This window comes from Halichoeres trimaculatus, unplaced genomic scaffold (genome assembly GCF_033239565.1).
Source record: "Halichoeres trimaculatus isolate MK-OKI-2021-1 unplaced genomic scaffold, fHalTri1.1 fHalTri1_scaffold_2, whole genome shotgun sequence".
NCBI lineage: Eukaryota > Metazoa > Chordata > Actinopteri > Labriformes > Labridae > Halichoeres > Halichoeres trimaculatus.
In genome coordinates, this window is record NW_027437180.1 from 13,453,694 (window position 1) to 13,597,872 (window position 144,179).

Sequence of the window (144,179 nt, forward strand, 5' to 3'; positions counted from 1 at the left end):
CTGCTCACCCACTCAGAAAACAGAGAAATGGTAGATAGGTACAGGTTAGCAGGGGGAAGAAAGCAATAAAACTCTAAGAAACAGGGGTTTGACCAATGAACAGATCAAGACTGAGCAGTTAAGTTAAAGAGAAAGCTGGGTGTAAAGCAAGAGAATGTATTACAACGTGATAAATGATAATATAATAAAATGTATAGTCTCCTTTCAGTTAGGTGAAAGTAAATCAAATAAAATATTGTGTGCAGAAAACTTCCAGCTCCTAAAAGCAGGAACAGATTTTACAGATATATTGGTGTGAAAAAATGCAATGGTGAGTTTTTTTCTACAATATAAACAGGAGAAAGTCTGAACTCAAAATTAGCAAATTCAGTTTTCACATGGATCACACTTCTAACGGTACTTTTCAAGCTCCCAAAGCAGACAGCACAAGTCTCTGATTGCATTATTTGTTGCTTCTTTAAATAAATCAGATGCAAACCACACACTGAAGACAGTGAATAAAAATAATTGCTTTATGGTACTTAGTTGTTGCCACTACACCAGATCTCTGAAGCATATAACCTAAGTGGATGTGTACTGCTTTATTATTCCATTATGCTCTGCCAGTTCAACAAGCAGGTCTACTGTCTTTTTCCTCCTGCTGTTATGCAGCACACGAGTTTAGAGTTGTATTTGTTTACTTTGAATGAGCCTTTTACATCCACATAAGAGAGGGCCTCTTTCTTCCCATAGCACAGCAAAGACAAACGAGGAACACTCCTTCCTTACAACTATCATTACACAGTTTTTTCAGATTTATCATTTGAACTCACAACCATCTTATATAGTATGTTCATTTCTGCTTATGATGCAAACCTATTTCATTCCTGGTCACATGATCACGCAGGGTAATTATCTCACTGGTGAGATGTGTGTTAATGCCAAATGCATGTAACATATTTAAATACAAGTGTGTCTCTTTAAATCAGGAACCATACAAATGTGGCAAGTGTCCACAGGCTGAACTGTGCCCTGTTTGTTTAATAAATCCTCCACTCCAGCCAAGATAATGGAGAAGTGGTAATGAGAGATGTGTTATCTCTGTTAGCCGTTAGCCTGCTGTGTGAAGTCATTAGAGGATGTAATTAACTGCTATTGAACCAAAGATGGGTCATTATCAAAGAAGTCCAAGGCGCATGTTGCGTTGATATGATTTTCCTGCTTATGATCGTGACCTACATGAGGGTAAGAAGTTAAACACACTTTGTTGTGATGCTCCAACACTGCGCTGATCTTTGTTTACAGCAGTGTTTGGCTGGGATCACAAAGGGTTTATTCTTTTATGATGACACACAGAATAGAGGAAGCTTCCATTTTTCACTGAAAGGCAGACGCTGCAGTGTGATCATTTATCACTTCACAAAAATGTTTGTACAGACAAAAATAGTCTTTTAGTGAGTCACAGACAATACGGCAATGAAGCCCCTTTTTAAATGTCATGCATCTGTGCGTTCATTTACATAAGTGCTGCTTGAAGGTGCTTCTCATTTCCTCAGTTCCCTCATTTATTGCTCATGCTGACATATTTCCTCATAAATCAGAATTGTTTCTTTTTATAGTACTATCATAATGTGGTTTACATTTTACATCAGGAAGCTCACTGGGGTGCTAACCATTAACGTAATAAACAGTTGTTTCATATCAGAGAAATTTGAGACAGTGCTTGTTACAGTAAATCACAAGGGGGATCTATTTGTTTGTTTCTGTTGTATCCAGATGATAAATCATTGATAGCTCCACTGAAATCCTCCTGCTGAGAGATTGTAATAAAACCCTGAACATCCTGAGCTGGGGCTGAGTACAACAAACCACTCCTTGTTGAACAGCTCCCAGAAGCAACATCGGGCACTCCACAGTCAGAAGGCAAGTCAGTAAGCTGTCACAAACTACATTTCCCAGGGTTCTCTTTTATTTGATTAATGCCAAAACTGTCACACTTTCTAGTGGACAAAAAAAAAAAAAAGTCACGAACAATCAGCATATATGTGCATATGAGGTAAGGTTGTTTGATAAATAAGATATTTGAATAAAGACTTGTGGCACAGTGATGATAACATGGCAGACTCTTGTGAGGAATATTTCATACATTTTTTTGCATTTGTGTTGTTGGTTTTGCAAATTATCTGACACCCACTGGCTACTGTAAAAAGATATTAGAAATGTATCTCCATTTATAAATAGCTTACCAAAAAGGTGGTGTTAACATTTTTTGGATATTGTCTACATTGACGTCATTAGGCTCAATGCCAAGCTTTCCAAAATTAATACATTTAACATAAAAATTATAATAATAATAATAATAATAATAATAATAATAATAATAATAATAATAATAATAATAATAATAACAATAATGATAATAAAGAAGTCCACCAATATATATATATATATATATATATATATATATATATATATATATATATATATATATATATATATATATATATATATATATATATATATATATATATATATATATATATATATATATATATATATGGACAGCAGCACATGTCAAAGAGATTATATGAGAGATTTGTCAAAATGCTTGCTGGGATTAGTTAAAGGGATATTTCAGCTTTGTTTGTAAGTTGGGCTGTATGAGCTACATGTCACAAATAATTGTGTTAGTCACAATGGATGCCAATCAGCTCAATCCCTTGAATGAGAAAATAATGGGTAAGGATGAGTCTATGTCATGATTTAGCTTATTTTGAGAAACTCTAGCCCAAGAGGTCATCTCAGTTTCTTTTGTGAATTTTCCCATGACTCTACTCTGCCATCTGAAAGCTTGTTTGTCTGTGGATGCTGCACAGACACACTGTTTCGCCTGCAGCACACTGATCAGCTAACCAGTCCATGGGCTTCACAGAGATAAAAATAAAACCAAACTAAATAATGAGTGATTCTGACAGCAGCAATGACATGCAGTTTGTATTTAACACAAGTGGACAACTTTGTGAGCCAAAGTGTTCGGAGGTAAGGACCCAAAAGTAAAAGCAGGGATGTTTATACCCCACAAAAGTTAAAGGAAAATATCACAGCACTTCTTTTTCCAATCACTTGTTAAAAATCTCTTAGGAAGCGTTTTTAGATGTTCATTTTAATAGAACTAGAAAATACTATTTTCATACCATCAAATGAAGCTTGCATAAGTTCATGCAGGACACAGAAGTCATTTGCCCAAGCTGACAGGTTGATGTTCAAATCATCGTTTCAACACCCACTCGACCGATCACAGCTCTTTCTAACGATAAGGCGGTGTTTTTAGACACGTCCTCACTGATCCCTGCTACACCCTATCTTATCCAAACTCCACTGCTGTTGCTGCTGCTGGTTAAACTTCTCCATCCCAGCCTCCTCCTATTAAGTTTATAAGCATGTGTTTACCCATGTGTGGGGGAATTTCTATGGAAAGCCAAAGCAGGCTGCTTGGCTAAGGGGTCACTCTGAAAAGCAGAATCGTCACTGTAATTCTGATTAGCAATTAATTATTAAAAAAAAAAAAAAACTATGAAGGGAATATTTCTGAATGAGCTTTGCATATCCCCAAAGACAATTTCTGAGTTTTTCAACAAAGGGACAATATTTTAGTGATGTTTAAGGACTTTTTTTTTTCTGAGACTGTCCAATCACTTGTAGCCATAGACGACAGTATCATATCACCCGGTGTAGCTGTGACCTTCTATGCTGTACTCTACAACAGTCAAATTTTTAAGGCCACCATCTGTGTCAACTCTTGTTAATCTTTTTACATTCATTTATTTATGCTGAGTCTCCTTTTCTTCATCTTTGGTTTGTATCCATTTCCTCCTGTCTGTGACATGTGAAGCAATAACCACCTTGCTTGCTGATGAAGTCGCAGCAGGACATTGTTGGTCATAAATCCTTGTCTCCACATGTTCCCTGATCGCCCCCATAAAAGTCTTCATCTTCCACAGATTGACAGTAAATTCTTGCAGACTAACGATGCCTGAGCCAAAGTGTCACTGTGTTTGACTTGTGCTGCATACATTTGCATGTATAGTGTGCAAGTTCATCTCATGATGATCACTCCCTTTCTTTGATGGACCGCTCGCATGAGTGGATTACATGTCTGATCCCTGTGTTGAGATAGTATTGTGACCAGCAGTCTGAGAATGGCGATCTACGGTTCTGGTTCCTGCTGGTGTCTTGTTGCTTCAGCAGCCGTCAGATCTGGTGAGGCGTGTATGGATCCACACGTGTGTCAGTACGGTATGCAGATGGGCAGAATTGACCTGCTGTGACCTTGGAAGGCGGAGGACGACGGCGACCTCGGGATGGGAAGAACATGCTGCAATGCAGCAGAGCAAAGCAGTGGTGCTGCATGCTCTCTCTCTCTCACACACACACACACACACACACACACACACACACACACACACACACACACACACACACACACACACACACACACAAACATATAAACTACAGCTTGCCGATACATTTTCCTCATACACACAAACACACTATTGTAAGGAAAAAAAGAAACTGCAGAAGAGGCACAGATGCCTATAAATCAATATGAACACAGTCTCTTTCTCTCTGTCTTTCTCTCTCTCTCTCTCTCTCTCTCTCTCTCACACACACACACACACACCTCTCTTTATCCTCACACACTCACTCACACACTCACTCACACACTCACTCATTCACTTCTCGAAGCAAAGCAGGCCGGGGTGTGTCTTAATCAACCTGCTGGCCGGCTGAATGCACACACAACCCACATGACTTTCCATACTGAATAGCAAATAAATGTTCACATGCTGATTTTTAAGCCTGTCAGTGTTTGAAGCCATATTAGAAATGTCAGACTCAACCTCATCTTTCAAAGTGGTGTGGGGTGTCAAGGAGCCTTCTCATTAACAGGAGGGCTTTCTGTCAGTCAGGTGCGCTGTGCCTCTGTTTGGGCAAGCTCATTATATGTAAAGTACTTAAAGAGGCTACGAGGAGGATCTGTTAAAATTGGACTGCCTCGCCACCTTCTGGCCCGGAGTCTCACGTACACTGTCGTAAAAATGTGACTTTTAACCATTTCTTTGTTCAAGACAACTTTTTACTGGATAAGCTGCAACGAGGTTAGGTATTTATCAGTACTGTTAAGTAGTGCTACAGTGTGAATCGTGACAAGCAAACATCGTAAGTTAAACTGTGGATCAATAGCCGGCCATTTTTAGCGCTGCTAGCAGCCCAGTGCTATGACGTATCCTTAGGCTAACATGTCAACAAACTGTCAGTTCATACAGTAGTTTGGTTGCCCTCCATACATAGGGCTGGCAGTCCACTGCTGTGAGAGGTGGCTGTAATGTGTAACTAGTAGATCCTGGTTAGCTATGTCCTGCCAGTCATCTACCAAGCAGAGCTAATATAACCTCACTGTTTATTTTATTGATAGACTCTCAAGTTTGAACAGACCACTGCAGAGCATTAGCACAAACAGTTTAGCCCCTGAGTTAGCCTTTAGCCCAGGCTGTATCACTCTCCTGTTTTGCTTTCTTCTGCTCTTCTGTCCTTTTTTTGGCTCCTGTGTCCACCATCACTACAAAATTAGTCACAGAAATAGTTTTTAGCAGAGGAAAACTCAGATCTCTCTTCTCTCTTCTAAACTTCATCAGCCGGCATGGTGTCGTCATGGAGACTCGGAGACTTAAATCAATCTAGACTTGGAGACTTAAATCAATCCAGTCCTGCTCGGCCGATCAGGAAGCTACGAAAAAGCTACAAAGTAGCATTTCGAAATAACTTGTATTGACACTGATAATCTCATTTTAAAGTGTGGATTACAATAGGTTCAAACGGATTTAAATTTTTTTGAGCCATAAAACTGAAATTCTCTGAGTAGTCAGAAATTAATCAAGAATAACATTGACCCCAAAACATTTTTTCTGTTAAGGAAGACAAGTTAATAACTGCAATATGTCAATCAAAAAATAATGTGTTTACCACTTTTCCCTACTTTGTTGTGAAACAGGTTATTTGAGAAATCCTGGAAAGCAACATTAATTATGTTTCAGCATTAAAGATATAACTTGTATTAAAGGTGGATTAACCATTACACAAACAAGAAGTGTTTTGATGTTTTGATCAAATATATAATGTTAATTCAGGTCATCAGGGCCAAACACCTTTTTTTAAAAAAAAAAAAAAAAAAAAAAGAGGTTTTTGAATCAGTGTGAACATGCTTTCTGGAGCCAGCCTCAGGCAGAATGTTGACAAACTACAATTTTCTGCACTCACGCATCTGCTTCATTTCAGGTGGCCAGAGGCTGCCCCTTGTACAAAAGTCAGAGGATCTCTTCACAAATCCACATTTCCCTTCCAATTTTTAAAGCAACATGTTTACAGCCTAGTTTAAAAAACTGGTTGGAAAGCTTGTTTCTTTATTTGTAAACATTGGTTGTCAGGTTAAGGTTTGTATGACTTTGTTTTGAGGATATTAAGATTTTGTACTGATTTTAATTATTGGAGGCATAGCCAAATTGACTTACTGGCAGGTGTAATGTAAATTTTTCTGGGAGGCTTCAGCTTCTTCATTTCTTTTTTTTGTCGCTTGAGAATTGGTGGAGTCATTGTTCCCATCGTCATCCACTGGCTTCGAAATTTCTCTTCAGAAACCACTGGATAACATCACAGACAGCAGGCCCATGTTTCATACAGTCTGTGGTCACAGTACATTATTAGCACACTAAACATACTCATAACAGTGCTCGGACTCATATGTTCAATGCTCTTCTCATTTGTGCATTGTGTTTATCGGATGACCAAAATAATCACCTTTGTTTTTCTCAGTGCACAAGCAATATTTCAACTTCTCCTTAATCACACTCAGTCTTCAAATATGTTTACTCTGCAACAACAGTAATTTAACAGCTTTATAGATAAGGTGATCACTCAACCCAGTCAGCCGCTAGATCCCCTGGATGGCCCAGCAGGGTGTCCTGCAGGAAGACGGAGTGTGAGAGCGGTGCCAAGTCCTCAGATTAGAGCTCCAGCACAGCTCAGAGCCCCTTAAAGAAATTTCCTGGAGCAAATGAGTAAACCCTAATCACTCTGAGCATCGCATACAATCAGATAAGCTTGACTGTGTTTTCACTTTTCAATTTTATTGCCTCAGAACATAACCGAGACAACACACCATGGTATTTGAGATGACCTTGTTCTGACTCTCATTTATTTCCTAAGGGCATTACCAAATCTAACCCAGGTCAGGAAAGTAGCTTTCTTACTCCAGTGCTAGCGTTAGAGGAGAAATCTGGCCATTTTTTTTTTTTTTAATTTTCATTTTAAACATCTTTTAAAAACAGTGTTAACTAGTGTTTTCTGTGCAGGGCCTGAAGCGGTGTTCCTGTGCACAGTAGAGCTCGTGACCAAAAGCAAAAGAGACACATTTAGAGACATCTCAGGAAGCATCAGTATTAAACTAATTTTTTTTTATATTAAAATAATCATAGACACTGTAGTTTTGTTTTAGAGAAGACTGCAGAAAACATCCTGCCTGAAAAACTGTGTATCATTCCACAGCTGAAAGTAGTCCCTAACAGATGCCTTAATTACTGCTGTTTGAATAATCTTTGCTTTGAGAAAAAAAAAAAAAAAACAGTGCCAGCTGTCATGACAAATTATTCTCCCTGTTTTTTTTTGCCAGAAACAAATGTATTTGTGAGCTCTTTGTAATTGTTTACATTTTTACTAAAGTAGAGAGGTTTGGGAAACACTGCTGATTTTTGTTTGTCTATAAGGATCCCTCATGAAATTAATACTGAGACCATCTGTGACAGGACTGACAGCTTCTTTATCGCTCTCTGGTCAAGAAGACGAATCAGTTTAACTCATTATCTGCACGCTTTTTAGGCATAATCAATCTGTATGCTGTGAATATTATTTCGTGCATCTTCTTGATTTTTCTGTTAAAAAGGTATAATTTTTGAATATCCTAATATTCAATACTTACTAACAATCCCTTTGCCAAAAGGGGGCGCCATAACTAACACAAAAAAATAAATCCTCACATGAGCTTTTAATGGTGTTTGTTGACAGTTACAAGCTCTGTCCTGTGGCCAAAACAAAACAAAACACACACACACACAGACACACACACACACACACACACACACACACACACACACACACACACACACACACACACACACACACACACACACACACACACACACACACACACACACACACACACACACACACACACACACACACACACACACACACACACACAGAGCAGAGTGGGATATTTTCAGTAGTGCAGCAGATGTTAAAGCATAAATGGATTTCTCCTGCTGGGCAGGATGTGAGGGGACCTGACGGTAGGAAGAGGAAGGAAAACTAACTGATACATTTCCAGAGCCTTAACAGGATATTATTTTCACTTTGACCCTATTGTCTCATTGTCCAACAGGATGATGGAACATGTTCAGGGTTGATTTGCTGAGGTATGGTTGTTGTTTTTTTCTAGAGCTGGATAACTAAACGTCATTGAAATCCCAGTATCTTTCCTTTTTCTTTTCTTCTGGAAAACAATTTGTTCTTTTGCTGTTGCTGCTCTTGTGTAACACATATTTATTATTTCCTAACATTAAAAGAAGCTGTTCAACATGTCTCAAGAAATCTTTGACTGCAAAGTCAAAGGTCAACACACACTCACTCTTAATCTCCTTAAGCTCACAGAAAAAAACATGAACAAGTGATGTACTTTTACATAAAGAAGTCTGTTTATTATTTGATATATATCATATGCATCTTCATATAATAGTTCTAATACCAGTAAGTCAAAAATAATAATCATATTATATTTATATAGATATATAGAAAACTAATCCAATAATCTACTTTTTTACTTGGACTGTAAAAAAGAACTTTGAGAAACGTATAGTCTTGACCCCAGCTTCAGTATAGGCGCTTTAAGGGAGCAAAGATAAAGAAAACAAAAAATACACCTGAACATTGCATCTTATAGAACTAGAACATCTGTCAGCAGCTAGTTATGTCGACCATCTTGGTTTAAGACACAGGAAGAGGTTTTTTTTTCACTTTGCTAAAACATCTTTGACAAATATGGTTTCTGTTTTGTTAGTTCACTTGAAATGGCAGAAAAGGTTGAAGACAACGGCAATCATGTGATCGGCTGGATTTAGAGATCAAGAGACAGAACATTAGATTACAGCAGTCTCACTTCACACTTTGAAGATGATGGATATCTCTGGATGATGAGAATAGGAGAAGAGTGGAAAAAAGAGGAATGGAAATGGGAGAAAGGGGGAAGAGGATAGGAAATTAATGAGGGTTTGGATTAGCAGGGTGTAGAAAGTTCCATTTCTGTGCTTCTCCACCGACGAGCTTCATTTGTAAACAGAGGGCAGCAGCACAAACACTGCAGAGTCCTCTCCCATCCTCTTCTCCCCGCATACCTCTCTGTCTCTGAGTGCTTTCAGGTAGGTAGCCATGTCATATTTGGCAGGAAGAGATATCCGCTCTGGTCCCTCTGACTGCAGCAGTCTGCAGAAGTTAACAAACCACACTTAAAGCATCCCCGCTCCACCCACACCCACCCCCACCCCCTTAACTCTCAAACTCTCGATATGTTGATATGAAAACATGGAGGCAGGCTGTTTCAGGGCTTCGGACACAGACGATCCAAAAACGACGGACCGATCTAGAGCCATGGAGGGGAGAGTCCAGGGACCCTCGAGGCGCTCCAGGCCAGGGACACAGCATGGCTGTTCTGCTGCGACCCCCCGTCTTGTTAAGGAGATTAGCTGCTCGAGTTGGGGTCAAGAGGAGGCGTCAAAGCTGTAGAGTAAAATAGAAAATTTTTTTAAAGGTGCACGAGAAAGATTTAGAAAGTAAACTGCTGTCACACTCATAGTACTAGATACAGTTAGAAAAACACTACAGGATATCTACTGGTTTACTTACTGTACTGTCTTATGACACATATACCATTATCATAGGTAAGGCACTTGAATAAAGGCCGTGTAATTTTTGAGTAACTTATATGACTTTATTGGGTTTTCTATAGATATCAGAACACGGCTGATGTTTATTCTAGATGTAACATTCAAGAGGGTTTTACTGTCTCCCTGTCTCTTTAAGACTCCTCGCGCCACAAACCCCTTCTCTCTGATTGGCCAGCCCTCTGGGGGCCTGTCAGGACAGAGCTATGGGCAGACCTTGGTGCTTGAGGCCCCTCTCTCCAATGTCTAAAACCAGTAAGGAGAAGGATCCTTATATGATGACTTCATCGTTCAACCAAGTTTTGTGAAGATCTCGTACGGACATTTAGGTAACAAGGAGTTAGACCAATGAAGGGCTTTCTTTAACATATAGCAGGTGAAATTTGAACACATTTAGTTTGCGCATCCTGGATTGTTACTTTATATCCATGTTTGAAATACCAGAAAGTACAACACCTTCTCTTTAAACTGTATTATATTGGGCATCATGACAGGACTCATACTCAACACCTGGAGGTAACAGTTTAAAGATTTTATTCTTGGCATTTATCATTGGAAATGGTTTTCATCTTTAAAACAGACAATGATAACAAAGGAAATGTTTAGCAAAATGCAGAATGTAGAAATTGAAAAAAAAACACTAGTTTGGTTGCCTGACAGTAGCCACACTAACAAGACTGCCTTTCACATCTGGTGAAATTTTTTGTTTACTTTTTACTGGTCTCATGAGCCGATGCATCAACAGATGCCATTTACTTGAAAGTGCCATTAATCCGCCCATCATATCAATCTGTCTCTTCTCGAAACCAAAAAGGAATGAATTAATCAAACAAGAAAAGCACTCAGAGAGCACAGACCTCCACCAAGTGTATTGTGATTGTCACCAACACTTTAGTCCTACTTTAATGTTATACTCCCTTTCAGCAGACGTCTGTCTAGTGCAGGTTTGTACAATAATTTGTTACCTGACAGTGTTAAAAATTATGATGACCCAGTACATATTTCATATTCTGGATCTTAGTATCCAGAATATTTCCAGGATCTGGATTGTACTTTCACATCTGTCAGAATTTATGGTGACTTTGTCTTGTTTTGTTTAGCAAAGCAATCCGACCATTTATCATGGCGTTATAAACACATATGGTGAAAACGACCCTATCTCACAATGATAAAGAATCCTTTAAAAAAATCCTGGATCCAGACGGTGATCTGGATCACCTCCAAAATGTAATCACCCCTTCCTTATTCCATTTTGAACATTTCCTGAAAATTTCATCCAGATCCGTCTGTGACTTTTTGAGTTATGTTGTTCACAGACAAACAAATGGACAAACTTTCCCAAAAACATAACCTCCTTGGCGGAGGTAAAAATCAAATGAGTTAAACTGCCATGAATCTACACTGAAACCTGGAAAATAAGCCAGCATCTGATTCCAGCACGAATAAAGAATTAAGTCTTGAAGCTGATTCTCTCTTTAAAAAAAAAAAAAAAAAAAAAAGAAAAGCTCCATAAATATGAGAGCTGACAAGTTGATATCAGAAGGTCAGGTAAGGGTCCTTCTGTATTACCTATTTGGATCTTTTGGTATGGATGAGTTCAATGATAACCAGATACAGATGTTAGGTGTCGGATGCTGGATAAAGAAGATAGCAACAAAGTTCAAGAGAAAGAGAGCAGCTTGATAACCTCCAACAGATGAACAGATAAGATGGAAACTGATCCACAGACACAGGAGTAGAGTCAATGACAGAGTCAGTTTTAGTGACAAAGGCATTTACTGCAGTGTTTTATGTTTCTCATCAGTGAAAGATCTTTTTTTTTTTTTCCCACCTGCATCTGCGGGTGCCTCAGCAGAGAGCCAGGGGACCTGACTTCACACTGCACTGTTAGCATATACTTGTGGCCTGCCAGTAAATCTTCTACAGGCATACAGTACACTTTCTTCTTCCTCTCGCCTCACCTTACTCACTGATATTTACAGTATCTATGGAGCCAATGGGCTGAGTGAGGGGCATGTGGAGAAGAAGGATGAGGTGAGAAGACTGAGCAGTCAAAAAGGAGAGAGACTCCACAGTTACACCATCGGTCCAAATACATGTGAGAATGGACCATGTTTGAGAACATAGGCAGTAGCATGATCTCTGTTGTGTGGCAGGAGTGGCTAGAGAGGGGGTGTGACTGCTCTCTGGGGGCAGGTATGTCTTGTCTTGCCATCATTAAATATTAACAGAGCCATCTTGCCCTCCCACTGGGTCTGATTGAAGTGGTGGGATACACACAGGGACAGGATAGGGTCACCTCTAACTCTGTAGTCCGTCTGTAAACCCATTGTGATTACACTTGGGCCAGACTAAGCATGCAAACACATTATTCATCTGGAGTCTGTGCACTGGACCGACTCAGGGACCAACCCTGCAGTGATACGAGATCACACCCAAATTTAGGTCAGACATATTGCATTCATCATGTAATGATTAGCAAGAAGCCAAAAGGAACATTTTCAGTCACTATTTTATACTCAGAGACCTCAGCCTGTTCTTCTAAGAGTTAATACCCTCACAGAAAGCTGTTGGATGTAAATATGTGTCCATGCTCAGCTAAATGGCTACACTGTACAGTGAAAGAGAATAATGGGAGCTAATTACAGGATTACAGGCCTTCCTGGAAAGAACACAAAGTGACCTTCAATGGCTGTCATTCTTTTTTCAGAGATTCTAATTAACACAGAAGAGGTTTCTGAAGGAGAGACACAGCAGACAAGGGCTCTTACCTGTCCCATAGCTTGACATTTCTACAGTTGTTGGTGCAGCAGCCAGCTGATATCAAAGCTGTAAAAGAAAGAACAGGAAACAGGATTTAAATGTTTGTTTCACAGTGGGAGGAGCACCAAATGATTAGAGCTGATGTGTTAAGGTGGTCAAACAATGGAAAATGACTCAGGTATGGAACTGTGGTCAAGAGGTGATTAGCAATAACATCCCCTCCCCAATACTGTGTGTAAAGAGTTCGCTCACTCTGCCCGAGACCTGCAGGAAATTAATGTTTCCCAAAAAAACACACAATATGATGATCTCCAAAATTCAGGAATATTGGATGGCAGGTTTGTTAAACTTTGGACAGCTCTACGCTGGCTGTTTCTTTGCTCGTATCTTTTTGCCAAAGCAAACTGATCACCTCCTGGCTCACGCTTATTATTATCATATCAGCAGAACCAGCATTCTCTTTAAACTTTTGGAAAGTTAACCTTATGTTTGTACTGTTTTTTTTTGTATTTCACTTCCTGTACTATACTTAACTCTTTTACATCTTCTAAAGCATTTTCAACTGTGTTTTCCCTCAACAAAATTAAAGCTGAATGAAATGATCTGAGTCAATATACTAAGGATAAGTAGATAACAGAAGCAGATTCATAGACATGAAATAATGAGATTTAGTTTAGTAAAGAGTGGAACAAGCAGAGCTGATGGGTGAGTCGAGTCCACCTGTTTTTGACTACAGTGAAAGTTATTTGGCGATGGATCAGACTTAAAGTAATGGGTTTTTTTCTTCAGCTATCATTGAGGCACATGTGGGAGAAGTTCACTTAGACGCAGAAGATTGCCCAGGCCGTTACAGAAACATGTCAGCACGTTGATTAGGGATGGGAGTTGATGAGATTTTGTCCATACCAATGCCTTTATCGATTCTGCTTATTGATCTGATTCTTTATCGATTCCTTTATCATTTCCTGTTGTAAATTTTCTTGGTACAAAAAGTAGCTTTACAGGTTTTCTGTGTCAACAACATATAATTGAGTTTATACTGTAAGTGAATAAAATGTAATTGGTCCCTGAGTCTGGATATTTCTGGGCAAAATTAAACAGAAACAGGTAAAAATTTCACACAATGTGATGTTGATGTACTGTGTTGTAATATATTAATAATTCAAGTAGGCCATCTAGTGTCTCAAAGAGGTTATAGCAATGTTTTAAGTTAATTGGAAGCTTTCCGTAGTTATGAAGTCAGCCATGAGCCTTTCAGTTGCCTGCTAGCTTTTGACTTTTAACATTCTCAGTATTATTTTTTTTTTTTACAAAGAGTTGATGTGATATGTTTCTGTGATGAAAGTTGAAATTCTATTCTGAAGCTGAAGTTATGCTGATGTGTGCTAACTGCTAGCATATCAATGCAGTTTCACATATATGTTAGCATCAAGCTTGCACTATTTTGTTATTTTGGTAAATAAGGTGATTTATACCATTTCTAATTTACTGAATATGAATCTCCTGAGAGAGAGTAATAAACATTTCTTTATGAAGTCTGTTCTTCTGTAAAACTTCAAGCTGAAAATCCTGAATCAGAGTTTTCTTGGGAAATGTTATCTAACTGCTAAGCTAAGATAGCTGCAGCAGGCTAGTTGACATAAGGCCCGGTGGCTCCAGAACAATGTAAAGAACTGATAAGGGAATCGTTAGGCACAAAGGCTAACAATATCGATGGATTGAAACATTTCTCATCAATTCTCAACAGAAACCGGTTTTCGATTCCCATCCCCAACTTTGATGACTGCTGTCACACAAAACTTATCAGTTTAATTTACGATATTAATCTAATGAGCAGAGGTCAAGTGTCTGTTGTTAGAGTCAGGTTACAAAGAGTAAGTTAAAGGAATAAATTGTTAAATTGCAGTTGTGACTTGTTTCTTCAGAGTTCAATCATCCAATTCACCACACAAGAGTCAAAAGCAGAATAAGCTGTTTGACACTGGCAGAAAGTGGCACAACCCAAATATTCAGCTCTGCTGCTCATCCCAGAAATGCACACCTGACAAATATGGCACCGTTTAAAATGAACATAAAAAGGCTTTCCAACTTTGCAAGATTTAGTGCCAAGAATCATTCTTACAGCAAAAAAAAAAGAAATCTACCAAACACAAATTGCCAGCAGTAAGTGTATAAAGGACCACCTCAACTCCTCTTTGCCTCCTGCCGTGCTGACCAAAAGTGAGGTTGAGTCAGTATTTGGCAACAGGCTTCAAAACTCTGCTACATTCATGTTTTATACAGATTCAAGGGGTTAACGTCAGTGCAGTGAAGCTTACATAATGAAGTTAGTAATGTCTTAGCTTACTTCATTTTACAAGTAGCTTGCAACAACTGCCAGACATTAACAGTCAAAAGGGCTTCAGGATTATGGCATCATCTATTTCTATTCTGTCACAGAGCAGCATTTACAACCTTTCTACATTCTTCTCTTGTCCGGTTCAATTTGGGACTGCAAGTGATGCAAATGAAGCGTCAACAGTATGGCTGAATAACAAACATTTTTGACACCAAAAGGGAGAGTGGCGTAACTTGATTTCTCTATGTTCGCATGAATACAAATTAAAACGATTTTTTGGAGGGTGATTTGCGGCTTACTTATTCACTCAAGTCTGGATGTTCTGTAAACTCATTTGTATGGAGAGTAACACTCTTACCAAAAGGACAGCTAGCTATTAGCTTTCTGTTTTCAATGAAGGAAGAAAACTGTTTTTTGGGGTGGCCAGGCATGGTAAGTATTTGGGGCCTCACTCAAATCTAGGGGTGTATCTCTATTAATCACATTTACTTTCTTTTTTAATTTCTGGCATAAAATATTATTTTTAACTCTGGAAGTTAATTCAACAGAGTGGCATCGTTCAATTCTGTTAAACTTACAGAGTGGCTGCTGTGCTTTTCCATGTATTAAACATGAGATAAAGTACTGGATGTCAATACTTCATGTGGGCAAATTTTTAAACAGCTACATATTCATATGTTGCAGAAAACTCTGGATGTCGGAAAACTTTTCAAAACACTTTGTTCCACATAATACCATGAGATCTTTGTGAAATCTTTGACAGAGACCTGCTGTAATCACAAGGTCATTATATAAGGATCTCCTAACTCATGACACGTTTGACATGTTGAGGAGCGGGCCCCAAACACAAAGGTCTGCTTATGGTTCTACCCCACAGAGGCCTCCAGAGGGCCGACCAATCAGATGGAAGGGGGTTTGTGGAGTGGGGTACCTTAAAGATGCAGCAGCTACATCAAAATGTTTCAGACAGAAGCTGGAATAAGGTTGTTCTAAAACAGTGAATCACAATCTGAGGTTGCGTCGGGGGTGGGCAGGACTTTGACTGATCTGAGGCTAAGAGGTTATCAAAATTACATTTGTGCATGTTAAATCGAAAAGAATCATGATAACACAAAATGTGGTGATCAAAAGTCTGTGTAAAGCCATTTAGAAACACATTTATAAATATGATGCTATTTAGTAACCTCACCTCTGTAACCTCTGAAACTCTGAGGCCAGCGCAGCGTGATCGACCTCATAATGGGGACAGACTCGTCTGACGCTGTTGTCGTTTCACCAAGAGTTTTTTTCTGTTTCCTTTGGTGGTTGCAACATTATTTTTTCAAACTCTCTGTCCACTATAAAGAATGTGCCCATCTGTGTGTGTGAGTGAGTGAGTGAGCAAGTGTTTGTGTGTCAGTGTGCGTTGGTGCAGAACTCTGCTGTAGGCGTTTCAGAGAGCAGAGGAGAAATGTGAATGAGTGACCATGGAGAGACAGAAATGACATCCAGTCACGTAAACAAGATGAATAACGTAAAGCTATTTAGTCTGTTGAATAAAAGAACAAGGTATAGAGCTGATCCCTAGGAGAGGTAACTTTAAAATACTTCTGCTGTGATTTGACACAATATGGAAAATAAAACTGATGTTAAGATGTTTTGATCTCATGGTCTGATTAAAAGATAAATCATAAGAAATTTGAATTTAAAATGCCCCTGCCATTTTTATCTGTGTAATTCATACAAAGAAAAGAACAAAGAAAAACATCACTATTTATAAAAACAAAGAAAAATTGTACAAAAAAATATATAACTCATGCCCGTTTTTAACATTTAAGATTTGTTAATGGTCACTTAATTTTGGTGCATGTGTATCTGCGTGGGGTTGCCAAGTTGCCATCTTTTACGGTTATTTATCGTCTCTGTACTTTTTTGTGATCCTCCCTGAAAAGTGCTTTATAAATAAAGGTGGTTTTGAGAGTTTGGAGTTTCTAACAACAATTAAGGAGGAAGGAAAAGAAACTTCTGGTCCAAGTATTTGTCAAGTGTTGTTTGAGAATCTGCTGCCTTCACCAGATGTTGAGAAGTGTTGATTTAGTGCACACAGCTCTATGTGTAAGACATCACAGTATCACACTCAAAGTTACTTTCTTTAAACTCCAAAGCTTTTTTTCTCTGTTTTGAGAACCCTGACCAAAGGCTCCTGAGCTTAAATGTTGCTGTTAGATCAAACAGGGTTAGTTTAAAGTGGTTTCGAAGTCTACACACAATATTTACCCTCAAACCGCCTGGCTGTGTGAGCACATCTACTCACATCTGGTTCATTATTGAGGTGAAAAACTACCTCTACCTTTAGAGGTCTGATCTTTAAAATATGTACCCGTCTTTACCTCCTTTGCCCTTCACAAAGTCTTTTATCCTCCCCCTCCTTGATATCTCTCTTTCTCTCCTCACTAACGGTTCCCTCCCTATGAGCCCATAATCATGTTTTCAGCACATTTCCTCTCCTTGGCGCGCTAACATCTCTCATTAAAGATTCATAACGCTCTTGTGACCGCCGAGTTTTCGTTAGAGATTCCAGAAGCCACCTCCACGAAGTTCCCCGCCCCTTCCTTCACTCTGTTTATCTTCACGTGGGGAGGGGTGTGTGTGGCAAGAGGGCACAGAAATAAAACCTCTTTAGAGAGTTGGGGGATGCAGCAGTGGGCTGCAGGGTATTTTTATTTGGAGGTCAGGGTGTGTGGAGTTGAATTGATTTCACGGCTAATGCAAAGCTCATAGAGCGGTTAGAGAGTGGCATACTCATGATTCTATCTCACATCACATGTACACACAAACGAAAACAAACACACAGAAAGTCTGCAGGAAGTGGATCTGCTGGATGCTGCAGAGTATTTCAGTGGAGAACTTTGTCTGGACATGCTCTGAAAAATTTTGCAGAGTGTACTACTCCACCTCACTATGATAGAAAGCTCAAGAGCAGAAAGTGGAAACAGCTTTGCATGGTCCTCAGGTGGCATTAATGCAACAATCATAGTTCGTTTTTCAATGAGGTCCATACCAGAAAGGTGCAAAGCCATATGGGAGGTTTAAGTTAGCTTTTATTTTTCTGTCTTATCTCCCATGTTTTGTCAGCTTTTATTTTGAAGTGTTATTCTCTGGGTTGTCTTGAGTTTTACTTCCTGTCCTTGTGCTGTCTACGTCTTGCTGATTGCTTGTCCCGCCCTGATTGTTTCCAGCTACTCCTCCTTACCCCATGTGTATGAGTGTCACAGTCGTCCCTTGTCCTGTGCCAGTTTGTTTTGCCTTGTCTCCTCATTTCTGTGCCTCCCAGTTCATGTCTTTGGTTTTCTAGCTAAGTGTGCTCAAGATCTCGTGTTTCTTTGTTTATCCTCATAGATTAGATTTTTCGAACCTTGCTGTGTTTTTGGGTTTATTCCTGTAGATTGGATTTTTCCAACTGAGCTGTGAAATTTTTTGTTCCTAGCAGATTAGGATTTTCAAGCCTTTACTGTGACCTTTTGTTGTTTTTGTTAGATTAGATATTTTAGCTCTGCTGCAGTTTTTAAATTGGACTTTATTCTTTTGTTTACTTAAATAATATTTCTTGTTACATTATTTTCCTGTGAGTTTCATGTTTGGGGCCTTACACTGAGCCTTGTCACTTTCTATAAAGAAAGTGTTAGCGCTAACGACAAGACTCTGTTTCCCATGAGCTCTTGCTCCTCACTGTTGTGAGGACATGACTCTTAACAAACAGTGTGTTGTTGTGAAGCAGATGAAAGGAGATTAAATCTTCTGTAGAACACTAGCTTTTGTTGTTCAGGACAACTTTTTACCAGATACAACACGACGGGGTATAGTATTTAGCAACAGTTACGTAGAGCTATTGTTTGAAAGTGTCAACAAGCAAGTTTTACAAACTCAGTTTGTACCGTAGTTTGGTAGCTGGCTATATTTAGCGCTACTCACAGCCCGGGACGCTGTCCTGTAATGTCAGTGAATCCTGGTCAAGTTCTGCCAGTGCTTATCTACCCACTCCAGGGTTGATGTCACAGTCACACTTTGACGTGCCGTAAATCAATCCTGTCCTGTCAGGAATCTGAGAAATAGCATTCAGAAATAAGCCATTATGGTGCCGATAATCTCATTTTAAATTGTGGATTATGACCATGCATATATCTAGAAGAGAGACTTTTTCAAGATCACTTAGAAAGTCCCCACAGTCCCTTTAGGACAACAGTTAGGACAAGTGTGGGTAAAGTAGTGGCTCTGAGTTGTCTGAAAGGTGGGTTTGGGTAGTGTTTGTCACAGGACTAAAAGTTTGCCTGAACTCCATCAGTGTCTGGATGGATCAAAAGTTGGGTCTGAAGCAGTAGTTTAAATAGGACAACCTTCTGATTTAAAACATCTTCTTTAGCACGATGCCCATGAATTTATAGTTTATGGTCAAACATATGGCCTGTGGTCCAAAAATGGCCCGCCAGAGGGTCCAATTCAGCCCATGGGATGACTTTGTAAAGTATACAATACATTATGGAAGAGTTTGGTTTGTTGGAACCCCTTTGTTCATGTACTGCCCTTACTTTAGTATATTTTTATGGGGTTTATGAAGCTCTTTTATGGATACATTTAATACATTTATAAAGAAGGGGGAAAACCTAGACACCTCCTACTTCCCTTCCTACTAAAGTGTTTGTATGGTTAGGTGTCAGTGAATATAAATTTTAAATAATTTCTTGATCTTGAAAATTTGTTTCGGTCATAAAGTACAGTAGTCTTTTGTTTGGTTCCAGATATCTGTAGCCAAATGTTTTGTTCCTTTGTAGATACACAGTGACATGTAACTTATATGATAAACAGTATGCTTTTGTAATTGCACATTTTTCACTTCACAAAGATTTTTGTTTAAATATACTTCACAGAATATAACCATTTCCCAAATTCACCTTTTTTGTCATAACAAAGGGTAAATTTGGAAAAGTATTTGTATGGCCTATTATGTGATGATTCTACCATTCCACATACATACTTGTTCAGCCCACTGGATTAGTTAACTAGTAGTTAATCTACTTGGCAGTGAATGTAACATATTTAGATGTATTTATTTTCCTCTGTATCCGTTACAATCAATATTTGTGTTGTGGTTTTGTGCCTCCTGACCTTAACTTTTAACAGAAGGTTCTCTGTCCTCACTTTGTTATTGTGAATATCAGCAAGCTGAAGCTGTTACGTGCTTCAGTCTGAAACCTGGCTGTGATCTTCAAGGTATATGTGGTCCATAAGGAGCCTTATAAAACAAAACAAAACAAAAAAAAGCAAACAAAAAAACAACAACAACATCAGTCTAAAGCAATTTTCATGGTTCACCTGAAAAAGTTTTAGAATGTGTTTAATTTGTTCCAACACACACTTTTGTCAGGACTGTAAGTTTAAAATTGATTCAGGCATATAACTTGTACAAGATGTGTTGTATGTTATTTTTTACGAAAAACATACGTCAGCAAGGTCTTCTTCCTATCATGTCTGATGAAGGTTTGTCTCTGTTGCACATTACTTCGGCTGGGACACACTGATTAGATACATTCCTGATATTCTTGTCTCTTTGTATTATTTTTCACGACAGCACAGGAAGGCTCAGAGCACACCCAACAAGAAGTGAATACTTTAGAAATATTTTTGGTAAAGGAGTGACAGCTTGAAAAAGGGTGGAAACCAGGGAGATTTGTGTATATGTTCAGAGTAACTCCACCCTGGTATGAGGAATCAGCTGCTCCAGCACAAGAACAATAAACTCTCTCAAAAAACGTATGTTGTCTCAAGGTCAACTAGGGCACACACACACACAAGTCACAAGCCCACAGATTAGTATCATGTGATGAGCAGTCCTGTTAACACAGCCAACAGGTTCAGAAACCCAGAACCCTCTAAAAGTGAACTTCATTAATGTTGAATAAAATGGTCTCTTTCTAAAAGCAGCCCAGTATTTGAGCTCTGAAGAAGAGTAACAGAGTGTGAAAACATACAACACACTTTGCCAGTGTTTGCTGATTTAGTTATGGGCAGGAAGTTAACACCAAAATTGGATTTCACAGGATGTGAGCGATGTGTGAAGGGAAGGAGGCTCTGTGAGGGTCAGAGCACGAGTATATAGATAATGTGATTACGCTAGAATAATGTGGGGCCTACGCTCCCTTAAATTCCACCACAAGGCTCCAGTGAAGAGCTCACAAAGAGATCTGTTAGATTGGCTTGGGATACACAGCTCCCACACTGAATAAATCACTACCCTGGATGAGGGACTCTTCCTCCTCGCCAGACGGATACCTATTATTAACTCCATATAACCCATTACCTTACAGTTCATGTAAGAGAATAAATCAGGGCTTTTTAAAGGTGCTTTTAGGAGATAAATTAAAAAAAAGTTTCATCTAAGGGGGCTAGAATCCAAGAAATATAGAAACACAGGCTCCAAAAGACAAATATGTGGCACTTTCATATGACTGATACAAGTGATGAAGTTCTCATTGATTTCTGAATCAAGGCAGTAAACAGAAGAAGTGGCTCCCCTCAGCGCTCCTGATCTCTCAATCTGCTTTGATCTGTCACCCTCCCCTTCTCTCTCCGTCTTCTCTCAACTTACAAGATCAATGCAAGGTAATTTCACATGGCCGTTCCCTCAGATCTCCTAAAAATCAGCCACATAAATTATTCAGACTGGCTGGGCAGGAAAGCCTGTGGAGATGCACGGCAGATCAGTGACCTTCCGTTTAGCTAGCAGTCAGTCAGACAATCAGAGAGACAGCCAGTCAGTCAGCGAGTGAGGCTGCCTGGCAGGAGAGCTACTTGTCTTGATGTCCCTTGGGCAGCCGCAGTGCTGTTATATGCAACTCTGGAGCATGAGGGCAACTTCTGAATGCATAATGCAGAGATTATGAGTGCCCACAGCACAAACAGAGAGAGGAAACACAATGCAGGATATTTACGGAGTCAAGTCAGTGTTTGGTCTGTGGCTAACAGCGTCTCATGGAGAAGGCACAGACTTGTGAGGCAAAACTTCCAGTCGATACCACTTCAAGTCTGAGGAATTTCATCTCTTTGCTCAGTGACTGGAGCACCGGCATGCTGAGTGACTTCACTGGAAGTGTCAGTCAATGTTAGAGGGACTTCTCTGGCCTGGCTGGCTTAGTTTGAATCATTATTCTCCTATGAACTGTTGGAAATCCGCACAGTCTTTCACAGAGGTCAGAACAATGTGATAGGTCTTAAATGGAAGTAAATGGTCAGTTTGACTTCTTATATCATGTCCTAATTTAAATTTATTTAGGATTGCCCCTTGAGATGCAGCATCTCTTTTTCGAGGTCCCAACAAAAAACACATAAGTACACATAAGCATACATAACAATAATACACAAACACAAAATGTACATTACAGCAATACACAAAGCACTGCTCTACAAGTTCCACAGCGCCCACACCCACTCCCTTCACTCCTCCCACCCCATCACCACTTCACAATAAATAAAAAAAATATAATAATTAAAAAAATAATAACAATAATAATATATGAATTTAAGAAAATAAATAATACAAAATAAAATAAAAATAAATAAATAAATAATAATACTACTAAATATATATATATATATATATATATATATATATATATATATATATATATATATATATATATATATATATATACATACATACATATATATATATATATATATACATACATATATATATATATATATATATATATATATATATATATATAAAGAAATAAATAAGAAATAAATTAAAATAAGATAAAAATAATAAGTGAATGAAATCTTTATGGGCGATAGTGACTATAGTATCAATGGTTCTACTTTTAGGATATTCACTGCCCTCTTTTCTCAGGATGAGATGGCAGATAACATTTGCAAACCCTTAAAACCCTGCCTATTTTATGCTCCACCTCTGTTCTACCTTGGTGTTTGTGTAAAAGCTGTTGAAGCATAACTGTGGAGTGGCACAGTGATAATAGAATCGGCCCATAAGTGTCTTTTAAAAGACAGCTAAGCATTAAATTTAGACACATGATAATAGAGCCATTGTTGTAGCAGAACTCTCTCTACTGTGACAAATGATCCACTAATAAGTACAAAGATTCACAGCTCCATACATCCATTCAAAAACACGAGTCTGTCTACACTTGATTTTTGCTACAGTTATGTCATGTGTGGTACCCATAGACTGTAAAAAAAATGGATGTCATCTTGCTCAGCTCGAAGAGAGGTTGTCACGAAAACTGCTCCCCCTGGTGACTGGCTGCAGTATAGGTTAAAAAAAAATCCAGCTCTCCAGTCATTCCAGATGGGCTGTGGTCAAACTTTTAAAAATACCTCTACCTCATAGAAATGTTTCTCACGTTCAATTGCTGTGGTGATTTGAAGAAATTATTAAGCTGCCTTGTATTCAATCCCTTTTCATTCTGAAGCTTTGTTTTCATTAGTTATAAGAGGTTAAAAACGAGGCTCGGCAGCTGCCGTTCTCGTGTATTTTTTGGGGAGACTGTAAAATATGTCAGGAGGTAGAGTCAAGAAATGATTAGACTCTCGAAAAAAAAAAAAAAAAAAATTCTCACCTAGCTCCACTCAGATTCTCCCAGAATCCCTCACAGTCTCTACTGCACAGACTCTGGCTGCACAACAGCTCCCAATGGCTGCACCTGTGACGGGGGTATTTTAGCTTCAAAACCGCTCAATGGTAAATGGCGGGGCCACGCTGTCCACTCTATATACAGTCTATGGGCTGGAGACACACAAGGTATGAGTTCACCTCATGGAATTTATAATTGATTGTTGGTCGAATCAACAGTCAAATTGATCAAAAAGTGCCATACAAAAATCCAAAAATGAATGCACAAATGGATCAGTTTAACCAGGTGCCATCGAGTAAACTCAAACATTTGTGTTGCCATTGAGGTGACCTAGCTAAGATGCTAAGTGAACCAAAAACATAAGCTGCCACCATAAAAGCTTCCTCCCTGTGCCTGCCGGGAGCCTGATTTCAGAGCATTACTTAAACACCTCACTATAGTTTTGTTTTTTATTATTTGTTTACACATTTTTGGGTTTTAGGATTTTTGTGTGGGTTTATAGATCTTTTCACGAACTGTGGATTAACACGAAAAATGACAGAACTGTAGCAAAAATCAAATGTAGACACACATAATTTTGGATGTATGTACGCATAAATGAATCATTTTACAAACTAACAAATAACTGTGCTACAATTATAGCTCAATACGAGAGCTCCAACATCTCCACTTTCAATACATCCTTGCTTGTTTGCTTGTAGCTTTATGAAAAATTTTCAATATAAGCTAGCTGGGTGCCTTCAAAATCTTGTGTCAAAGATATACGAGTGTAATCAATTACACTTTGAGCAAGATGTGGAACTGTGCGTACTAAGAAGCAGGTTGAGTCATTTACAGCAGCATTAGTAGATGACCATTGTGCATTTTTAATATTCTCACTTCCCTTATTGCAACTGCTATATGAAAAACTGTGTCAGTTTCAGACTTAATTTCCCATTAATGCCTTTATAATGTTTTTAATTTATGTTTTATGTTAATAGAATGTATCTCTCGCCACTGAAATCCATCCTAGAGTTGCTGTAACTGCATTTTAATCACCAAGCTCACATTTATTGTCACATTAGATTATGCATGGTATATAAAATGCATGACAAAGAGAACAAAGCTGTCATTTTAAGTGCTTTAATTAATGTCTGCTAAGTGTCTCCTGACTGCTGAGTAAGAGCTGTAATGAAGTGAGTGATGGCAGCAGGAAGGAACGGAAAATAACTTGAAGCCGTGGTTTCTGCAGTTTGGCTTGCTGTGAGGCTGAGGGGGACTGTGGAGAGACGAGAGCACGAAATTCAGTGAAGTAGAGCTGGATAATTGGTGCCCTGTAGGCTGATCAGGCCTACGAGTGCTGTGTGTGCGTGTGTGTGTGGTTTTGTATGTTTGGGTGTGAGTGTGTCTGTGTGTTGTTTTTCTGCCTTGGTGTTTTCAGGGACACAGGCGGACACATATATCAAAACAAAGAGCATGCAATCGAGTGCAAAACAATGCATGAAGTTTCTACGTCTCATTTGCAAAATTAGCTAAAACTTATGAAGTCATTCAGAGAGCATGATGGGATGGTTTGCAAATTTGAAATCTTCTCTGAAATCAAGCTTTTCTGAGACACAAAGAGAGGAGACAAGTCATTCATGCTGCTCTCCATCCCTCTACGCTCTTGTCCATGTTGCGGTGGCATGCATTCTTCTGTGACTCTCTGAGGCAAATTAAATATTTAGAAAGACATTTGCAAGATAAACTGCTGTTGTCCTATTTTAACATGCCATCGCTCATTAATCCTCAATGCTGTTTAATTATAAAACAGGGCATGAGTACAGTTTGTATAATCATGCTGTATGAGTTTATACGTGTGTGGGCCCTGATAGTTTGGGCTGAGAGCTTTGTTATTTCACAAGTATTAAAGAGGACAAAAATAATATTTTTAACCACAAATGTTGCTGTTTAACACTAACTACCTGCTTTGATGACTTCTTCCTTTTTGCCTCTCACAAGACTTTGGACCTTGATGACCCATGTCCATGGGGGCAACCTTATCTATACACTCAGCTATGTCTTTACTAATGACAACAACAAATCTTCTGTAGCCGTGTCATGAGACAGAGCCCTTTCGTTTTAAGGGAAGCACAAGACTCTAAGAGAAATATTCAGGCAGTCTGCTCCATAATAATGCATTAGACTAAAGTTTGGGGTTTGTGTCACATTATATCACCTACAGCTTTAAGGAAGAGTTGTTATTAACAGTGATTTAAGGCGCCTCCAGGGTTCTATCTAAGTGTGAGCGAACTCTACATTTCTCTGCTCATGACGTACTGTGACTTCCACGCAGCCCCTGTCTTACTAAGAATGTGAGAATACGTTTTCAGAGCCCCGTTAATAAAAACAGACTATGTCACAAGATTAAAATAAGAAGAATTAAGGACACATCAATAAATAGTTGTACTTTTGAGTTATGTGAGAAGAACCCACACACCAACAGCCCACATTTCAAGTAACAATTATAGAAGCAACATATCGGCTCAGAAAATGACCGTCTACAGCAGCTGAAGCATTTTTCCTCACGTCTCACTTGAAGCTAATTGTCTCACAAAGCGAGATGAAAGAGGTGCTTAAATTTTGTTTTTGCCGTATGAGTTGTGGGAAGAGCCTTTCAGTGTGAAGCAGCAGGAGGGGCAAAGACGTGACACTGATTTTAATATCTCTGAGAGAAAATCTCACAGACCAAAAGACATCTTTGAAAGAGAACTAGTGATAGAGAGACAGATACATGGATGTAATGACTGTGGTGCCAATCATTTTGCACTGGTAGGATCAGCCCATCAGCCCGAGTGTTGTTGTCACTCTTCTCAGGAATAAGATTAATCTATAAGCACATAATGCACAATATGGCAGTGGATGAATTTCTGCTGTAGGAAATGGATACTGTATCCTTGCTGGTGTGTAAGAGAGGGATAATAATGCTGTCAGCAGAGGCAGCTCTGACATGTTGTGTTTCTGATAAGTTTGCTCACTTTCCATCCCTGTTTTAACAGATGGTGGGCTGTTAAGCCTTCACAGTGATGACAGCAGCAAAGAAACTCCAAAGTGCTGCCAAACACGACAGACCGTGAACACAGGCCAGCATTAGAGCAAGAAAATGTTTCTAAAACAGAAGTATAGATACTTAATTTAACAGATTAAGACTGATTTCATGAAAGGAGTTTCAGTTTAGCAGTCAGGGGTTTAAAGCGTTTCCTTAGTTTAGTATGACCATCAGTGTCTCGTTGCTCCAACACAGAATATAAAAATATTTCTTACTTTATCTCTCTTTAACAGTAACAGCTTCTTATTGTTCAGACTTGAGCCCTTTTCACACAAAGGATCCACAGCTGTGCCATAACTAAGCACCAACATTAGCCCCTACAACTAAACAACTGTGTCACATTGCGTGCGTGAGCTCTGGACCACACACACATACATGCACACACTCACATTGGTTTATCTCTGTTCAGCCTCTGTTATTAACTCCACTGCCTGGCCAAGTACAGGCACAAATTTTCCTCACCATCCAGTCTCTGTAAAAAGGATGAGCTCCAAGCCAGTGTTTGTGAAGCAGAGGTTTGAAGTCTGATGATAGCTTTCGCCATATTGGATATACTGATTCAACCTTACTTTACTTCTTGTTGAACCAGCAAAACATGAATGGGGGCGATGAAGTGGCTAATAGTTTTCTGGCCAACAGCTAACATTTCCCTGCTTGTTGGTTAAATCAGCTGTGCCTGTAACTGTGCAAAACCCAAACAGAGGCGTGAGCTATTCAGACCACACCTTTTTCTGTAAACAGCTTTATATCAGCTGTAAATAAGAGCATCTGAATCCAGGTGTTAATAGGATATCCACGGCTTTTAGAGACATCCTAAAGTGGACACTTGAGAATCTGTAGTTTTATGTCATGTTCACAGTAAGTTAAGACACATGCTATTGTCAGGGGCAAAAAATCAAGCAGATCAATTGTGCAAATAAAGTAAATCATATGTGCAAATGGCACAAAAAGACAGTGCATTTAATACTCAATTGTGAGAGTTGAAAAATGTACTGTAAAAAGAACTGATAAAGCACTCAGTGAGCGCAGACCTCCACCAAGTATATTGTAATTGTCACCAACACTTTAGTCCTACTTTAATGTTATACTCCCCTTCAGCAGACTGTCTGCTACAATTTGGTGTTAGTTGCAGGTTTGTACGATAAAATTGTTACCTGACAGTGTTGAAAATGTTAATGACCCAGTACACGTTTCATATTCCAGATCTTAGTATCCAGAATATTGCCAGGATCTGGATCGTACTTTTACATCTGTCAGAAATGACTGTGACCTTGTCTTGTATTTTTTTTGCAAAGCAATCCGACCATTTATCATGGAGTTATATACACATATGGTGAAAACAGCCCTATCTCACAAAGATAAAGAATCCTTTAAAAAAAGTCCTGGGTGTCCTGGGTGATCCAGATCACCTCCAAAATTTAACCACTTCTTCCTCATCCCATTTTAAACATTTCCTGAAAATTTCATTAAAATCTGTTTGTTACTGTTTGAGTTATGTTGTTCCCAGACAAACAAACGAACAAACTCTCCGAAAAACATGACCTCCTTGGCAGAGGAAATAAATTGTTGCCTGAATAACCAATCTGAGACAAATCAAATGAACTACCAACTTATTTGTTTGTTTGTTTTTCTATGGGAACAGGAAAAAAAAAAAAGCTCACTTTAAGAAAAGTAAGTGAGGAGTTTGAGTTCCCTGGTAAGTTTTGAAAACATTTGTCCATCGCTTGAATCCAGCTTTCAGCAAGTTAGCCCTGCATTGATCAGCGCAACCAGCTTCACCACTCAATGTATCGAGGCTCAGCCATGTTGGATGATAACCACTCACTTCTTGCAAAATTTACATCTCAGGACACTTATAAATAAGGAACAAAGTTATTTGCACATTGATCTTGTTTGCTGTGAACACATATGTACTTTCCTGTTGCTTCAGTTTTTTAGCATTGGAGGATGCTGCTTGACCGAAAAAAAAAAAAAAAGCCGACAGTGAATAACTAATGGTAGAGCCACAGATGTTCTTGCCAAAATAAAAAGGCTTAAATTAGACTTTTAAAGAAGAGTGGTGAGTCAATTCAACACAGCCCATTGGTTTATAAAATTACCTTTTGAAGCTCAAAGTTTGGCATTTTACTGCTCCCTTTTTACAGAGTGGCCATATTTGAGGGAGAGGGAAGGAACCATTCTCTGACAGACCAGTGATAGTTACACATCAATCACAGGTAGCCATGCAGTAGAAGATATCCAGCTCTATCAGCCCTCAATCAGTTTATAAACAGGTTAGTTTTTTAACACAACCTGACCTTTATTTCAGTCAGTAAAGCCACCCTGACTTATTTCTCCCTTCTAACTTAATAAGACCTTTAAAGGTGCCACTTTTGTAGGTGAAGAAAAGCTTGCACTCAGTCGATGTTAAACCGCACTCCACCTTCTAGCTTGGCCCCTCTCCTCCCCCATCCAATCACCTGACGCCCTCACATTGCCAGTCCCCAGTGTGACACACAGCTCCAGCCTGACAAAGAAGATATGAAACAAAGCTCAAATGGTTACTGGTGGTGACTTTGGGACCGACAGAAGTTCCCTCAGGCCCAGCGCTGCCCTCATACATGACAGCCACTAAAACTTCCAGTTAATTAACTAGCCTAGCGAGCTAATTTCAGCTCAGCTCACTGGGCCGTTTTCCATTTGCACAGCATAAGAGGACAAAGACTGTTCTCCATTCCACTGGATTTGCATGTCTGGTGAACATTTGTCACATACTTCTGGTGTTTGGGCTGGAACAACGCTGGCACAGGAGGAGCGTCCTTTGTGGCTCACATAGCTAGCTTGGAACTTCAGTTGGAGGGAAATATGTGCGTGGATCCTACAATGGCTAATGCCCAAAGTATTACAAAATACTGATTCACTTCTGTTTCAGTCTTCTTTACTGACGAATCCTGAGATGTGTGCACATTAGAGTGCCAAAATGGTGCACAACGCACAAACAAGCATTAATGTTCGTCTTGACAACATCACTCAAACATGATCATTCTCCTTTCTGTTCTCTAATTCATAATTTAGCTTGCTGAAAATACTTTTGTTCTCTTCTTGGAGACGTTTCACACTTCATTTCCTGATGTCATTACTGCTCATCTAGTTTTTGGCAGGAGGTGTGAGTATTAGACCAGATGAATATGGTGAATTCTTTTGGTGTCACTCCACAAAAGATGATAAATGGCTCTCTGGTCTAACCAGAGGAAGCTTTGGAGAGTTGAAGCTGACGGCAGCTTGATTGAAAATGACAATGTTATGCACCAGAGGTAGATAAACAAAATGCCTAATCAAGCACTCCTTGGTTAATGGCTGCTCTGATGGCCTGAAGGTGAGGGTGTTTGGGATAATTGGTCTCAGGTGTAATCACAAATTCAAATGCCATGATAGCTTTTCAAAGTAACACTTCCCCCTTTGCAGGAGTGTGATAAAGACATCCACCTTGAGAGTCATGTCTCTAATGTCCTCTTATCTGACTCTAAATGGAGCTTTTTACCTTTCCCCCTTCTCTTCTCTTTTAAATGGTGCAACACATTGAGGGGGCTCCACCTGCTCAGCTTTCAGTAAGAAAATAACAATACTGGTGGAAAACTGTTTCTAAAAAAAAAGAAGAAGAAAGATCATATTTTGTGACAGAAACGGAATTATGTGTCAAAAAGTTGCCTTTGTAGCCAGCTCAACATGAAGTGATGACAAAAGTAGTGATGCCCACAGTGCAGATGAAGCTAACTGTGAATAGCGCTAATCCATTTGAGTTAGAGCAGCCTAATGCTCCCCCAAATCCATCCACGCCAAGCAGCTGTGACAAACTTTTGAGTTTCTTCAGCCCTCAGTTTGTCAAGGGGACGCTCTCCATCCACGGACTTGGCAAACATGTCAGGACCAAGACCAAAGAGAGGAATCAGAGGAAGAGACGTGTTACACAGAGGAAGATGGAGACAAGGGGAAGAAAACAGCCAGAAAGTAATCCACTCTAACACTTCCTCATCCCCTGGATCCTCAGCTCAGCCTGGCAAACTGTACATCCTCCTCCGGAAAGAGGGCTCTATAATCAGAGTTTACTCTCTGTCCGACAGCTGGCTGTTCACTCTGACAGCCAATTAGGATGGAGGGAAAGGGGAAGACGGAGAGAAGAGCAAATGAAAGAGAGATGGCTGGGCTCTCTCATGACAGTGGAGAGCGAGAACATTATCTGAGGCCAAAGCTGCAGCGATGATTTCCTGTTTCACTAACAAGCAGAAGCACTTCAAAACAACAGCCAGAGGAGCTGAATTGTCTGAGCTGATGTCACGGTTAAAAAGATTCACAGAATCAATGAGACAGCGGGGCAATCTTTGCTAATTCCATGAGATATTTTATGCTGAAGAACGGAGAATCACGCTAAAACATATGTCAGCTCTAATCAAAGCAGAGTTTGACTTTTCCTGTATTTGTAATGTTTTCAATAAACTTCAGTTTGAGATTTAATTTCTGGTTAAGAAAAAAAAAGGTTGACTGATCAGAAACAATTGCCAAGCTACTCTAAAGTCAGTGTATTAAGGGGCTTGTGTTACCACTTCAGGGTCCTGATATAATGTAATTAAACATTTAACCATCTCCAAACCCTCAAAGCATGTGTCACAACTAAATTTGAATAATAAAGATCAACAATAAAAAGGAAGCTTTATATAACTGTTATGAAACAATGAAGGTTATTTAAAGGTCATCAAACCAGAAATCGTCATGAATGAAACAATAACTTTAACTCGACTAAATAACACAAGACAGTGCTTTGATAAATTTTAAAAGGTCTTTGAAATTGTGATGCTCTTGGCAAACACTTAAGAGGAAATGGATGTGCTGCATATCCTAACAGTTATAATAACTATACGAATAAATAAATAAATAAATTAACTGATTAAGTTTGTCAGTTGATTCACAGAACTTGCAGTTTTACAGGAGTTTTATTCATTATCTCCTCTGTTAATGATTTGACTGTTAATTGTTTAGTTTTCATTGCGGGGCTGTCTGGTCCTCAAAGTGTACACTACTACTTTCATCCAACAGTAAACAGGCTACGATGAAGGTTTTGCTGGTCCCAGTCTAGATCTCAACACTAACGCACCCACTCCCTTTGAAGCTCATTCCTGACAAGTCTGTTTGTCAAATCACCAAGTGCATTTGGATTCTCGTAGGTGATTCATAGCTTTATGACGTGACACACAGGATTCCCAGGGGGAAGCCCGCAAGCTTCAAAGGGACCAATGCAACATGGGGGAAAAAAAGGGAGATGTAAACAAGAATGATGAAAGGTGCAACCAATGTTGATGTTTCAAAAACAAAGATTTTCTTATTAGTATAAATCTCCCTGACAGCCTTAATCAGCCTAAATCTCCATATGAAGACACATATAGAGTGTAAGTGTCAAACTTACTGTGTTCAAGTATTTCTTTTGATTTTGTGGTTGAGCTTTCTCAGAAAAAAAAAAAACTGAGTACCAAGATATATTCATGTTTAAATATGGGAACGCATGACACCCTCTCTCTAAGCACCTAGGATTCAAGGAAATTAGAATAGAAAAGTTGAGATTCCTGATGCTCCTAAGGTGAGCTACATGCAGGTTGCATGAGAGGTTGCAAAGGGTCGTCATGCCTAGTTATTCTGTTTTGAGCTCTTTCAGCCTTGTGCACTCAATCAGTTTTCAGGTGACGTCAATGAAGTCCTTTAGGCCTCAGGGCTTAGGGTTTAGGAAGGAATTTGAGATTCAGCCAGTGATCTTTATTCCCAAGACACTGACTTTCCAAAACTAACACGTAAGCATTTTTTAAAATGTGTTCCCGATCTTATCCAATGTAACAGTGGGAGTTTCCCGGGAAGCTGAAGCGAGCAACGATGACAAAAATGTTAATGGTGAGCAGATGATCAGGCATGTAACTCTACACTTGTTGGAATCAGACCTGGATCCCTCAGTGTTCTGTCAGGAGGGTAGGTGTGCCTCCAACGTGGACTCCAGTTTTATTACCAAAAAACTTCACTGCCAAATCATGATTGGATTCAAAGGTGAATTTATCAGAACAATTTATTAATTGTTAGAAAAGTATCTCTTAATTGGAGGACACAATGTGTTGATGAATAATAAGAAAATACACTTTCTAAGACTAAACCAGGTGATCTTTTCTCAGGTTACTTTTCAGTTTGTATAAAAAGATTTAACATAGTCACACCTTACAAAAGGTTTTGGATGAATCTTGCCTTGATGCGCAAGATATTAAACAGACTTTAGAGTTAAATATCTTGGCTTTTAATTCAAATATCATTAAGAAGGAGAAGAAAGTGAAAGTGATAAGTAAGGTCAGGAAAGCACAACTGGACGTCAGTCTGGCTGCTGAGTCCATGAGTTTTAGATGTCTGAATCATTGTATTATATCTTGGTTGCAGCATCTCTAACAACCATAATACAACAATGATATAACATACCTGTGTCCTCAAATCATCCATAAATACCGATGACAAGGCTCCTTGTTAACTCAGCAATCTTAAAGTTCTTGGCTTAGAAACACCTGAAGAAATCTAATGAGAGAATCACTGCTGCATAAACGCAAGTGCCCATTTTCCATCTTTTCTTTTCAGAGAATCAATCTTTGCTAAACATAAATTAGACCCTGGATGGTAATATTTTAGTTTTTTTTTTTTTTAAATGGATGGTTTCATCATGTCTTTATGAATGATATGATGTCTGTTGTTGTATGGCGTTTCATGTATAACTGTTTTTTTCCATGTATATATTTCAGGAACTGCTCTCTCTGTTACTGTTTGACTCTGCTCTCTGTTAATATATTTCTTGTTCTGTTTTATACCGCCTCATGTGCCTTTATTGCTGATATTTCTACACATCCCTTAGAGAACATTTCACATAATATTGGAAAACAAGCGTAGAGGTGTGTAGCATAAAATTATATATAACAACCTGTCCCTGGATGAACAAATGTTTAATATCCAAACTGGGCTAATAACCACCAAAACCACAAGGGACCATGTAAGCTATCTGTTTTTATACCTCTATGATAAATCAAGTATGCAACTTCAAAAATGTCTTTGGTATTATCATTGTAAGCCTGCAACTCCTATTTTTAACTGTTAAAAAATGAATGGATTTTTGCAGCAATACATTAAGAGTTCAGTTCAGTGCAGCAAACAGTTAACTGTAGACCACATTTTACACTGTGTGTGTGTGTTGGGGCATTACATTCATTGGAACTGCAAGGACAGAGATTTTCTCACAAAACTTAATGCTTTTTTTCCTCATGAACCCTTTTCCTCCTCCTGATCATCTGAGCAGCTTAAGCTAATAAGCAGAACTTGTGATTGCTAAAGCAGAAAACATGATTAAGTCTCTCGTCTTTTTGAGAAAGACCCTCTGCAGAGCAGAGATCTGTTGGGCTTAGCGAACATTCACCCCTGCAGTCTGGGTCAGGAGACCACAGTGTGCAAGTATGATTATCTTGACTGAGAGTAAATCTTTCACATGGAAAGATGGACAAATTGATTTAGGTCACACATAAACAGGAGGTTTCTTTTTTTATTTTCACAGCTGCACCTTGGACAGGTTCTACGCAGGGTTTGTGGACCCATCACTTTATGTTTAATGTCATTCAGAGTCCTGCACAGTTAAAAAGCCATGTGCAGATGTTTTATCTCTAATTTATGTACTTAGTGCTCCAGAGTTGTTTCGAGGGCTTTTTTTTTGTTGCATAGCTCCAAAAATTTCAGGACCATTTGTGGTTGATATGGAACCAGAGGGGAATGCAAGTCTCTTCCTCTGGCTGAAATCTTTGATGTTTCACAAAGTTTAAGACCAGTCATTTTAGGGACATGTCTTTCTCCAAGTGTGAAAATGTGAGGTAAGCTACACTAAAAACGTCAGATGTAAATTTCATCAAAAGGCTGAATAGGCCGGTGTGTTGTTCTGCTTTCATTTTGGATTTTGTCAGGAGTTAAAACGGCCTGAGCTTCAGTGCTGTCCAGTGGCACGGTGACATGAGACTTTCATTTGTCTGAATAAAGACCTACACTGCTACAGTGACCCTGGATGGTACACTGTAGTACAACACACACACACACACACACACACACACACACACACACACACACACACACACACACACACACACACACACACACACACACACACACACACACACACAAACACACAGTACATAAAAAATGAAATAATACTGTGCAAAGGGCTTAGAGAATAATCCAAGCGAGTAGAGTGTACTACATCGTCACAGGAATTAAATTCCCTCTCTGTCCAAAAAAAGGACATGGCAGTGAGGATGGGTCAGTGGATGACAGACACGGACATGGCTAGAAAAGCTGACCTCTTTACTTCACACTTCACACTCGCTCCATTTTTGCATTCATCCATCAGCAAAATTCTTCCAATTTTCCTCAGTAGCTGCAGCACAACAAGCAAAACATTCAACCTCCAGCTAAGTGTTGATTGCATGTCTCCATCTAACTGCAAATATCATGTTGTGACAATTGACGTGAGTGTCCTTGTCAGGTCAGAGGAGGCGTGGCAGGGCCTGTGGGGACGGTTTTTATACTGTTAGAGATAAACAGCCTGTCTGACAACCGGTCATTACACACTAACGTGACTCCAAAGCAACAGGCTCGCTCCATATCTGCCACGAAAAGCCTTAATAACAAATCTGTGAACCTGGTTAAAGGCATACATTTCTCCCTGAGCTGCGTTCACAACAGTTATGCCACAGCTGGCAGCGCACCAGGCTTGAGGGCAAGTGAGTGCCTGGTGCACTCACAACATTTTCCAATTCAGGATTTGTAAGGCATTAATGCAGCATGGTCTTCTGCAGACATCATATGCGTCTCAGGTTACATCAAGATTGAAATCTTTCATTAAGCTACAGAGTGCAGGGCAGGAATAGAAACAGTCATGGTCCAAATCAAAGTTGTTTGTGATGCTGCAATAATCTGCTGCGATCTGGGGAAACTGCAAAATGACCATAGAGAGCATGTTTACGACCGGATCATCATGTTGCTGTAATGCTGTTTTGTAATCTTAAAGGGGCATTTCAGCAATTTAGGTCTGATTTAATAATATTGACAGTCAGGAAGGACGTTTCGATAAATAAAACAATCAAAACAGGAAAGATGACCTATGGGACCTCTAGTCTCTCACATAAAACCAAATGATGTTATTTTTGTGATGTCCATGAAACAATTGAGCATCAGAGGCTTCCTATCAAAACCCTTCTGCCTCCCAACCAAAGAGAGATAACCCTGATGACATCAGGATTACATCATCAAAGCCACAGATGACATTATACAACTGTTTCACTGACTAAGCATTAACCTGATCTCATGGGTTAAATGCTAATGCTAGCAAAGACAGCCCATTTTGTTATCAGTACCCTGTGTCTTGACTCTGTTTTCCATTTAAAAACAGAAGATTTCAGCCCAATGATGAGTCCAGCTCATCATTTCATAGCACAAATATCACTGCTGACATCATTACATGAGACGTCACAGGAATCCTTCCTCTGCTTTGTTTGGATTGTCTCTGTTGCTCTTGTTGTTTCAGCCTCAAAGTAAAGCAAATATTTCACCTTGAGGAATTTGTCCTTTATCTTCTGCCAGCTCTGTTCCACTCAGCACTTTTTTCCCAGGACTCCAGAAATCATTATCAACCACTGTGGGGTATTTAAACAGCAGCCAAGTTGCTACTTTGATATTCCTCCTTCTTTCTGACATCCTTTACTCCCACTGATCTCACCAGGATGGGCAAAATTGCAGCAAAGATATTTGGGCTATTTGTTGCCAAAGATGTGCCTGCGGGTGCCTATTTCTGTGCGCCAACAGTCGAAACACAGCGCTGAAATCTGATCACAGGTCATTTGAGATGAATCTGTTAAACTTAGATACAGGACATGTTAAATAAATATTTCTGAATCATTTATTTTCTCTCTCATCCACTGAGCCAACCCACATCCCCCAAGAGAAAAAAATCCAATAATGCTGTAAATTTTGCACCAGTCAAAAAGAAGAAGAGTATCCCTTTTTCCTCAATCAAATACAGCTATGTGCCTTTTCAATAATATCTCTGCAGTTCTGGCTCTTTTTGAATCCAAACAGATTTCTGGACTAAACTTTGTCCACATGACCTGAAGTTTTTTTGTGTTAACTTGCTGCACAGTGTCGTCCACCACATTTTAGGTTGCTTTTAATTTCACATTACACTTTGTGGTCTTCTGAATGATAACAAAACAAGGTGATCACATCACATGAACTTATTCAGAAACCAGCACCATGCACACACACACACCTACCATTCACACCATTGTAGATGCTCCGATGATGTGGCGACAGCTCGTCTCCAGCCGTCCTCCTCTGCCCCTCCCTCACAGGGCTGCCAAACTTCACATGGTCAGGGCTCATACTGTACTGGTGCCTCTGAATTTCAGGACTCCCCCCCTGGACCTTTTCAGAGGTCCCAAAATGTGCCATCCTGGCTTCTGGGCTCCCACAGCCAGTACCGCTAATGCTGCTCCTGTTGTGCCTCTGGTAGAACTCCACGCTGCCCCCCTGACCCAGGAAGTGCTGCCTCTGGCCCAGGAGGAGATCAGAGCTGTGGTGCTTGGGGTGCTGCTCTGGACTACGCCCGCCCATGTTCCTGCCGTATTTCTCCGGGCTGAGGCCCCGCATGACTCGGCTGTGGTCAGGCACAGATATGGAGCCACAACGGGGCCGGCAGATCTGGGGGAGCGTGTACGGGTACTCCAGACTTGTACTGCGGTGGCGCCCAGGAGGAAGCTCAGGACTGGACACATCTCTGTCACCTCCGCCTGCTAATCCACTGATGCTGCTACACCTTGGTTTGTGGACAAGCTCAGGGCTCCCTTTGTCCCCAGTGCTGCTGACCCCACCCACCCCTGGAGCAAGGTGAGGCTGTTTATGATGAGGGTGATCAGAGCTGTCAGCGCTCCCTGCACTGGAGGTGCTGCTCCCATCTCCTACGTCTCTCATCAGAAGCCCATGCCCGGGCACCAACAGCAGACTATTCTGACTGTCTATTGAGTTGCGACAACCACCCACCCCTACCCCGCCTCCACTACCTCCTCCTCCCCCTCCCCCACCTACCACTCCCTTCTGCTCATCCAGCAGCAGGCAAAGCTCCTTCAGTTCCATGTTTTCCTTGATTACCTCCTCCTGACGGACCTCCAGCTCCTTCAGTTTCTGCAGGTAGAGGGTCACTTCTTTGCGCATGATGCTGGCACTGTAACGGCCCAAACGCTGCCACTCCCTGGACACACGCTTCCCTTTCTGGCGGTCATCATCCAGGAAGCAGCACAAGTCCCGCAGCTCACGGTTGTCCTCTTGCAGCTTCTGATTGATGTCCTGAGAAGAAGAGAAGAGTGTAAATAACAGGATAAAAGACACTTAATTTCAGGAAGCATTATTAAACAAGAAAAAAAGCAGATCAGCCTGATTTTGATTTTATTTAAAGCAAATAGTTTGTCTTAAATTGATTTAACTCCAAGGTATATTTACATGTATTGCACTTTTTCATTTGGTTTTAATGCTTTTTGGATAATAGTCGTACGCTGTCAGCAATCATAATAAAATGAAATCCTAATCCTAGCTGTTTTTCCAAAGAAAGCATTGACTCACTGGGTACAATGCAAAGAGAGGCACATATTGTTAAATACTCAGTCCAGAGAGGCAGGAGCAGAAATAAGAATGAGTTAGGCCAATGAAAGAACACACCCTGAACATTTTACACCCAGCAAAGTTTAATTAAACATCCCTTCTTCACCTTCCCAAGAGCTTCTTTCGCTCCTTTCCTTTTCCCTCCCTTTCTCACCCCCAGCTCTTTCTTGTGTAATTAGGCAGCTTGGATGGGTAGAGAGGTGACAAGGACTCCCTCCAAGAGAGGCAAATGATCCCCATGTGCTCCATCTAAGGCCACCTAAGGCTGGGACTATGATTTAACTGTAAATATTGTCGACACTTTGCTGAATCTCTCTAAGTGGGCGTGCAGAAAATGAAGGCGGTTAAGGTTACTGAGAGGAGAACGCTGCCATACACAGTGGCGCTAAAGCAAATGCCACGTTGTTCTAAAAGCAGGTTGTGCTGTGCTCACTGTGGATTCGTGAGCTGGATTTTTTAGAGAATGTAAAGTTTGTCCCTCAGACAGAAATCTGGTGGCCAGATTCCAGCTGCTCTCAATAAACAGCAGAGCATTGGGATAAATTTTTAGCTTTATGGGTGACTCTACATGTGCTTGTTTTGTGTTTCAGAAGTTAAGTTCTGAGAATACACTGTCAGTAATATAAGTCACATGCAGCTCTCTCCTGCTTAAATAGATGTTGTTTCTTTACATCACTTAAATACAGTCTGGAAATGAAAGGACACAGCCTAAGTCTGTCTACAGAGCCTGATGTGAGCACATGGTCAGTATGCCATTCTGATACAGGCCTGCACAATGGCCTAAGGAACTTCAGTGATACCATCTATTCTTACAACATGTTCGCAGAGCACATCTTCACAGTACAACATCCCTCCTGCTATGCGCGTTCTCAGGTGCGCTCCAAACCTATGATCTCATCCTTCACCATGCGCGCCCCCTCACCTTCAGCCCCCTGATCTCATTCAAGTGCAGCTGGAGGCTGCGATTGACCTCCCGGATAAGATTCCCGTGGTCCAGAATCACGCTCATCTTGTCGGCCTCGGACCGCCTCAGCCGCCGCACCAGATCCTCCTTGGTCCACTTCAGCAGCTCCTCGTCAGTCAGACCAGAGATATCCTCCGCCGGACTTTCAGTCTTCGCTATCGACAGCTGGAGCTGGGGCTGGGGCGGCGGAGTCGCTTTCTCCATTGGCACAGCTCCTCCGGCACCGACAAACGGCAGAAAATAGTCAGAAGCTCGTTAACAACCTCAGCTCGCATCCGCTCCCCGGTTGGCTTGGGCAGGAAACGGTTACCGGTAGAAAGTCAGTCGCATACTTTGGCCTTTTTGGTTGCTCCAGACTCTCCCACTCTCTGCTCGAGCAACAGCTGACGGTGCCGGCTGAGTGCGTTACAGTAGAGAAGATGCTCCACTGTCTACCACTGCAACATCCTCACTGCCAGGGTGTAGCCTACTCCAAACTGACAACTTGCAGTGTCAGAGATCGGCTCAGTTTAGTATCCAAAACCGGTTTAGAGCGTGGTCAGAGTAGGAAAACCGTAGCACACACACACACCTGCCGCCTGTAGGTTCACACTGCGATAGAGACAGAGAGGAGAGAGTCCGCTGAGCACGGAGGAAACAGAAAGGCAGGAGGAGAGGGCGCAGCTCTCCTCTCTCTCCTCCTGCTTTGTGAAGCTCCCTCCGGGGGCCACGCTTCAGAGAAGAAATTTGTCAACAGCGCCACCCAGTGTCCAGACTGAGTCAAAACAAGCTATGTTAAAAATTGAGGCGTCCATAGCCTACTGGTATTGCTCCTCTCAACCTGATGCTTTTTTGAAAATGCGTTGAATATGGAGAAAAAAAAATACAAATACAGGCCCACTCCAACGAAATTCTGTGATGTATCTATAGTATCAGGTTTTGTTTGCTGATGCTTTTTTCTCATTATCAACACCATGTTTTTTTTGTTTGTTTGTTTGTTTTTTGCCAGTAGGGTCATCAAACACACTCCGTATAACAAACAACCCCATACAATTTGGCATGGTAACATTTTAACTTTTTTTATCTGAAGCTGTAAAGTCCACCACTGGGCTCCAGTATTACTGGAGTAGACACACAGTGTGGTTGCCAATTAAGATGCCTATTAGACAGAAGCAACAGAACTACAGAACCCAAGCGTACTGAGTTTGAGATTTACATTTTAAAGGTCACACTTAGGCTGGCTGGCAGGACTCACTAGTTTCTGCTAACTGCAGTGCACAATAGAAGCTCTCTATGCTATGCTACAAAATCCTGACAGATATGCAGCCATACATTTTATTAAACCTGTTTGAGAGTTTATGACAAATTTTTTTTGTTGTACTTTATCGTTGATGTCTGATGATTTAAATAACATCATCTGTGTTTTAAAAGCACAAATTTGATTCAAGCAAAAAACAGTTGTCTCCAAAGTAAGAGTACCGAAACAGAGGATTAAACGTTAAAGTCACTTTCCCAAGTAACTCATGATGCAATAACTCAGTGATAACTACTTTTCCATAAACAAACCAGTAATTAATAAGTTGCTTGTTTCACTTGTCAAACACCGGAAACCATGCAACCTGGAAACATGACTGACTAACTTGCTCCAAACAGAATTTACTGCATATTACATTCTAACTTGACAGTGAGTTTGCCTCTATCAGTTTTCTAATCATGCAGTAAAATTCTCCAAGTTCGATGACATTCAAACAGTTTCTAACACTGCTATAGCAGATCTTACAGTAGCTGCTAGCCAGAAAACAAACTAGCCTTTTCTTTACCTCTGCCTGCTTCCAGATTGATTAAAAGTTAGGTTGATTTTTCTAAAATACCCACCAACATCTTTGAGCATCTTGATATCACTTCAGAAGCCAAATGTTGATGTTACCAAAGCTGCAGAGATTTGTATGAAGTCTGGAGAGGACTGAAGGACTAGTTTATGCTGTGCCATACCACAACCCAACCAATACCAAAGTCAGAAAACTCATTACATGGACTGTGTTAAAACCCCATACTAACAACCAGATACTCAAACCATATACTGCATAGTTTTCTGCATTTGTTTTTGTTTGATAACCATATTTTCACGAGAAACTGAGCTTTGAATACAGTCTTAGGACAACCAGCTCTGTTAAAATTAGTTAATAAAAGGGTTGGGACTTCAATGTGTTAATTGTGGGGAAAATGTTGCATCATAAAAGTTAATGCATTTAACCACAGATTATTGTTACACTCCAAACAACATGCATACCAATCATAGCGTTGCACAAGGTGACGCCCCATAATGTGGAAATTACAAACAATGACTGTGTCCTAAACCTTTTTCATTTAGGCTTATGTAAGTCCACTCTTTGATCCAGTGATCTTACAAATCCATCAAAATTGAAAAATTTTGCATCTTATTTCAAATATTTATATGTGATCAAAATGTGATTAACTGCTATCAAAACCTCTTATTTTGATTAAGTTTTTTAATTGAGTCTCACCACTAGTCAATTAAGTTGCGGTTATGAGAAAACAAAAAGGAATTACCAGATGTGCTGGGAAAATTAAGAAACTAATGTGTATGGATCATATGCTGAGTTATACGAGGACAGTCTCTGTAATGTCATCCATCTTGTTCTGAAAACAGAGATTTGAAGCACACTGTTGGCAGGCGCTATACTGGAAATGGCGCTGGCTTTAAGCCTCCTTACTAACAGCTACAGGGCACCAGCCTGTCAGTCAGTTAAGCTCTGCTTTTGATTGGTTAAACTTGTGATCTCAATATCTTCTAAACTACAGGGCAATAAAAAACATCACCCCCATATTGTGTGCAAATGGAGGAATGAGGTACCCAGACCCAAGCCAATTGTGAACCGGGCTGCAAATCTGTTTACTTATGCTGTGAAAGGTCTTTTTTGGCTTTTTGCTTGGTGTATATGTGGTTCCTGGTCTTTGTACAGCTAGCCACGAGCAGAATGTCAAAAAACTGCACTTTTTGGCAGCTCAGCAAAGCTTAATTTCGCACAACTGGAGCTTGCCAGTTGGTTATAAAGGTTATAAAGGTGATTTTTTTTCACTGAAAATTAGACCCTGGCCCCTACAGCCCTTTGCCTCCAAATTTCTAGGATATTTTCAAAATTTGATTTTGTGTGCTTACATCCAGAGGGCTGGAAAGTGACTCCAAACATCCCAGGAGCATCCTCTCTATGCCAACCCAGCTTTCCAACGGTACTGCAAACTATGATTTGTGAGCTTCATTCATCTGATCTGACCAGGAGCTAGTCCTCTATGGTTGTTTGGTTTGTTAATCTAAAGGAAAAATGTAGACTTACATTAGCCTAAATGTTTTAAATACACAAAGAGATGGGCGCACTATTAGCCAAAAGCTACACTGATAGTCCATTGCTACGTAGATAATTGGGTGTAACTGGCAACCAAACTTGAAGAAAGGAGGATAAAACCTGCTGTAAATCCATGAAAAAGGGAATGTGGGAGCACGGGGCTTAATTTTGAAGAAAAAACATGGAAATGTAGGAACGGGGCCGTGGGAACCGGGGCGTGCACCCCTTAAAGTTATACCCAGATGTACTGAGGACACACTTTTTCATTCGTCTAAAAGTCATACTTTCGACTGAATGGGTTTGCCCACAGTACATCAACCATACTACAACAAAGTAAACGTTGATGCAACACTCAATAACCCCCACCAAGCGTAGTAGGTAGTATTTCAGCATAAACTTACCCGTGAGCCACTAAACGAACTCAATTTCCCACCGCAGCTCTCTGTCTCTCTGCGTAAGTGCAGCACGTCTTGAGACGTCATCGTCAGACGAACCAATGAGAGGGTCCCGAGCTGTGAGTAACACGTCATTCTAGGAGAGTAGGAGCCGGCTGACAGGGAGTCATCCCTTCATCGTCGTCTTTCCATTTTCTTCATCTCTGTGCATTCATCCCCAAATGCTGTAATTTTCTGGTTACACGACAGACCGCATTGCTCCACACCAGTCTAGAGGTTCACCTTATAGTAAAGGTAAGATCTATTCCACATTCTGCTCGACATGAGTCCGCCGGTGTCTGCTTTCATTCACGAAGAGACGGGAAGTGGGTTAACGCTAATGCTACATTCCGTTAGCTCACACGACCAGCCCAACAAGTTAGCGTTAGCTTGAAGGCTGTATGTCGAAGCGATGTACAGACATTTAGTAAACATAAAAACACGGCGTTTTCTGTAACATACGCCGTTGAAACCCCGAGTTCTTATTTCTTATTGACTTATTGTGGAACAAGTAATTGATATGGGTACGGATTGTATTTGTATGATTTCTGAGAAGGACTCGTCATATCTTAACCTTTACTTTGTTTCTTATCAGTGAAGAGACGTGTCCTGTCGTTGTCACCAACTTTAAGGTTATCTAATCGACTGATGATTATATTTTTTAAAATGTCAAGGGACATCTCAGTGTTTCATGGTACTTTTTCCAAACGATGCGTAAAGGGCCCTTCATCTGACATCAAATTGGGACTTCAGGGTGATTTTCATTTTATCTGCTCAATCTGTTGAAACAGGAGAAAAAGAAACGAACAATGCACATGGAAGAGGAGAAGCTTAACTTGAGACCCTCTTTAAGTTCAGCTTAGACGACCAATGGTTTATTCCGAATACATTGCTAGAATAACACTGAGGCTCTCTATTCAGGGTAAGTGTCAACAATAAGAATAACAGCCAAACAAATAAGTAAATAAACGTGAGAAAAACTTTTCTTCAATCATATATAACTCCATTTTAAACACAGGGGAATAATAGTTAATTTAAGTCTTGATTCATTTTGTCTTGAGTTGGTGGACTGAAAGAGTCTTTTTAAAATCCTCAGTTGAAATAAAAAACAAAAAAAAGTTGAAGCAAGCTTAGGACTATTTGTCAAACAGAACAGGTAGCTCAGGTTGTCTATTTCAGTGTCTGACATTTTACAGTTTTCTGACACTCATTAGATCAATTTATAGTGTACCATATTATTTAAAATAGCTGTAGTTCTTCAAAGCACAAACATTTAAAGCTATGAACCATGTTGTAGACTGAGAAATAACATGCCAAGCAACAACAAATAGTTGTAATGTTTGTTTACGCTATCGTTTAAAATCAATTCTGTTATATAACAGTGTGCTGCCCAGGAATTAAAGAGTTTATCTGATAGCGGAAAAGAGGGAGTGTGTGTTGTTACTACAACAGAAGGCTTGGTAGCAATTTTATAAAGGTGTCATCAGCATGCCAACAAAGGTAGAGTCTGAAAATACCAGTGGTTTTACTCTGCGCTATTCTTGTCCTTATTGAAACAAGCTTGTCAAGTTCCTGATGTCACATATGTGCGTCATTCCAGATACCTACGTCTAATTTTGCAAAGGGAGTGAGAGAAGTACATGTATAAGAGCTGTTCACAAATATTAGTGAAAGCAGTTTAGACTGAGGGTGTTAACTAGCTTCACCAAGTTCCTCTATTAGACTGACAACCTCACTGTTGTCTATTGGGCTTTTTTCTCTACCCAAGCGTGGTGATGGCGACCTACCAGGAGTTCATCCAACAGAACGAGGACAGGGATGGAGTAAGATTCAGCTGGAACCTCTGGCCCTCCAGCCGCCTGGAAGCTACCAGGCTTGTGGTCCCCGTCTCCTGCCTCTTCACACCTCTCAAAGAGAGGCCAGACCTTCCACCAGTCCAGTATGAACCAGTCTTGTGCAGCCGAGCCAACTGCAAGGCAGTTCTTAACCCACTTTGGTGAGTGATTGTAAAATAATTGCTTTAATTTTTCTGAATTGTATGTCTTACTCTTTACATATCTTTGTGGCGGCATACATAGAACTTATGATTATGTACAAAAAACATTGAGTTGAACTCAGTTTGTAGCCTTCATTGAGATTAAGTTATGATTCTGCCTTCTCCGTTACATATAAACTGTATTAAGCTGTCTGTTGTGACTGTTGTGACTGTGTACTCAGCAAAAACTCTAACTGAACTACTTATTAAACTATTGCTCAGTATCTTATTAAACTCAACATGAGCCACATTCACCTGACAAGTCCAAAATGCCTCATTTCAAAATATAAAGGTAAAAAATAAAGGTGTATGGCCTGTTATGTGTATAACAAAAATGTGCCTGTTGATTATCTCATAATGTCTTTATCTTGTCCATAAAGACATTATTCTTCTCTGAATTAAGCTTTTTTTTCTTACCCTATTGTGACATTTTGTTTTTGCTCACTACAAATTGACATTTTCATGCACATGTCAGGTGAATGTGGTTCATATTTAGTTTAAGAATGTCATATCTACCAGAAATAACACACAAACATTTTGTTTGTCATCCTTGTATTGGAATGGAAGCTGTGTTTTTCACATAAGTGTATTTTAATGTTAAAAACTAATGGAAAGAAAGAGGGTTACAGGGATCTAAATTTGTTTCTGTGTACACTCTTTCTTTTAACACATCAGCATTTCCAAATGCTGAGGTGTCCTAAGCACTAGGTGTGGTGTTGGATAGCTACAAATACAACTTGTAAAGAAAACATAGTCACAGCTACACTCCTTCAATTTGATACAAACCCTGAATTAATTTGATCCCTCTTCACAGTCAAGTGGACTTCAGAGCCAAAATATGGGCATGCAACTTCTGCTTCCAGAGAAACCCAGTGAGTACTGAAGCCAGTTCCAGTATCTTAATTGACAAATGAACATGCACAACTCAAAGTGGACTTTCTACATTCTTCTATGAGTCTGACTAACCGTGTTCTCTGTGTGTCTGTGCAGTTCCCTCCCTCTTATGCAGGCATCTCAGAAGTGAACCAACCAGCTGAACTCATGCCACAGTTTTCCACCATCGAGTACATAGTACAGGTAAATACTCTATACATGTCTGCAACCTGACCTTAGTCCCTATACATGGAGATTGCGTACACAGGGCAAAGGTGAATATTAATGATTTCTGATGATGGCCTAGAATACAAAAGGTTTCTTTTTTAAGTTGTTAGTCCATTATTCTGTCAAACTGATCATGCAACTCAAAAATTTTGATTTTTTAGCACAAGGGAAGCACTGGTTTGGAAAATACATTATTTACTTAGTTGTAAACAGAATTCTAGTTTAGTGCAAGATGGACTTATTTAAAGCCTAACATAATCACATCATACAGTACACTATGATGATTATTATCTGTTGTGAAAGCTACACAGGCATCTTTGAGACTCCAGCTGATATGGGCCAGGCCTGTTCTGGGCAGTCCCATAAATATTGTATAAAGTATTCAAAAGTAATACGAGCTCTGGAGTACATCATACAAAGTGTCCTTACCAGTTTGTTTACATATTTATATCCAGCAAACCCCTCCTTTGATCCTCTAGTTCTCCTTAAGGAAACGTGTTAAGATGTGTGGATACATAGCTCATGTTTCAAGTTTGTTTTTCTCTCTACTCTCTTCACAGCGTGGACCCCCGGCTCCACTGATCTTCCTGTATGTGGTAGACACATGTCTGGAAGAAGAGGACCTCCAGGCCCTCAAAGAGTCTCTTCAGATGTCCCTCAGTTTGCTGCCCCCAAACGCCTTGGTGGGCCTCATCACATTCGGACGCATGGTTCAGGTTCATGAGCTCAGCTGTGAAGGGATCGCCAAGAGCTACGTGTTTAGGGGCACCAAGGACCTCACCTCCAAACAGATCCAGGTGGGTGCTAAAGCCAAGGGGAAACTGAAAAGTTTGGAAAAGAAGAATTTGTTAGTATTTAAAAAAGTGCATTTTTAAAAGATTAGAAATCCACAAGGAGAACTGTTGGTATGTGGTCATATTAACAAACAGCTCAGTATTCATTATCATCGTTTATAAAATAAAATTGTATTAACATTAATGGGTCCAGACCTGTTAATGTTTGGAAAGTGTCTTAAGATGACTTTTGTTAGGATTTAGCGTCATATAAATAAAGATTGATTGATTGTTTTTCTCTCCTGTGTGTTTCAGGAGATGTTGGGTTTAACAAAGCCAGGAGCAGCAGGACAACAAGGTCGCCCACCTGCACCTCAGGATGCCGCTGCCTCTTGCAAGTATGGAGAAGCATGAACATTTATCACCTGTCTTTGGCAGTTGATGGCTGTGGTTTAGTTCAAAAACATTGTGATAGGCTTTGAAAGTGGTGTCTAAGTGATGTGTTTGTTTATACCTAGGTTCCTTCAGCCTGTGCACAGAGTGGACATGAACCTGACTGACCTGCTTGGTGAACTCCAAAGAGACCCGTGGCCCGTTCCTCAGGGCAAAAGACCCCTGCGCTCCACTGGTGTTGCTCTCTCTGTTGCTGTTGGTCTTCTAGAGGTACGACACAAAAACACAGAGACGCACTACACAAACGTATATGAAGTGCATACAGATAATGCTGGACTGACGCGCTGGATCAGAACCATAAATAGATAAACGAATGAGTCATTAAGTTAACAGTGTTTATTTATTCAGAACTTTAGCCTGCCATGTGTACCTGTTTAGAAGTACACAGTCTGCCTGATAACCATCTTCTGTGGGAATGGTACATATGCTCAGTTCAAAGAGTAGTTCCTTGTTTGCCTTCAGTCTTTATCCCACCATCATTATCCTCTCTGCTCCTACTGCTAATCTGCGTGGTTATATAACTGGGCCAACAGATCATTACTCTGCTGTACTCTCTGTCAGCAGATAGCAGATGAGGTCTGATTAGAATAAGTTGACTCTTGCAGTGATTTAAGATTCGTTGATTTGTCAAGAGGTATTTGACATAATGAATGAGTCTTTGAATTACCTGGCATTGCTTCAAAAATTGAGTTGCACCTGTACAAGCAGGTTTACTTATGCAGGTGTGTTATTGTGAAAGAACTGGTTGACTCTTTTATATGTGAGTCACCGTTTTGGTAGAGCTCATCATCAGATGCTCCCTTTAAATCAACAGCGCCCTCTCTTCAGTGACTTTGTGACTGAGTGGTTTATTTTTAAATATCTCAGTTATTTCCTAGACTATTGGACCATGGATTTTGCATTTAGTCTCTTATAGTTCACATTCACACTTGGAAAAACAGTCACAAAAATGTCAAGTCATTCCAAATGACTTCATAAAATGATTTATTGGGGATCATTTATGTGCTTTATTTTATTTTATTTCATTTATCACCTGCTTTAACCTAGCTCTGTTAAATCACATAACAGTTCTTTGTCATCATCTGAACTCTTTAAGATCTTCAGCTGTAATTACTGACTCTGCATTTGTCAGATTTTGCCCTAATTTGAAGGTGGTCAATAATTAACCAGTGCTGATTATCTACATTCATCGACTAAAAAACAAGGTTTATTACACATGTGGCAGAGATAAGAGTGTCAAAGACCTCATACTGTCAACGTCTGTACTGAGCTTGTTATAGGTTATAGTCATGTAGTAAGGTGAATTAGATTTAATATGCAAACCCTCAACCAATCAAATTTCTCCTGTCTTGGTATCAGGGTACATATCCCAACACAGGCGCCCGGGTGATGCTGTTTATTGGAGGACCCCCAACCCAGGGCCCAGGCATGGTGGTGGGAGATGAGCTGAAAACCCCCATCCGCTCATGGCATGACATCCAGAAAGACAACGCTCGCCATTTGAAGAAAGCCACTAAGGTGAGTGTGCACCTTCACACGCATGAATGTCCTGTATTTCTGTTTGTAAAACGAATTTTTTCACATAAACTGAAATCTCACTGACATTAAGGCATTTATTTCCTGTTCAGTTTTATGAAGCCATGGCTAACCGCTCAGCTGTGAATGGCCACTGCATCGATATCTACGCCTGTGCTCTGGACCAAACTGGACTATTGGAGATGAAATGTTTATCCAACCTCACCGGGTACATTGGCATCATTTGTTTTATGAGTTGATGTTGTTAGTTTTTCTGTGTTACAAATGTGAGTTTGTTTTTATAAACATATCAACATTTAAAAGTAATCCTAAAATTTTCTCCCTAATGTGTTGACAGGGGGCACATTGTGATGGGAGACTCCTTCAACACTTCTCTGTTCAAGCAGACTTTCCAGAGGGTGTTCAGCAAAGACTACAACGGAGACTTCCGCATGGCTTTTGGAGGCGTCATGGAAGTTAAAGTAAGGGAGTCACAGGATGAAAATCATTGTTTGCTGTAATAAAAAGTGCTGATTGTATATCATCATTGAAGGAGCTGTTGAGTTTACATTCTGTGTCTCTGTAGACCTCAAGGGAAGTGAAGGTCTGTGGAGCGATTGGGCCATGTGTTTCACTCAACTCCAAGAGCCCCTGCGTGTCAGAGAATGTGAGTCTGAGCCCCGCATTGACATCCCTTTCTTTTACAGTTCAGTTGTAATCAAACAGCTTTTATTTCCTGACACAATGTGCTCACTGTTCTCTGTAGGAGATGGGTGTTGGTGGCACAAGCCAGTGGAAACTGTGCAGTCTCAACCCATCCACCACCCTGGGAATGTATTTTGAAGTGGTGAATCAGGTGAGAAACACACACAGGGGTCCAAGTTTAAGAGTTTAAGAGCAGAAGTTACACACACTGATCATATCCAACACATAAAATTGTTCTGAGGGCTTGGTTTAGTAAAATTCTTTAAACAATGGCAGAATGCAATCTGTCAGTGTGATGGAATTAATGATTGTAGCTTCACAGTCTTGCATGTTTTGTGTTTGTATGTTCAGCACAATGCACCAGTCCCTCAGGGAGGCCGAGGTGTGATCCAGTTTGTGACCCAGTACCAGCACTCAAACACACAGAGGAGGATACGTGTCTCCACCATCGCCAGGAAGTAAGTTAGTGTAGAATCTAAATAATGATTTGTAAATGTAAAGCCTGGGAACCTACTGTACTTTTTCCATGACATCCTGGAATATCTAAAAGAGTAAAAAAATTAAGTCTGTAAAGACTTGTGTAAGTAAATATTGTAGGCATGCTGTTCAAGCTTATGCAAAACATGAAACTAGGCCTGGCATTTTGCCAAGAAAACGACGGCTGGAGTCAATATTAGTTCAGTAGGTAAGGATGTTTACATACCTGAAATTTTTGGTGACACCCAAATTAGAGACGTGTGTGTTTGCGTCATTGACACCACACCCACACTCACCTACCACTGTCCTCTCCTCCTCTCTTTGTCTTCCTCACTCTTTGTGTCCCTTCAAAAGCTGGGCAGACGCACAGACCCAAATCCAGCACATTGAGTCGTCATTCGACCAGGAAGCAGCTGCTGTTCTCATGGCCCGTCTGGGGGTCTTCAGAGCAGAGTCAGAGGAGGGACCAGATGTCCTGCGTTGGCTTGACAGACAACTCATCCGCCTAGTGAGTGGAACACCCACACCCACAGCTTCTTCTCCTCCTTTGCTTTGTGACACAACAATACATACTTAGCATTGTTGGGCTTGTCTGGTATGATAAGTAGTCGGACGTCATTCACTTTGTGCTGCTCAAAGATAATTCCCTCACGTAATCAGCGTTTTGTCTCTCTGTTACAGTGTCAGAAGTTTGGACAGTTCAATAAAGATGATCCATCATCCTTCAAGCTGTCAGAGTCTCTGTCCCTCTACCCACAGGTAAAACCATCTCCTCGTAAAAATACATGAATGTCAAACTGTATAGAGTCTATATACTGTGTATGTATACACTGACTGTGCTGCAAATTTAGCAAGGAGTACATTGTTTTTCAAGGTCACTGCGTCAGGTTTGTGTTCACATTGAAATGGTCTCTAATGGATTACTTTCCTTTTCTTTCTTTCTTTCTAGTTTATGTTCCACCTGCGGCGGTCGCCCTTCCTTCAGGTGTTCAACAACAGCCCAGATGAGTCTTCATATTACAGGCACCACTTTGTCAGGCAGGACCTGACCCAGTCCCTGATCATGATCCAACCCATCCTCTACGCATACTCCTTCTATGGACCACCAGAGGTCAGCCTTACACCCCGAACACTCTTCTTATCAGAGCGAGAGATGCATGTGACATTTTCTTTTAGCTGATGATTTTTTTTTCTTTGAGTGTTGATTTGTTCAGCGCTTGTTCCTGACTTTAACTTTAATGTTTCTGTTTGAAACAGCCCGTCCTCCTGGACAGCAGCAGCATCCTACCAGACCGAATCCTGCTGATGGACACTTTCTTCCAGCTGGTTATTTACCACGGCGAGGTGAGACAGGACACAGCTGACTGGAAATATATAAAACACTTTTCATTACATGAGAAGTCACTTCAGTGGTTCAGAGCTCAAACAGGCTCATCTTTAAAGTTTACCCTTATTCTTTATTCCTAGACTATTGCACAGTGGCGAAAGGCAGGCTACCAGGAAATGGCGGAGTATGAGAACTTCAAACAGCTGCTGCAGGCCCCTCTGGATGATGCCCAGGAGATCCTGCAAACACGCTTCCCAATGCCGCGCTACATCGACACAGAACACGGGGGCTCACAGGCCCGCTTCCTGCTCTCTAAAGTCAACCCCTCACAGACCCACAACAACCTCTACTCCTGGGGACAGGTACTGTATCAGAAGTTCGAACCGCCTGTTCAGAATAAGAATCACAGAGGATGCACAAAATGTTATTTTTGCTATCTCAGTTTCAGTCAACAGGGGCTTTATTCTCCACACAGCTGCAGCAGCTGCTTTTTACAATAAAATACTTCACCAAAAATGTCCAATTTAGCAAAGTTTCACTTATTTTCTTCCTCCTCTTACAATCTTTTGCATAGCTTCCACCACCGCATGGAATTATGAAAAAACTCCTATTATTATTATTATTTTTTTACGTTTTTCTTTTTTTAAATTTCCATCTTGCACCCAAATGTCAGAGTTATTTGCATTCTAGATGAAATAAACCATCTGTGCTGACAACATGGAAAATTCAAAGTCAAACTGACGGAGCAAACAGGTCTCGGATAACCTCACCCTGCCACTAAGCGAAAGAGCTTGACAATAGCATTAATTTCCTATTCCCCATGTGAAGATGTAACAGAACTAAAGGAACACTGTGAATATGTAAACGGCTGTCTGTGAATGAGATTATCTCAGGAAGCGATCGCTTTATATCGCAGGGATTATGTGAATCAGAGTTATGTCATAGAAAAGTCTGTACATCCACTGAGTCAAACACTCAACCTCTATTTTGTCTTGTCTTTTTTCCTGCAGGAGACTGGAGCGCCGATCCTCACTGATGACGTCAGTTTACAGGTCTTCATGGATCACCTGAAGAAACTGGCTGTTTCCAGCTCTGCGTAAATGTCTTAGCACAAAGGAGGAAGGAGTGATGCAACATTCCCATCCTTATACCGGATCCATTAACATTTCCCTTGTTGTTGTGAAGGAGCCAAACCCAGAGAGTCTACTGTATTTGTTTGTTTGATTTTACTGTACTCTGTCTGAAGATGTTTGTGACATTCCACGCTGCAGAGAGAACAGAGGAGGGGTGAACCACACAGTCCTGATAGGAAAGCATGTCGTCCTCATTAATAACTTATTTGTGAGAAATTGCTCCAAAACCAGACTGTCCTTATGTAAGCAATATCTAACTATCTATAGCTATTTTATATTTGATATCATGACATGTGGAATGATTAGTCTAATAATTTAAGTTTTTGTTTGTCTTTTTTGTTTGTCTTTAACTATGTGTGTTTCACAGTAGACCTGCTTGAAGATGCTCTTTGATATGACACTTTTACGTGTTGGCTTCGTCTATGGCTGAACATGTCTAGAATTTTCCCATTAATAAATTATGATGGTACCTCTAACGTGGGTTAAGAAATGTTCACAGGGCCAGCTGCTCTTCACACTGTTGGCTTGTTAATCACAGTTTATTCGGCAGTGACTTGTTGTGATTAAAAAATCCTTTGTGGATTATACTTGAAGTGTTTTCCAAGAAAATTGTCAGAATGGAAAGGATTAATGTTCTGAGGAATGGAAGTCAATCCCATCAACACCAGTGACAGTTTTCTATGACGAACATTACAATTTATTTTTAACTTAACCTTTGGTCACTGCTGACAGTTTAGCCCTCTGATCTCTGCTCATTCACCATCTGGTAATTTGCACCCAATGATTGCCCAAGTGTCTTTGTAATCAAACTTTAATATACTGTAAGACTGTGAAAAAAAGGGACAGTTGTTTGGTTTAGATCCTGTCTGGATTCTTAATGCTATCCATATATAAAATCCTGTCAACAGAAAAGAGTCGTGTGTCTTATCACCTCCCACCAACATAACATAACACCAAGCAGAGGTAAACTGATGAAACCCTGAGAGAGGCGTGTCCTCCTGTGTTTTCATTTTGAAGCCCAAGAGGTTACAGGGTTGCACAGTTCATTCAACAGGCATCTGTTTGGATGAGTGCAGTGAGTACAGGCTTTACACTTACACTATAGTGCCACTGTTGCGTGACAGCATACAAGAAAAGTGAGCACAACATGTTGCTGCTACATTAGCTGACGTATCCTCTGTGCAGATTGGAAGTGACACTCACTGAACAATTGTCTTTTTCTCATTCATTGCAGCTGTACATAAAGCCTACACAGCATGCAATCCCAATCATAAAACCACTCTCACACCATCTACTGTCTGAACTACTGTAAGCTGATTTCAGAGAACCCAGACAGTATGATTTCGAGGATCAGTGAACGGCAGATTATGAGGACTAATCCTTAGGGGCTATCTGTTTGGAGGCAAATTCTACTCTTAGCAGCTTTGGGCGGAAGTTCCCACAGAAATACAAATGAAGTCTGTGTCTATCAACAGCTTAGGCATTGCAGGGCTGCACTCTGTGACCACATATGCTTCAAGGCCAAATAAAAGATGTAATGCATGGTCTCTTAATCTCCTTTTACATGGATACTCCCACAGAGTTCCAAAAGCCTCTTTTTTGGGTCCATGCATTTTTTCACCCAAGAAGCACAACTGCGTGTCATCTGATGCTATACAGTGCGAGGGATGAGATGAGATATGAGATGAGATGATCTCATAAAGAAAAAAACAATCATACATTCATCTTAATCTGTGTTTCTATATGCTGTAGTCATCATGCACGCCAAAGCTCAAGCTGTGCATGTTCAATGAAGTTCAGTCAGGAAGAAAAGAGCATTAGAGGGTCCCACAGCCCTCTCCTTTCTTTTCCTTCAGTCAACATTTATGATGCTTGCGTCAATGTGATTTTTGAGGCTTAGGAAAAGCTGTGAGAAAATGTGTTGTCTTATTATCTCTCATCAAATCCTAACAGATCAGATAGTCCAGCAGCCAGAAATCCATCCCAGCCTGTGTTTCAGACAACTTATGTAAGTTTTCTATATATAATATGGCATCACACCGTTATATAACAATATTTTACCAACAGCTATTGTAAGATGATGTCAAATATAGTAGAAAAGTATAGTACTGTTACTCCATGATTTTTAAATAAAGATGCTAAAACTGAATTTTAATGAATGTTAATTTTTTATTAACAACCCCAATTAAAAAATGTTGGGATACAGTGTAATGTGGATAAAATCGAATTCTGATTTATTTGCTAATTATATCTAACTTGACATACTTCAAAGACAGCATCCAAAATGTTGAAACTGGAAAATTGTATTGTCTTTTTTGAAAAATATCCTCATTTTAAATGTGATACTGATAGCCCATTTCAAAACAAGTTAGGCGAGGGGTTTCATTACCATCATGTTGCATCACCTCTTCCTCAAACAACACCCTCAGTGCTGAGTGAAGAAGCCAATTCTGGGCTTGATCTTGGTTGATTTTTGGCTTCTAGTGTTTTGAAATAGATCATTTTTTCTGAACTTGTCTTTCAAATGTGACAAATTATTGGTCTAGTAATAAGAAAAAAAATGCCAGTGTTTCTGGGTGATATGGTTTCCGTTTTGCATTTTATGGTACAGCATTTAAGAATTCAGCTGGCAGATAGTAGTTATGAAGAAGTGATTGTGAGTGCATTGGTTTTGTTTTGAATGCAGCGCCACCTTCAGGATCAGATCATAACCACCCACTGTTGTAGTCTTGTTGGTACAGACAGGGGCGATTCTAGAGTCCTTTGGGGCCGTGGTAAAAGTGTCCCTCCAACTAGTATCCATCAGCCTTAAAAAGGGAGTTCTGTGCCATTGCGAACTCTCCCCATTGTTAGTGCCATGTAATGATTCAAGATTGGTCAGTCATTAGGGCCCCCTTTTAGCTTGGGGACCCGAGCGCTTGCCAGCCCTGCCTGTTAGCATACGGCGCCTCTGGGTACAGAGGCTATTTCAGACTTTCTGATACTTTTAATGTGACTGTAAATTTTCAAGTCCTTGTAATCTTGACCACTTTTTTTTGCTGAGGAACATTATTTACAAATTCTTATACTGTCTCTCACACAGTGCTTAACCAATTCCTATATTTTCTTCTGAGAGATTCAGCCTCCCTGACTTATCTTTTTAACACCCTTATAATGTAACTAACCCGTGGCATTTTAATCTAATGAGTTAGGTAATGTTCTCCCAGCTGTCTTCTCATTATTACAAATCAGCTCAGTGTTTTGTTGTCCTTATCCCACCTATTTTAATTTTTGTTTGATATATTTTACATTCCACAATCATAGGTTCGTTTTTTAACATTTGACGTATCTTTTTGCACTATTTTCAAGAAAACATAGCAATTAAAGTCATTTGCATAGCATTTAAATATGTGACTTACTTAGAATTTGAGTTCTCTGAGGTTGTGAAATCTTACAGCAAAGAGTGTAATTTCTTTGAGCGGAAATAATTCTCAAGCTCCGAAACAGGCTTTGTACTTTTGATAGGCAACACCAAATAGCAATTTTCAGGGCTTAAATTAAAAAAAAAAAAAAAGAATGTGTCACAGGATGCTATTTGACTTCACAATCACCTTTTTGTTAGAGGGAGCTGTGCGGCAGGTCAGCTAACATTAACTTCTATCCCCCACCACTGGCAAAAGGATATGCTATTGAGAGTTTCTATAGTGGAAAAAAAAAGAAAAATGAACGTGCAAAAAAGAAAAAAAAAAGCAACATTTTCATGGTTTTGTCTGAAACTGCTATTATTTGTTTGCTTTATTTGAGTAAGGTCTCAAATAACTGAAATTTCTTAAAATTAACTTATGCCGGGTACACAGTATGTTTTTCTTCTCCGTTTTTCCTGACTACAGAAGAGAGGAGGATTGCAGCAAAGGGCTTGCGATGTGTTATCTGAAGGGCAGGGATTAACCTCTGATTATTTCAGCAACTCTACTGACAGCCTATCGCCATCCACATGGACGTCATAAGCAGCGTTTAGCAGACTGCAGCCAAGTAAACTGACTTCCAATATGCTGTTGATACTCAGAATGAGTCTTCTTAACTGTTAGCCAAAACCACTGCAGGACACAAGGACAGAGCATGTTTTGAAGCGCAAAGGGCTTTGCTAACAAGGGGGGATCACGTTTTTCTGAATTATTTCAGATCGTTCTCCCGTGAAGAAACAGCTGACAGGTGTACAGCAGATGTGCAAATGTGCACATGACCTCTTGAAAAACCTTTAAGCCTAACGCCGTTGTGACTATCACCATCAGTCTTGCCAGCAGCTTGCAGCTGTAGCTCTTCAGTGAAAAGCCTCTGCCTGATTTGTCATTCACCAGAGTCATGCTGAAGTGAGGCTTATCTTTTGAAGCTGCATATGACGGCATGATGCTGAGGTATTGGAGATGTCCGGCCCATCTGGCTTTATTTACTTCAGAACTGTAAACACTGTTTGCATGGAGGCTCAAATGATTTGTATTTTTAGCCCAGTCTCACACAGATCACATGGCTACAGAGAAACATCTTTGAAATGCCAACATTTGTGTTGCAACTGTGCTTCAGCAGAGTTTAGATTAGAAAAAACTAATGCACGTCATCTGTGCTGCAGGGCTCAGCTGACCACCATCAGTCTCAACAACAGCAACAGCAGCTGCTCATTATCCTTTCAGCTGAACAGGGAGTAGGGAGGGCAAGGAGTATCAGGAAGCAACATAGTTAAAATGAATAGTTTGTGTGAGCTCTAAAAAAAAGAAAACGTTACCAACACTGTCGTGTAAAATATTACCAAATCAGTGAACAAGATTTTTTGAGTCTTGAGTGTTCTGGCTTTCAAAGAAAAAAAAATTCCTGACACAGGTAAAGGTCCCTCAACCAGAGACACTGTTCAAGTGACTAAATTTGTCACTAAAACGGTAAGCCCTTTCTCCTGTTGCCAGTTCAAGGCATGATATTTTAACTTCTGTAATATTTGAGTTAAACCTTCAGAGTAAATGTCACAGAGCTGTGACGGGGGCTGCTGTGCCTGCACGAGAGGTAAAAGACGAGGCGTTACAGCGTTAAGAAGGGATCACGGTGAACGACTGGAGCAGGCAGGGCAGAGCAGCACTAGTGTGTGTACGTGAAGACTGATCACAGGTTTGTTGTGGACTCATGCCACAAAAAGAGAAAACAAAACGAGGAAGAACCAACCCAATAAAAAGAAAACAACCAAAGAGATTTACTAACTTATCATAATACAAAGCACAAAAAATGGGGGGAAATGCCATCCTGTAGTTTTGAAGCAAAGTGTTTTATTATTAAAATGTGGTTTTTAAGTGCCTTTTTTTCTTTTTCAATATCATTGAAAATAAGAACAGAAACTGACAACAGAAGTGTGCTTTAGAACAAAAAGTGCCGTATCTTTCTTGGTAAAAAAAAAAATTAACAGAGACACATCAATAAAACAAAAATGACAGAAAATAAATAAAAAAAAACCCTGAGTAAAACAAGTAAAACTCTTCCTTTCCATTTTCCTCCACTTCCTGCTCTTTTTATCAACACAGAATACAACACGCCCACAGATGATGTCATGGTTCACATGCAGGAACCAACTTTTTTTTATTTCTCAGCTTTGACCCAACTTTTCAGCTTTTGAACCATGTTTCCCCTGGTCTCCACTTCCTGGCCAGTTCAGAAACACAGTTGTGCTAGCGTGAAAGCCCTAACAGAGGCTTGAAAACTGGAATGAGGAACCTTTTTTGTATCAGTATCAGCACTAGCAAAACTCTACATCTTGTCTCTTGCAACAAGATGTAGAGCCTGCATACTATGAGTAGTGCTCAAATTAGGACTTGAAATTTTTGCCTCTCAGAGCCATGATACTTTATTTTTAAAAACTTTGACCTATTTGCCACATTTAGGGACAAGGCCCACATTAGACCCATTGCAGTGAAAACAAGATGGCAGGGAGATTTGCTGTAGACTTCTTCAACAGCTCTAGAAACAGTTTAAGTAAAGAAAGGTAAACTATTATATCCACATATTATGAATAAAGCCAGCATATCTATGCACTTTAACACTAAAAACTAATTAATAACTAACGAGTAACTCAATAATAACACTAATAACTAACAACTTCCTGTACAAAGACCAATTTTAGTTTTTACATACTGTTAGGTCTCACTTATCCCACACAGAAAGGAGAAATAGAAAGAGCTTGGGTCTCAGGAGCTTTAAGAGGAAGTTCAGTTTCTGTCAAACACATGAGCATCGGGCTGCTAATAGCCTGCAGTTCACAGGCGCCAGTTGAGCGTGAGTGATGAGAGGAGGAGGGGAGGAGGGGCATCCTATTGACGGATACAGGGGGGGGGGAGAGGCAAGAGACGGTGCACATCATAAGACTATTCCACGCTCGATGTGAGTGGGAATCAATCCTTTGACAACGTGACATCCTGTGTGCAGGAGACTCGTGAAGGACCAAAGAGCGGGAAAAGTCTGTGGAAATATGGATCTTTTGACCTGTGGAAATCTCTGGTTTCTGTAGAGCGCCAACCGGCCCCTAAACTTCGCCAGGTATGTTTGAGAGTTAGCTTGTGCGCGCGCGCTTTCTTCACCTCGCGCCCATGAACTTTTCGGTCCTGCGCGCGCCTCTGCTATCTTCTCAGGGACGATGAGGACGAGCCGCAAATGCAGGACCCTTTTGTCGGTTACCTTGAACTTTTTGGCTCTGTTTTTCGCGGTCACCGCGTTTGTTACGACGTACTGGTGCGTGGGGACCCAGAGAGTCCCCAAGCCAAAGTGCAGCAAACTGCGGACACACCAGTGCATAGACTACGGGGTGAACGAGACCGACCCCAACAAAGTGGTGTACAGCTGGGAGACCGGGGACGACAGGTTCCTCTTCAGACAGTTCCACACCGGCATCTGGTTCTCCTGTGAGGAAAACATTGACGATGAAAGTAAGAGAAGGTGTGTGTGAGTGCTGTGTGGATGCGTGTGTTACAGAGCTGGCTTAACTTTTGCCCAGGATCATTTTGACGCATAAGCTGCCCAAAGTGCAATGACACATGTTAAACCTTTAACTCACTGTCACACAAGGGACGTGAAGGCCCATCATAGATACTGTACTCACTTGTGGGGATTCAGTGATGCAGAAAATGTTTTACCAACTTCAAATTGTTAAAGAATAACGTTGTTTATTGGTGCAATGCATTTTTCAACAAATTATTGGTCAGGGAAATTTTTCACTATGTGCAGGTGTAATTTGAAAACATAAAATAAAATAAATGTACATATGTAATAATATAATCAGTGTAACCTCATATTTGAGTAGTTTCACTCTGTTTTACTACTACTATACTTCCTTAACCAATGCAACTGAATTCAAACTTGTAAACTTTACCTTTCTCACCAAACATTTGACAGCTGTGCTAAAAACTGTGGATAAAATCAAAAGCGATCAACAAAAAACAAATGTCAGCAAAACAACAGTTTAATCCATCCTCTCTTTATTGCATACCCTGTGTAAATGGAGATTACTCACTCTTTTTGATTTATTCACTGTCATGACAGTTCCAGCATAATCCTCATCCATTTATATCAGCTGACTTATCAATCTCCTGGGATCTGTTAAATTTGATTTTGCTTTTTTTTTTTTTTCTGGCATTGAAAACTGAGCTAAAAGTAGCACACAGAAGCTTCACGCTGAAGTTAAAGAGATTAAAAATGGGAAACTAAGACTCCATGTTCAGTAACAGATCTTGTGAATGCTTTGCAGCTGAAGCCAAAGGGACCAGAAAATGGTAAATAATGTGTGTGAGTGTGTAATTTATGTAATTTATTAACCACACTTAAGTTTGACCATTTCACTATGACAAGATTGCGATGTATTTCTTCATGTGTGTGTGTGTGTGAGAGGGAGTCATGGACATTCAAATCAAAGGTGTACAGATAAGATAATCCTTTAATCTTCACAAAACAGGGAAATTTACCAAACTTACAGAGTCAGTGCTTATTGAAAACAAAACTACAATAAGAAAATATAAAGACAGAATATAAGTAAAAAAAAAAACATGTGCAGACTAATTAACTAAATTGATAAATCAAAAAATACATTAAGCTATAATAAAAATGTAGTAACTTGAATCAAATCAGATTTATCCTTCCATGTTGCTTCAGTCACATCAGGACCATCTGAATAGAAATAACTGTGCATGTAGAACATGGTTTTACATGTTCCAGACAAGAGATGACCCACACGCTGAGATTACTCAATAAGGAAATGTTCGCACATGTCAATCTCATCAAGTGGCTGTAGGATGGAGATGGTAGGGGGCGGAGGATGGAGACAGCTTGAGTTAATAAGGATTATGTAACGGGGGCCTTGATGAGTTTTTCCTCAAAACAGCTGTTGCTACACTCCTCTTACCTGATTAAAGTTTTCCACATACAAATCCAGCAACACGCTCAGCAGATGACGAAAACACCACATCTGCAGGAAATGCGTCAAAGGTCAAATTTTCTCCATCTTGACCCAGGCGCTCATTTCATACTGTTTTGTTGCATCATTGTTGTCACAGCAGGATTTTATATTTCCTAGTAATAACCCCGTTATTTCTACCCTGTCATTGTAATTCTAAGCAAAGTAATTCAATAGGACAAGAAGCAGATGTTGAGCTGCCTTGCCAACACAGCAGCTGGTGATGCTGAATCAGAAGCCTCAAAAAGCTGTTGCCTCTTATTCAACACTCTGTTTCTCTTTTTTTGAACTCTGGTGTCGTTCTGTGGTCACGGAGCAGGAGGTCACGCTCCTCTCTGAGCTGATCCAGAGGAGCACACCTGGAGAGAAGTCGGGAATTAAACACAGATCAGGATTTGGCTTGATGCCTCTGTCCGTTAAATTCTGAGAGTATTTATTAAGTTTGTTTATCCACAGCTGTTCCACCTCTGACCTGACCTCTGCCAAACTCACTAATTTGTGATGCAGCTTAGTGGACTCTGTGTAACTTATTGGCCAAACACTGTGTCTTTTTTCTGCTCTTAGGTGAGAGATGCCGGAGCTTCATTGACTTGGCCCCTGCATCTGAGAAAGGTGAGTTTATTCTTCTCCTCAGAATGTCTCTCATTATAAACTCAGTCACTTTCAGAGTCTCACTAGAAAGGAAACAGAAAACCTTTTTTTATTTTTTATTTTTTTTAGCACTGTTTGTAAACATGAAGCTATGGATACATTATGCTTTTTCAATATGGTTTTGTGCTGATAACTGGACTTAAGTCTTGTTTGAAAATATAGAATACTGTGAACATGTTTTTGTTTATTGTTTTATGAGGCATCCTTAAAGACAGTGTAAAGACTGACCCCTTTTTTTTCTTTTTTTGCAATATTCCCCTCTAAATTTCAAAGATGATTATTTATCTCATAGTACTGACGAATAATTTACTACATTTTTATCAATAAGGTTCCAACCTTATTGATAAAAATGGAGTAAATTATTTTTGTGTAAGCTTCCACGGTATAGAATATTATATGAAGTACTTGTATCCATCTAAAATGAACATTGTGTGGCGTCTCTTTTCAGAAGTGCATACTTGTGACTAGGGATGTAACGACTCATCTCATCGCAGTTAAAAATCGATACAAATGTGTGATGATTCAAATTGGCCCAGATAAAACAATAAATCCTGATGCCCTATTTAAACATCAGAGGGATGTTTTTCCTAAAAAAAGAAACACAAGGAACATAAAAAACAAACATGTAAATCTTTAACAAGGAACACATGCAAAGCAAAAATTCTTAATTTGAACAGATTTATTTTTGTATTATTCATTCAGTTATTTTGATGTGAGATTCATGCAAAAAGTGATTTTTAATTTATTTATTTAGGGTTTTTTTTTCAAGAAAAAATATTATTTCAAAATTAGTTGCAAATTAATTTATACATATATATATATATATATATATATATATATATATATATATATATATATATATATATATATATATATATATATTTATATATATATATGCCATGGCTGTTTGGATTTATTTGATATATTTTATATATTTTTCAGTCATATTTAGTCATATTTTGTCTGTAAGCTCATTCTGTTTCAAAAAACAATCGTGAGAAAATCGCATTGTTAACCCGGTTTTGGAAATCAAATCGTACATTGACTGTATCGCTTCATCCCTATTTGTGACACTTCCTGACTTTATCTAACAACCATGTAGACCAGGGATGTCAAACTCGTGCCATGGAGGGCCAAGAGGATGCAGATTTTCTTTCCAACCAAAAACTCCACCAGCTGATTTCACTGATTAGTCCCTGCTTTCTGCTTGAAGGTGAAGTAATCAGTGAAACCAGTTGGTGGAGATTTTGGTTGAAAAGAAAACCTGCAGCCTCTTGGTCCTCCATGGCACGAGTTTGACATCCCTTATGTGGACCTTCAGCTTGGACACTTCACCTCACTGTTTTGAAGTGAAACTTAACAAACAGGCATGCACAAACTTCCATCTAGTGTTTACTTTATGGATCTTCAGCTGTGTTGACAGAATTTTTAAAATTGCTCACTTCCTGTCAAGTGGATACATTACAAGTAGCCCCCGTAATTACGTTTGGCTTGAATCACTGAAAAGCTGAATTAGAGTTAGAGTTCACCGCCCATGGATGATCTGAAATTCAGCATCTTACCACTTGAACATCAGACAGTTTCAGCTTCTGTTACTGACACATGGAAGCAAGAGGTTTAAATCCTAGTTTTTCACCTGCTGTTTAAGACTGTTATGAAAAGAGGGAAATGCTGTTAAATTGATTCAATAATAATGAATCTGACCTAATTTAAAGTCAGCCATTCTTAAGTGAAAAGTGTTACCTTGGAGAGAAATCACATTAGAGGTTGACTGTTATTGGTCTTTCTTATTAACTTATGACAAAGCTGATATTGACTATTTATTCCAGTTTAAGTGACCCATAGAAAATACTGTATACATATTTATTTATGGTTAAAATGAGACATTCTGTTTGACATTAGAATATTGTTAACTCCAACAGTGTCTTAGTTGAAACAGAAAATTTCAACATCATATACTTTAGTTACAACAAAGTTATTCTTCTGTTACAGTTACATCAGGCAGTCTTTTGACATTTTGAGAGGCATACTGTCCACAGAGCAAAAGTGTCACACTTTTTCATTGACTGCTTTAAAAAAAATGCTAAAAATTGGCCCAAGGCTAAAAAACAGTTATCCCCTACAGATATGATTCCAAGAGCAGGGCTCAGGACTCCTTGGTGGATTATGAAACACTGACAGAAGAGTTGCGAAATGTCTTCTGAAATTTTTTTTTCTAAAACCTATTCATAATTCCATGTTCCATCCATTATTGAAAAATTGAATACTTACATTTTAAATGAAACCATGTGAATAAAAAATTTGGGATCTGTTTTCCACATTTCATTGTTTTCACAATACCCCTGAAGTGACTGAGTCAGGATAACAAACTATCAGTGTTGGCAGAATAATTTTTGAAACACAGCAATAAGCGCACAAAGATGTAATTTTATTTATTTTATTTGTTTTTACCATTCAGCTAAATTAAATTAGATATCTTGAGTCTTCTTTTTGTTTATTTTTTAAATCTGGTTGAGATAGGCCTTTTTGTGTATCCCCATTCTGGTGCCGCTTAAATGGGGTGGTGTGTGGAAAAGTTTGGGAACCCCTGCACTACAACACACTCCTCATTAGATCACAAGCATGGTAGTTAGTTGTTTCTTTAAAAGCACAACAGAGCTACATACTATGCCTTCACTGTATATGAAGTATCTGGGATAAACAGTCTCTACATCTAACTACCAGTACTTGTTGTCATTTATTGACATTGATCCATTGTGCCTGTTTTGCAGGGATACTGTGGCTGTCTCTGGTTTCTGAGATGCTGTACATCATTCTGCTGGTGGTGGGCTTCAGCCTCATGTGTTTGGACCTGGTCCACACCAGCAATGTCATTGATGGACTCAAGCTCAATGCCTTTGCTGCTGTCTTCACTGTGCTCTCAGGTAGCTCTTCTCTTTGTTTCAGTGCCTGGGCGTCAGTGGTCTGTAATTCAAGTAAAAATAACTTCATGGAACAACTTGGAAGTTTTTATTTTAAAGCACAAATTATAGTATCCAATCTTTGGTTACTTTATTGAGAAAATTTAAGAAAAGACTCTGGATAAAACACTGACGATCTTTTCCTTCCATGATTGTTTGTAAAGAAAAGGAGCAGTTACCAACTAGAGTGATATCTACAGCATGATGTAGCAGTAACTGAATAAAAGAGAGGGTTGACTAGATTAAAAAACAAAACAAAAGTGAATTTAAATATTTTTCAAACTTTTTCTCTGAAGATTTAAATGTGAATACTTTTTTGTAGCACAACAGCTAGCTTACTGTCCACACGTATAATTCCAGGTCTCCTTGGTATGGTGGCTCATGTGATGTACACACAGGTCTTCACGGTCACTGTCAGCCTGGGCCCTCCTGACTGGAGGCCCTACAACTGGGATTATGGCTGGTCCTTCTGGTAAGACCCCACAATCACAGTCCAACACATAGATTTGATAAGATATGGTTTACTTTTATCAAGTGACACACTGCCTTGTAATAAAGTTATGCCAAAGATGATTCTGTTCAGCTCATGGCAGCTGTGAATAGTGGGCTTTGGCTCTGCTCTCACCTCTCCTCAGCGTCACTGTCTCTAATGAAAAAAGCCCAAAGCTCTCATGTTATGGCAGGATTAGGCTTTGGTGTCCAAAGCCCCAATACAGGCGTGATTAGAATTGCATAAGGGGATAATATTTCACCCCTTTACAGTATGCTGAGATTTCATTTTAGAAGCTAAACAATTCTTAACCTTTTGTGAGCAGTAACCAACATGCTTGAAAAATACAAGACGCCAAGATTTGAATGTCTGATCCCCCGTGTGGCCCAGCATGCTTCAGGCCAACAAGAGGACGCAGTGTGATTGACATTAATCTTAGCAAACAAAAATAGTAAGGGGAAAAGGCCAGAATGCAATTTGTATTGTGTTCCTACACATATGTATTTTTATACTTATTACATCAGCCAACAGAAACACACTACTGCATTACACTTTCCTTTTTTTTATTACTTCTGTTTCATATCAGCGTGGCCTGGGCTTCCTTCACCTGCTGCATGGGTGCATCGGTCACCACGCTCAACTCCTACACTAAGACTGTCATCGAGTTCAGGCACAAAAGAAAGACCTTTGAGCAAAGCATACGAGAAGAGCAGGCAAGGGAGGCTTTTGGATACTACAGGGAACGCTCTGTGCACTCCATCTCCAAGTCTGTGGAAATATTTACCAGCCAGACCCCAAAGAGTGGAAGAAAAGCTCCCATACCTGTTGACTCTCTGGACCTGAGTGACTGCGTACGATCTTTGGGGGAAGAGCAGTGCTGACTGGGACAAGGGATTTCTATCAGTGTTGCAACCAGCCGGATGAAACTGTGTTTGGTCAGTGTTGAGTACAGGATGAACTCCTGGCTGCATTGGTACATTTTAACACTGCCTTAATTATGGGTGAGTTGTTGGCAAGGGTTGTCACTCGGCTCCAAGTCACACTGGAGCTTTAAATCAGCTGATTATAGAACGGAGTGGAGATGAACTGATACCGTGGGTGAAAGATTTTTCTTTGTGTAAGCTACTACCATGTACACTCACAAGGAACTGTTTTGTGAACCTAGTTAAGAGAATGAGGGTCTCAGATGCTAACGGCCTTACTTTACATGCTCTAGGCAATCATCACATCAATGCAAAGGCATTTCAAGGGTTTCATTCATTCTGAAATAAAACCGCAAATACTTGCAAAAAAATGACGTGCCTACACATAGGAAATGTAAATGACTCAATGAAGTCTGTTTTCTTTTACCATTACTGTCAACAGACACATAGATTTTCACAAACACACACCTTATTAAGCTGTTGAGAGCTATGACAGGAAAACCTTCAGCTAAATCCAAACAGCCATGACATTTATATGAATCTTTTAAAGGTATGATAGGAACAATAAAAAGCTGAGCTGGTTACAGTTTCAGCAAACTGTGTAGTTTAAAAATGTGTTTTTATGTTTTGAAGGAAAATAAATTCTCTATACTGTTAACACAAACATGAATTGGTTATGGGTATTTTATTTCACTATGGATTTATGGGGGATGTTGATTTACCTTTACAGTAGTCCTGCAGTTACAAATCTTAATGACTAAGTGGAAATTATTTTCAGATTAATATGCAGAGGTTGACTTTTGGATGATAAAAGAACTCAAACTCTAATCTGTGATTGGTGGATATTATTACCAGACTTCCTGGGAATCAAGCCTTGAATCTTATATTTTCACATCATGTCAAAAACATTCAATTAAAGACAACAGCTGTAGGAGTTTTTGAGTTTCTGCAGAATGTACAGAGCTTGAGCTTTATATAAGTGATTTATGCACAGTCCAAATGTACTTAAATGAGACATTACTAGATATACTTTGGTTTTGTTTGTGCACTCCATAGAAAATGTGACCGAACCTCAACCACGACTGGTTCCTTTTGGACATGCTGGTTTACAGGTTTCATTTGTTGCATGTTTTTTTTTTGTTGGGCTGCGATCATGGTTCCTGCTGAACATTCTGAGAAATAAGCATAACTCTATTTATTCATTTGAAATGTTAATGCACCTATTTTAATTGACCTGTTGCCATGCTACAACCCTGTATTACTGGAAATGTTTCATCTGTGTTTCAGCAAGACTTTGAGACAACTCAAGGACTCCTGTCCGACCCACACTTCACAAAACTGTGGTGTTGAAACTTCAAATTACAGCAGGGGTTAATTCTTCCTGAAAAAAAAGGCAGAATTGTTCTACTCAGCGTCAGAAATGTCAGTAGATGAATAATCTTTCAAACTATTGAAGGAAGATGACTTAGTACCTGTTCTTCACGTGAGGCCCACTAGCTTTATCATTGCCAAGAAACTCCCAGTAGAGGGCAGTGTTGGCTCATTAAACTGCAAACTTTCAAAGTTTGAAGTGAGACCTTTATAGGTGCTGGCTGTAATTTTGCATTATGTTTTTTTTTATTATTATTATTATTATTTTTTGCCTTATGTACTTTATTTCACAAAGAATGCAGACAGAATCAACAACCTGTCAATGGTGTACAGAAGTTATTTTCCAAATGGCACTGCAGGGCCTGTAGCTTATTGTGTGTTATCATACAATGTCTTATAATGAGTATACACTGGCATAGAGATAAACTATTTATATATACACATATGTCTGTAAGAAAAGGAGAAAGGTGGACCTGCACTCACTCCTTGTCCTGCTACAAAAGTTATCTGAGCACTTTTTTTATGTACAGCTGGTCTAAATGTTTTCCAAGCTGTCATAAGTCAAAGTGTCTTTGCTCAGTAACCGTCATCATATTCGTTCTGGGCCTGTTGCCGTGCCAACATGGCCTGTATGAGAGCACTGGATCCTGCAGTAGCTGTGTTTTGTTGAGGAGCAGGAGCCCACTGAAATCTGTCCTCTTCTTCCACCCTCTGCCTCGCCTGCATGACTTGCACCATAGCACTTGACACAGAGGATGACACGTCGTCCCCCTCCTCTGCTCCGTACTCTTCTGCTCTTTGCCGGGCTTTCATCGCCTGTGTGAGAGCGCTGGATGTGCTCAGAGGGTTTTGAGTAAAACCTGTTGTACTGTAGTATTCCCCCCTCTCTGAGATCTCTGCTCTCTGCCGGGCCAGCATGGCCTGAGCCAGAGCACTGGAGGAGGTATCAGATGGGACAGACACTCCACCAGCACTATGTCCCTCTTCCTCCTCTTCAAGCCGCTGTCGAGCCAGTAAAGCTTGAACCATGGCGTTCGAGCTGGACTGACCACCCGATGAGCTGCCATCAGGATGCCGGTTGGTGTGCTGAAAGGACAAGAAAAAATATGCAGTAGGGCTGATAACAAATCTCAGGAAGAAAGAGAAAAGGCATGAAAGAGTTTCCACAACAAACCTTTTTTTGATTCTTCTGTTTGGATTTCTTTTTCGGCTGACATTTCTGCAGATTCTGGAGCTTTTCTAACAAGAAAGACTTGTCTTTCCCCTCCTGGTGGGAGCAAAAGAACAGAAAATAGAAGAGCAGGGAAGGAAAGAAGCAGGGAATAGACAGTAGTGTATTCAAATTCAGATTGCAGTGAAAAAAACAGACATCAAAGCTCAAGAAGGTTTTGAAAAACACTCACATTTACAATCTGTTGTCTCAGTCGAGCAATAAGCAGCTTGCGGCCCTGAGTGATTTGCCAGAAGATGTACATGATGATTCTGAACAGGAAGACAAAATGATCCATGAGATTTTTAAGACACTATTTACAATAAGACAAAAGTTAGTCACTTTTAAATACTGCTAAAGTCTGTATTGGACTGAAATGAAAAGAGTATTGTCACAGAGCAGCGTCTGTGTCACTGCTTGAAGCCTACATAGACCAAAGCATCTGCGCAAGAACTTACAAGATGATAAGTGTGATGATAAAGTAGAAGATTTCACTTCTGATGACATTTTGGTAGATCCACACAGGCCATACAGTGGTACCGTTGTTCGTCAGATCATCCATCCAAACTCCAACCACACTGAAGGTGCTGTTGAGCCCTCGAAAAGGACCACACTGCTCTGATGGAGTAAGACTACACAAAAACAGGAGTGAGATTTATTTTAACAAAAGCTGTCTGCTGATCCAAGATTCATGATGCCTCAAACATTGGTTTTAACTCAGGGGTTATGATCTTTCCATCACCTCCAGGCTGTGTATGCAACCATGGACAAAGCTCCCGCAAAACAAGGGAAGAAGAGGAGGCTGATGAAGATGGTTTGCATTTGAGCCGCCCGTCCTGACCGCTGTGGAGGTTGACAGTTCTGTATCAGGCTCTCCTGGAAAGGGAATAGAAAACAACATGATCAGAAACACCTTTATCTTGACATTCTTATAACACCTTGCACAGCATAAGTCCATGTAAGCATAAACACCATGTCCGAGGTCACAGAGACCTCATCAAAGCCGTCAATAGCATCACTTCAGAGGTCATTCAACGTACTCATTAAACATGTAACAGCAGCAGCCTGGGTCAAATTACCAATCCTTTGCATTCATTTCATCCATTACTCCAAACAGAGGGACAGACCCTGACTTGTTCAGTGCAATCAAAATCTAAATCCTGCCTGCTTTTGTGAAACTTTTCCACAATTCATGAAAGGGCACATGCATGTCAGCGTTTAAAAGATTTGAATCAATTGTTCATGCAGACACCTATAGAGTAACATGAGCCTGAGTACATTGACCAGCTCAGGCAGCCATGGCATTGTGTCAGCCAGCGGCTCTGCGTCACCAGTGGAGTTCACATGACAGTCTTATGTAGGCCTCCTGACCTTGTACACCTGGATTTACCTTCTTTACGTAAAACAAGATGAAAAATTTCAGAATCTGGATGACTGGCAGCAGAGGAGCAAAGTAGATCCCGATCCTGGGGAAAGAAAAAAATAAAATAAAATTAACAAGTTGTCATGGATTCAAACTTAGACCAAGTGAGAAAACAGAAACCCAAATCACAAGCTGTTCTCACCAGGCCAGGGTCTGTGCATAGATCAGCTCAAGAACATTTCTTGCGATGTCAAATTCTGGGACCCCAAGACGAGGTACTAATCTGGTTCCAACCACACTGTTAGAGGAATAATATGAGTTACATTTTGAAAACCACTTCATATATTTTTGTTTCTAAAAATAGAGACAACCTGGAAGTGTTACTTACTTGCTAAGAAACTCTCCAAATAAGGAACCCAACATCAGGAAAAAGAAATCAAAAATGACCAGACGGTACAAAGCTTGTCCCACCATGGACTCCCAGCACTGAAGAAAACAGATTATGTCATTAAATCACAACGCTTATGTGCTTAAAGATAACATTTAAGATAGGATAATTGATCATGTCTGTCTTACTGAGAATTTTTCGGACACTACGTTCATCCAGTAATGACACAAGATACCCAGAATGGACATCTTTAGGATGACATTTCTGTGAGTGGAAAAGATGAAGAGATTTTAGATTCTGTTGGCAGTGATTTCCCTCAGTCAGATGAGAACATGTTTAACTAAAAGATTGCCTTTCTTTTTTGTTTATAGCGGGCAAATCCCATCTGTCATACATGAAAGGGGATTTGTTTTTTGTTAAGATGTGCTAAATAAAAATAACTAAACTAAGCCCTTTAATGTCACCAATGAACACACAGAAAGATGTATGTCTAAGAACATTTAGACACACCTTAACATTTTTTTCTGCAGTTTCCAGTGTTAACGCTAAGCTAATATAAAATTTGGTGGTATTTAGTAAGACAGAGAACTATTTTTTATGCAAGTTCATTTATTACTTATCTGACAAAATAATATGTCAAAACCACAGACTGTATGTAGAGTGAACAGCATGGCTCCCCCATTTATCATTGTACGGTTTTGAAGCCAAAATTCCCCCATCACTGGCGCAGCCATTGGCAGCAATTGCAGCTAGAATCTGTGCAGTAGAGACGATGAGGGATTCTGGGAGAATCTGAGTGGAGCTAAGTGATAAAAATATATATTTTTTTTCTTTTGAGAGTCTAATCACTTTCTGACTCTACCTCCAAACATATTTTACAGTCCCCAGAAAAAATTCACAAGAACGGCAGCTGCCAATCATTGTTAAACCTTACGTAAAACATCATTTTTAACTTCCTATAACTAATGAAAATGACACTTTTCAGAAAAAAAGAGGACTTGAATACAAGACAGCCAAATAATATATTCAAATCACCACAAAATTGGATGTGAGAAACATTTCTACAAGGAGTATTAATTTTTTAAAGTTTGACCACAGCCCATCTGGAATGACTGGAAAGATGGATTTTTTAACCTAGACTGCAGCCAGCCACCAGGGGGAGCAGTTTTTGTGGAGACCTCACTTCGAGCTGAGCAAGCGAACGTCCTTTTTTTTTTTTACAGTCTATGGTCAAAACAAACAAATATTCAATGACCTCAGTGTCTGTTAATACTATGCTACCTTGTTGAAAAAAGGACTTTGTGCTAACCTTACTACCAGAGCATAGACCTGACTCCGCTGACTGGAGTAGTGCTCGAACTTGTTGAAAAGGGAGAAAAAGAGCGGCACGACTAGATTCATCAGTGACACAACAAAGGGGACCAGTAGAGTCCGCGCCTCCTCAGACAAAGACCAGTTAGTAGAGTCTGTCGCCTGCTGTAGAGACAACATGGGAAGGAATTTAGAGCAAGATAGCGTTAGATAACAGACATGGGTAATAAAATGTTCAAACCCGAGCATTGTCGGTAAAAGGCATGATGAAATACTTTCAGTAAGCTATGGCACCTGCTGATAAGATATCTCAAAGACCTAAATATCCAACATGTTGTAACATATTTTTAGTTTCTATGAACATGCATACAGATAGATCTATGAATACATCATCTTTCTCAAAGAAAATCTTCCTGGTGGGAAAAAAACAGACCATCAGTCTGTGATAAAAATAAAACTACAGGATGAAACGTTCCCTAACATGTACCTGATCTTCATATTGGCACAGAAAGTGGATGCTTGCTGCACAGCCAACAGCCAAAGCAGTGGAGAGGAGCCAGGAACCCAGATGAATCCCAAGGTGCTGTAGCCTCTCTGAGAGAGTGAGCCGCTCCCTCTGGGCCTTCTCTGACAAAGACTCCTGAAGAGATGGACGGTGCAGTGGTTAAAAATAAACACAAAACTTAATCAGAGATGAAAGTCTTTAGTTGACTCTTAATTGATTTTTTAAATTGCTTGTTAAAGATAGTTGCTTTTAAGTTTCTTCTAAATTGTTTCTAAATTACACGCTGAGACAAATTGTGGGATGGAATAAAAACTGTTTCCTCTCCTTATAGTAATGGTCACCTTGAGTTGGACTCGCAGATTGTTCTTGCGCTGCCTCACTGCTCGCTCATTGGTGATACTGAAATCCCAGCTGCACAGGAGCTGCCATGCGCTGTTGGACACTGGATCTGCCAGCACGTAGTTTTTCTTGAATGAGCTGGCCATGCTGCATTCAGAAGACATAGGTATATTTTAAGACATGTACAATTGGCTTATTGTGTAAACTACACTGTCAGTAAGTAAAGCTACTCCACAGTAACACAAATTCACTGACCTGAAGATGAGCACTATCCCGCACAGTACCATGTAAATTGAAATAGTGAAGAAATATGCCAACTGCATGTTGTAGTCCACCAAACCCCCCCAGGTATTGTTGCTGTTGCCACCATGGTCGATGAATGTGTAGCCACCATAATACATGCTTGTGTAGGTAAAGTAGCCCTGGGGATCAAAACACACTTACTAAGCATTTGCACACTTGAGTTTTGGTAATCTGGGATTATTTTGACAGTTTTGACAGTTTTGACAATGAGAGCCTGCACTTACGGCTCCGGTCAGAAGCTCCAGACCTCTGAAGCTCACATTTTGGGGGATGTTGGGTGAGGGGTCATAGACAAGCAGTGGGATGGTGATAAAGCAAAAGTTGACAAAAAAAGAAAAAATGTTGAACGTGAGCAGCCACTTGAGGAACAAAAAATAGGAGAGGACGCTTGTGCCAAATTTTCCACCAATCTCTTTCATGATCCCCTGCCAGAGCTCAAGGGTCTGCCTGGTTGAATTTATGCTGTAGCCACACCTACGGAAAGACTGACAGGACAGCTTTTGTAGAAAATGGGCTCCATGAAGATCATCACACTTAAAGCATTTTGTCTCATGGCTGGACGAATACTCACCAGTGACACTCTGTCCGTGCACTCTGCAAAACATGTGAAGTGGCGTGATTTTTCTGCAGATTTAAATGCCAACACTTGGCTCCTGTGAAGGTCATATGGGTCATTAACTGAGGTGATGAAGGCATTAAAGTACAACTACAAGTGAATTGGATCATTAAAGGAGCAAGCATTTTAGACTGACTTCATGTATGGGACATTTCCTTTAGAAAGGAGGGTAACGCTTTCCTCTGGGGAGCAATTTTACAACAGAACAGTTCAATCTATCTTTGGACGTCTGTTCAGGCTCCTTATTTTACAGGTCTTAGCTGGATGTAATGATTAACCTAGGGCCTTGACACTAACCAGGAAGTTAGTTTGTTTTTTACTGCTAGTTATTTAAACCCACCTGATATGTTTCTTCTCTCCATAGCTCATTGGAAGATCCCGAATGGACTGAATCCGATCTCGTGTTGACTGGGCAACCAGTTCCTTCACCAGGTTCTGTTCCTCTGTCACACACAACATGACAAATCTTTTCCTTTAATTCAACACAACAGAGAACACAGATCAGATTTCACCACTGCACAAACAGTAAACCCTTATGCCACCATGTTTTTACCATTCTCAAGCTCATCCCTGATGGCATCCTCTGCGAAAGCTAGATGAGCAGGATCAGCGCTGGGAAACATGCTCATCCTTCTTATGGTTGCTCCCCTCCATCTCATTGACATGTTCCCTGTTTAAAGAAGCAAAGGGAGAAGGAGCTCAGGTTTTAGCTGCATGGAAGTTGATGTAATAGCAATACTTTTCGGATACCCTTAAAGTCAGCTATGTGGCTTAAAACATTGAACACTGCATTGTGACAGTTATAGCACAAGTATGAATGTCCCAGCATGAGCGTGACTTCAGAGGAAACAAATCGCTGTGTGGATAGTCAAAACAGTTAGATGGAAACAACCAACCAAATAACAATTTCCTTGGAGACTACTGTTTTGAAAGTTACAAGTTCAAAGTTTAGCAGATACTTTTCAGACTTCTGTGCTAACCATGTGACCTCTGCTACACATATCCTCCACATTTACAGTGTTGGTAATTTCTGTTTTTAAAAAAACACAAGATATAGTGGTGTTACAGGCTTTGAAATACTCATTTTACAAGGCTTCAAACTAAGTGTTCACTTAATGAAAATGTTTTAGAATATAATTTGTATTTATTACATTAAAGCCCCTGTGAGAAGTTTTCAACTTATCAAGAAAAGTGCCTATTTAAGACCAAGAAAGTTAAATAAGACCATCCACAAGAAGACTAACTGCTGTGTTATAATTTTTAAAGCTTATGATAGCTGTGAGAGACAGGAACACATGTTTTCCACACCAATAATTAAAGCTAGTGATGCAGTTTTTTTTGTTTTTTTTTTTAAGTCAGAAAACACTTTATACACATGCACATATTTGTTGAGATGCCTTAGATGCAGCTTAAAAGCTAATTTTTGTCCAGCATTAAATGTTCATTGTTTATCATGGTTTTAAACCTATACCCTTAAATGATTAAATATGTTTTCCTTTTGAAATTGAGCTAGATAGACATTTCTGACCATGCACCTAAAAGTCCCTCTACCTGTGATGGTTTATGCTTTGACTTGCCAAAGTTGCCCAGACCAAACCCCTGTGACATAAGTGCAACTACCATTGAAACATGGGAACAGGAATGCCCCTAATAACATTGTAAAAGATGTTTTTCATAGCTGAAATAATGAGCTAAAAGTAACATTGGTCACAGTTTTAAATAAGATTTAGGATAAGTTCCTTTTGAAAGAAACATTAACACTATCCTCAGACGTTGCCCTTTGGTTGCAGGTACTATCTCCTAAACTCTGTCACCTGATTTATGTCTTTAAATAACTTCCTTGTCTGTTCCCCATCACTGATCATTGAACAGCCTCTGTCAATAATTACCCAGTTGAAGTAGACTGATTAATAAGGTCAAAGGTCAAATTGTTTTTCACATTTATTTTATGATAAAAACTGACTTTCAGAGCATAAAACTTTGTGCTATTTTACAATAGCAACAGCCCAAGACCACAATGAAGACTGTTTAGTGATCAGTGGTGAGAAAACAAAGACTGACTCTGATAAAAAACATTAGTCTAATCATTACCTGAAGCTGTAGAAGGAAGTCGTATTGCAGAGAATTGATTGTTCCGGGAGTCGGGGAGGATTTGGTATGAACTGTGATCTAAAGCAAGAAGGAGGGAAAGCAGAGTGAAAATATTAAGATAGGTGTCATTTTCACTGCATTGAACTCATATCTCACTGACAAATACATTTGTCTACTGTGAAGTCAAAACTCATGTTTACATTTCAGATGAGCCACAATGACCCACCATGTTGAGAGATTAATAATTATCAAAGACTTAACACTCCAAAGATTAGAACTTAACTAATTTAAAGATGAAGAGTATAGGTCAAAACCTTCATGAAGATTTTCTTGAAGTATTTTGTCAATAACTTGAGCTTGGGTCATTGTGGCTTAGACAAAGTTAAACCTAGGCTATAATTGGTCGGACTAGAAGATTTTGTTCTGTAAATTTCACGTTCCCCCCGCACAGGTATACTTACTGAGGTCATGCTGCCATGAAGGACTCCCAGGGCGCGTTGAGACGAGGCCCATGGGGATGCTCTCCCTGCCCCTCCAGCCCTCTTCTTGCCAGCCTCCCCAGGGTACTCTCCCTCCAGCACCATCACTGCTGGGCTGTGCAGGTGGGGAGTAATTTGTGTCTGCCCTTTCATCCCCCCAGCTATGGTGCTGCCTGGCATAGGGGTTGGTGTGGGGAGTTTTGCTAGCAGACCTGAAACCACAGCATCAAATAATGAGGAGAGTTGAGACATGATTCTTATCAATTCAGTCTTACAGCTTTTGTTTATGGTACCTACAATCATCAGGGTTATCATCTCAACAAAGCAGCTGGGATGGCAGCTTGTGTTACGAGGTTGTAACTATGTAGAGGCCTAATTAAAAGTTCCAACAGGATATGAGGAGTATTTAATTCCCTATAAGGAAGTAAAGTATGAAGCTTGAGTCAACGTCAATTCACCAATAAACTGATACTGAAGTCTGTAAGTATCAGTGGAGGATCTTTTTAACTTTACAGTTTGAGACATACATTTTACCAAAATTAAAATTAACCTTTATTTAATCACTTCTGGACAAATTATATCCTTAGTTGCTTTGCAAACAGAGTCGAGTGAATCCCCTTTTGTATCATTTACAACGACCCATCACTGATAAAGGATGAGATTTAATCTTGTATTTTAAAATTCGGACTAATCCTGTCTTAATCCACCATCAGCAATCACATCTACTCAGCCACAGGTTTATTGTTGCCAATAGTAAAGCAAACTATAGATTGTAAAAACAACACTCAATTCTCATTCTGACATACTCTTTGATGAATTAAAACACTGGAAGGAGTGTTTTACAAAATACTAGATTCACTCCTAATCCATACATTCATACTTCACATTATTACAGAGTCACAAACCTTCTGTCTATTTCCAGAGTCTCGCTGTCATGGTAGGCAGGGTTGAAGATTCCCTCGTTGCTGTAACTTGTCATCAGATCCCTTAAATGAAAGCTTTTCCTCGAAAACAGTGACGATCCTGTGGCCCACCCTGTCACTCTTCAGTGTGTTGGTGTTTAGTCCACCTTCAGTATATCACTGAAACAAACATCATTGTCTGTAATATTACAATAGTTCTGAGCTCATCGGAAAGTTAAAGTATATGCCTCCATGACATGTTGTATTTGAGCTAAAGGTGCCAGGTAACTACAATGCTGCCCAGGCCATCCCTCTGTGTCTTAGTGTTACAGCATCATTGTAAGAGGGAATCATGAGTAATTTAATCCTCTGGTTCCATCCCCACCTGGTCATCATTAATTCATACACAAGGTTTGGTTTCCAGTACAGGTAGTAACCTCAGTGTGTGGTTGTGACACAGAGCCACTAAAGGATAACAGTTTAGAAAGTCTGATTAAAAATTCACACGCACACGTACACACAGACACACAGACACAGACAGACACACACACACACACACACACACACACAGGAAAAAAACAAAAACAAAATAAAAAATAAAAATAAAAAACACACATAGGAAACTACAAAGCAGTGGAAAGAAGGACAACACTTCACATCACAGTTGTTCATGAGTTGATGAGTTGACAGATGCTGTTAAACATTATTCACTGATTAAACACCAGACAATCCCATAGTATTCTGCTTCCAAACAAAGCATACTCACCTTTTCAATGTAAAAGAATAAAAAAAACTGTTTAAAAAAGAAGAAGAAGAAAAATCCCCTTAAAAATTCTCTCTGGTATTTTCAAGTCCACACAGATCAAGGCTAAGAAGTGACCTGTGAATCAGCTCAAGAACCACCACCACCACTGAGATAAAAGAGGGACTGTCTGGCTACCAGGAAGCGTTAGCTGAAGTAACTCATAAGGGCAAAAGTCCACTGCTTTTAAAAAGAAGGATGTCATATTAACAATTTTATCGCATCAACAAATACAGCCATAAAAGACAACTATTATCTTGTCAGCACTTCTGTGTTTTCAGATAGATACCTACACTTATAAATGTTAAACCCAGTCATTGTTATGGGAAGAATTAACACAGAGTGTTCTCCATAACCCTTTTGTCATCCTTTGTATTTGCTGCAATCATTTGTGACCATCCATGTGTTTCCTCTGGTTATTTTGTTTTCAGCTGTGGTGCTGTCCAGATCTGGCTGTTCAATGGTTTGAGCCAGTCTGACTCAGCTCCATTTGTCCAGAGGAGGAACTGATGACTTCAGTCTGGCACACACACTTAAAGGGAGGCTTTGTTTCTCTTTGTTTTGTCACTTGGTCTCTGCATGACTGTCACCTCCTTTACAAATAATAAAGAGCCCAAAGGAGTGTTTGCATTTTCAAGTCTATTTCAGCTCTCAGCTGAACCAAACTTCCGCAACATTCAAACAGCCTCCTGCCTTTCTCAAAACCGAGGCTTGTTTCAAATATCTTTTTATGTCTGTCCACTGTGTTCAAAGGCGAAATTATTTCAAACTAGTTACATGTAAGTAGTTTTTAACTGATTACGGAACAGAATAAAATTACAACTGCAGGTTGTGGTTACTTTATATTTCCGAAATCACCCCTGTAGGGTTGAGTGTCAGAAAAATGATCATCTTCAAGCTACCAAAACAACCACTTTATTCTAGCTTTTTTTTTTTTTCCCATATCAAAGGTTTTTAATGAGTCAAGTAGAATTTCACTGTTGTCCATAAAGTTGGGATAAAATATTTTCCACCTCCTCTCATTATACGATTGGAATTTGCAAAGGTCAAGTGTGATAAAATGTTGCACTGCGATATCTTCAGAAGTGACTATCATAACATTTTGAGAGGATATCACGACTCCTTTACAGATATTACATTTTTTCATTTATTTTATGAGAAGAGGTAGAAAATAACTCAATCCAACAATATGGGCAACAGTACAATATGATGAGAGTTTAAAAAATAAATAAATGAATAAAAAATAAAATAAAATGAATAAATAAATAAATAAATAAATAAATAAATAAATAAATAAATAAATAAAATTTCAATATTTTCACAAAGATAATAAATAACAGAAAATAGGAGAAATGGAGTAGGTTTAATAAATTTAAGGAAGCTTAGGCACATAGGTAATTAAATTATAAAACTTGGGGAAAAAAAATACAAGGTCATTAGAGACAGAACTTGTAACAACCCACCCACACAACATAAATAAAAGATATAAAAATAATAATAATGATACAATAGCAACAAAAATAAAAAAAATCACACTTTTGAAAACTGCCGGAATAAAATAAATTTAATTAAATGGTTTTGAATAATGTGCTTAAAATGAATTGACACGAGCAATAAATGAATTTATTTGCGCGCATATACGCTGATTTTTCCAATAACATTTCTGAATTAAGTCAGAAAAAAAGATGAGGAAAAGAAAAGCTGGACTGTCATTAAAAAAAAAAAAAGAAGTTGATCAACAGTCGGAGCTGCTGGATCTGTTTCCCAGGAAGTCCCATCTATGGGAAGAGCTATCGTCTTCCTGACAGCGGACAGTCAACTCCCTGTTGACGAAGTCTGCTGTGTCCATTGTTAACTTAATGTAACATTATACAATACACATTTACATCTATTAAACACAAAAGGGGAGCTATGGAGGTCGACTCAGGTAAAGTTAGTTTGTGTGATGTTTTTGTGGAGTTACGCCTTACTTTGGAATTAGCATACCAACTCGTAATGCTAGCTTAACATCAACTCTAACAGCTGATTACTTCAGGCTAACAACTTTGACCCGCTGGTTAATGATTTGAAGACAATAGTCTTTTATGTGGGCATAGTTTCAGGATTAAAGTTTAGTGTTTATCCGTGTCTGTTTACCGTAAACTATCGAAACTCCGCTGTTGGCTTTTCGACTGGGTCGGATTTTCGGCTTTTGTCTCGTAATGGGTAAATACACACCACTAAACACTGGGGAGCAGGGTAGTTTGACCAGCAGCTCATGTTGCTAACATGAAAACCTTATGTTTCTTGTTGACGTAGGTTAAAACTCATTCTCTTTGTGATGTTTATACCTGCTAACTTAAGCTCCAGTTTCGTAGAGATTTTGCTCACGGCTGAAAAACTCGGAATCCATCAAACATTTAGTTTTCTACCATTCCCGAAACAGTGATACTCAACGAAAACAGAACATTCAAGTTTTAGATAGAAATCTACATCGTGCTCAAGTTATGCCTCCTTTACTTCTAACATTAAGGTGTTGTCTATCCTTCTCAGGGATCTGGTCTACCTGAATTTGGTGAAATTAAGCTAGAGAAAAGTTTTAAAATGTGATTGAAGTTATGAAGTAAGGAAAAATAACACATACAACTTCTGCACTGGCAGGTTGTCAAACTGATTCAGGAAGTGAAAATCACAGCTGTACATTTTAGACAGAGAAATAAAAAGAAAATATCTGAATTTGATAAAGAATCTGTTGAAATAGCAATGTAAATCAGTAACATTGCACAAATTATATTTTAATTAAAATGTTTTTGATATGAGTTTTTAATTCTGCAAGTTTTGCAATGTTGTATATTCTTTTCCTTTATCAATGTTTCTGTCTTGGACCAATATCAGCATCATTTACTAATATTCTTGTGATGAGCTCGCGGTTTTTTGGACCAATATTGCGATTGCTATCTAGCATGCGATTTATTTTGGGGATGTTTATCTTCTACATTATTTCTTTAACACAGGCAATAAACTGTTCTATGGTATGACCAACACAACAAAGGATACTGTCAACATATAAACAAGTCTTTCCTGTTATGATAAAATGAGATGAATTGATGCATGAATTCATATTAACTATTACAATCACCGTAGAATATTGGCTGATTGATTGAACTTCAAGCAGAACAAGAGGCTTATTATTAACAGTTATCTAAAAAGTAAATATGAATCCTCTCTTCTATGAATCTCACACTAAATAAAGTGCAGAAATGTGAATAAGACCAAATCTCTGGCTTAACCATTGAAATATGTAAATGTGTGGGATGCACTGTTTTATAAAATGAAAAAGAAAATGTCAAATGTATTAAAATCTTACTGATCTCTCTCAGTAATAAAACACAAACATAAGTGCAGAAATGTAAATAAAAAAGTTTTGGCTTAACTACTAAAATATATAAACTTTTGATAGCACTTTTTAAATGCACTTTAAAACCTTTTTTTTTCATTGCTGTTTTTGCGATTTGAAAATTGCTTTCTATTACGTTGTGATGTCGGTTTAAATTCAATTAATTGTTCAGCCCTAACCCTAAGCGCTGAGGCTGTAGTTTCAGTTGCGATTGAGCACTGCAATATTGAACTCATAATCAAAGCTTAATCCTGTGTACTTTTGTCTTTAAAGTTTTCTTCACTGATCGTAGTGGAAGAGTCTCCAGTAACCCGTTGTTGGATCAGCTCCCCAGCTACCAGTCTCTGCTGTACCGCCGGAAATCATCAACCAGCGGCACCAAGAGAAGAACCAGCACCAGAGCTAGACTTAGCTCCTCTGGCAGCGGGAAATGGGGTATCAATACATTCAAGAGACGCGAAGAGAAACCGAAGAGTCCGACAGAGCAGAGACCCATCCGGGAACTGGCTAAGACAATGGCTGAGAAACGCAGGGACAAGTAGGAAAGATATTATCAGAGTATATGTACTAACCTTTGATATAAGATGTTAAGAGATGTAAGATAAGATGTAAAGTTTTCTTTATTTTTGATGATTCGGAAATTTTTCCAGTGCATAAATAGACACTAAACAGTGTGTCTGCCTGTGTTTCCTTAGCACACAGCGTTTGGAGGAGGCTAAAGAGCTCAGCAGCTGGAGGCATTTGAGGCGGAACACCTCCCGGTACCTGAGGAGGCTTGTGGATGACACGCAGGAATGGCTGAACTCTCTGAAGCTCTGGAGGGGAGACATACACATGATCGAAGGTGAGAAATTAAAGCTGCATCTTACCTGTGCCGGAATCAAACAGAGCAGATAAAAAGTAGTTTTAAGTGTCTTTCTTCTCTTTTGATTTACAGGGATGTTTGGCACAGGGATCCTATCATACTTCTCCTTCCTGCGCTTCCTTGTGATGCTCAACTTCATCATCTTTCTGCTAATGTTTAGCTTCGTCATGTTGCCCCTCATCATTGCTCCAAGTGCTTCAGGGAACATCACCTACAACCTGAATGATGGTGAAGAGTTTCATCCAATTTAGCCCACAAAGAAAAAAAAATCTAATATTGAGATACAGAAATACTGATAATTGAATACTTTTCTTTAGTGTGTTTGAAGTAATGCAATTTAATAACTGTATCGTAAAAGTACTGAAGCTTTCCCAAGAATCGGGTTATTTGGCAAAGTTGCAAGCAAAGGGAATAGATACAGACACCACCAGACACTTCCAGTAGATAGATGGTGATGAAACAATTCTGTGACAGTTTTTAATTGTTAAAGTTCTGGTTCTCTGAGAGTTGAATTTTCTTTTTGGTTGTGTCTGACCACAGGTAGTCCGTGCAGTGTTTATCCGAGCAGTGCACGTCGAGGTCTGGTCATCTTTCATGAGCACATCACAGATCTGCTGTCCGGTGGAGTAAGTCCTCGTGCGTCACAGGGAAGGATTTCTGGAAGAAAAGAAAAAGGCTTTAGTTCTCATCACTCTCACTTTGTGCTCGATTTGCAGGGCTTTCTGGAGCAGACCTATCTTTTTTATGGCTACTACAGGGCGGACAAAATTCATTTTCCAAATTGCACTTACAACTTACCTTTGGCCTACCTGCTGGTTACGATAGCCTACTTGTTTCTCAGTCTAGTCTGGATCGTTAAGAGGTATCATCAAAGCCAAATCAAGCATAACAGAATTTTTTATGAGCTATGAAGTTTGTTTACTTTAACAATTTATTTTTCAAGATCTGCAACAGGATTCAAACGCAACCTGGTTCAAGATGAGGATCGCTTTCAGAGCTTCTGCAATAAAATTTTTGCTGGCTGGGACTTCTGCATCACCAACGAGAACGCAGCGAGGCTGAAAAGAAGCAGTTTACTCTATGAACTCAAGGTGGGCTGAAGTTCTGCTCATTTCTGTAACAAAGACTGACAGCAAAAACAGAGGAACTGTGACAAGATAAAGAATAAGTGTAAAACTCCTCTAATCTTTGATTCTTACTGCTCACTGTCTCTGGGATGTTTTTTCTGATTTTGTTTGTTGTAAAAGTTTTATCTCTGCATAACTCAAACATGTACCTGACTCATTGCACAATGACATTTTCCTTTATCCCCAGACGGATTTGGAGGAGGAGAGGATCAAACAGAAAATAGCAGATCGCACCCGCAAAGAGAAGTGTCGGATTTACCTCATCCGCCTCATCCTCAACCTTTTCGTCATCGCTGTTCTGGCTGCATGCTTTTACAGCATTTATGTGGCCACCATTTTCTCCCAGGAAGCGCAGATGAATAATATAAAAGTAATGACTTCTTTTGATGTCCTCTCGAATCACTTGATTAACAACCCTTTGACCCGGAGGTTAAGCTTTAATCTGACTCAAGTAGCCTCAGAAAGCATCAGGCACTTACCATTAATCGCTCTTGTTGCTCTGTTGCAGGAGAATTTCATCGTAGATCTGATCTATGAGTATCTTCCCTCAATTGTGATCACTTTGGCCAACTGCATCACCCCACTTCTCTTCTCTGTCATCATCAATTATGAGGACTACTCACCTGCTTTTGAGATCCGCTTTACCCTAATGAGGTAAAACAGACTCATCTTTTTTCTCTAATGGTTCTTTTCATGTAAAGTTCATCAAAAGAAAACTTAACTGATGAGACTGTCTTGTCAAATTAATGGAGTCAATATGGAACCAAAACCTTTGACCAGTCTAAAATACTGGCTGAGAAGCTATTTTCAAATTGAATCTGTTGCTCATTTCGTCTCCTTTTCCTCTTCTCTCTCTGTAGATGTGTCTTCATGCGGTTGACCAGTATTGGTGTTCTACTCTTCTCTCTCTGGTCTCAGATAACGACGTGTGGTGAAAAACCCTGCGAATGCGGCTATAACCATCTGCTCTACTCGGTAAAGTTGAAGTTCCCTTCAATCAAATTGAATGAAATTGTGTTTTTCTTGTGTAAACATCAGAACGCTTCGGCCACTCTCAGACAAGGTGAAAAAAGACGGGCAATGCGTCAGATTTCCAAAAGTGAAACCAAAAGAATTTGAGCACCCTCTGCTGACAGTTAAAGTATAGGTTACGGATTTAGATCCTATTTGTCTGCTGTAGCCTTCAGTTTTAGGAGGACCACATTTCTAAATTGATGTGCAGTTTCCCCTCACTCTGATGTATCAGTTTATTCATGTCCATGTGTTTTTATTTTAGACAAATGAAGTATTAAGCGTATTTAAATAGTGAGACAAGATTTAGATTTGAGCTGCTTCAGTATGTATGGGTAGGAGTCTTTTTCTTCTAGCTTCTCCTTCCAGTGTGCCTGTATATAACTGGTACACTCACACCTGTATTTGATCTTGGGAATGGTCTCAGAGGTGCTCACCTCTTTGTCCTTACAAACTCCCCAAAGTTGATACAATTTGTGTTTTTGTTCTCCACAGTGTTGGGAGACCCGTGTGGGACAGGAGATGTACAAGCTCACCATTTTTGACTTTATCATCATCGCAGCAGTCACCATCTTTGTGGAGTTTCCCAGAAAGTAGGTCCTTATGTGTTACCAAGCAACAGAGCAGATATTTTCCACCCCTTTTGAATCTTACTTGGCTTGTCAAATAATGTAATACTTAAAGCCATTTCCTCTGAAGTTGTGCCATATGGAGAAATTGTCTAGGCAGTTGATAAATTTGACACGTTTTGTGACCTATTGATTGTTTATAGTCATGGATTAATGGTCTTTCTTTTTGTCTCAACTCGTCAGGCTGATAGTGAAGCACTGTGACTGCGGTCTGGCTAAGTGGTGGGGCCAGCAGGAGTTTGCTATTCCTCAGAACGTGCTCGAGATCGTCTACGGTCAGACCATCTGCTGGATTGGCACATTCTACAGCCCGCTGCTTCCTGCTATCTGCACGATTAAATACTTTTTTATCTTCTATATCAAAAAGGTGACTTTATCTCTTCTATATGTGTTTTTAAAAAGTCACGAGTACAGCCTCTGATGTTACTTTTCTGCTCTTTCTCTGCAGGTGTCTTTGATGAGGAACTGCCGTCCTGCCACTCGTCCCTTCCGAGCATCCAGTTCAAACTTCTTCTTCCTGGGTGTGCTGCTCATAGGTCTGGCCCTGGCCTCTCTGCCTGTGGTTGTCAGTGTGGCACAGTGAGTAATGTAATATTATTTCAGTGTATAACAGTGTCATGCTTGCTTGTGGGAACCCAAATACAAACTTAAAGGGATGTATTGACATTTGAAGTCAATATTTGTCCTATTGAGTGAACTGTTTCTGGTGGCATATGTACTCATTAACACATCTCTGTTTGTGTAGAATAAGCTGCTCTCAAGCCTGTGGACCATTTGTCAATTACAACACCTCATGGGAGGTTTTACCAACAGCTGTATCCCAGCAGTCTGAGGGGGTAAAACAGCTCCTGTTTGCGCTTTCATCAGAGGCCTTTGCTGTCTCTTTCTTTGTTGTTACGTGGTATGTATCCAATTATTGTGAAAGTCACATTTCAACTGTAGGGATTCAGTGGGAGCTTTTCTATGGTTGTAATTTATACATTTTCCTTTCCTCCTACAGTTTGGCCATGTTTTATGTGATAGCTTTGGCGGGAGCTCACAAGAGAGTTATTAATCAACTCAGGGAGCAGCTAGCTATGGTAGGTTTGTTGCCTTCATATCATTTATTTAACAACTTTCCACCAAATTCATTTTCACAACACAGACAAACAACGACCATGCTTGATAATTATTTCACTAACCAGATGATGTTTTGTGTTTCAGGAGGGCCGCGACAAACGTTTCCTGATTCAAAAGCTGTGCCAGGCCCAGAGAGCCTCCACCATCAGATCTCCTGGGTCTAAATCTCAGCCCCGCAGCCCCAGCTATCACACCAGCTTTGCAAACAACTACGATGAAAGTGTGTTCCTGGCACACCCACCTCCTGACTCCTCCACTCATGTGTGAGGTTGAGTTTGATAACACAGGTACAAAACTGAACATGAGTTACCAGCACTCTGAATCAGCATCATGTAACATATTTTATTGTGAGAACACTTGAGTGCTTCTGAGGCTAACAGAAATGTTTTTTTCTTTTTAGTATTCATTAAAAACACTGATCAAACCTTAAAGAGGGAAAACTTAAGTATTTTTTTCTGCCTACATGTTTTATTTTTTCCTCCCTTGGTACTGTCATCTTTCCTTCTGAGAAGGACTTGAATTTGAATAACTACTGGAGTTTTCTGAGTTGCACTTTAAATATTTTAACACCAGCATTTTTTTTCCTTTAAAACTTTTGTGTTTACAGAACTGTGGGCATTTTGTGTAATGTTTGAGTTAGTGCTATCATATATCATGACTGATGACTATCAGGTTTTAAAAAGTATGCATTTCAAAGTACATAACTGTTTCCAATATAACATACTTGTTTTTTTTCCCCAAAACAAATTCTATATAATACAAACTTTTGTACAACCAAAGATACTCAGCAAAAACAAAACAAAAAATGCTTAAACTAAATGTGCATCTGTGGATTAAATTAACCCTGTCAAACAAACAGAATGCATCCATTATACTTTTTAATATATACTGTATGTGTTATTTGGTTGTTAATTTGTTGTATATTAAGAATTTCAAAATTATGATTTGAACTGTTAACATCCATCACTTCTCAGAAGCATTTGTTTATTTCTTATTTTAAAAAATGAGAAAAAATAGAAAAAAGAAAATGGGTCCATCAAAAGTTTTGTAAAGTTACATTTTTTAAGTGACTGTACTGTGGTTTCTTGGGTGGTGGATTGTTTGTATGTACCTTATAATGTTTTTAAAGCTGTTTACTTTATTATTATTTCATCTGTGTATGCTTTTGGTTTTGGACTTTTTTCACTTATCACAAAAGAAAAATAAATATTTAAATTTAAAATTGTCTTGTTTTGTGGTGTAAACCTGGCGTGATTTTTCCTCCTGTATCAAGTTGCTTACCCCTTCACATTAGTGTATGGTGAGGTAAGTACCACCTCCGGGCCAGCAGAGGCCGCTGCTCTAAGCGCTTCACCCCTGGTCTCTGGTTGACAGCGGCTCAGCTGGTACGGAACTGGAGGCAGCAGCGTGCTGTCGCTCGGCTCTACGAGAGATCAGACATCCAGCCAAAATGCTGAGAATTACAATCCGGGCAGACGTTGGAGCCCTATGGGTGTTATTCTGTATCACATACTCGCAGTTCTTGACCGTGTCATCTGAAGACATCGTGGTGGCATGCGGGGGATTTGTGAAATCTGACGTTGAAATCAATTACTCTCTGATCGAGGTGAGAGTGCAAATGTCCCGGCTAGTTAGCAGCGAGCTAATATTTAGCTGTTCTTTCACAGGGATCTTCATGATGAATGGAAGCTGGGAATGATTGAATGAAAGTTAGAATGAAATAATAACATCAGTAAACGTATTTAACTCTATGTTGGCTGCCTTTCTCTGAGAAACGTGAACTGAAGCTGTGAATGCCGAGTCGGGTGGATTTAGCTATCTGCTGGTGGGCTAGGTTTGATGTTTTCTGCTCAGCGTCCTGTGATCTGAACAAAAATTCCTATATCTGTTAATAACCTAATGCAATAGTGTAACATGTGATGGCTCTTAAACCCCATACCCGTCTGTCTATGCCAGTGAGTGCAAGCCATTAGTACTAATCCCCGATAATTAACAGTCTCTTTGGGATTTGCCGTTTGGCTATTAACCTAATCCCAGAAAGATTGGTTCGTTTGTTTCATGCCATACGCGCCCAACCAATTTTACCACCTGGCATGACATTTAAAACATCAAAGACTGTACATTTGTGCTGGTTAATATGTATTTTTTAAAATGAATGTTTTTTTTCCTCTAACAGATCAAACTGTACACTAAACAAGGATCATTGAAATATCAAACAGATTGTGCTCCAATCAATGGATACTTCATGATCCCTCTTTATGATAAGGTTTGAGTTGGTTTCTTTCCAGCATATTTACGTTTTACATTCACTGATGGCTGCTGTGATCTAAAGACCTGTTTCCTTTCACAGGGAGACTTTGTGTTAAAGATTGAGCCTCCTCTTGGATGGAGCTTTGGTAAGTCTATGTAACAGCAGCACCCATAAATCAAATATGCGTTGTGCATTCAATTTTTTGATACAATGTGAATCATTTTCATCGTGTTTGTTGTCATTTTCATTGTCTTTGCTCCAGAGCCAACCAGTGTTGATCTTCATGTGGATGGAGTCAGTGACATCTGCACCAAAGAAGAAGACATTAACTTTGTTTTCACTGGCTTTTCAGTCTCAGGAATGGTGAGTACTTTGACTTAAAGACCATCAAACCTTAAATACAGATCAAGAAAAGTTTCCGTTCTAAGTGCGATGAAGAAGCTAAGCAAGGCATATTAATGTGAAATCCAGGTTCTCAAACACACATCAGTTTTTATGCAATTGTTTTTAAGTTTGTTGAAAAGTTACAGCTCATTGCCAGCTTTTCCTCCTGTATGGTAATGTTATACATTCTGTGTGGTCTAGGTTCTGAGTAAAGGCCATCTTCTTGGTCCGGCTGGAGTAGAAGTCAGACTGAGCCGAGTGGGAACAGATGAGAAGCTTCAGAGTGTTGTCACACAGCCCGGAGGAAAGTGAGTAGCTCACACCTCTCTGATTTGTATTTGTATAAAGCCCAGGTCATTTTACTAAACATATGTCTTGAAGTATTCGGCACTTAAGCGCTCTCCCTATTTTGCTCTATCCAACACAGGTTTACCTTTTTAAAAGTACTTCCTGGAAATTATGACATCACAGCAGCCCATCCCTCCTGGACTCTGGAGCAGGTTATGACCTTCATTTGACCTTTAATGTTGTCATAATAACAGCATGGGGTGTTTGGGGAAATACATGTAGCCAGTCATTGAAAAACATTGCTCAGCGCATTTTGTGAAACATTCTGAATTATTTGTCTTCTGGTGGCTTTATTATTTCCTGGTGCTGGAAAGTTAAATTTTGATAACAAGTACAGACTTCAAAGGTGATGAGCATGCAACATGATTTGGAACAGTATGATCCAGATCGGTGATGTACTTGAAAGACAAGGATGGTATTAATTAACTGTTTAATAAAGAAAGCATCGAAAACTTAAACATTTTATTATATTATCAGAATTCCAATGCAAGTCTGACTTGTTGGCATCTTCTTAAGGTTTCCCTACGTTTCCAAATATATACAGACACACATGGGAACAAATACATGTTCAGTAAAACCTAGTCAAAAACACTATTTGAACAGAAATAATGATAATGATTTGAGTTAAGAAAAGAATTAAGGCTTCTGATACAAAGCTGAAGCAAAGTAGCAGGATTATAACACATTATTTACACATTAATCTGATTGAAGCTGGGCCATTTTCAATTTTTCCAATAATCCTTATTGGTAATAACTTTGGTAAGAGTATGACATTTCTAAGTCTAAATGGTGTCATTTGCAAGTGAAATCATACATCATTTCATTTCTGTACCACCTTAATGCAAGAAATGATATCATTCAGCCACTTGCTGAGCTGATAGTGTTCCCTGTCAGATAAGCAGGTCTGTAACTAATGATTTCCAACATTAATCAAACTGCTCCTGACAGGATCATCAATCCTCACAGTCAGTTACCTGGTGACCTTTACCGTCTTCCTCTTTTCCTTAACAGAGTTCTACCTCAGTGGTTGTTTCCAATGCCAACGCCCCGGCTGCAGAGCATCTGGTTGTTGGAGGCTATGACGTCTCAGGAGAGGTCCGCAGTGATGGAGAGCCCATGAAAGGGGTCACTTTCCTGTTGTACTCAGCTACTGTCAAGAAAGAGGCAAGCACACGTTGTTTTACGCTTTTGTAAACAAGAAAACAGACTAAATCTTGAATTGACAGTGCTTCTCTGCTTAAGCAACAGAATGTGTCTATATTTATTTAGTTAGTTAGTAGCATAATGTAAAAAATATTGCAAAATTTTAGACCTATTTCAACAATCAAACTTCAAGAACACTTCTCCTGAATTTGCTTATTTTCAGGACGTCAGTGGCTGTAACTTATCTCCAGTCGAGGGGGCAGATTCTGGGGACAGCTCCCTGGTCTACCTCTGCAGCGCGCTCTCCAGGGACGATGGAACGTTCGTCTTCCCCTCACTGGCCAGTGGGGAGTACACTGTGGTAAGCTGGTTAATATGATTTCAGTGTTTTCCTCACTTAGACTTGACTGTCAGCTATTCAGGTCCATTAAAGGCCTGCCAAGTATGTAATCCAATAATATTATTCAAACACACAGATTTACTTACTCCCATGTCTCCATGACCATTGATACCCATTTGATTTGTTGACTTAAAAACAGAATGTCATATAAAAGACATTGATATATCATTCCTATTATTTGAGCCAGCTTTGTAAAATACAATAATTACAAACAAAGTGAACACTGCAGTGACGCCAAGCGGGAGGCTGGATGAACCATTGTGTGACTCAGAGTGGAAAGGTGAAGGTGTACATGTCTGTGCATGGGGGAAACATGAATAGAGAATAGGATTGCAGTTTATAAGGAAACAATTAATATAATAATATTCCTGTTAATATATAATTAAAAATAAATTACTAGAGTATGTTCACCATCTGTCAACAGCTGTTTTATCAGTAAATCAGGAGTTTGTTCAAGAGGGGTTGTGATATTTTTTAGGCTTTATACAAGGGGTGTCCTGATCACATCTAATATTCATCATATTCTAATTAATGAGGCATTTTAACCCATCTTCTCAATGGATCATTTACTTCAGCTGTCACAGAAAAAAAACAGGAAAAAAACACAAGACAGTCATGTTGGTGTCTGATATTTATGGTTGTGGTCTTGCACTGTCTTGTGGGGGTTGTGTTCAGGGCAGCGTCATATTGAAGCGTGCTGCATTGCATGCACACAAGTTCAGGGGTGGCCTTATACAGGAGAGCATGAGAATTGATTAAATGACTTTAAAATCAAAACTAGCTGGACTAGGTTAAATGGAGATAATGAGCTAAGGACATATTTTAGCTATTTTCGTTTAAGATTTGTTGGTGTTAAAACAGAATACTAAAAAGGATGCAGCTTCTTCTTTACTTCCCTTGCAAAGTTTATCTCTGCAAACCCAAGTATCAGGGCTCAGTGTTGACAAATGTTTAATATTTAAACTTTGGATCATGTTGGGGGGAAAAAAAGGCTGATCAGGACATCCCTACTTTATACAAGTGTTTCCCTCACCATTGTATGGGGTGGTTGATTTTATTTTACTTTCCATACAGTGCCAGATCACAGCAGAAGTGATATAGAGTTACCTCTCTCATAAAGCAGGTCTAAACCTTTTTTTTATTTTTAAATTTAACAGACTAAATAGCCTTATGTTATTTATCTACTTCACATGACGGGATGACATTTGTACGGCGTCGCGTTCACATTTCTCCTTGTGCTGTTTCGCGCACAGTGAAGTTCTGCTCCAATGCGTTCACAGACACACAATCACGTGTGCACATTTACACACAGACAGGATCATTCTGTATAGCGGACAGAAAGCTGGGAAAACCACCACAAGAAACATCTCCAACGCTTTTTCTGTGAAGATGCAACACTCGCTCTCCTGCCCCCTGCTTCTAATAACGTCACCAACCCCCCAAGGGAAACACTGTATAGTGCCCCTTTGGTATCTCTGTGGTAGTTTAAAATAATTTACAGTTTGAAAAATATCCCTTATTTACTCACACTGGTGTTTTAGAAATACTTTAGATTAGCCCCAGTCTGAAACACTTTGTTCTAGCCGCTGTCTCTTTAAGGCTCACTGCTCCACAAACCCCTGTCCTTCTGATTGGATATGTATAAATGCAGCTGATCAAACACAGATCCTTCCTGCAAACATAGCATACAATATGAGATCATTATTCTGAAAGTAGAACAACGCATGCTAAACGTATTATGTATTACCCCATGCTGTGACCAAAGCTGCAGACTGTCCCTCTTGCTTGTTCCTTAAGCCATCCCATACATCCATTAGCATTTAAAGTTCAGTGCATGGTAAGATATTTCTGTCAGTACCAGTTAAAAACTTCTAAACTTCTAAAAGGTGCTAAGTTGCTGGTCTTAAATGTTATCTAAAATTCAGCTGACTTCCTGATATTGGAATATTTAATTTGCACACAGCTGCAGAAATGACTTTTTGTCAAATGAATGAGCTCTTTCTTTTTCTGATCCACTTTTATGACCTCTGTCACTCAAGGTGCCTTTTTACCGAGGAGAAAGGATCACGTTTGATGTCGCTCCTTCTCGAATGAATTTCAAGGTGGAACACAGCAGTTTGAAACTAGAGGTAAAGAGAATCATCATCATCATCATAGTTTAAGAAAAAATACTTTATCTTCCTGTCTCTATATGTAAATATTTATTTACTTGTTTTGTTGTCCTGCGTGTAGCCCATCTTCCGGGTCATGGGCTTCTCCGTGACAGGCCGAGTTCTCAACAGTGTTGGTGGAGAGGGTGTCTCTGATGCCACAGTGTCCCTCAACAACCAGATTAAAGGTAGCTATATAGTATATACTGTGCTTTCTTTTTTTTATTTTGACAAGTAGAATAAGCATAAAGCACATTTTTCCACTTGGCTGCTCTGTGCTCACAGTCATCAGCAAGGAGGATGGTTCTTTCCGGCTGGAGAACATGACAGCTGGCACCTACACCATCCGTGTCAACAAGGAGCTCATGTTCTTTGAGCCCATCACAGTGAAGATTGCCCCCAACACGCCCCAGCTTCCTGACATCATCACAGCAGGGTACGGCAGGCCTGTCTCAGGCTTCCTGGAGCAGCATGAATTTTCACACAGCTACATTGTGCTCATCAAAAAAAAAGAATTCCACTGAGTCAGCATCTGAAGTCCTGATGTTATTCTCACACAGGTTCAGTGTATGTGGCCAGATCTCCATCAGTCGTCTGCCTGAGGGTATGAAGCAGCAGGGCCGCTACAAGGTCACTCTGACACACCGGGACCAAGACAAGACAGCTATCAAGACTATCGACTCTGATCCCCAGGGAGCCTTCTGCTTTCAGACCAAACCTGGAGACTACAACATCCATGTAAGACTCCAGAAGTGTCAAGTTTTACTCTTCAACAATTTAAGAGACTTTTTCAGTTTTTTAACTGCATTTTGATCCTGGAAAATAAAAAATCAGACCTAAAAGTGAACATACATTCTGTGTTATCTCTGCAGAATAGAATAAGATTTATACAGTGAAAGATTTATGGCATTGCTTTGTCTGGTTTTGAGATGTTAGGAATATATCTGACTGCACTGCTTGCTCCAGTAGCCTGAAAACTTTGCTCCCACAGTGATTTTGTTTCTGTTTTATTTAGGTGTTGCTCCCTGAGATGGAGGTGAAAGCAGGACTGGCTCTGCAGCCTCAGGCTCTCGAGGTCTCCCTTGTGGACCGGCCCCTCACAGATCTGCTCTTCACCCAGTTCATGGCTTCTGTCTCTGGAAAAGTTTACTGTTTGGGTAAGGACACTGAAACATGAAATATTTTGCTTCTGAAACAAAATTACTCAGAATATGGGCTGATGTGGTTACAGTAATACTTTAGGATGTGTTTGCACTTGAACTGACTTTGTGTCCTCTGGTTCACCTCCAGCCTCCTGTGATGATCTGTCAGTAACCCTGCAGCCTGTGAGTCGACAGGGAGAGAGAAGATCAGTGGCTCTGTCTGGTGGTGGTGACACACTGAACTTCTCCTTTGATGATGTGTTACCTGGGAAGTACAAAGGTCAGGATTCACTTTCAGCAACACCTGATACACTTGACCATTTCATTAACACAGTGTTAATTTTGGTGACGGAATCATAACGATAATGTTGGTTGACATCCTCTATTTCACGAGGAAGATGAGATGATGAGACAGTCACAAGACACATATTTTTGTGGTGGACTGTTGGACATTATTTTAAAATATTTCTACAAGTCACAACAAGCTACTGGCTGACACCAGCTTGATATTTAGTGCTTGAATTTTTTGCTTCTCTTGGTTTTGAGTAGCTTTGTGTCTAGAGCTTGATTCATCACAGTTTTGCGTTACAGACACATTTAATAAGACAAAACCTTACTTGGGTAATCATTTTTTAGCCAACTTTTTTAAATCTACTCCTCTCATTTTAAGGCAAATATCTGTACTTTCTACTCCGCACATTTTAAAAACAGCCTCGCTACTCTTGTTTCATTCCAGCTTCAAAAAAAAAAAAACTAAAAGCATTTATACTTAAATCACTGAAATCACATCATCTAGAAAGAGTAAATTTGATTGTGGATGGATGAAGCGTAATCATTACCATTTCTACACCCTATTGGTTTGTACGCAATCCATCACACCTGCAAACGACACAAATCACACTACACTATATAAACTATAGGACCCTGTGGCACAGCCTAAGCTTTTGACTTAAATGTCATTTTCCCCCTTTGAGTTACTTTACTTTACACTTTAAGAAGTTTTGAAATCAGTACTTTTACACTTCTACTTCTGTAAAAAGCTTGAGTTGATACTTCAACTTTTACAAAATCTTTTTAAACCATAGTATCTATACTTCTACTTGAGTAATGAATGTGAATACTTTTGATACCTCTGTCGAGTGGAAGCTGAAGATAGAATACAGAGCACACCTGTCACCTTAAAGGCAAATGTAAAGACAGTCATAAAAGTGTAATACAGTCCATGTATTGTGTGTTCAAAGCTCTTTAAATTGAATCTAGAATCAAAATGTAATCTATGCAGCCAGCTTTCTCCCTTTTCTTTTTAACCGGTGCTCTTGGATACTTGATTTGTAATGTTACCTCTGATACACTCTTTTTGTTTTTTGCTAAATTACCAGTAAAAAAAGGGTAAGGGTAAAAATGGTTACTATTGGATGTTCATCTCTGCACATTTAAAGCATGTTTTTTTTTTTTTTTAAACCAAACAGCTCGTAAATATTAAAGTATTTTATAGTGCAAGTAAACATTAACTTCAGTAACTCTATATACTAATTTTTTGCCTTTTATCCAAAACATCACTAGTCTTATCCATCAGTAGGGCATGCAGGTTAATATTAAACACTGGTATCGGATCAGTATCGGTATTGGTCGATACCCAAAGCCCATGTATCAATATCGGTATCAGAACCAGAAAAGCTGGATTGATGCATCCCTGATCAGCACAGTGGCTTCACATCCAACTCAACTAAGATGTTACACAATCCAGCATCGCAAGAGTTAAATGTTCCAGATAAAAACAGTTTTTACATTCTTAATATCAATATTTGATCTGCAAAATGAACTCATTTTAAGGGAGAAAAAAATTTCATCAAATGTTGACTCACTGTTGTTGTAACCACACCAAAATGTTTGAATTTCTCTTGAGGAAAACTGAGACCAAGACTGTGGAGCAAAAAGGCTGAAATGTGTCTAAAACTAATCATATTTTCATCTAAAGACTGAGACTTAATCTGGGAAAGCTGCCAAAATGAACACTGATTTACGTCTTTAGTGTTTTATCATTTGGATTAGACAGGGACATTTTTTCTGTTAGTGAAATAAGAGATCAGTCATAAGTTGAAGTTTTGCTAATGAGGTGTGAGCAGAGATGCAGAGTCAGTAAGCAAGTTTTGACACTTAAGGGAAACAAATGAATATGAACTGATTCTGACATCCTCTGCACATTTCTATTCAGAAATCACTTTAATTACTTTCTAATGATTGTCCCGAGATCAATGTGTAATTACCAGCTTCTGATCATAATTGGTGTTTAGTGGCAGCTTACGGGAAGCACACACCGCTAGCCAGCCTTTCTTCACCTTCTGGTGCTGCATTCATCTCTCCCTCTGTTCAATACACACAATCTGCTCTGTGTGCCAGTGAGCTATCTGCACACACAGCAGCTCTGAGGCTTGTTTACTCAGCTTGAAGTGTTGCCAGGCCTGAGTGGTGCAGGAAGTTTACTTTTCAAAGCTTTTGTTTTGTTGTTTAATATTAAAATGTGATAATTACAAAGTCTTTGGAGACAGTGCTTTCTCCTGAAATGATCAGACCAAGTGTCTGTGATCCTTAAAGAGCTTTAACACAGCTTTAAAATATCAACATCTGTTTGTCTCATCAATCATTTCTTGATCTCTCCACCTGCCAGTGAGTATTTCTCATGAGGAGTGGTGCTGGAAACATAAATCCATAGAAGTGGAGGTCCTGGACTCTGATGTACTGGGGGTGGAGTTCAGACAGATTGGATACATACTGCGCTGTTCCCTCTCCCACGCCATCACCTTGGTTAGTAGTCAGTAAAACTAACAGTCACAGCTGCTGTGTATTGAGGCAGATGGTGACATACACTTCAGGTTTTCACACTTCAATTGTGACTGTTTTTCTGTGCAGGAGTTTTTCCAAGATGGCAGCAAACCCGAGAATGTCGGCATGTACAACCTCTCCAAGGGAGTCAACCGCTTCTGCCTCTCTAAGCCGGGTACAGTTCAGTCCTCTGACCTCTCATTAGCTAAACATAGAGAACATTAGCATATCAAGCAGAGCTCCCCTGTGCATGGTTACAGTGTTCGGAGCCAAGAGGTCTGTGTCAAACTTATCTAAATATAAAAGTGGACCAAAGTCATTAATCACACAAAAATGTGCTTGTCCAGGTGTTTACAAAGTCACCCCTCGCTCCTGCCACCAGTTTGAGCAGGAATTCTACACCTACGATACGTAAGTAATGACCTCTCCGTATTATTTCTCCTCCTGTACAGTTAAATAGAATAACTGCTGTTATCTTCGGTCTAACAGCTCAGCTCCAAGTATCCTGACCCTCACCGCAGTGCGCCATCACATGACCGGGCTCATCACCACCGACAAGCTCCTGGACGTCACAGTCACTATCAAGTACTGAAAACTGGATTTAGTCAGAGACTTTGTGCCCTTATTTCAGCTTCTTTTCATCCTGCCACAAATTTTCAGTCTTAATTCTTTCTTCTGTCTCTCTTCATGGTCAGATCATCAATTGAGAGTGAGCCAGCGCTGGTGCTGGGCCCCCTGAGGAGCCTGCAGGAGCTGAGGCAGGAGCAGCAGCTGACAGAAATCAAGCTGCGCCAGCAGGAACGGGAGCGCCGCGCGGCCGAGGAGGACGGAGCAGCGAAGGATGACAGCCCACCTATTCAAGAGAAGGCTGATGACCTGACAGGCCCCTTCCACTACGAGTTCTCCTACTGGGCCAGGTCAGATTCCCACAGACTTTCAGTTTTTTATTTCCTGTCTGTTTATCCCACCATCTCACACAGGCAGTGCTGCAGTGCTGTAGTGCTGTGAAGATCTCTATGTGTCTCCATGTCTTACATGTTCAGTAAATGTCTTACATTGTCATACATGTCTTTGCTTCTAATACTTCGTTAGGTGACAACCACAATACTTACCTAACCAAAAACACCAGAGATGAGTAGTTTTAATCAAACTTTAAGACCAGTTTGCAACATTTCCATTTTGATAGTAGATTTCCTCAAAACAACAGTGGACATCAACCTTGGCTGTCTCTTTTTTTAAGGCATTTTGAATGCTCATGACAGTATGTAGAAGTGCACAGCTAATAACTAGTCACTGAGTCTCTCTTTGACATCTGATAAGTCTTACTTAGGCCTATGATCGGGTGTTTTTTTTACTTTAAAATCTTAACAAGTAAATAAATATGTGAAAACACAAACACCTAAAGATGGGTTGGACCCTGTTTTTTCCCAAGTTACATCTTTGGCACTTTTGCCTCTATTGGAGAGACCAGCTGAAGAGAGACATGAAATGCTGGGAGTAGAGAATGAGGGAAGACATGCCGCAAATGGCTGTATCTGAGACTGGTACAGCCTCTGGATATGAGGTGCTTAAATTGAGAGGCCAACAGCGCCCCAAGTTCAGACCAATTTTAATTTCAGCAGCCTCTGAATGTACAAAAAAACGGTTCCCTAAGACTGCTGGACCACAGACGTGACATGAGGTTTCACAGATACTCATGTGATCAAGTGTGGCTCTGAAAGATTTATAAACGCAGAGGGTGGTAGATGATGTCAGCTGGTCGCCCTGACCATAGACTGTGTATAGAGTGGACAGCGTGGTTCCTCCATTTACCATTGTACAGTTTTGAAGCCAAAATACCCCGTCACAGGCGCAGCCATTGTAGTAGTTGTGCAGCCAGAGTCTGGGCAGTAGAGACTGTGAGGGATTCTGGGAGAATCTGAATGTAAATATACCTGTATCAAAATGTCACCTTGCACCATTAAAAAGTCTGCCATTGTAGGTTATTTAGTCCACACCTCATGTGATGGAGCAGTGAGTATAAATACTGTGTGACTTCACAGGGCTGGAGAGAAGATCACAGTGACACCTTCCTCCAAGGAGCTTCTGTTCTACCCTCCTGAGGTGGAGGCCACCATCACTGGAGGTAAAAACCTCATTCAAAAAGTTACCTACTTCAGTGGTTAACACTCTAACTTGTGGTGACTCAAGGGAGAATACATCCTCCACATTCTGTTGTGTGCAACAAAGCTGCATGAAACTCAATGACAATCTCTTTTCAGAGTCCTGTCCTGGTCGTTTGGTGGAGATCACGGGCCGTGCAGGTCTTTTCCTGGAGGGAAAAGTGTCACCAGAGCTACAGGATGTGGAGATCTCCATCAGTGAGAAAGGAGCTGCTGCAGCGTTCATTACTGTGGCTACAAATGAGATGGGAGCATACAGGTGAGAAAAACCAGCACTATAAAGAGCATTGAAACCACAGATAGTACTTTACCTTACAGAAGCTGTGACTTGATGAGCTTTTAGATTTTGTTTTTTCGTTAAAGTTTCGTTTAAATGGCTTGTGTTGTACATTGCTTTGGACAAAAACGTCTGCTAAATGAAACTGTCACAAATCCTGGAATACTGCTGGAACCTAAGCTTGAAGCCTCCTCTTCAATATGTGTGTTTGTTTTTTTCTGCCTTTTTTTTTTTTCAAAGGGGAAAATACTGTCCTACTAGTATACCGTAGTAGCTTTACATTATTTCCAGCTAAAAAAAAAAACTGTTTTTGTTCACATTGGTGTTTTCAAAATCCCTTTTTTCTTCCTCTGTCTGCAATGTGTCAAGTTAGCTGCTGTCTCTTTAAGACTTCCTGCTTCACAAACCCCCTTCCCTCTGATTGGCCAGCCCTCTGGAGGCCTGTTAGGGGCATAGCTACAGGAAGACCTTTGTGTTTAAGGTCTCCTCCCCAGCGGTCATGAAGTAGTGAGGAGATCCTTATGCGATGACCTCATCTCTTCAGCAGGTCTCATGAAGAAGATCTCATGAAGAGCTTGTGTTGTTTCTTTGGAAACCTGTTTGAAAATCTGCATTATTCTTACTTTAAGTCCATGTGCAAAATATAGGAAAGCAGAATACTCTCTCTTCAAGTTAACTTTTAGTTAAAGATGCACCAAGCAAACCAGTCTAAGCTACGCCCAACGTTACAGGAGTTTCTGTCGCATAGTCTGTTGAAGGTTAGAAATTCTCATTCTGTTCAGAAGCTTTCTATTGTTAAAAACATTGTTGTCTGGTCTTCTCACAAAGTATTAAGAAAGTATTGGTAATTGAGGCGATAATGATAATGGACCAGATCATCTAGGACACATGATTATAGAATTGTTATTGATAACAACGAACTATCTCTATCCCTGTATGTGGGACAGTAAAATCCTGACACATGTGTATCCTAACCTTCTCTTTTTCGTGTCTGTCCTTCAGTGTGGGTCCACTCCACAGCGACCGGCAGTACGACATCAGCGCCAGTAAAGAAGGCTTTGTCCTGAGTCCCGTGGAGGGGACACAGGGAGATTTCAAGGCATTCGCTCTGGCCGGCGTCACCTTCAAGGTACATCAGAAAAATCTTGTTTCTGCACGTCTTCCAATAATCATCAGCTACTTCTAGATCTGCCATCAACTTATTCAGCCTGAACTGTCCTTCAATGAAACTTTTTATTCACTATTTTAAATGATTTAGTGAATAGTAAATACAAAGTGACAGGGAAACAAAAGCTGTTGCAGCTTCACACTGTGCACTCTCACACAATATAAATAAAAGAAAAAATGACTGGTTAAAATTGAATATTTTTGTCAGTGCGTGCTACCATTGTTTCATCTTTGAACTGCCTTTGTTTGAATAGTTCACAATTATCAACAGAGACCATGAGATCTGTGAAGCAACTTATCTCTTTCCCTTTTAGACTGGATTGAACTGCTTTTAAATCTCTCAGCATCCATACTATTTCAAGTTCATTATTACCACTCTTATGATTTTTTTTTCAATTCTTGTTCAAAAAGAGAAGTAGAGACTAAAGACCCAGCTGTCGGCCTGGATAAACCACAGGTTCAGACAGGCTTTCACGATTAGAGCGCTGACAGGTCTCAAGGTTTTCATCAACATTCAGACTCAATGAGCTTTAATTCAGAAATTAACATTGGTTTTCGTCTGCAGCTGCTCCACAAAGAGTTAAACTCTGATCCCTCTGAAAAGGAGACAGTCTGTTTATCTCTTAGTTCACAGACATGGCGTTAGATGTGTAAACTGTGCTCTCCTCCTCTGTTTCTACCCTCCAGATCAAATCAGAGGAGGGTCATCCGCTGTCAGGTGTCCTCCTGTCTCTGAGTGGAGGACAATTTCGCTCCAACTTGTTGACTCAAGACACCGGCCTGTTGACCTTTAATAACCTGGTAAATCTCAAGTATCTGGTTCACACACCCTTCTAAATACTTATCCGTGTTCCCTTTGGCATAATCCCTGTCTCTCTGTCATCCAGAGTCCTGGTCAGTACTACTTCAAGCCAATGATGAAGGAGTTTCGTTTTGAGCCAGCGTCTCAGATGATCACAGTGGAGGAGGGTCAAAACCTCAGCATCGATATAACCGGCATTAAGACTGCTTACAGGTATAAGCGTGCCCTGAGTGCACGGTTTAAAACCTCACGTGTTTACGGATTGATGTAATGAACGATGCCATCCTATTCTGTCCTCAGCTGCTACGGGGCGGTGCAGTCTCTGAGTGGAGACGCAGAGAGAGATGTGGCTGTGGAAGCCGTGGGACAGGGAGAGTGTAGTCTTTACAGTGAGGATACGGTCACTGATGAGGAAGGCCGGTTCAGACTGAGGGGTCTGCTGGTGAGTGCTCTAGAGACATGCTAGATTCTGATTGCAAAGTGGGTTTAAAACTAATGAACACTGTGATGAAAGCAGCATCTTTGCATTTGAATAGACTGAAGCAGTATTTCACACAGCTTTTCTTTCCAATGCTGAACTTGATGAACGTCGTGTTTCCTTGCAGCCTGGTTGCAAGTACCTCATTCAGCTGCGAGCGGAAGGAAACGACCACATAGAGAGAGCCTTACCGCAGCACAGGGCTATAGAGGTGAGACCCAACAAACTTTCTGAATGACAAAGTGATTTCAAAGTTTGCCTTCTGGAAACTAGACTGAGCAGTTTGAAAAACTTTTGTAATTGAATTGTAAAAATAACTGTGGGAACGCTGTGATTATGACTTATCAGCAGCCTTATCACATGGCTTCTCTCTGTACGCAGAACAAAAGCAACGATAATCCCATTGCAAGTTTAAAGCTCTCAGTTTATAATTTTAATGTCTGAGAAGAGCAGCCCTCCTAATCTCTCTGCCGAGGCTGGAAATGCCTTAATTCCACTTAATTCTCTGTTATTATCACACCGTGTGACTTGTACAAAGCTTTATCTACAGTTCACATTTTACATTTTCTTGATGAGTCCAGGGGTGTATCTGTACGTTGAGCTTTTTTTTTGTTTCTTTTCAGGTTGGCAGCAACGACATTGACGGGGTTAACATTATCGCCTTCAGACAAATCAATCAGTTTGACCTCAGTGGAAACATCCACACGTCCCCTGAACACCTCCCGACACTATCAGTAAGAATGTGCCCAGTTTTCTCTGTTTTTTTTGTCCTTTTTAAATAACTTAAATCAACATCTGCCGATCCAGTGCAAAGCCTAACTAGAACTTCTTTTCTTTTCCCCTCTTTTCAAGGTAAAACTTTACAAGAGTGACAACCTGGACAACCCAATTAACAGTGTCTCCTTGGGACAGTCCCTCTTCTTCCACTTTCCTCCTCTGGACAGAGATGGAGAGGTATCTGCTGAAAATTCAGTGCCCGGTTTTAAAACAAGACTTAATAGCAAAAATCACAAATACTGTCTTTAATGTGCTGAAGTTCAATTCTGTTTTCAACTCAGTTTAACTTTTTGTATCTTTTTAATTGTTGACACACTTTATTGAATTAAATACACTGATGACTGAAGACCTGAAAACCAGCTGTTCTTGGATCTGAAGTTGTCCCTCTCTCCCTCAGAGTTACGTACTGATGCTGTACTCCACGCTGTCCCGCTCCCAGTATGACTTCACTCTGCCTCAGGTCACCTTCACCTCCAGTGGCTACCACAAGCACGTCACGCTAACCTTCAACCCCACTGTAAGATATATATTTTTTCCCTTCATGTATATTCTACGCTAAGTACACTTTTCTTTTTTCCTGAAGTTTTAATAGTTTAATCCATGGTAGGTTGGCTCTGGGCCTTTGCACACTGAATCAATTTTTTTCTGTCCGAAATATAGGCATGTTAAAAAATAAATCCCATGTTGTGTCAATCATGTTTGCACACTCGCTGCGAAACTTTTGTCTGTCATTATATTTTCAGGACAGATTCTTTTTTTTTTTCTTTTTTTTTTTTTGCATTTTTTCGCATCTGCCCAGCTCGTTTCCTTGGTAGTTTGACTATTCAGAGACACTGTGGGCTACTTGCAACATCACAGTTTCACATTTTCTGACATATTTTCTTTTCACATTATGGGCAATGTTTAGATGAATGGAGGCTTGTGTATATGCGTGTGTGTGTGTGTTTGTGCATGCATGTGTCCGTCCCTGTGCCTGTGCCTGTGCATGCCGCGCATGCCTCAAACATGCTGACATCCGCTGCTCAGGATCAATTGCTTGATGATTAAATTTTTCTCAATCTTTAGATGATGAAGACTTGTGTGCATTTGTGTGATGGTGTGTCTGTGTTAGGGATGGGTACCAAATTAGGTACTTTTGTAGGTACCGACCAAATTCTGTCAAAAGTACCGGGCACCGATTCTCGTAAAATCAAAATGTACCATGTTTAGGTACCTGAATGCATCCTTGTGACTGTGAGGGACTGGAAAAGTAGGTGATTTTCCATGCTGGACACACAATTGAAGATTGTATTTTGAAAAATAAATATTCTAAAAAAAAGAAAAAAATATACTTAATCATTAAACAAATTGATGGTTTTTACCACATAAATACAAAAAGGTACCAAAAGTTAGCACCATTGAGTACCTGTAGCAATTGCCAGGTACCGGGTGTCGGGCATCAGTACCGTATTGTTTCAGATGTGAAAGGTATCCATCCGTAGTCTGTGTGCCCGTGCCTGTGTGTGTGTGTGTGTGTGTGTGTGTGTGCCCCTGCGCGCATACCTCAAATGTACTGACAGCTGCTGCTCAGGATCAATTGCTTGATGATTCAATTTTTCTTGTGCTGCAAATTTTTGCAATTCGTACAAAATAAGCACATTGGATCCCGTGAGCAAGGTGTCTATGCATGCTTTATTTTTTGCTTTTTTTTTTCAAATTACGGACCCAAAAAAATGCATCTGAAAACACACACAGTGTCAAAGACCTTCTCTTTTAAGCTTGTCTCATCTGGGGATGTGGTTGTCATTGATGTTTTCTAACAGCGTAAAGTGCCTGACCAGGATGTCGCACAGGGCTCCTACATCGCTCTGCCCCTCACTCTGCTGCTCCTGTTAGCTGCATACAACCATGAAAAGGTGAGTGAAGAAGAATTTGATGCTCTTTTAAAAGATTTAATGAAAATTCCAAACTTCTGATCCTGGAGTGTTAAGCACCCTCTGCTGTTCTGTTCTGCAGGTAATCCCCCTCCTCTTACAGCTCGTCAATCGTATCCAGGGAGTGAGGAGCATGGCCCAGGCCAGCGGAGACAGCGCAGCTCTGGATGAAGCAAAACGTTTAGCCAAGAGGCAGAAGGCCAGGCGCACGTGAGGAAGCATCTGCGCCGCGCCTCAGACCACAGCGTAGTACGCTAAGGAGAACACTTGCAGTGGTGGTAACAGCCTCACAGAGCTCTGCTCAAAGGGATGAGCTCTGTTGGTCGACGCTGTGGCTCCTGCTAGTGAACTGTTTAGCCTTCGCGATGAGATTTAGAATCTGAGCTCAACATGAATCACTTATCTTTCATAACCACCACCTCATCAGCCAGTCAAATTCACTGGACTGACAGCTGACAGTTTGAAGGTTGTTTTTTCTCTGCTATCATTTTTTTAAAACAGGAAACCAGTCAATAAAACACCCTTTATATTTAAAATAATGCATGAACCATTTTTTGCCTTTATAATTTATCAGTGTCACACAAGATCTTTTAACTGGTTTTGAAAGCAACTCACACATTTGACGAAGCAGATTCATCAGAAAGTGGCTGCATCATGATAAGAACTGATGAAAAGTAGTCTTAACAGAAAGATACTAAATAAAAAAAACAGAGTAGTTTAGATAAATATTTTTAGAAGATAAAGAAAGAGGCTCACTCAGATTTTTAGCATTGAAAGTGAGCTTCATGAAAATGTCAGAAAAAAAGGAGAAAGCTCATAAACTGTGCTTTTTTGTTTTTTCTCCTCACAGTGAAACAAAGATTGATCAAATTAAATTTGTGCATATTGTTCAAACGCTCTGAGATCAGATCTTTTCTTGATATCCAAAACACTCCTTGAAAAATAATTCAGAGATCTATCATCCTTTTTTCTGACATTTTCTTATCCATATTGAACTCCTTTATTCTCCTTTAAAACTATAAATCCTCAAGCTGGAGAGACTTCTTTACTGCCATGTACAGGACTTAATTCTCTACCCACTAACTATGATCGAAAAACAGCCAAAGACGTTGACAGGCTAACGACTGCTTTGTCTCTGTCAGCCTTGTCACTTAAATGTATAACACCCACGAGTTACTGTAATGCACTCCACTTCTAACGGTGTTTTATAAGCTGTTAAATGTGATGCGAGATTGAAATCATGTCAGTTTCTCTATCAACTCAGGAAAGTGGTGGTGTATGGAGCTCTCAAAAAGTCGGTTTTAATTGTATAAGAGGAGTTTTCTGTGTAAGGGGGGCTGGGGTGGTTGGGCTGGGGGTCTGCAGGGGTTTACTAATAGTTGATTAATTTATTAATATGTTTAATCAGATGTGAATGATAGCTTGTATGATCAGAAATGTCTTTCAGAAGTGTGCTTGTTTTTTCTTTTGAATGAAGTTCAGTCAAATGGTGCGTGTTGAATAATTTTGAGACTGGCGTTGAAGTCGTGGAAAGGGATGCAACTATCTCCAGTGATAAGGCATATTCATATTTTTTTTAGCTCATTGTCTCATCTCTGGGCTGTGATGTGCACTGAAAAATTTTCTACTTTTTTCCCCCCAACAATTAATACATCTGCTCAGTGGTGTTAGATTAAAAAACGAAAAGGCCACTATCTGTTTACTGAGCTGAAAGATCTGCTAATGAGTCCACATTTTGAAGGCATTGTTGACTAGTTTGTTTATAAAGGGAGGGAGGGAGGGAGGGAGGGAGGGAGGGGGTGGATTTGTTGTCATTTGGTCAAAATCTGTTGATTTTTTTGATGATTAATAAAGTTTGACTGAAAGGACAATGACTGGACTGTGTGGTGTTTTAGTCTGTAGGGGGCAGTCTAACTTTAGCCATGATTGCTTCACATCAGAAATAAATGTTGACCTCATCCTCCAAGAGGTGGAGGGCAAAGCATCCGTATAAGTAAATATTCAAAGAAAACTCATAAAGTGGACTGCCTTCCAGATAATATCAGTCTTACTCTCTCAGCAGTATGTGATTCATGTGTAGCTCAAGAGGAGTTAAACTGCCTCTGATGCATGGGTTATCTTATGGAGGCCACTTAAACCTAAACTTATTTCTCCTTTTTCTAAAGTATTTCAGATTTTTCTTCACACTCTGTCTAAAGATTTTGCCCACTGCTTCTCCACAGTATCCACTGGATTATATAACGTGGATGTGGGGGGGGGAAGCCAATTAAAAACCATATTGTGAACCAATTAATCCTCTTTTTTTTCAATTGAATATACTTAAGTTTACAGACTTAGTTGAATTCAACTTGAAACAAACAATGTTGAAACTTAGATCTGGAGAATTACCTGAGAGTATCCAGAAGTTGTTTATAATGAGAGTCAATACAACATCAGGGGCACATTCATTCAAATATAAATAAATAAATAAATAAATAAATAAATAAATAAATAAATAAATAAAATATGACTGTCCATCAGTTGGAGGGGTGAATATGTGGAATTCTTCTGAAGATGTGAAACTGTGCAGTTGGTTGGTCAGGCCCAAAAGACTGTAAAACAGTCAATTGGGTTTTGAAATACTCTATAGAAAAGGTAAATTTGTATGAATATGTTATGATGCACTCATTTGAATGATTTATAACAACAAAAATGCATCAATGTTCTTTCTTTAAACCTTTATACAATTTCATTTCATCTATTATCATTATTATTATTATTATTATTATTATTATTATTATTATTATTATTATTATTATTATTGTTGTTGTTGTTGTTGTTGTTTGTTTGTTTGTTTGTTTGTTTGTTTGTTTATTGTAAGAAAAGTGGGGTTTTCAAAAATAAGCTTTAGCTGTAAACTAAAACCCTTTGGTTACCTTGGAAATTCAGGAATTTTACTTTGAGCCAATAAAATAGTTTCTTTAAGCAATGAACCAAAATAAATTTCATTCAATTATTCATTCATTCATTCATTCATTCATCATAACAAATTCACATACAAACTCAGGAAACAGAGCTTCAGTTAAACTTTTCCCCACTGTGTCACTAAACGATGCTTTCTTGACATTATTCACAACCACAGCAGTATCAGAGCTTATAGACTGAGTCATCTGGAAGTGAACTTTAGGCTTTGAGGGTTTTTTTTTAGTACCAAACAAAAGCTAATCTCTGCAGTTAGATTTTAGAGAAGAAAAAAAAAACACTTTTAATTTCCTGTCCAGCTTCCACCATCCACTAATAATGACCAAGACACATCATTTATCAACAGAACGACTCCAGGAAATTACATCCCAGCTTGGGACAAATCTAACATTAGAATGCTAAAATATTAGCAACAGTCATTTGTTTGTGCTAGCTGGAATGATAGCTGGTTGTTGTTATGAAGTCGGCTGTCTGAACTGAGAAGGTGGTGGGTGTAGAGATGAGACATCCATCAAGGAAATTTGTTTGGTGTCTAAATGTTAAGCGTCATAAAAGGCGCAACCTGACCTATACACAAAGTTTTCTTTTTTTTCCTTTCTCTTTTTTTTTTTTAACAAAAGGAACAACACACAACACATTATATCGTATCATATTCTCTGAAAGTTCTAGATTTCACAAACTGAGTTTACATTTAATTTAAGGCAGGGATCTCAAACTCGTGCCATGTAGGGCCAAGAGGCTGCAGGTTTTCTTTCCAACCTAAAGCTCCACCAGCTGATTTCACTGATTACTTCACCTTCAAACAGAGAGCAGGGACTAATAAGTGAAATCAGCTGGTGGAGCTTTAGGTTGGAAAGAAAACCTGCAGCCTCTTGGCCCTACATGGCACGAGTTTGAGATCCCTGATTTAAGGAGAGGTAATCCATTCTTGTTTTATTTTGGCTAATGCAAAAAAATATAAATAACAACTCAAAATCAAAGAAACAGAAAAGGAGAGGTAGCATATCCTTTTTTTCTCCTCTTAGCCTTTTTCTCTGTCTGAGAACACAGTGCAGGCAGTCAGAGCATGTTTTCTGTTTTGATCTGAGAGGAGTGGCATGGGTCTTTTGCATCATGACCCACACGGTGTTCATGCTCAGCATCTTGACAGGTGGGTACATCAGAATAATGCCAGTGGCCCACATTTTTATAAATATTAATAATCTGTTGAATTGTCTGAGCAAATCCCAGATATTTCAGGGAATTTTATGAAATCCTCCCAGACACAATTAACAACCAAAAAGGGAGGAAATGTCAGAGCAAAGAGGATGTACTTCAAAAACTATGTTTTAATAAAAAAAAAAAAATCACCCCTCGGCATGTGCTGATAGAGAAATAAGGTTTGGCTCATTTCTGCCCCCTTCTCTGTTCGGTCAAAAAGGATTTAAAGCACTGTTTGAAAAGCGAAGCATTAAAGCCTTTCGTTCACTGCTGTCCGTATTTTATTCTTGTTTTTACCTTCTTGACTTTCTTTGAAGATGGACATGACTATAAACTAATACCCTGAATAGTCCATGGACACATGGCTTTGAAACGAGGCTAATTAAAAGAATGGATGTTTACATTCAAGAGCAACACCTTCTGTCTGTGAATGTTTGGCAAAAGGTAACACTAATGAGGCTCTGAGACATTGTTTACTGCTGCAGAGAGCCAATAAATCTTTATCATTTCAGATTAATAAAACAAGTCCTGATGGCATTGGCTTGTGTGAACTGTAAATTAGAAACAAACTGAGATTATATTAAAATTCAGTGTACTTTATACAAATAATATTAAATGTCATTTTTCTTTGGGAGCATATGATAAATCCTCTGATTAGTCCCCAGATAAAAAGCTAAAGCACATTAGTTATGTGCGTGCCAGTGTCCGTGCCAGTGTATGTGTGATTATGTGAGAAAACGTGAAAGATAAATGTGTTTTATCACATATATTAGGCAACATTCAGAGGCGGGAGTGGAAGAAGCTGTGATAAAGAAGAGGAATGAAGTCCAAACAGGACTGAACAAAGCTTACATACAGAAGAAAACAATGGTTAAAATGAAATTGTGCAGGGGGAAATTAACTGGAATGGTACTCTTAAGATTTTCATAGAAAAAAGTTTTTTAAAGCATAGTTAACAAAAGTTGGCCAAAAAATTGTCCAAATGTTTCTGAACAGTCAAATGAATCACTCATCAAGAATCTGTACAGTAGGGAAGGTAAAACTAAGGCTATAAGGCAACATGCTGCTAACATTGCTGCACAGTTACTAAGTAAAATAACCAGAGTCTGTGAACCTGAGAACATTTTCTGAGAGTCTGTCCTTGACTTTAGTGTTATTTTGGGTGGATTCTTGTGGCTTAAAATCCATTTTCGAAACAAGCATCGTTCTTTACCTCTGCTACATTTCTATGAATGTTCTTGTTAGGGCACAGTCACACTGGCAAATTGAAGTGCTGTACTCAAGCATGATTGGCCCCTTGCAGCGCCGTCCCCCCACTGGAAAATACAGCCAGCCATAACAGTAGCCCAATATAAACCAGGCTCAAGGCACACGCATGGCCTGCCTACATCAACATGAAGAGAGATCTCATCGGAGTCAGCACCGTGAGACACAGAAAAACACTGCCACAACTTTGGTGACTTTTCAAGGATTAGTTTGGGTTTGGTCCAGACATCTGGGTTTGGTTCATATTGGGTATGAATCGGACGTCTAGATTAGGTTTGGATTGGGTTTGGTCTGGGCCTCCAGATTGGGATCGAATTTGGTTGGCTCAAGATGTCCCGAATATGTAAGGACTGGGTTGCGGCATGGACATCTGGATTAGGTTCAGATTGGTTTCTGGCCAGATATCTAGATTAGGTTCAAATGGAGTTTCGATAGGACATGAGGTTTGGATTGGGTTCAGACCAGACTTCTGGGTTGGTTCAGGTTGGGTTCAGTCTGGACATCCAGGTTAGGTCTGGAGTGGATCAGAATAGATGTCCAGATCGGGTCTGGACTCGGAGTGGATCGGTTGTCCAGTTTAGGTCAGTATTAGGTTTGCTCCAGGTATCCAGGTATGGATTTGGTTCAAACTGGATGTCTGGATAAGAGCCAGATTGGTTCTGGACCAGACTTCTGGATAGGGTCCAGATTGGGTTAGGTTTGGACCCGCAGACAAGTCAGGGTCAAACCAGATGTCCTGATAAGGTTCGGATTGGGTTAGGTTTGGACATGCAGGCAAGTCAGGATCGGGTTGTGATCCGATGTCCAGATTAGGTCTGGATTGGGTTCAGATTGGGTTTGGCGCTTATATCCGGATAAGGTTTGGATTGGGTTTGAACTGGACATCTGGATTAGGTCTGGAATGCGTTCAGGCCCATTGGGATAGGTTTTGGTCATCTGTAAAAGGTTTGGATTGGATTTTGGTCTGAATGTCCGGATTAGGTTCCGATTAAATTCGGACTGGACGTCTGGATTAGGTCTTGATTTGGTTTGGACTGGGCTACTGGACCACATCTGGATCAGACACACATTTGGTTCTGACTGGATGTCCGGGTTTGGTGGTTTTGGACACAGCCCTCCAACACCTCTGCTGTCATTTAAAATGAATATCAGAGTAGCAATAACAGATCATACTTCATGGATCATACTTCATGTCCGGGTGCTTGTCCAGTGTGCTCAAGCAGAGAAGTTAATCGTGCTCAAGTACGTCAAGCTTGCCGTCACACTGACGCAGAGCAAACATCACTCTCATTATCAGCAGTTCAATTAGTTGTGGTAATGATGGACAGAGGATATTTCTCCACCTGAGCGACCATGGTCCATGTTTAACTTATTGTGAAAAGGAGAATATACACCATTTTCGCGAAAATCTAACACTTTAAGACTTTTAGTGACAGTATTTGACTTTTTTCAAAAGCAAGTACTTTAGCACTGTGACCAAGCAGCAATCTCGTACCACAAGGAATGGAGAACATGCGGAGGTGCTATAATCCACAGTTCCTCGTGTGTTTGCTTGAGGTTGGCTCTGGAAGTACTGTAAACCAATAACCATTAACAAAAAAAAAAAAAAAAAAAAAAAAAAAAAAAAAAAACATTTTATGGCAAAAATAAATATGTTTGCAGCCAGTTACATAAAATGATTTTGGACTGAATAGCTCATTCCTCTCAAGGTACACTCTGTAGGAAAGATTAATTTTCTTGTGAGTTGGTAGTTTAGAAGATATTAAGCTTATGAGTCTACACAGTCAGGGGTAGATCACGCAACAAGGCTCAAAGCTCACTACTTTACCTTTCACCAGCTCGACTGAAGTGAGGTTGGATTCAACATTTCCGATGACAAGCTTCAAAATTCTGCTTTATGTGTCAAACAGCCTTTAAATTAAACTCCAGTTATAAATTGGCAAAGTAACTTTCACCAGTTCAGGGAGTGCAGCAGTAAAAAAAACAAAAAACAAAAAAAAACATTTCAGGTGTGGCTGTGAAGCTGAGGTGGAGCTTGTGCTTGAGCAGCTACCTGTCCACCCCTGTCAAAAGTGACTCCTGAGCGTGATGTTCAGCCTTTTGACTGTTAGCTCAGTCGCCGATTAGTGTGAACCATTCCATCTACAATAACCTGATGAACATAAAGAGTAACAGAACTGCAGTACGTTTTAGAGACGTGTCACTTTCACATTTATTCATGCTGGGAAAACTGTCTGAAACCCTTTTCTTATAGCGATGATTATGATGTAATTTGCTCACATTCTTGTATAGTTTCTTGCAGACAGCTGTTTCATGGCAGGTATCACTCCCTGTCATTACCAACACAGTGAAAGTGCTACCTACCTCACAAAGCATCCGAGTAGCTCCATTATGTATTCTATGAAACCCTGCGGGCTTAGAAAAAATCCCTTCAAAAAGTGGTTTAGAGGATAAGCTTTTGAAACAAGATAATGTGCAGTATTTGTTGACTTATGAGAATTCTGCACATCTACAATAATTCCGGTAAATCCATATCAGACATAAATGAAGATTTGCTGTCTCTGAGTCTTTTTAATGTTCCTTGATAACAGTGTTTTCAAATCCACACAGCATTACGCCTTTCCTGTCTGCTGTATTGGCATCAGCATGTCACCTAGCATAACCCCTCTCAATTCATGTCACCCCACACTCCAGTGGCACGCTGCCCAGGCTGAGTCACCCCTACCAGTCATAATGCATTGGCCAGGACACAAGTCACTGCAGAGCCGAGAGGGGAGAGAGGGGCACAACACACCGTCTGTGGCACATTAATACCAGACGTTTGATGAGAAGGCCAGAGAAGGGGAGAGGAATTGAATATTCATGGAGGGATGATGACAAGATGGGCAGCAGAGAGGACAATGTGTAATAGTATCTGCTGGCTGCTGTCTGTGGGAGCTCGAGTGTGTGTGAGTGTGTGTGTGCGCATGTGTGCAAACGTGACCCATCTAGCAAGTTTCTCTCTGAACAGGAGGTGTGTCATGTCGCTCTTCTATGAAAGCTAAAGCCTACTCTGTGGCAGAAACAGTGAGAGCTGAGGTCACTGTGTCTCCATTAATGCAATCACAGATACCAGGAGAGCAGAGAAAGCTTTAAAAGTCAAGTCATACATACACACTGTGACTCACAGTTTAAATATCACAGCTCTCTTGGGGCTTAGTCATACGATCTTTATGGCAGCAACATTTCAAAATCAGTCTGTTACAATTACAGTACACTGCCACGAATATCGTGTTTGCTTTCAGTGGCAAAGACAATCTGAAACATGCAAAGGACTCAACTTTGATGAACTTTGGCATGCAAATTTACTGCTGATCAGCTGAATAAGCAATACACCAAAAGAGCTGCTGCAAATCCAATTTAACACAGCCTTCCACTGCCAAGAAATGAATGGTGTTAATGGTGAATCACTAACTGTGGATGACGTGCCCCGATGCAAAGACATGAAGCCAAATCCTGCCAGAATGGGTGCTGACCTATCACACTGGTTTACACAGAAGCAATGTGGAAGGTGGAGCTGTGGGATTCACATCATACTCCTTTCCCTAACTAAGACACACTCTGATCTTATCCATAAAACAGCATGGATCAATAGGTCAGGATAGATAACAAGATAACAGATCCTGGTGCCAGTTTGTAGAAAAGTTATAGAAAGCTATAGAAAGTTTTCTTGTGTTAGTGTCGGTTGTCTTGCTCCAATTTCTCTCTACCAGTTTACACATCACATCACTAGTGTTAGTGATTTGTGCCAAACTTTTGCCTAATTTTGACTCAACTCACAGAAGTTGTACCTGGAGTTGTCTCAATAGTAGATATTACACACACATCTTATCACAGCTCTTATCTACCTTATTTTAGATACCTAGCAGGGTCAAAATCCCCATAAGGTGCCCTTGAGACTTCCCCACTTTCCCTCCAAAAAGTTGAGGTTTTCCAATGAACTTCATATTCATTGAGTAGATGTTATAAAACAATAACACCTATAACACCTAACACATAACACATAACACCTGTCCAACTGCAGAGAATGGTCCCAAAAGAGAAAATATCCAGTGAGCGGCAGTTCTGTGGGTAAAAATGTCTTGTTGATGCCAGAGGTCAGAGGAGAATGGTCAGACTGGTTGGAGCTGATAGAAAGGCAACAGTAACTCAAATAACCACTGTTTACAACCGAGGTCTGCAGAAGAGCATCTCTGAACACACAACACGTCTAACCTTGAGGCAGATGAGCTACAGCAGCAGAAGACCACACCGGGTGACCCTCCTGTCAGCTAAGAACAGGAAACTGAGGCTACAATTCTTACAGCAACACCAAAACTGGACAATAGAAGATTGGAAAAACGTTGCCGGGTCTGATGAGTCTGGATTTCTGCTCCACATTCAGATGGTAGGGTCAGAAATTGGCCTCAACAACATGAAAGCATGGATCCATCCTGCCTTGTATTAACGGTTCAGGCTGCTGCTGGTGTAATGGTGTGGAGGATATTTTCTTGGCTCACTTTGGGCCCCTTAGTACCAACTGAGCATGGTTTAAAGTCCACAGCCTACCTGAGTATTGTTGCTGACCATGTCCATCCCTTTACGAGCACAGTGGACCCATCTTCTGATGGCTACTTCCAGCAGGATAACGCTCCATGTCATAAAGATGAAATCATCTCAAACTGTTTTTTTGGAAAATGACAATGAGTTCCCTGTACTCAAATGTCCTCCACAGTCCCCAGATCTCAATCCAATAGAGCACCTTTGGGATGTGGTGGAACGGGAGATTCTCATCATGGATGTTCAGCCGACAAATCTGCAGCTACTGCGTGATGCTATCATGTCAATATGGACAAAACTGTTTTGGAATGGAATGTTTCCAGTACCTTGTTGAATCTATGCTACGAAGAATTAAGGCAGTTCTGAAGGCAAAAGGTGGTCCAACCTGGTTCTAGCAAGGTGTGCCTAATAAAGTGGCCGGTGAGTGTAGCGCAAGCTCCAACACTTCTAATAAATTAAATACAAAATATAATTAAGAAAATAGATTACACGTGATTAAAAAGACTCCTTTAATTAAATAATATGGTATGGACAATACAAAAAAAAAGACAGTTTCATTTAACCACTTATTACACACAATGTATTTATCATAGCAGTGTGTTGGACATACCAAAATGACACACGCCCCAAAAAAACAAAGAAGTCTAAAAATGAAGGAAACATATTTTAATAGACTCATTATTGTACTGATATGTGTGCAAATGTTTGGCCATTTATAAAAAAAAATACCTCAGTTTCATTGTTCTACTACATTTTCATGATAATTGAGTGAATCTGATGGGGACATTTTATTATGATATTGACCCAGCTGGCATATTAATTCACTGTTTACTACCTGTTAGGGGCAGCTGTGTTCCAGTGGAAGAGTTGAATATTCAATTGGATGCCAGGCATTTGATCCCAGCTTCTGGTGTTTGGAAGCTGAAGTGTCTTTGGGTAAGACATTTAACCCTGAACTGCTCCTAGTGCTGTGTAAGCAGTGTGTGAATGGGATGAGTTAGTACTGATGGGCTGTTTACATAGGAGCCTCTGCCAGCCGTGTATGAATGTGGCGAGAATGGGATAATGTGACATATAACGTGAGGGGTTGTCGTGTCGACAGTAAACAAGAGTTTTCAGTGGATATACTACAACTATACGTCACGCTCTGCTTTGCACGTTACGCTGTTATTGTGGCAACTTAAATTGTCATCCATGAATCAGACAACAAAAGTAACAATTGCATACTACCGTGTTATGTTTGTGCTGCTGGATCTGCTGACTGCCTTGTAATAAAATGTGCCTCTGTTGCCGAACTTCTGCACTTCTCCTATTTTGTCTTTAGCAGCTGGCTGGACTTCTTCTGGTCTGTGGAGGGGTGTGTTTCAACAGTTGTATAGCCCACTACAGATTTGACATGCATACTACAGCATTTTCAGTGTCTCAGCGTTTCTGTGTGACTGGAGATTTTTTTTCTTTGTGGTTTTTGCGGTTTCAGGTGGAACGCTGTTGTGTAAACGGGGCTTAAAAGCACTTTGGGTGGTCTGAGGACGAGGAAGTGCTCTTCAAACACAGTCCATTCACCATTGATACTTCTACTCTGCTAAAAGTTGTATTTTTCAATAGTTTTTTTTTTTAGACTGGCCTTAACAGGGCCTCAATAAATTAACTAATGGCATGTATATCAGTCTTACTTTACTCTGTAAAAAAACAGCTCTAAGATGTGACATTAGGCAGTTAACCATCTAACAAAGTGAGTCACAGTTTGACTTGGTCCAGCCTCACTGCCTCATTGACATTTGAGTAGATGAGCATATTGGTGAAATCATCCACACCACTTGAAAATGTTGAAGTTTGTAAATATATGAGTAAAGACATCATTTAGAGGAACCTGGAAGTGATAAAGGTACAAACGTGGAGGTGATGAGAAATAAATTCTTCTGATGAGCTAATCAGAGTAAACCAGCTATTGAATCAGCTGATGTTTTCCAATCCTCCGCTGGTGTTTAATTAGACATGATGAGTCATCTTAGACTACTTTTATGCAAAATATGAGTTGTAGTCAAAACAGCCCAGGAGCTGTTTTACTGCATCTATTGTAAACAGTCCTCTAATCCTAAGAGTGATGAGTCAAGCAGGCTTTTGTTGAGTGGTGTTCTCCCTGTTAATGAACTCTCTTGCCATCCTCATGAACTGTAAGAGACCGAGCATTCCACTGATGACTTCTCGCAATCTGCTTTTCTCATTGCAGAGGCCCTTATAAATTTAACATGTTTGATTTTAATAATTATATAAACCATTTCAGTAACTTAAATTGTCCTCTGGCGACAAGTTGGTGGCTAGTTGGGCCCCAAACCTGGCTAAAATCATCTAGTGGCTCGCTTTAGCTACCTTAATGAGATGTCAACTAACAAGAAACATATTTCCTCTCTGTTGATGGTAGAGACCCAAATGGAGCTAAAATAGGGTGGATTTTATTGGTCGTTACCCTATAATGTAGCTACTGTTGCTAAGCACTGCCTTGTTGGTTGTGGCTGCCTGTTGCTGCAGCTCTCTCCTCTTTGTTCGTTTTTTGTACTTTTTGTGTCTCTTTTTCCTCATCTTTGCAATTGGAGTGGATCATTACTTTGTATGGTTCATTTCTTGGTCATGGACAACAAACTGGTTTTGTCTTTAGTGATATTTTTACTATTTTTGCTCCTGCGTTTGTCTGGAGATCCTACATGTAACCATGGCTGAATTGTTTACATGTGAAATCAGCTGTTTGCAGCCTGTAGCATGTCAATGCCAACTGGTGCAAGGCCTGATGTCTTCCCACAAGGTGAGGAGAAGGAGGTGAGGACCATGTGTTGGTGCTGAGGTGTGAGGTAAGAAGTGACGACATCGACCTGTCCTGTTGGAACTTAAGATCTATCTCCAATAAGATGGACGAGCTAGCTGTGCTAACCCAGCAACAGAGGGAAAACCAGAAGGCAGAGAAGCATCATGCTATTCACAGACATAGCTAACAGAGCTAACACTGGACATGAACGCCACATTGGAAGAACTTCACCTGCTGTGAGCAGACAGGATCCAGCAGACAGAGACTGAACAGACTGTTGAAGAAGCTCAGTCCTGGACCCTGTGGAGGTGGAGACTGGCTGAACTGGACAATGATGGACAAGCTGTCATCATCTATTTTCTTATGGACCTTTTTGCACTTTCTATTCACTTTTTTTGTTTTTTTGATTGCTTGTGACTCCTCCTGAATTTCCCCTCGGGGGTACATGAAGTTTCTATTCTATTCTATTCTATTCTATTCTATTCTATTCTATTCTTTATGCAACATGGCAAAGTTTAAGATTGTTCCTTTAAGTTTCTGACTGAACATGCTTGTTGGTCAGCTGTCCGACCCAAAACATGGATGCATCCTACATTTGTTACTGACAGTTTAAAAAAATGCTACTGGTGTTACTTCTTCCTTCAATTCCTGTGTTTCTTTTTGGACAGATTGAACAGGCAACATTTGAATTTATATCATCACAAAGATGTTTGATGTAAATCACAAGTAAAATTCTTGATAAGCTAATGTAAAAACTTAAGTTGCATTCCTCTTATTTAATTTCTGTTCCGCTCCCTCATCCTTGTCCCTGGAAAGTTAGTCCTCTCATTTTTACTCACACTTAAGTGGAGCATCTAAAACAAATCTTCCTCTCTGTGTGAGCCTTCAGTGCCTGTTCTCCAGCAGCTCGACATGTGGGGTGAGTCAGACACCAACACTGTCTTCTAATCCTCTTCCTGTCCACAAATCTCTGCTTGAAACACGTGTGTGACCCTGACCTCGGCCACTGGCTGTCCTCACCACACCGTCCACTTCCCCCCCTGCACAAGGTCAACAAGGTGGACCCTTCTCCCTCCAGCTCTGTCTGACCCTTGCAAGGTTTTGCTGTGCCTTCCCAAATGCCTAACATCAAATGAGCGGTCTTGCTTGCTCGTCATTCAGCAAGGTCTCTGTAGCCGCCGACCCACTGGCTATAAGAGATTTTTGTTGGCGGGCATAGTGATAAAAGTGCAGACATTATGGTAATAAAAGGGCTGACAGGCTCTAGCATGGACTGACTCTTTCTCTCTTCCTCTCACTTCATCCATCTCTCTTTGTCTCCTCTCCCTTCCCTCATCGCTGTCCTCAGCTCCTGGTTCTGATACGCTGGTGCCACAGTCTATACTGTCATCTGTACGGTCAACGGAGCCTGACGAAAGGGGCGGAGGAGTGAGACAGAGGGCGGTGAAAAAGAGACAGAGGGACGTCTGGTGTGTATATACGGGGGAGAAGTTGATCAGACTGGAGTTAGAGAAGTCCTTGAACAAAGTCAGAGAAGAGGTAGGCATGGCTGCTGACATGCTGAAGGAGGCCCTGACCAAAAGGCTTCCTCATACGCAGACCTTTTCTTAGTGCACCGGCAGGATGAGCTGTGAATTTCAAATATTTAGCATCAGCTTGCAGCACTACCAGTATCGATTAATTCCTGGACAGTCATTAAAGCTGCCTTTGCAGACCAGGTGTGGGCCTGACTTAATTCAAACACAGCTCTGTGATGGGTTTTTACACAAAAAGTTGGGTTAAAAATCAAAGTTTTGTCTAATTTATGAGTGGAATTATTCATTTTATTCAAATGTGCTACAAGTCTTGCATTATTTCTGATAATGTCTGTGAAACGTGTGAGCTCTGCTGTGGTTATCAATGCTTTACATGGCCAGTGAATAAAAAAAATCTTTAAAAGGGCTCTTATAAGTTAGCTTCAAAGCATAGCCACTCATTAAACATAAGAACACAATGTTAAAGTTAGAGCACTTTTGTCAGCCCTGTCTGATGAAAACAAGCTATTAACAAGTTGTGTAGCATTATGATTGTGATCGTAGGTGATTGAAGGTTATGAAACGAGGAGAAAAACCAGAATGAAAGTTTCAGCAGCTCCTCGTCTCACCCTTCACACTTTGCTGAGCGGAGGTGGATACTGATGGCGCTGTCAGCAAGACACACGTGTTGTGATTAGCTGGATATAACCTGTCGTATTAATTGGATTAATTAAGTGGGCGATCAGACATCCGAGTGATAGCATAAGGAGGTTTTGTATGGAAATTTAATTTGAAAGGTGTGCATTGCATATGATCAGGAGAGCTGTGAGGATGTGGGTGTGCAGCAGTGAGGCTGTTAGAGGCATCGAGTGATAAAAAGAGGTTTAGTGTGTGTGTGTGTGTGTGTGTGTGTGTGTGTGTGTGTGTGTGTTTGTGTGTGTGTGTGTGTGTGTGTGTGTGTGTGTGTGTGTGTGTGTGTGTGTGTGTAAGACAGAGAGAAAGAGAAATCCTTGCTGACCTCCTCTGTTGGTTTGCCCGAGGATGAGGAGATGACACTGTGGGAATGGTAAGCTAGTGTGGGCGGACTCTGGTGCAGGAGGGAACATACACAGATGGAACACAGTCAGAATTTAAATGTGCTAAGTGCAGCTTTTACATCAAATATTCATTATCACATTAATTTGGAGACATTAGTGCACTGAGAGTGAACAGTCCAAGTTGAAACAATTGGTGGTGTCTTAAGTCACTGTGCACTATCTAAAATACTTTAACATCCCACTGTGCTGAAATCTATTTAAATACACAGAAAAAGATACAATGCATCGAGTGGGACCAGAATAAAGCAGAGGCAGTGCTTCAGATCACGAAGAGTGTAAAATGGTGGGAAATGATCCGTAGACAGAGTTTCAAAGAGGAAAGGTCAGTTAGAGTTTTATAAGTATGAGCCCCTCTGTGAATCCAGGAAGGGCCTGCAGGTCATGATGGTGATTAAAGGTCAGGTGAGTTGTATAAGAGCTGCTTTCCAAAAGCAGCTTGAATTTTCTTACAGTAAAGACAAATTTCAAATCACTAATAGGTTCCTGCAGCGCTGGGGGAAGGATGACTCACCGGACATGATGACATCACTTTTGAATGATTCAGGGAAAAATTGGTGACAGTAAATGGCATAAACTGCTGAAGTTTTCAGGCCCTGTAAGACTTGGCTCTATATTTTGGGGACTGTAATGGTCTATCTTGGGATACAAAAAAGTCCTAAAGTCCCTGAGCACTGCCTCCAGATTAAATTGTGTCAATTTATTGACAGAATATAAAGGAAATAAAAAAAAAAAAAAGTAAAATACTTCAGATGCAACAGAATCCATTTATAACGTATATCAACTTTGTGTTCACTCCCATAAAAAAAACTTTGTAAACATATTTTATTCAGCAAATTAATGGAGAATAAGAGCTTCAGACACTAACCTAGACACATGTGGAGAGTAACCTTTGTTAAGCTGCCCCGGCTCAGTGTACTATCTGATGGTAAGGATGTAAAGGTGCTGCTCCCTTGTTCACTGTTCTAGAGATAAAAAAAAAGGAGTTGAAAAACAGTTTGAAAAAAAAATAAAAAAATAAAGTGACTAACTGCAAACAAGATCATAACAGTCAGTCCCAATTTAGCAATATTTTTGTTAACTTAGAATTTTACAAAGAAGAATTAAACAACAAATTGACTAATTATCTAAATTCAGTGGTTTAAAAAAAAATAGAATAATGGAACCTACAAATCCTGTGAATACAGTGCAAGTAATCTTTTTTTCCTCTAATAGTCATCTTGTGAATACAGACCAACCAATGTTCATCTACTTAAGTTAAAAGTTATACAGTTTTTGACATATTTCACATTTTAGCAGTAGCACAGATGAGGTTTTATTTTTGGCCAAACAAACATGGAAATCTGTTTCCCTGAGGTTAATAAAATAAGTAAAATAAAAAGTTTAAATTGTAAAACTTTCTCAATGAGAAAAAAGGTTTAGGACTCCCCAAAGGAAAAAGAATATTAAAAAACTATGTTAATTAATCATTTTTGAATAGCTGTGGTAATTCTATGGAAACCTACCAGAATAAAAAAAAAGAAAATTTATTGATACAGTATTCTTTGTCTCCCATGTCAGTGCCAACAACTGTTAGCATCTATGTCTGAAGCTTCATGCTTCACTGCGCTTCAAACATTGCCAATTGCCATGGTAGTCAGCTAGAGAGTTGAGAGCTTTTTTTAGCAGATGGATGGATGTTTTATCTAAAACTTGCTTTTTCAAAAATGAACATACAATATGATTTTTTTTCTTTTTTGCTTATTTGCTTTCTAACTTGTTGGATTGAACTTTTATGGCCACGTGGGATTCAGCATCAACAAACTCAACGGTGTAAATAATAATAGAAAATTGTCCTGTTTGGTTCCTTCCTCTAAATGAAGGCGAACTAATCAACAGAATCAAAAGCTCAAGTGTTTGTTGAAGCATATAGCTCATCCATCCTCTGAACACAAAGCTAACTCCATCACACTTTTGATCTTGTTGCTGACAGTCTATCTGTCCTTCCATCAGCTTATCTCTTTCACACACATCTCTGTGCCCAGGTGCTGTCATCCTCACATCTCTCCACCTGCTGCTGTCTCTTTCTTTCTTTTCCCTCTTGCCATCCCTCATGCTGAGGTTCCTTGTCTTTCTATGTGAATAATGCATGGCCTCGGAGACTTTGGATGTTGGAAGAGAATAAGATCTCTGGCCTGAGCTTTTTTTTCCCTGTCTGCTCACCTCCTGGGACCCTCACGCCCCACAGCGTCTGGCCGGCTGCTGAGTGGAATACTGAGTGACCTCGTACAACACACACCAGTCGCACTTTTATAGGCAAGTCACCAGGTGCAGAAACACATGTGCAAACCTTTGTGTTCTGCATGTGGCTGAGGGTGAGACCAGAATGCTAATGAAGTGTGGAAACTTCATTAACCACTGCACGGTTATGATACAGTTTATCCTTCTCAGGATAATGGGCCATCATCTCTTGTAGTCTTGTCTGGGTAATTTATTGTGCAAATCCTGAACCCTTCTTTGCATTGGAAACATCTGCTCACAACAAAACAACATAACTGAACACCAGCTCCTGCATGCTTTAATGAAATGACAATTACAAATTCCCCAACTAGCCTCTCCTCCTCATGAGCCCTTTTGAAAACATGACATCATAACAGGGACAAATGAGCACAAGTCTCCCTCTAATTGATAACCTCATTACCTACGTCTGCAGAGCTATTAACAGTCCACCGCTCTGTAGCGCCCGGGTCACAGGGTCACCGCTGGGACTCACATATGAGAGCAGCCAGCATTAAATTGGAACAAGCTGGCAGGCCTCTGTGTGCTGCAGTGGCTGTTTGCTGTCAAATGGCTCTGCTGGACAGACACACACTCCACAGGGCACCGCCTGCCACCAGCTGCTCTTTGATGATACTAACAGAGGGACAGACACACACGTATGTTGGGTGCACAGATCTGGAGACAGAGAGGTAGTAAGGTGTCTGAGATTGATATCACTAAAGCTGATTATCTCTATGTATTTCCTCCTTGTGCGATGTCTGGATGGGCTTCAGGGGAAGCATTAAAAAAAGACTCAATAAATCATCTACTGATAGATGTAAAAGTCTGACACTAAGTCATTGTGTGTCCAGTGTGTGGGATTTGAAAATGATTAATTGTGTTTGAATCCTGAACCAGTGGTCCTTTAAAGCAGAATAACCTGAAATAATTTTCAACACTCTCTGTCAGAAACACAGAGACAGACACTGTGTCTCAAAAAGGGGTAACTACTTTCATTATGTTGATGTTTTGATCATTACTTTCTAACTTTCTGTTAAACTATAAATATGTCTTATTTTGGGGAGTTTTACTTACCACAGTTTATTTCTCAGTTGCAGTAGCTTGTACATTCTGTGGAGATTGTTTGCACCATTAGCATCTATGTAAAGCAGTCCATGTAAGAGCCTTAAAAAAGTCAAACATCTGATGGTCACTGTTTTCCCAGTTCTGTTTTGGTCTCCACCTGCTCCTCAGAGAAATATCAAGCTTTGTATCCACTCAGCACACCTCTGTGTTCACAGCCAGTTGCTATCTTTGTCTGTGTGCCGCTGGGATTGCACTGAGGTGAAAATCGGTTGTTGCTGTTTCCATAAACAGATGCCTGGTGCTGCTGTGAATAAAATACATAAGAGCACATCTAAATGTACAGGCTAATGACTTTAGAATCCTGTTACAATGTGAAAATGATGCTGTGGAAGTATGGAAGTAAGTTGAGGGTGTAAAAGTGATGGATTCATAAACACATTTTTAGTTATACTTTGTGTAAAGTCTGTGCAATTAAAAAGTCCCAACATTACTGACATGAAGATGGAGAGTTTATTCTTAGTAGTACTGCTGTCATCCAGTTCAAACAGGCTGGCATGGCATGCTCAATCTCCATGAGCTCAGGCATGAACTCTATCACTGAACCTCAGTCTGTTACCTCACATAGGCCTACAGTTCTACAATTTTGCATTTAGCAAGCACTTTTGTCTAGACTTACAATGCAAATCTGTTAAGATTTAAATACTAAAATCCTGACATGTTCGATACATAACCTAATTTCAAAACTGAAAAAAGCTAAATTGGTTCTTCCTCCAAAGTCTAATCAAACTAAAACTAGTTTCAAGCTTCAGTAACCACCCAAAGTTGTTTGATCTGAGGTTAGCACATGATGCATCTATTAACATATCTTTTAACTTATTAAATGGCTCGGACTTCTGCATACAATGTGTGGGAGGGCTATGTTATAGACAATTGTATTATAACATTTTTTCCCCTGAGTATTTAATATAGAAAAAAACATCTGGATCACCATCATAATTTCTGTCATTCAGATTTTTTTTCCTAATTAAGTGGAGTTATTTTTATTTTTATTTTTTTGTCTCTAGGTATTCTCTAAGTATCTCTAGGTAGGTATTAAACGAGTGACTGGAAGTAATTGTGCTGGCAAAGAATTTAGCGGAAGTATGTCAGCATAGCTGGGCATATACCCTATTGTTATAGTACTTCAGGAAGTTTGTTTTGAGGGATTTTGATTTAAAGAATTAGCATTTTTTTCTTATTTGCACACTGTAATGGCCATCTTCAAGATTTCTTGTTGAGAAAAATTATCTTGCTGCATGAACAGATATTTAACAAGTTTTAATTCATCTTCTCACAAAATTTAATGTTTTTCACACACACACACACACACACACACACACACACACACACACACACACACACACACACACACACGATACGATATGATTAATATATATATATATATATATATATATATATATATATATATATATATATATATATATATATATATATATATATATATAAGTGCTGGGCAAGTTAACGCGTTATTTTCGTCAATCAAATGCCGTTGAATATTTTATCGCACATTAGTGCATGTTGCTCACATGCTTTTATTTTGTAAATGTCTGGTGCTGACTGCGGTGGAACCGGAAGTGAAATTGGCGGAAAAACACGATGAGTAACCGAAACAAGCATGGAGAAGAGAGGCAACGCCACGGAACTTAAAGGCGCTCGCCGCTTAGTGTATCAGTCCCCGCGCACGGCGTGCCAGATATAATCAAATGCAGGTAGTCTGCCAGGATGAAGAGACACGATGAGAGCTAGAGCCTTATTTAGCGGTGTTGTTGTGTGAAAGCAACGTGCTGAAAATTCTCTAAATAAAGCGTGAATGCAGACCGATATCAGACTTTTTCGGTGGGAGTCCGTTTATTTGTGTTTTTGGTCAAGTAAAAAATGGCCCCGCCTGAGTGCAGAGGAAACCGGCAGAGGAGCAGGAAGGGGTTGTTTGGTGAGAGCGCCCTGGGCTTCTGCTGCACAAAAACACTGCTGTAGGGGTAATTTCTGCCCTAAACCTTGTGATAGGACCCAACTTGTTCCATCCTGGAGAATCACTTTAATGCCCTGACAGTGGCAATAAGCTTTAATTTTGTATTTACATTTTGTAAATTTGATTTGCACTAAATATGTGATTTAACTATTACTGTATAACAAGTACTGATTTAGTGTTTGCATGACAGATGTTAAGGCACTTTCACAATGCGATTAATTATGATTAATCAGGGAAATCATGTGATTAATTACAATTAAAAGTTTTAATCGTTGCCCACCCCATATATATATATATATACACACACACACACACACACACACACACACACACAAAACATATATATATATATATATATATATATATATATATATATATATATATTGTGCACTTCATGAGCCACTGTCAACAATAGAAGAAAGTTCAATGACCTGATTCCAACAAAAGCTACATTGTGTTGATTTGTCCCTGAGCAGGTGGGAGTTAAATTCAAGGCCACACACCTGCTTTTGTTTTGTAACTGCAGCCATCGCTGCCTGCTTTGTGACTTCCTGTGAATACACATGGAGCTGAGTCTTTTTCCAGTTATCAGGAAGGCGCCATCATGTTCATTCAATTCCTTCTGTGACACTGATAAAACTATGTGTATTTCTCTATCAAGCCGGCACGAATTATGTGGGCCCACATAACAACCCACTTCATTAATCCTTTAAGAAGTCACGAGTCAATTCTGTGAAATTGATCTGAGCCGTGGTACAAAGTCACACGTAATGAAGCATGACTCTCATCGATAGGTCCTGGTTTTCTAAGCAGAAAACTAGCGGGACCACTTACACAAGATGAACCACCACCCATCTGTGCTTGTTGTTATTCATTCGTTTCATTAATGTTGAAGTGTTTCGTGTGAATAATTGATCAACCACATGACTTTATGGACCACTTCACGGTGGCTGGGATCTGACAAAGAAAATAAAGACGTAAAAGCCTTAAACCATTAAAATATTAGATACTGTTCCTCCTTTACGGCTTTATTCATACATGCAATCTCAAAACCTTGAAGAATAATTTCACATTAATGTATTTTTGTTATTGTATTACATTTTAAACAGATTTGTCTCTTAAGGAACTAAACTTACTGAACACTTTGCCTTACACACACACAGCTGATGACCGTGCAGAATATCTGTATGCAGTGTGGCCTGTCTGACAGCTGTCCAATCAGGCTAAGTCACTGATGCTGACACTTTATTGGTTCTCCTCAAAGACCTTAAAGAAACCAAGACTCTCATGGGAAGTCATCAAAGCTTTTGCTGTCATTAGTGATGAGCTGAATCCAGTTGGCTGCTTCTCCAATCCACGGCAAATCTGCTTCTGTTTCTAAAGATTGAAGTGTTTTTCCACACGACGGCATCATGTTGAAGATTTGATAAAGCAAAACAAACAAAAAAAAAAAAACTATTCAAGAATTCAGGAACAGGAACAATGCGGATGCCAGAGGTAGAAAAAGAATGAAGTATGAGCAGTGTGAATAAAAAAAGACACTGTTGTGTCTGCAGATGTTTCAGTCTCAACAAGCCTTCACTGCTGCACTTTGAACATTTTAAATGAACTGTTGATGAATTTCTCTAAATGGATCCCTACATCAACTCACAGTAAGAAATAAGCTTCAAATGCTTGTTATAACTGTACAGAAAAATCATATTTGAATGTGTACTGGATATCACAAAGCTATCACCACATTTTATGGCAGGTTGTAAGTGTGGTCTTATTACTATTCTTCAGATGAGTTTTATTTTGCTTCATTTTGTAAGCCACCAGCCACTGCGGTCAAACTATTTCCCCCTTTAGGTTTGGAGAAACTAAATCCCTAAAAGAAAAAAAATAGAAGGGGTGAAGATACCTTTTGAACAGAATTTGAGGCACTGGTTAACCTTACACATTTTTATGCTAGTTGCCACCCACCATTAAAAGGAGAGAAGCTGCAAAAGAGGACTTACTTTTCAGCTAGCTAGCAAGCGTGACCTCCACTGCAGCGCAAATCACGCAGGTGGAGATGGCAGATGAAAAAGAAACATATAATACCCACACCCAGAGAAACTTTCCTTTTCTGTTTGAGAACTTTCTGGATGTCACAGGGCGGGTTACATGGATAAAACCACGCCGCAATCTCAGCTCTAGGAATGTGAGACAATGCAGAAGTGCTAAAACCTACTGTTTTTCGAGTGTCCACTTGAGGCTTGCTCCAGATGTATTGGAAGTCACATACAAACCAAGCCAGAATAATCTGTTTTCAAAGCAGACATTAGCCTATTTACGGCATGGTGAATTTTTTTTTTGACTAGGCAGCTCAGAGGATATTAAGATCGTTAGCTCATCCAAACAGAAGCACAGTTCAGGCTCACGTGACTGACAGGTGCCCTTTAGCTGTATGCAAAGCCCTTGCCCCAACCAATATGGCCGCTATAGCAGATGTGCTTCATTTTCAGTTTCAGAAACAGACGGGTGACATTAGGGAGACTAGGTCCATGTTTTATACAGTCTATGGATAAAACACAACTTGGAACATTTGACCTGTGGCCAAGCCACGCCCCCCTCCACTCACTCGACGATGAACATTCAGTTACAGGTGTTTTGGCAGGTGTCACAGTAAGAGACATTTCACAGGATGCTAAGATCACATATCAACTAGAAGTCACCAGAAGGATCTAAAGTACGCATTGGAGGGAGTTCAAAGCCAAAAATTACAGTTCCCAGTGCAAACGTGATCTCGGACAACAAGACACAGGATCAGCACTGGTCATGACAAAAACATAGCGGCCTTTTTACCATTTCTACCAAGAGTGTTTCTCTGTTGGTTTGGTGCTACAGTATTTACATTGGACCATTTAGCGTAACGTTTGCCATTTTTTGTTATCTTGGCTATTAAAAGGTGATGAAGCTCCAGAAATTAACGTTGACTTAACTAGAGCCCTTTGGACAACAGCTAACAATGATGTACAATCACCAAAGTACAAAAACTATAACAAAAAAGGCCAAACAACAAACAAGTTGACATGGTGAACAGTGTAGCTAAGAGCTAACGTTAGGCTAACGTTATGCTTACATTAGGCTAACTTTAGCTAACGTTAGAGAGAATCCTTAACCATCTGTTGGACTGCAGTGATGGTTCTAGTATCAAAGATAACTTAATATTTCTTTACAGCAAAGGGACAGTATGTTGCCTCAAATACAAAGTCAGCGTACCTTACATCAGATGAAGACCTCCTTGTTCATTTTATTCATGTTGAGTTGATGTTGTGGTCTACCACACAACTTGATCCAAAGACGATACTTTTCTGTCTTGAGATGTGGCTTGGGAAAGAGTAAAAAAAAAATACACCCTGTCGTGCAGCCTCTCAGGATACCTTGTCTCAGAGTCAAATATTTCCCATAAACACCCTTTGACGGTTTTTAAACTTAAAATCTTGGGGGGGAAAAAAATCATAAAAACAAACAAAAACTGGCCTTTTGCAGCGCATTTCAATGGATAGCAGAGGATGAATATCTTTATGCTCTGTGATTGGCTCATCATGTTTAGGGGCAGGACTTAGCCATAGGTCAATTAAACAAGGATCCATCAACTTGTACAGAATATTTTAAAACAATAATGACATATAAAGTAAGGCATGTAAGTGAATCATCTGCATAGCTTGAAGCCCTGAAAAAATTCTGTCAACCCCAAAAGTTTAACTTTGGAGTCAAAAGATGGCAGAAACTTGAAGATGAGCATAAAAATCTGCTCTCATGTACCACTTGAACCAAATACCACTGACAAAGTTGGCTACAAAGTAAAAAAAAAAGAAAAGAAAAGAAACATTTAATTTGTCAGCTAATGAGCAAAAGGCTTTGGTTCTAGAGGTCAAAATATGTCCCCAATTAATGGGATGTTTTGGAGCAGAAGCAGACTCCAAATCCATATAATAACTGAACAAAACTTCAGATGCAGGCAAAGATCCAGATGTCAGCAGCTACGTAATGCTAGTCTGTTGCTAAGCAAACAGCTAGCCATTGTTGCAGCATGAATACATTTATTTGCATGCTGACATTGAGTGACGGGGAAAAATTAGCTGGAAGAGCCAATCTTGATCTCCTCTCAGACACACAGTCAGACGTGGACGTGAGTGACGATGTTGGCTATGTACAAATAAGATCAACAAGATGCTTAGCGAGTGTTTCCTGATGGACGCCCACAGGAAGGTGGCCTTGAGTGGCAGCTTGGCAGCCAGTGGTGGAGAGATCCATCATGTCATGACAGGGAGGGAGAGGGCTCTGACGTCCTGGCCTGCCCTGAGAGGCCAGAGCCTGTCAACTTAATGAGGCTCCCACTGACAGGTGATGTGGTTGTTAGATTGTGTGGGTGAGAATGTCCGCGTGTGGGTGTGTATTTTCTCAGAGGTTGAACAAGTACCTCGTTAGCATGACTTCCACTGATGAATCATCTGTTATTCTAATTGGTATGTCCACAGTAGTCTCATGTGTTTGCTCTTTTGTCATGTCTGTGCAGTGTTTGAGGACAATCACACTTCGTCTCCACATATCTCTGACTGTGTGTTGTTTTCCTCCTGCAGTTCTAAAGTCAGATTGGTGCAGCCACTGTATCCCAGCTGCATCTAAATCTAAAGAACTCTCACAACTTCCTCAAAGTTGCTCTAACCTGTGTGATGCACCAAAAACTTTGTGTATAAATAACTCTTTCTACTCTCCATCTGTAACTTCCTGCTCCCCTCCAGTGTGCCTCCCCCTGCCTCTGAAACTCCCTCACCTCTTCCCCTCAAAACACCCACTCATCTTCCCTTGCCCATGCGAGGGTATTAGGTTCACGCAGTAGAATATAGATGAATCTAGCATGGCCACCTCTATTGATTTCTCCCACACCGCAGACACCAGGGATAATGAAAGGGTTTTCCTTGCTTCCCCCCAAGTGGACCTGTGTCATATTTCTTCAGGAGGTCTGGAAGTAGAAGACAAATTGAAAGAGTGGGACCTTAGTCCACTGATGTAGTAGACGATGCTTGTCTTACTGTAATCAGTAAGTGAGGGGATTGTAAACAATAGACAGCAGTATGGGAACAGATGATGTTCTTTTGCCCCTGTAGCACTGGCTTTTCAGTTTCAGCACAATACTTTACAATTACCAAGGCTACAACTAATCAGGCACAATTTTATTGGGTTAAGAGTAGTTTTAATTCAATACAGACATTTATTGACTTGGTTGGCTTGTTTTTTTCAAGCTGGGGCTGTTACTCAAAATTCAGAGCTTTTGTTAACAGTAGCTACAGAAGATTTCAAACATCCTGTCTTTGGCTCAATTTTGTGTCCAATTAAAAATAAATATTGTACTGAGATGATGTGATATTGGACTGTTGTCTCTTTGGTGCCTGAATTCTACAGTGAGATGATATCATTAAAGTGTGTCTTCCCTGAGCTGTACTGTCCGCGCTCTTTGGAATTAAGACGTTATGATGGAGGCGTCATCTCATGATGTCGTCTGAGAAGAAGAAACTGATCAATCACTAACGAGCAGTGATGACGAGGAACATGGCCGATGGCGCTGTATGAGCCTAATGAAACAATGAAACTGATGAAAGTGTGAAGACTGAGAGGTGATGAGATAAATTTAAAAATGGCTCAACTGGATAAGATAAGATAAGATAAGATAAGATAAGATAAGATAAGATAAGATAAGATAAGATAAGATAAGATAAGAAAAGATAAGATAGGATATTCCTTTGTTTGTCTCCAATGTTGTGAGTAATGTATTACAGTAATTCCATTATTTTTGTAGTAACTAGTGGTTTAATTTGTTTCTTTTTAAAATTCATCAGTGCTACAACAATTATAGAAAATTTTAAATGTGTGTTACTTTTTTAAACAGCTGGCAAACTACACACACACACACACACACACACACACACACACACACACACACACACACACACACACACACACACGCACACACACACACACACACACAAAGGTTGGAACTCAAACTTGAGCTTTCTGTCTTGGAAATACCAACGTTATTTTTCACTCTGCAGGAAAAGGCACAGAAACATTGTAGTGAGTAGTAATTTGTGTTCCTGAAAGAAAACTTTAACTTTTCATTATGATGATAATGGCTTTTCAGTTTCAGCACAATTCATTGAAATTACCAAGGCTACAACTAATCAGGCCAAATTTTATTGGGTTAGGAGTAGTTTTAATTCTGAGTTCTGTTTTTCCCACACTGCCACAACAACACTTATCAGTGTGATCCGTACAGTAGTGTGTAATGAAACAAAAAGTAACTCATAAGTTACTTTTAGATTGTGGTGAGTTACTTTTACACTGCAGTAACTCAGTTGCTCTTTAATGGAATAAACTTTTTTTTTTGTATCTTGCCCAACACTGTTTAACCTACAACAGGGAAATTCACACATACAGCAGCAAACAAGAAAGTGAATGCTGCAAACATTACAATAAAAATAAATAAAATAAAATCATACAATAAGTGTAATCTAAAAGGAAAATTGTACAGGACTATTCAACCTCCGGAAATGTTTAAAGAACCAATACAGAAGTCTGCACTGAGCACAGACTGATAACATAAAGGTAAAAAGTCTTCTGAAACGGATGAGATATGTTGTCCATCACAGCCGACAGCTTGGCTATCATCCTCCCGTCAGCCTCCACGGGGTTCAGAGTGCAGCCCGGGCCTGAGCTGGACTTCTTCTCCAGTTTGTTCAGTCCCTCTCTCTCCTTTGAAGATTGAATCCTTCAGTCCTTTCAATGTGACGTTAGCTCTGTTAACAGAGTTTCTGTGAATAGCATGATGCTGTCTTACATTCAGGGCTCTTAGATAGATGTGACAAGGTGATGAGATCGGCTGATGATGACTTCTGGAGATACCAGAGAGCATGTGTGGGGGAGGGAACATAACAGTGACAATAAATGTGACTCTACGGAAGATCTGGCAGCTGCAGGGCAGAGTCACCTCTTCATGAATGTATCCTATTGTGGTTCTGTTTGAGGTCAAGTTTGATGATTTTGTTTTCTTTTTGTAACTTTTGATTGTTGAGTAAAGTTTTGGTCATTTAATATATATATATATATATATATATATATATATATATATATATATATATATATATATATATATATATATATATATATATATATATATATTTGTGTATATATATATATATATATATATATATATATATATATGTATATATATATATATATATATATATATATATATATATATATATATATATATATATATATATATATATATATATATATATATATATATATATTTATTTATATTTTTTTACTTTTTTTTTTTTTTGGAACCAGCAGCATCTCTGGCTGTATTTATCGCCACTGTGTTACCCTTTTATGTGATTTTCACCTTGTAGTCGCAATAAAACTCCTCGAGGAGTTTTTTCTTCGCTGAGGGAAACGTCTCCACTCTCGGTTTTGACCATAGGCTGTATGGTTTTGGCATGATTTGATCATTTCGACAATCGACCTGTCTGGGCTTTTTATCTACCGCGGACGCTTTTTATCTACCATGGATGCTTATTCATGCCACGCTCACCGGCGCTAGCCCGGCCTATTTTAGCCAACTGTGTGGAATACCCCCCTGGTCTGGGTCCACTCATTATGTTAGTTTGTTGTTTTTAAGCTCATGTGACTTTTTTCTGACACAGTTTGTTTTCTCTTAAAAGTCATTGAACACTTTTAGGTAGTTTAATGCCTCACAGCTCCAGCATCTAATGTGGCAACCTCCATTGTTTTGCTGATACAGTTTATAGTTTTACCACTGTCTCACAGATCAGCACGCCTTTATGAACAGTATCTTACTCGTAGTTACTGCAGTGTTTGCTTGAGCATGTCCTCTCAGAAAAAAGCCTCATTGTGAATACTCTGAACATCTTGTATGGAGTGGTCGAATCCTTTTCCCTTGACGTTACATCAGAACACACAGCATTATAACGCTGGACATGTGGATAAAGTGACACTCACTAAATGACAGTTATTTTCTGACTTTTGAAAAAAAAAAAAAAAAAAACCCCAAAACATTTATGTTGGCTCTTAGAACACTAATTTCCTGAAAGGCTTTGAGACCATATTTTTCATCAGCAGATTGGTGTAAATACAGTTCTGTCTCTATTGTTAAGGAGCCAGCTGGGAATTTTATGTCACTTTCCCACTGATTGGAGGGAGATTCAAGTCGTTCATTGTACACTGATGGACTGCCCAGAGCAAGAGTGGCCATTTGGGAGCAGCAAGAGGCTGATTTCTCTTCTTTTAATCTGGTCGCACTGGGCTGGGTGTGTCCTCATTTGGTTGGAGCTCTAATGGCTGCAACACTCTGGAGGACTTAATTACTACCCGAGCAGCGCTCAGACATACACAGGGAATGTTAAAGCTACTGCTTTTTAATTGCTGCCATTTCTTTCTCTGAAAAACGAAGCTTCTCCTTTGTCTCTATGTGAGAGGCGTTTTTCAAGGGACTGAGTAGAAAAGATACCAAAAATAAACAATTAATGCACCATTAGTTGGTATGTTAAAAAAAGCCATTTCTCAATTTTGTGCTAAAACTTTGTAGATTTTAGAGGCATCACATGAAATGTCCTCTTGAACAGAGTCAAACAGCGTATGTGCTCAAATTTTACGTCCTATTGATTCTTTTATAAACCTTTCAGCTCAAGCTTGCACAGACTGGCCCCCCCACCCCCCTTACTTTCTGTTTCTGTGCACCCAGAGGGGCACCTGTTTCCAGCTCCAGTGAAGGGAAAGACTCTCATCATGAGAACATGACGGCCAGGTGCCCCGTGCAGCACAGTGATTGTGTTGGTGCCTGCAGGCTCAAACTCATGGTCTGTTCTGCTGTTGCTATGCATCAAATGAGCAAACTAAAGCTGATCAGCCTTCATGAGCAACTTCAGGTTCATCCTAGTCAACAGACGTTAACAGAGGAATACAGTTACAGTTTGGTGCCGTGAAACACAATGATTTTCCCCTTCTTTGTATTTTACATGTAGCTTCTGTTGTATTTCTAAAAATAGAATACACTATTAAAGGTCCTATATTGTGCAAAAATCACTTTATTAAGTCTTTTAGTGAAATTTGTGGGTCTTTGGCTTTCCTCCCAGCCCACAAAATGTGATATTTCATGACAAAACCTGTACTTAGTAGTGCTTGTGGATGTAAAATCCTGACCTAAAACGAGCTGTGTGGATTTTGGGGATTTGCCGACGTCAGCAATTCCCTTTTTAGACCAATCAGGAGCAAGTCTGACCCCTCCCCGTTGCTGCTCCAGCAGCCATCACTGCCATCACTGCTCTGTTTTCGGCTGTAAACAGCCACATGGTTCCATGCACAAGCTTCCCATCTCAGAAGAAGACAAGACAAAGTGGCTAGAGTTAATTTATCAAGGAAATGTGCCAGCTACACTCAGTAAAATGGTACATGTGAGCTAGTCACTTCACGACCGACTGCTTTTCCAACTTTGGACAGAACAACAGAGGGCTAGCAAATAGACTGGTCCTGAATCCAGGCGCATTACCAACCATCCGCCAACAAACCTCGGACCCTGGAAATGTGATTATTTTAAATGCTATGTGCTGTGGAGCAGATGTACAAGCTTTCCCTCAGTGTCCCTCCTGTCTCCATGTTAGCTTCAGGATGCTAACTTTAGCTGCGGTTAGCCTGTTGTTTTAGTCTGTAATTTTACAGTAAACAAGCTTTGTTGTTTCCTAAACATTGTGCACTCGTAGCTCGTGGCGCCGCTCTCAGTGACGTGGAAGAGCGGGGCGGTATCAGCGGTGGCTCATTTACATATGAAGGTCACGCCCACTAAATCAGACCGTTCTGAACAGAGGGGCAATGAGAGCCTGGAAACAATGCTGCTGTGCTTGATTTATTGGCTTTTTGGCCCAAACATGTTACTACCATTTCATGAAGACATCAATGATCCATATTAAACTGCAGAAAAGGAGCAGAATATCAGAACTTAAATGTAACCACATTTCTGCCTCATTGGAGATTTGAAATTATAAAACGATTTATCTGAGTTCAGCTATATTCTGCACACACACAAGTATCACTGCCTCTGTTTGCTCTTCGTGCTTTCTGTTACTTGGTTATTTAAGAAAGAACAAAGTCACTAGTGTCCATTTTTAAAACTTCCTCTTCAGCTAAAGTAAAATGCTGTCACTTTCATTCACACCAGCCCATCCATCAGCTCTGAATCTTAGACAAATCCAACCTTATCTCATACTGTTCCTTTATATTTGATCTGATTAATATTCATTTAGGCACAAAGGAGCCTTTCCTAAATATAATACCCTTCAGACTGTCACTAATGGAAATATTTCTTTTAATTATATGAGAGCTGCAAACCCTCAAGATAAATGACAGACACATATATGATGATTAAAAAAAGACATTTTTACAAAGCCCTTTCATATCCACTGTGTAACTGATACATTAAATGTGACTGAATTTAGCACAGTCCTCTCTCTGTAATCACTCTGTCTGCTCTCTTTTATCGCTCTTTTTAGACTTTCTACCAAGAGTCACTCGCTCAGCCCTACATAAAAGAAGTTTTTGGGGACCCGAGGATGGCAGTTCAGTTCCTCCGTAGCTTTTGGTCATCCAGCCGTCTTTATTTGAAACCACACTGGACCAATTTTTACTGCCACAGATTGAACAAATCCCCTCTATAATGTCAGGACTGCTGTTCCAGGAATGTGGGATTTTGCTGGGAGGCTCCACTGGCATTTTCTCAAAAGGTCACCGAAGCCATTCGCTTTTCAGTTATATGACTTTTAGAGGTGTGCTTTTTCACCAAAATGCTCAATACTATTGGCACGTTATAGGTGAACTGAGAGCTTAAGTATTATAGTTATTGATTGCAGAGGGACAGGCTCAGGTGATAACTGGACTGAGGGAGCAGCAATTTAAAGCTGCTGAGCTCAAACTGTACACCTCGACCCAGCCCCGACATTTTTCTTATGCTCTTAAAATACATGTGTGGGTGTATATATACTGCTTGACAAATTGATCAGAAAGTTCACCCAGTTTAAGGTGGTTGCCACTACTACTCTAAATTAAAAGTGTAGTAATTATTACCGAAACACTTTATTGTTTCTGAAATGGTTTAAGTCCTTGTGAGGGCTTTCTAAGTGATCTTGAAAAAGTCTCACTTCTACATACATGCCTGACTGTAACACACAATTTAAAGCGGCAAAGTTAAATCTTATTGCTATTTCTCAGTTTCCTTGTCCAGTTCATCTTGAAACGTATTGATTCAGAGCATAGAGACAATTAGTTCCTATGATGACACACAGTCGGCCGGCAAAGCTTAGCAGTGAAAAGTGAGATCTGTGTTTTCTCCCCTGAAAAGGATTTCTTGTATTTGTTTTGAAGTAATTGTGGACATGGGAGCTGGACTTGCAAAAAGGAAAGGGTTCTTCTCATGGGGCAAGCAATTGAAACCACAAGGCCATACTTGCCATACCCCCCCCAAAAAAATGTTGAATCCAAACGCTTTATCTCAGTATCCATGGACAACACGACCAATCCATTTACAGCACTTATAACATAAGTAGGGATGAGTACTGAATTAGGTACATTAATAGGTACCAACCGAATTCTGTCAAAAGTACCGGGTATCAATTCACATAAAATCAAAAGGTACCATGTTAAGGTATCTAAATGCATACTGCAGGAGTGAAAGAGTAGGTGATATTCGATGCTGAACATGAACACAGCATTGCAAGGCTATATATAAAAGAATAGATATGTTGAAAAAAATTAGCTTTTATTATTGACCAAATTGATATTTTTTACCACGTCAACACAAAAAAGTACAGAAAATTGGTACCGTTAAGTACCGGTACCGATTGCCAGGTACCGAGAATCGGTACAGTATTGTTTTTTTTTTTCAATTTGAGAGGTACCCATCCCAAAACATAAGTATGATGACACTGTACCTTTTGGCAAAGTTTAGCAGTGAGAAGAAAGATTTGTCCTTTTCTCTTTACTTTGATTATTTTTGTAATTGCTAACAGTGGACACTGGAGATGGACTGCCAAAAAGAAAAAGGACAGAAGAGCAAAAGAATGCTAAACAGGAGAGAGATAGAGCACAGGCTAAAACACAGGTTACGCTGTTGGTGATGATGTTCATTTCCAACCCACAGTCAGCAAATATTCTGCAGTGGTCTGTTCAAACTTGAGAGTCTATCAATAAAATGAAGAGTGAGGTTACGTTATCTCTGCTTGGTGAGGTTGGAGTTGGTAGATGAGCACTGATAGGGCAAAACCAGGATTCACTAATGCTACACATTGCCGGCACGTCTTAGAGCACTGGGCTGTGAGGAATACGAAATATAGCCGGGTTATAAACTATGCTACAAACTGAGTTTACAGAGTTTACTTGTTGTTCAAACAATAGCCTTGGTTAAGTACAAATAAATACATTACCTCATCGCTTTGTATTCTGGGAAAAGTTGTCCTGAACACAGGAAAGAAGCATTAAAAAAATCTGCTCTCCATTCATTTGCTTCCAAACAAACCTAAGCTTTAGCAGGCTCAGGTCCTTGTGATAGTTGATGCAAGTGCTCATGGGAAATGAAGTCTTTATCTCAGGAAGAAAAAAAAAAAAAACTTTTCAGAAAAGTCCTAACATAACGTTTAATCCACCAGTATGTGCAAGCTCTTTGATCAAAATGATAACTTTGATGTTAAAATTTGTTGTCATCTATGAATTTTTAAATGTACTGTTTTACAAAAAAAGTAGGGAAACTAGTAAAGCAGAGTCTTATTTTCGATGCCATATAACAGACCTGGGAAGACAAGTTTCTGTGATTGTATGTTTCTCTTGTATATGATGGATGGGTTAAAGCTGTAGCTCACAGTGGTTACTATTTTGGTATTATGGCTGAGGGAAAGCGAACATGTATGACATTTATGCTATCACATACTGTCCAGTGTTGAAAGTGCAAAACTGAAACAGGAACTTTCCTAACATGCACAAGACTGTGGTTTGGTTCAGAAACCAGCATAAAACTCTGTTTGCTGAGGAGCCAGCCTCAAATCTTTGACAGCCAAATGTGTTTTGTTTTTTTTCTGAATTCATGGTGCTGCAGTCACAGCCTGCTAAGTTATTCACAGAGATTAAAGTCCTCACAGATGACAGAATGGGTTAATGCAACGACTGAAACAGTGTCTAATAAATACATGCTGATTAGACTAAGTGACAGACAGGGGGAAGGTTTGAGGATTAAATCAAAGTGGGACATACATCTGAATGAATTTCAGAATCCTCTCTGATGGCTTCCTGTACGATTAGTTAAAGATGAATGTCTAACATGCTCTGACTCTGCTGTGACATCATTTGTTCAATGTGTGGAAGGCCTCATTTATACACATTCATTTAATCACTAACACTTCTGTATCTGTTGATTTATGCTCTCTGGACTCAAGCTCTGAAGTCAGCCACTATGATCCACGGCCTTTAAAAACTCACTAAATCTGAATCCCAGAAAAGTTTTTATTTGCATGGTCACAGAGGCCTTGAAACAACAGTGTGTGTTTCAATGTCAAGCTTTCATCAGGGAGTCAAGCCAGCAATTCATTACCCTTTTGGAATGTAAACAGTACAGCAAATAGGATCATCAAATAATGAATGAATAAACCCAAAAGATGTCAGATGTGAGGTTAATGTACAATAATGAGCCAGTTTTGCAAAACTTTAAACGGTTATTAAAAATGTGTTAAATAAGAGCAGGGCTGTCTTTGGCCGCTGTGCGTGGATTACTAACACCTCTTCTGTTTTGGTGTTCAAAGATGCTTGTGTTTGTAGCAGACAGTTTTAAGTCTCTATTCTGCATGCAAAGCAAAGAGACACTTTGAATACAACTCTGAGGTCTTGTAGAGACATTTCTGGAAATAAAACTGCTACAATGAAACCTGCTGTCATGCTGAGATGCTTCAGGGGGTGTGAGCTGAGTGAGTGCGTTTGCAATCCAACAAGTTTATGCAGGAGAACTTTTCATGAAAGGAATATGGAGAGACTGCCACCAAAACATTTCAGACACCTGGATAAAACTTGTCTTTCTACGTAGGAGACAGAGCTGTCTGTGCTGCATCCTTGGCCTTCACAAAAGTCACAGGGGTGTTATTAAATTTGGCTCCCACATATATTATGTCTGGTACTGTCTTTAGATAATGGCACTGTCTGGGTCTCACTATTTTCTCATACTGGGACTTTTACCCTTCCACAAAACTTGAAGTAATTGGCAGAGCAAACAAAGAGGAGCTCAGAGGATGTGCAGCAGGATGTTTGGTTGACTGTCTGCATATGCACGTGTGTGAGCATGTCTATTCATGGGGCAGGGGTGTGTATTCTTCCTGGTTTTTGAGATGGATATGTGGATATGAATGTGCCGGCTCGGTCCCACACATATGAGTGTGTGTGCCCTCATGAATGGATGCACTGAGAAGTAATTGGTGTGGTCTGCAGAATTACCAGCGGAACAGCAGAGGACAGGGGAAGAGGAGAGAGAAGGAAGGGAGAGGACGCTTTGCTTCAGCTCATTAACCAACGCCTGTTAGTCTGGAAATAAATTGGGAGAGATTCCACCACTGGAGAGGCTGATTAGTTCATTTTTCTCCTCCCCCCGACTGATCCGTCATAGGTGTAGTGAGGCAAGGCCGCTTCCCGCACCCTCCGTCTCACTTACACACATGCACTGAAATCAGCGGCCCATGGGTCTCGCAGCAGATGTGATTGAGACAGGTGTCAGATGACGAGCAGGATGCTATGGCTCAAAGGTCACCTAGAACTAGCGTACCTCTGTCTGTCTGTCTGGGCTCTATCCACGAGAAGGCTGACAGAAAACTTTAAGAAGCAGGCAGAATGATGGGGATTTTGCAAACACCTCAAGATGACAACATAAAAACTTTCCTTGGTGTTTCAAAGAGGTGGATTGCTGTGCCAGAGCTGGATTTGCTCTGCTGATCCGTCCTAACATATGATTCTGAGGCATCATCCAGCCTTCCCCGTCATTACAGTGGCAGTGGAAAATGTCTCCTCTGTTAAATCACAGAAATCTTTACAGAAAAGCGCATAAGAGCTTAAATTTGGATCATATCTTGTCATTTTAAAACCCTTGTGTGTGGTTAACATAATTAGCATGCTGTTCGGAGCAGTGGCTGAACACTAAACCGGGCTGAAAAGCCTTTGTCACACAGAATGAAAACACCCCCATTTGGAATAGAGTGCAAAGCAAAATTCAAAATAAGTATTTTCTGCGGTAATTGACTTGAATATGTGTTTAGCTGAGAAGCTGGCCCGCAGCAGAGGAATAACACCAGCGTACATCACTGTCAGAGGACGTGACACTTCTGGTTGGATAAGTTTGTCAATACACACAGGATGAGCATGTATGTTCATCCCTCATACTCGTTCACACTCTGCTCATCAGAGGCATGCATTAATAGACATCAAAGGACACACTGCAGGCATGAATGCATCAGTGAGCACAAATGAGTTCACATTAAAATGTTAATTTTGGGTACAGTCACATGTAACAGGCAGACCTGCTCAAAACACTGAGCACAAACGCTCACACAAGTTTGTGGTCAATCATAGACTTGCCTGTCATCTTTCCCCCCAACACTGCCCCACCCTCCCTAATAACATCATTAATCAGGAGTGTCAGCACTGAGATATGGGTCGATAAACAATTTGGTGCAACATGCCTAATGGAAACCGGAGTCATTTAATATATTCACTTGCTTATAAATCGTCCAGATTAGACCTCGCTACTGGAAGCTGCCCAACCAAAGTGTTATGCAATCCTTATCTGACGGAAAGGATTCAAGGAAAACTGTCCAAAGCACTCACTTTATCCTCTAAAGTCTGCATTAATCTGTCTACCTTACCCCAACGGCTGAAGAAGAAGGTAAGAAAAAAGAGATATGAAATTCTTTATGTGCTGGTTCAGTGTTGATTTATGACTTGAGTTTCAAGTTACTGATGACAAAATGCTTTGTAGACATAAGAAATGTGAGATATTCGCTGAAACAAACATATTTGTTACTAACCAGCCCCTTTTTCAATCCTGTAAAGCCTGAGCCATCAGAAAAGTGCCAGAAAATTCTAACTTCCTAGTCCTGAGAAGTTTATTTACCCTTTTTCCTTTTTTGGGGGGCTGTATCACTCTATAACATAAACCTAAACTGTTAGTGATAATGTTGATTCCAACCCACGTGCTGCAGTGGTCTGTTCAAACTGAGAGTCTATCAATAAAATGAAGAGTGAGGTTACGTTAGCTCTGCTTGGTAGATGACTGACAGGACCCAGCTAACCAGGATTTACTAACGTTACACATTATGGATATGTTTTAGAGCACCGGGCTGTGAGCTGCACTGTCACGTTAGCCTGTAGATACCCCAGAGCAGCAGGCTGCTAACAGCGCTACATATAGCCAGCTGCTACGTCTACTTGATGTCACGTTTCAAACTGTAGCACTACGTAACTGTACTGATAAGTCCTTTACCTCGGGACATCATATCCAGTAAAACATTTGTCTTGAACAAAGAAAATTTGTTTCAATCCATTTTCCATTGAATTCCAAAACAAACACGCACCTTGCTAAAAGTAATTTACAACAGTGTGCAGAGACTCCAGCCCACAAGGTGGCAAGGAAGTGCAATCGGGACAGATCCTTCTCATAGCATCTGTAACAAAATATATTTTTTCCAAAAAAATTAGTATCATTTTGTTTATGATATATTTTATTGACACATTGGGTGGTTTTGGCAACATTTTAGTGAAGTTTTAGTTAATATCCATTTTCTTTGAATGCAGTAAATACATATTCAAAAAAATATGAAAGTTTGTATACTGTTCTTACTGCAAGTTCTTGAAAATTAGCAATGATTTTTTCCTAAAAATTAGTGTGTGGATGATTTCACGAGAGCAGCCATTTTAAAACAGGGCCATAAGACAACTTCAGCTGCCTGTAGTGGAATGTTCACAGAATACTTTTTTGTTTGTTTGTTTGTTTGTTTGTTTTAACTTATAACCATTTTTCATCAGTCTGTACAGAACTCAAGTCACACAGGAAACTGAAAGAAGAGAACAAGCAAACAAGAAAAGAGGACAATATTCTGAAAATTACTACTTTACCAATGGTACATACTAATTTGGCAAAAATGTATCCAGTATGCAAATATGCAAGTGAGTAAAATCTATAGTATTCCAAAAGTTTCCACATGTAGCGATTCTGTAAAAGTTCTCAGTATGTTGAGGGCTGGTGAACCTTGTGTACTGTTTCCCATGAGTCATGGTACTGACGTTTTCCTACTTATTCTTCCATTTATAGCAGCCTTCAGTTTTAAGTGCATTGACATCACTCACTGCGTTGAGTTGCAGCTACTTCTACATTGACAGTCAGTTACATTTACAGTGTTGTAATGTAAAGGAACCACAAACTCATGTATGAAGTTTTATGTAGCATATGTGTTGTATCATTTCTAACAGCCCAAATAAAGTAAAGAAATGCTGTATGTGCAGTAAGAATCATCCATCCATTTATCCATTCGTGCCATCTTTGGGCGAAAGGTTGGGTACACCCTGGACAGGTTGCCAGCCAATAACAGAAAATTTAAAAAAACATGTCTTTCAAATAAAAATGGGGAAAGTCCCTAAAATTCACAACCTGTGGGCTTTTCTGTGGCAAACATGTTATCTGAATGCACTTGTATGTGCTAACATGTACAGTACCAACTATGTCACTAAAGAAGAGACAGCTGCTGCTGCGTTTTGATTAATGGACTGGAATTAACTTTGGTCCCCAAACAACAAGTCATGAAAATTTACAGCAGGTACCATGGAATAAAAAAATCCTTACCAAATGCTTTGAGGGGCAGCTGTGGCTCGGTAGTAGAGTGGGTCATTTCTCCATCAGGAGGTTGTGGACTCCAGTGTATCTGAGGTGGAGAAGTGTCCAAAGCAAAACACTGCTCTCAGTGACTGAAACAGCTGTGTGTGATGGGATAAGTGCATACTGCTTGGTGCTTTAAGTAGCAGCCTTTGTTGAAGATGACATGTAATAAAAATGTGCTCTGAGTGGACACAACACAACACAACAATGGTGCTCTGAAAGTGAATTCAGTTTACTTATTTGGTTTTGGCATGTTAGCATGACTCCTGTCAAAAGCACATGGCTTACCTGACTATTCCTTTTTTTGTATTTCCATGACTACAGATGGTTTCAAAAGCATAATAATTACATTCTTAACCATTTGTAATTTAAATGAACCATATCTTAAAGGAGGATCTTGTTGGGATATTATATTCAAGGATAAAGAGGATGGACACTTTCATCATATCACCAGAACCCTGAAGACATAATTATAATATACATATCATCAAGCAGTCTTAAAAGATGTATGTCATAACACAATGGCTACACAGCACTGTTCAAAACACGAGGAGGGATCACTTAAATAGCATAAATAAAGGTATTTATTCAGAACACAGCACCAACACTCACAAGTGAAGATCTGGTATTGTTGAAAACCACATGCTTCTCACAAAAATAATTATAAGAGTTTCGACAAAACAGGTAAGAAGATAATGCAAAGTCAGGGGCATTATTTAATATTAAACAGCATCACTAAGAGTTGTAAAACCATAATCTTTGGTTTTTCAATTGGTCACAGATTTTCTGTTGATGTTTCAAGTTAAATTGCATTTGTAATCACACATTTCACGCGCAACATTAAACATTCCTCACAAGAGAGGTGATTTAGGAATCATGTGAATACAATATAAATGCACTTTACAATCTGCTTTAGATTTACTTTGTTACTGTGTGTGTGTGTGTGTGTGTGTGTGTGTGTGTGTGTGTGTGTGTGTGTGTGTGTGTGTGTGTGTGTGTGTGTGTGTGTGTGTGTGTGTGTGTGTGGTAACTAAGAGGTAGTAGACAGCTTTATTCCTGTGAGTTGCATCATTTTTCTTTTGAAATAAACCATTGACACTA

At 39.8% G+C, this 144,179-nt stretch overlaps 5 protein-coding genes across 5 annotated transcripts; 3 read left to right on the top strand and 2 right to left on the bottom strand.

Moving 5' to 3' along the window:
* Positions 1 to 8,788: 8,788 nt before the first annotated feature.
* ccdc85al (coiled-coil domain containing 85A, like) lies at positions 8,789 to 40,190 on the bottom strand. Its single transcript, XM_074688734.1, has 4 exons — positions 39,482 to 40,190; positions 37,179 to 38,247; positions 12,800 to 12,857; positions 8,789 to 9,864 (listed from the first exon to the last, which is right to left on the bottom strand). The coding sequence occupies exons 1-4, from the start codon at positions 39,725 to 39,727 to the stop codon at positions 9,846 to 9,848; spliced, it is 1,392 nt and encodes a 463-aa protein (XP_074544835.1). The 5' UTR covers positions 39,728 to 40,190; the 3' UTR covers positions 8,789 to 9,845.
* Positions 40,191 to 43,359: 3,169 nt separating this feature from the next.
* Positions 43,360 to 53,811, top strand: sec23b (SEC23 homolog B, coat complex II component). The gene is made up of 19 exons (XM_074688722.1): positions 43,360 to 43,556; positions 45,070 to 45,297; positions 46,151 to 46,208; positions 46,327 to 46,413; positions 46,998 to 47,234; positions 47,526 to 47,608; positions 47,729 to 47,873; positions 49,023 to 49,181; positions 49,292 to 49,407; positions 49,537 to 49,660; positions 49,765 to 49,845; positions 49,945 to 50,034; positions 50,235 to 50,341; positions 50,715 to 50,868; positions 51,042 to 51,119; positions 51,310 to 51,471; positions 51,618 to 51,704; positions 51,828 to 52,049; positions 52,698 to 53,811. The coding sequence occupies exons 2-19, from the start codon at positions 45,077 to 45,079 to the stop codon at positions 52,785 to 52,787; spliced, it is 2,301 nt and encodes a 766-aa protein (XP_074544823.1). The 5' UTR covers positions 43,360 to 43,556; positions 45,070 to 45,076; the 3' UTR covers positions 52,788 to 53,811.
* Positions 53,812 to 59,466: 5,655 nt separating this feature from the next.
* LOC141810585 (germ cell-specific gene 1-like protein) lies at positions 59,467 to 66,757 on the top strand. Its single transcript, XM_074698275.1, has 5 exons — positions 59,467 to 59,755; positions 61,840 to 61,887; positions 64,698 to 64,850; positions 65,247 to 65,358; positions 65,963 to 66,757. Exons 1-5 carry the CDS (start codon positions 59,467 to 59,469, stop codon positions 66,255 to 66,257), a joined length of 897 nt encoding a protein of 298 aa, XP_074554376.1. The 3' UTR covers positions 66,258 to 66,757.
* Positions 66,758 to 68,246: 1,489 nt separating this feature from the next.
* On the bottom strand, positions 68,247 to 77,267 carry tmc5 (transmembrane channel like 5). The gene is made up of 20 exons (XM_074661911.1): positions 77,181 to 77,267; positions 76,258 to 76,487; positions 75,797 to 75,874; positions 74,259 to 74,375; positions 74,046 to 74,148; positions 73,661 to 73,742; positions 73,314 to 73,574; positions 73,042 to 73,208; positions 72,789 to 72,933; positions 72,430 to 72,582; positions 71,941 to 72,107; positions 70,820 to 70,895; positions 70,632 to 70,729; positions 70,446 to 70,541; positions 70,271 to 70,346; positions 69,623 to 69,756; positions 69,339 to 69,512; positions 69,074 to 69,152; positions 68,845 to 68,937; positions 68,247 to 68,756 (listed from the first exon to the last, which is right to left on the bottom strand). Exons 1-20 carry the CDS (start codon positions 77,252 to 77,254, stop codon positions 68,247 to 68,249), a joined length of 2,913 nt encoding a protein of 970 aa, XP_074518012.1. The 5' UTR covers positions 77,255 to 77,267.
* A 2,485-nt stretch (positions 77,268 to 79,752) lies between these two features.
* LOC141799800 (BOS complex subunit NOMO1-like) lies at positions 79,753 to 106,093 on the top strand. Its single transcript, XM_074682167.1, is given in 48 exon segments — positions 79,753 to 79,906; positions 81,629 to 81,893; positions 82,051 to 82,199; positions 82,293 to 82,448; positions 82,761 to 82,846; positions 82,937 to 83,082; positions 83,164 to 83,311; positions 83,535 to 83,717; positions 83,856 to 84,001; positions 84,208 to 84,322; positions 84,854 to 84,951; positions 85,171 to 85,354; positions 85,436 to 85,566; positions 85,733 to 85,888; positions 85,988 to 86,066; positions 86,191 to 86,367; positions 87,481 to 87,546; positions 87,548 to 87,712; positions 88,283 to 88,372; positions 88,457 to 88,502; positions 88,620 to 88,720; positions 88,943 to 89,049; positions 89,169 to 89,241; positions 90,101 to 90,253; positions 90,456 to 90,593; positions 92,672 to 92,761; positions 92,865 to 92,970; positions 93,068 to 93,218; positions 93,343 to 93,520; positions 93,798 to 93,939; positions 94,073 to 94,204; positions 96,593 to 96,729; positions 96,835 to 96,922; positions 97,095 to 97,158; positions 97,237 to 97,332; positions 97,443 to 97,664; positions 98,790 to 98,872; positions 99,009 to 99,168; positions 100,189 to 100,315; positions 101,041 to 101,154; positions 101,241 to 101,368; positions 101,456 to 101,597; positions 101,761 to 101,844; positions 102,257 to 102,367; positions 102,486 to 102,587; positions 102,808 to 102,927; positions 104,213 to 104,305; positions 104,406 to 106,093. Coding segments are annotated over 48 exon segments (5,976 nt in total). The 5' UTR covers positions 79,753 to 79,890; the 3' UTR covers positions 104,538 to 106,093.
* The last annotated feature ends 38,086 nt before the right edge of the window (positions 106,094 to 144,179 follow it).

Bases quoted from the DNA above. Each gene is read 5' to 3' on its own strand.
- ccdc85al (XM_074688734.1), bottom strand. From the start codon at position 39,727: ATGGAGAAAGCGACTCCGCCGCCCCAGCCCCAGCTCCAGCTGTCGATA. The intron at 38,248-39,481 runs GTGAGGGGGCGC...TCTTCTTCTCAG, and splicing joins ATGAGATCAGGGGGCTGAAG to GACATCAATCAGAAGCTGCA. The intron at 12,858-37,178 runs GTAGGTGTGTGT...TTTCTTTTACAG, and splicing joins CATCTACAATGGTGTGAATG to CTTTGATATCAGCTGGCTGC.
- sec23b (XM_074688722.1), top strand. From the start codon at position 45,077: ATGGCGACCTACCAGGAGTTCATCCAACAGAACGAGGACAGGGATGGA. The intron at 47,235-47,525 runs GTGGGTGCTAAA...TGTGTGTTTCAG, and splicing joins TCACCTCCAAACAGATCCAG to GAGATGTTGGGTTTAACAAA. The intron at 47,609-47,728 runs GTATGGAGAAGC...GTTTATACCTAG, and splicing joins GATGCCGCTGCCTCTTGCAA to GTTCCTTCAGCCTGTGCACA.
- LOC141810585 (XM_074698275.1), top strand. From the start codon at position 59,467: ATGAGGACGAGCCGCAAATGCAGGACCCTTTTGTCGGTTACCTTGAAC. The intron at 59,756-61,839 runs GTAAGAGAAGGT...TTCTGCTCTTAG, and splicing joins GGAAAACATTGACGATGAAA to GTGAGAGATGCCGGAGCTTC. The intron at 61,888-64,697 runs GTGAGTTTATTC...CCTGTTTTGCAG, and splicing joins GGCCCCTGCATCTGAGAAAG to GGATACTGTGGCTGTCTCTG.
- tmc5 (XM_074661911.1), bottom strand. From the start codon at position 77,254: ATGACAAGTTACAGCAACGAGGGAATCTTCAACCCTGCCTACCATGAC. The intron at 76,488-77,180 runs GTTTGTGACTCT...CTGTGGTTTCAG, and splicing joins ACTCTGGAAATAGACAGAAG to GTCTGCTAGCAAAACTCCCC. The intron at 70,542-70,631 runs GTAAGTAACACT...TTCCTCTAACAG, and splicing joins TTTGGAGAGTTTCTTAGCAA to TGTGGTTGGAACCAGATTAG.